The sequence below is a fragment of the Lutra lutra genome, chromosome 7 (assembly GCF_902655055.1).
Source record: "Lutra lutra chromosome 7, mLutLut1.2, whole genome shotgun sequence".
NCBI lineage: Eukaryota > Metazoa > Chordata > Mammalia > Carnivora > Mustelidae > Lutra > Lutra lutra.
In genome coordinates, this window is record NC_062284.1 from 13,192,943 (window position 1) to 13,337,121 (window position 144,179).

The window sequence follows — 144,179 nt, forward strand, 5'->3', positions numbered from 1 at the left end:
TAATCATTTCCTCAATAGTTCTATCCAAGCAACTCTGCCTTTTTTTTTTTTTTTTTTGTAATACCTGAGTTTCAGGTAAATTTTATATTTATGGATTTGTGGCAGAATGAAATCTAAATTAAACTCTCTTGATCTCTTCTATCCAAATGGTGTTTAGTAAGAAATGACTGGCCTTGTGAGATCACGCATTCTTCTAGATTTATTTGGCAGTATTTTCATTTTTTATGGTGAAAAAAATTATACTTAGATTTAGCCAGCTGGACTCAGTTTAGATGATCCCAATTTTGTTGGCAACATTCAAAGCATCATAGTCAGGAGCCAGTTGAACATATGTCTTCTTCTCTCCATCGGGCCTGATCAAGGGGTTGATCTTGGCCACGTCAATGTCATAGAGCTTCTTCACAACCTGTTTGATCTGGTGACATCCACAGTGAACACAAGTGTGTTGTTGTCTTCTATTTTCTTCATGGCTGACTCAGTAGTCAGGGGAACTTGATGATGGCATAGTGGTCAAGCTTGTTTCTCCTAGGGTAACTCTTTTGAGGGTATTTAGGCTGCCTTCAGACACACAGTGTCTGGATGGTCAGAATGTAGGTGGTGTGTGGATCTTCTGCTCCCTTTTTTTTTTTTTAAAGTGACTGTGGATGCCTTTCAGAGCTGCTTTCTTGGCCTTCAAAGTCTTTGCTTTGGTTTTGGCTTTGGAAGGGGCAGGGGCTTTTTTCTCAGCCTTTGAGGCATCTTCATGAAAGGGGTAATTGGCAGTACTTTCTTAATGAGGATTGTGTTAAAATATATATTTTTCCTTGATTGTTCATTTTCATATATATATATATATATATATATATATATATATATATATATATGTATATATATATTTTTTTCATTCTGAGTTAACTACTTGAAATATTGGATATTTCCTGGAAATGAAAAAACATGGATTTCTCTAAACTTCATTTATGATGGAGATTTCCTCAAGTCTAAGAGATTCTGTTCACTTTAATTTTGAGACTAATGTTCCTATGGAACCTATAATTTCCTCATTTCTCCTGCTGGCTGGCAGGATTTGTGCCAACCAACATCTGGTCTTCTATTAACTCAGCTTGACACCATCAGTTCTGTCCGTCTAACCCATGAGGACAAATAAATTACTTTATTGAAGTAAAGTATACACAACAGGGCATGAAATAGCAGGTTGCCTTTGAGAATCAAATTTCTACTGTGTATTGGTGAAACAGCATAGTTTTAAGTCTCCAGATTCAGAACTATCTGTATTCCATAAGGCTAGAATCTTGAGTTGGGTTTCCAGTCTTGTTGAAAAATAGGGCTTTAAGCAATGTGTGTTATACACTAAAAGGTAGTATATTTTCATAGTTAAGAATGTGATCTCTGTCCTCAGATTGTCTGGGGTCATTTCTCAGTTCATCTGCTTGTAACTGTGGGGCCCTGAGCATGCTGGTGAATCTCTAAGTGTCATATTCTATAAAATAGTACAGTATCATTGGCTTCATTGGCTTGTAGTGAGAATTAAATAAGATACATATTAATGCTTAGCACAGTAGTGGATAGATAGTAAGCTACTTAATAAATGTTATCTGTTTTTGAGTTCTTTTTATAATATCTGAAGACAAAATGCCATGAATGTGATTCCACATATCTGAAAAGTTCTTTTTTTTTTTTAAATTCCAAGGAATGATCTCAACTAAATTTTTATAATCCTAGTGCAATGGCTTTCTCCAGAGAAATGAAAGTGCTTACTGGGGAGATCTCCAGACATAAGTAGTTCACTTAAAATCACTTCAGATACACCCCAGAAAAGGCAGACGAATTGACAAGGCATTGTGGTTAATATTTTTGAGATGTCACATTGCTAAAGAGCTTCTGTACATAAGACAGAGATCTTCAATATGCACCCCTCCCTGTGTTTTTAGATAAGAGAACTTTATCTCTGAGATAATTCCTCAAGCAACTAAGGCATACAAATAACCAGTCATAGCATAGCCAGGCTATAGCACTTATCCACCAAACTTTATAGAAAACTCTCTGAATACTTCAGTTCAGAGTAATTTACCAAATATGATATGATTTTAAGAATGTTTGAGAAATTCTAGGAATAGTATCACGGCACAGAATCTACACATTTGCTACTTTAAAAATTGCTTTAACATAAAGTCAACTACTTACCTATTATTTTTAAAGAAAACCTAACATTTATTTAATTATATGTGTCCAAATAATTGTGTTAGCTAGAAATCCTTTCAATGAACACTTACGGAATGCCTACCATGTTCAAACAACATTGTGTCATCAAAGCTTAGGAAGATTTCTACTTTGTGTCTTATTGTGTAAGCCTGGGAGTAATTTGTGGGATTTCCTTTCAAATGACCTCACCTGTCAATCCTCAATTATTCTCACTGGTTTTTGCCCCATAATGGAGATTTATTACTTGTATAAACCAGTTTAGCACATAGGAGGTAAATTTATTATGAACAACATCTTAATTATCAGAAAGCATGAAGATTTTTAAATATTTATTTGAATTTCATGGCAATCCATATGGCAATTTTTTCCTGTATGACATCAAGGGAGCATTTACATTTTTAAAGTTAGATTCAAAATGGAAGGGATACAAGAGAATTAAAGCAATGGGTATAAATTTTCCAGAAACTTCTGGTATCTAGAAACAGAACTTAAAATAGTGTATGCTGTCTCATTAGTCAGCTACTCAAAGTTCTCAAGGGCTCATTATATGAGGCGACCTGTAAGAAAAGGAATTGATGAATGATATCTCTAAATTAGTTACTTTAAAAAAAACAAACAAACAAGTCAGGAACACGGCAGGGATGTCCGTTATCACCACTGCTATTCAACATAGTACTAGAAGTCCTAGCCTCAGCAATCAGACAACAAAAGGAAATTAAAGGCATCCAAATCGGCAAAGAAGAAGTCAAACTATCACTCTTTGCAGATGATATGATTCTCTATGTGGAAAACCCAAAAGACTCCACTCCAAAACTGCTAGAACTTGTACAGGAATTCAGTCAAGTGTCAGGATATAAAATCAATGCACAGAAATCAGTTGCATTTCTCTACACCAACAACAAGACAGAAGAAAGAGAAATTAAGGAGTCCGTCCCATTCACAATTGCACCCAAAACTATAAGATACCTAGGAATAAACCTAACCAAAGACTAAGAATCTATACACAGAAAACTATTAAATACTCATGAAAGAAATTGAGGAAGACACAAAGAAATGGAAAAATGTTCCATGCTCCTGGATTGAAAGAATAAATATTGTGAAAATGTCTATGCTACCTAAAGCAATCTACACATTTAATGCAATTCCTACCAAAGTACCATCCATTTTTTTCAAAGAAATGGAACAAATAATCCTAAAATTATATGGAACCAGAAAAGACCTCGAATAGCCAAAGGAATATTGAAAAAGAAAGCCAAAGTTGGTGGCATCACAATTCCGGACTTCAAGCTCTATTACAAAGCTGTCATCATCAAGACAGCATGGTACTGGCACAAAAACAGACACATAGATCAATGGAACAGAATAGAGAGCCCAGAAATGGACCCTCAACTCTATGGTCAACTCATCTTCAACAAAGCAGGAAAGAATGTCCAATGGAACAAAGACAGCCTCTTCAATAAATGGTGTTGGGAAAATTGGACAGCCACATGCAGAAAAATGAAATTGGATCATTTCCTTACACCACACACGAAAATAGACTCAAAATGGATGAAGGATCTCAATGTGAGAAAGGAATCCATCAAAATCCTCGAGGAGAACACAGGCAACAACCTCTTCGACCTCAGCTGCAGCAACATCTTCCTAGGAACATCGCCAAAAGCAAGGGAAGCAAGGGCAAAAATGAACTTTTGGGATTTTATCAAGATCAAAAGCTTTTGCACAGCAAAGGAAACAGTTAACAAAACCAAAAGACAACTGACAGAATGGGAGAAGATATTTGCAAATGACATATCAGATAAAGGGCTAGTGTCCAAAATCTATAAAGAACTTAGCAAACTCAACACCCAAAGAATAAATAATCCAATCAAGAAATGGGCAGAGGACATGAACAGACATTTCTGCAAAGAAGACATCCAGATGGCCAAGAGACACATGAAAAAGTGCTCCATATCACTCGGCATCAGGGAAATACAAATCAAAACCACAATGAGATATCACCTCACACCAGTCAGAATGGCTAAAATGAACAAGTCAGGAAATGACAGATGCTGGCGAGGATGCGGAGAAAGGGGAACCCTCCTACACTGTTGGTGGGAATGCAAGCTGGTGCAACCACTCTGGAAAACAGCATGGAGGTTCCTCAAAATGTTGAAAATAGAACTACCCTATGACCCAGCAATTGCACTGCTGGGTTTTTACCCTAAAGATACAAACGTAGTGATCCGAAGGGGCACGTGCACCCGAATGTTTATAGCAGCAATGTCTACAATAGCCAAACTATGGAAAGAACCTAGATGTCCATCAACAGACAAATGGATAAAGAAGATGTGGTATATATATACACAATGGAATACTATGCAGCCATCAAAAGAAATGAAATCTTGCCATTTGCGACGACATGGATGGAACTAGAGGGTATCATGCTTAGCGAAATAAGTCAGTCGGAGAAAGACAACTATCATATGATCTCCCTGATATGAGGGATAGGAGATGCAACATGGGGGGTTAAGGGGGTAGGGGAAGAGTAAATGAAACAAGATGGAATTGGGAGGGAGACAAACCATAAGTGACTCTTAATCTCACAAAACAAACTGAGGGTTGATGGGGGGAGGGGTTTTGGGAGGGGGGTGGGATTATGGACTCTGGGGAGGGTATGTGCCATGGTGAGTGCTGTGAAGTGTGTAAACCTGGCAATTCGCAGACCTGTACCCCTGGGGATAAAAATATATTATATGTTTATAAAAAATAAAATTAATAAAAAAAAAAACAGTTTCTCAGGTGGGATGGGAACATGAGTCTTGTTATAAGCATACCTAAAGAAAGTCTGTCATTGAGGATGTTGGTAGCTGGGAAAGTCAGGAGAAAAAGTAAGTTCAAGAAGCAAACTTGGGGACGCCTGGGTGGCTCAGTTGGTTAAGCAGCTGCCTTCGGCTCAGGTCATGATCCCAGCATCCTGGGATCGAGTCCCGCATCGGGCTCCTTGCTCGGCAGGGAGCCTGCTTCTCCCTCTGTCTCTTCCTGCCATTCTGTCTGCCTGTGCTTGCTCTCTCTCCCTCTCTCTCTGACAAATAAATAAAATCTTTAAAAAAAAAAAAAAGAAGCAATCTTTGGCTTCTCCAATCTCAACAGGACAGAAGAGAGGGTATCCAGGCTCTTGAAACCAAGTGTCAATATAGAGGCGCAAGAATATCAAATTGTGTGACACCAGCCATTACAATCAAATAGTTAACTCCTTCAGTTCTAATCTCATGATCTCCAGGCAATAACCCTCTGAATAAAGCTTCCTATGTAAATCTTTTCACTGAAAGAGAATATTCTAATTCTCTTTGGTAGTTGTGATTCTTTCTGGGAATTAACAAATTAGCTTTCTGATTTTTATCCATCAGTCTTCTTTTTTTGTTTTTTAAGATTTTATTTATTTATTTGGCAGACAGAGAGAGACAGTGAGAGAGGAAATACAAGCAGGGGAAGCGGGAGAGGGAGAAGCAGGCTTCCCGCAGAGCAGGGAGCCCAATGTGGGGCTTGATCCCACATGACTAAGCTGAAGACAGATGCTTAATAACTGAGCCACCCAGGCGCCTCTATCCATCAGTCTTTTATGCATTTGGTTACCATAACTCAGTACCCTGGAGTCACTCAGCCTACTAAGAAAATCGAATTGTCACAACTATAAAGCTGATAACTAAAGTTGAAGTGGGTAGCCATATTAAAATACTGTAACTGATTCCAACCCAACCGCTGTCTCTCTGGATCAAGAAATGAATGAATTCTCTGCTACACTTCATTTGCAGTATACAGTATCAGCATTGCCAAATATATAGCAATGTCCACTAATTATTAATTCTAATTAATATATAAAGAGAAAAAGAATAAACTTTGGCCTTATTGGTTATATCAACATTATTCATTTTATTGAACATGGAGTTGTGTGTAGTTAAATTATATACATATATAATATATATTAAATATAAATAAATATACAAATATATATTTATATATTTGTATATTTATATATAATATAAAATGTATATGCATATATATGTATTTATATGTGTGTGTGTGTTTGTGTGTGTGTGTGTGTGTGTGTGTGTGTTTGGAGAGAGAGAAAGAGAGAGAGAGGTTTGAGGCAATGAATCCAATAACCTAAAAATTCATTTTGGTGTCCTGATTTGGGCTCCTGCTAAGAACCAAAGGGAACTGTTTGCAGAACAGTATTTTATAAAAATGCATCTCAGATGGATATAGAACAAGTTAAATTTTTTCTCTAGTATGGTAGTTTTTCTTGTTGGGTTTAGCAGATTATTTTTCTTCCAATTTTATGATAACTGACTCCTCACCTCTAAGATAAAACTTCCAGGAAAAGATGGAATAAATGAAACTGAACCTTTAGCTTGTGAGAAATCATGTATTCTCTGACATGGAAATTTTGCTGTGCTGATTGTCTGTAACAATTTAGGATCTCATCACATTCCTTGGGGCAAAAGAAAGTTTACTGAATAAGATGCATTTGTTTGATTAAATATCAAAATGTATAGGCATCTAATATACTTTTCTGGGTAGCAAGAAGTACAGTCCTGAGTCAGCAGTGGTTGGCTAAACGAAATTGCTGAGGAGAAAAATCTTTCTGAATAGCAGGAAATAGAAACAGTGAAGTAGCAGGTGATCCTCAGTAGCTCACAGGTTCAAAATCTTATCTGAATTTCTTCAGTTTGGGGTCTGGTGTGGGGAATCTTGTATGATTTTCTGTATTTCTTTAGTCTGAGGAAAAAAAAAAAAACTAGGGCAGCACTTCTTGTCATATACAAATATTTCCGATCTACTCAAACCGAGGCATGCAAAACTTAGTATATCTGCTACACTTAAAGGGATATTTGTTTCAGATTTTTATTCACATTGAGCTTAACTGGGGACTCAGACTATGTCAGACAAAATTCTTTCCTCCAAACCAACTAATTTATTCATAAATTCATGTCTTCCTTTTTTCCTTAAGAGACAATCTTTTAATCTCTTATCAAATGTTTTAATGGACTTGATAAATTTCACAGCATGTTTATCTATTTCTAGTAAGTTATTTATTTTTTAGTTTTTTTGAAAACTTGCTTATTGTAATGTATTTTTTCATAGCTTATATGTTGTGTTTCCATCAATGGTAGAGTTAAGTTGTGAACTTGAAGCAAAAGATCTATGTAGAGGGTGCCTGGGTGGCTCAGTGGGTTAAGCCGCTGCCTTCGGCTCAGGTCATGATCTCAGGTTCCTGGGATCGAGTCCCGCATCGGGCTCTCTGCTCAGCAGGGAGCCTGCTTCCCTCTCTCTCTCTCTGCCTGCCTCTCTGCCTACTTGTGAACTCTGTCTGTCAAATAAATAAATAAAATCTTTAAAAAAAAAAAAAGATCTATGTAGATCATAACAAAAGTTATGTCAGCCATTAATTTGATAACAGTTAAATATACTTCAATGATATTAAGTATAGAAATATTAATGCTTAGTGATATTGACATTTTTCTACATTTCAGGAGTCTATCAATCGACTAATGCTTTCTTTTTCTACCATCTTATTACTCTTTCCCTCTCTTTTAACCTCACAAGGGCACTCTCCCAAACACACATATATGGTCCACAAGTGCTACTTACTTCCTAGATTCCCAATTCACAGGTAATCTAATTATATGTATTAGGGACAGTTTTGTTAGTTTTCATTGGATTCTTTTGAAGATTTTCTTTTTTTTAAGATTTTATTTATTTATTCGACAGACAGAGATCACAAGTAGGCAGAGAGACAGACAGAGAGAGAGGAAAGGAAACAGGCTCTCTGCTGGGCAGAGAGCCCGATGTGGGGCTTGATCCCAGGACCCTGGGATCATGATCTGAGCTGCAGGCAGAGGCTTTAACCCACTGAGCCACCCAGGTGCCCCTTTTGAAGATTTTCTAAAGACAGGTTTGATGAAGTATTATCTGTATATAGCAAAATTTGCCCTTTCCAGGTGTGCAGTTCAATGAACTTTGAAAAACAGATGCAGTCACGTAAGCATTGAAGCAATCCAAATAGAGACTCCATCAATCATTCCAAGAAGTTCTTTCATGGCTCATTGTAGCCAATTCCTTCCTTCTACCCTGAGTTTTGGGCAGTCATGAATCTGGTTTCTGGTCCTAGAGACTTTCCTTTAATTAACACAATGCCATGTAGATGGAATATTACAGTCATGTAGCCTTAGTAGAATGTTCTGGAGACACCCATGTTTTTGTATTCCTTTTAATTGTTGAGTTCATCATGTAGATATGCCCAATTTATTACACTATTTCTAAGCTCATGGATATTTGGGATGTTTACAGTTTGAGGTATTATGAATAAGCTGTCATGAACATTCATGTGCAAATCTTTGCATGGACATATATTTTCATTGCTCTAGTGAATACTGAAAAGCAAGATTATTGGGACTGTGATACGTACACATTTAACTTTATGCCAAACTGCCAAACTATTTTTCAAGGTGAATATGTGACTTCTCATCCCACCTAGTCATGTATGAAAATTCTAGGTGTTTGGCATCCTTGTTGGCACTTGTTATTGTCAGTTTTTTTTAAAGTTATTTTCATAAGTATGTGGAAATATCATATGATTTTGATTTACATTTTCCTAATGACTAATGGTATGGAGAATCTGTCTGTGTGTTTATTTGCCACTCACTTGGTGGAGTCTGAGCTAATCTTTTCTCCACTTAAATTTTTTTCTTATATTGAGTTGTGAAAATTCCTATCTCTATTTCTATCTCTAGCTCTCTCTACCTCTATCATCTATCTATCTAATCTATCTACCTATCATCATCTATCATCTATCTATTTATCTGTCTCATCTCTCTACATATCATCATCTGTCATCATCTATCATATATACCTATCTATTCTATCAATCTATCTATCAATCCATAGATTGATAGAATATCTATCATCTATCTCCTTAATAGGCTTTACCTTCAGGGATACCTTTAGGGATACCTTCAGGGATAACTTTAAGACTGAAGAAAGCTAGCCTGTTGGACTTGGTATGGAGAAGTGAGAGTCATGATTATGAAATACACAAAGAATCTTCGGGAGAAAGACTATGCCAAAGCCTTATCTCAGCTGGGGAAGGGAGTTCCTCCCGTGCCAATTCCCTCTTCATTATACAGATTAAGAAATTGAGGATTACAGAACATAATCCAGTTTGGAATTTCATACTGATAATTCAAAAATACATATAAATCTATAGCTAAGATTATAGTTATTATTACTGCTGTATTTTTAATAATTACAAAGCTGTTTAGTGGCTAAATTCTATGTGTCCCTGATATTGTCAGAAGATCATACTGTTGTCCACATTACCTCTAGGAATTTGTAATTTAGTTAATTTCACAAAACCCAACATGCAGAAAAGAAATTATTGATCAAACAAAACATAATCATTTTAATTCAGCTCAATTCAATAAGGGTAGGAATTAATATACTGTTTTTGGAGTTAGTCACTTCTGATTTTGGTAAATATTTTTCTCCCCTGTGTCTCCCCTGTCTAACAGAAATATTACCAGTATTTTGTTCTGCGCTATGATTTTTCATTAGTTCACACCCATTAGTGTGAATCTGGACAATGCTACATTGTTTTATATATTTTATCAAATTAATCTTTCACAGAAATAAAAGAAAGCTTAATACCTATTGCAATCTAAAAAATAAAGTTTCAGGTTATAAATCTTATTTTTATAATCAAGTAGATATAATACTGGGATTGATCCACATTGTCTGTGTCAATTGAGATTAATTTCTTTTGATTTTGAGATACAGAGATTCTCTTGCCAATGTTTCTTTAGTATTATAATTTTCCATTTCATCACCCTCAAAATTAGGATCATGATTACTTGTAACGCAGGCTTTTTTTTTATGATGATTTGAACTCTAACTCTGAGGTCCATGATGTTTAGGTAATGCTCTGAAACCAATGGGGATAGACCTCACCATATATACAAGCTTTATGCTGTCAAGGAAAGATAGAGGGGAAAGGAATGGGAAAATTTTATAGTGTTTTATTACAGAGTTTAGAAATCTAATATTAAATATTTAAAGACAAACTGTACAGTGAAGAGGGTTTGGCCATTCAGTGATTTATGCTCATTATTGGTTCATTTTTGTTTATTGTGAAATACTTCACTGATACACAATAACTTGTACAAGAATATAAAAACTGTAATGAATAAAAGACACATTAATGTATTTCCCAATCAACTCAAGAAATAGACCATTTTTAATGTCTTTGATGATCCTTTATTTTTCCTATGCTCTCCTCTATTTAATCTCCTCCCTCTTTGTGTCCCTCTCTATCTTTCTGTCTTTCTCTTCCCTCCCCACATTGTCTTATATTTTCGACCCCCTGCCAAAGAGGTGTTTATAAATATCGTATTTATGATTCATTTGTTTTTTTTTATTTTTATTTCATTTCTATAATAGTTACTTTTATTTATAAACGATATATAATAAGCTGTATATTTAAAGTATAGAATTTGATAAGTTCTGGCATACGCATGCATGCATATGTTTGTGAAACTATACACAAACACACAAACTTACCACCACATTTAAGAAAATAAACATATCCATCACACTTCAAATTTCCTCTGTACCTTTGCAATGCTACTTTCTTTCTTCTACTCTCACCCCTAGAAAACAATTGATCTCTTTTCTGTCATTTTAGACTTGGTTGTATTTTCTAGAATTTTATATGAATGGAATGATTTGGTATGTATTCTTGCATGTGTTTATTTTGTTTTGTTTTATCTCTTTCAGCAGAATAATTATTTTGAAATTCATCTGTGTTTTTGCGTACATGCCTTTTAATTTCTAAGAAGCATTACCTTGTATGGGTAGGACATACTTTTTTTCTGGATGATGTATTGTTTCTTGTTTTTTATTTATAAATATTATGAACAAAAGTGCTATGAGTATTTGTGTACAAGTCTTGGAATACTTTTAAAAAATTATTTTTATTTATTTCAGGGAGAGAGTGCATGCACAGAAATGGGGAAGGGGCAGATGGAGAGGGAGAGGCAGAGAATCTTGAGCAGTTTCCTCACAGAGCACTGAGTGTGGAGCATTAGGAGGGACTCTATCTCACAACCTTGAGATCATAACCTGAGTCAAAACCAAGAGTTGGTTCTTAACCAACTGAGCTACCCAGGTGCCCCAAGTCTTAGAATACTTTTATGATATGTTTGATTTCATTGACAAATTAAATTTCATTGGCAAATATCTAGGAATAGAATTGATAGCTAGTATGGTAAGAAACTGCTATTCTTCCGAGAGGTGATTGCACTTGCATACATCCCCCTTGGTACTGTATGAGAGTTGCATTTATTCCACAGATTAAACACAACTTCAGATGGCATGTTTTTACATTTTAGATGTTCTAATAGGTATGTGGCGATATTTCATTGGGACTTCAGTTTGTATTTTCTGAAGACTAATGATTTGAGAATCTGTTAATATGCTAATTTGCTATCCGCCTATCTTTATTGGTGAAGTGTCTGTTTGAATATTTTATCTATTATTTATTGCACTTTTTAAAATTCAATTTTGAAGACCTTTAAAAATTATATTCTGGATAGAAGTAATTTTTCAGATATTACAAATATTTTTCCTAGTTTGTGATTTTTTTTTTGGACTGCCTTTCAATGATCAGAGATTCCTAATTTTTTTTTTATAATTTGTTTTTATTTTTTTTATAAGCATATAATGTATTATTAGCCCCAGGGGTACAGGTCTGTGAATCGCCAGGTTTACACATTTCACAGCACTCACCATAGCACATACTGTCCCCAGTGTCCGTAACCCCACCACCCTCTCCCTACCCCCCACCCCCCAGCCACCCTCAGTTTGTTTTGTAAGATTAAGAGTGTTTTATGGCATGTTTCCCTCCCAATCCCATCTTGTTTCATTTATTCTTTTCCTACACCCCCCAAACCCCCACGTTGCATCTCCACTTCTTCATATCAGGGAGATCATATGATAGTTGTCTCTCTCTAATTGACTTATTTCGCTAAGCATAATACCCTCTAGTTCCATCCACATCATCACAAATGGCAAGATTTCATTTCCTTTGATGGCTGCATAGTATTCCATTGTATATATATAACACCTCTTCATTATCCATTCATCTGTCGATGGACATCTAGGTTCTTTCCACATTTTGGCTATTGTGGACATTGCTGCTATAAACATTGGGGTTTTGATTTGTATTTCCCTGATGCTGAGTGATGTGGAGCACTTTTTCATGTGTCTCTTGGCCATCTGGATGTCTTCTTTGCAGAAATGTCTGTTCATGTCCTCTGCCCATTTCTTGATTGGATTATTTGTTCTTTGGGTGTTGAGTTCGATAAGCTCTATATAGATTTTGGCTACTAGCCCTTTATCTGATATGTCATTTGCAAATATCTTCTCCCATTCTGTCAGTTGTCTTTTGGTTTTGTTCACTGTTTCCTTTGCTATGTGAAAGCTTTTGATCTTGATGAAGTCCCATTAGTTCATTTTTGCTCTTGCTTCCCTTCTCTTTGGCAATATTCCTAGGAAGAAGTTGCTGCGGCTGAGGTTGAAGAGGTTGCTGCCTGTGTTCTCCTCAAGGATTTTGATGGATTCCTTTCTCACATTGAGGTCCTTCATCCATTTTGAGTCTATTTTCATGTGTGGTGTAAGGAAATGGTCCAATTTCTTTTTTCTGCATGTGGCTGTCCAATTTTCCCAACACCATTTGTTGAAGAGGCTGTCTTTTTTCCATTGGACATTCTTTCCTGCTTTGTCAAAGATGAGTTGACCATAGAGTTGAGGGTCTATTTCTGGGCTTTCTATTCTGTTCCATTGATCTATGTGTCTGTTTTTGTGCCAGTACCATACTGTCTTGATGATGACAGCTTTGTAATCTAGCTTGAAGTCTGGAATTGTGATGCCACCAACTTTGGCTTTCTTTTTCAATATTCCTTTGGCTATTCGAGGTCTTTTCTGGTTCCATATAAATGTTAGGATTATTTGTTCCATTCCTTGAAAAAAAATGGATGGGATTTTGAGAGGGAGTGCATTAAATGTGTAGATTGCTTTAGGTAGCATAGACATTTTCACAATATTTGTTCTTCCAATCCATGAGCATGGAACATTCTTCCATTTCTTTGTGTCTTCCTCAATTTCTTTCATGAGTACCTTATAGTTTTTTTGAGTATAGATTCTTTGCCTCTTTGGTTAGGTTTATTCCTATGTATTTTATGGTTTTGGGTGCAATTGTAAATGGGATTGGCTTCTTAATTTAGAGATTCCTAATTTTTACAAACTCTACCTTACCAATTTTGGCTCTTATGGATTATACCTTCTCTGTTATATCTAAGAAATCTGTGCATAATCTATGGTTACAACAAATCCCTCTTTATTTTCTTTTATCAGTTTTACAGTTTTTAGATTTGGATCAATGAGCAATGTTAACTTAAATTTTGATCAGCTTTTTGTCTTCCTATGAATATCCAACTTTTAAACAATTAAACAATTATTCTTTTACAGCTGAATTTTCTTTACACTTTTATCAAAAATAAAATAACTATACATGTGTGGGTACATTTCTAGATCTTCTTTCTTGCTCCACTTATTTATATGTCCATATTTTTGCTAGTACCACACTGTCTTGATTGATATAGCAAAATAAATCTTGAGGTCAAGTAGTGTAGGCCCTCCAACTTTGCTCTTTTTCAAAGTTTTGTCTATTTTAGATCATATTTTTTATAATTAATCAATAACTATGAAAAAAGATTTCTAGGATTTTGATTGGGTGTGGATTAAATCTATAAATCACTTTGTGAAGGATTGGTATCTGGAGTCTTACAATTCATGAACATGGTATATCTCTCCAGTTATTTAAATTTAATTTCTCTCAACAATGTGTTTGACTTTCATTATTTGAGTTTTTTCCATCTTTTGTCAGATGTATTCTTGAGTATTTAATTTTTTATGTTAGTGTAAGTAAAACTGTTGTTTTAATTTCAATTTTGAATTGTTTGTTACTAACATACAGAAATGCATTAGATTTTTGTATTTGCATCTTCTAGTCTACCAACTTGATAATATAATTTATGAGTTCTAGTTGCTTTTCTAAAGGTTCAGTGGATTTTCTAAGTAGGGAGTTATGCCACCTAAAAAATAAAAAGAATTCTACTTTTTTCCTTACACTCTTATAGTTTTATTTCTTTTTTTGTTTGGCATACATTTCCAGTATAATGTAGAACGGAAATGATGAGAGCAAACATATGTATTATAGGTAAAATATTCTGTTGCTTAACATTCAATATGGGAAATTAACTAGATTTTTTACGGATATCTTTCACCAGCTTAAAAAAGATCCTTTTTTTCTATGTTTGTTGACATTTTCTTAACTAGACTGGAAAGAGAATTATCTCTTTAATTATTTTCTCTTAAAGAATCATCCTTTGGTTTCCTTTCTTTTTCCCTAATTTCCACTCTAAACTCGTATTATTTCCTTTCATAGGCTTATGTTCATTTAAATTTACTCTTCATTTTCCAGTCTCTTATGGTGGAAAAAGAAGTCATTGATTTTGAGATATTTCTTCTTTTTTAATATGTATTAGTTCTAAGGATGAATACCCAAGTTTTGTAGCAACATGGACGGGACTGGAAGAGATTATGCTGAGTGAAATAAGTCAAGCAGAGAGAGTCAATTATCATATGGTTTCACTTATTTGTGGAGCATAACAAATAGCATGGAGGACAAGGGGAGATGGAGAGGAGAAGGGAGTTGAGGGAAATTGGAAGGGGAGGTGAACCATGAGAGACTATGGACTCTGAAAAACAATCTGAGAATTTTGAAGGGGTGGGGGGTGGGAGGTTGGGGGCACCAGGTGGTGGGTATTGTAGAGGGCACGGATTGCATGGAGCACTGGGTGTGGTGCAAAAATAATGAATACTGTTATGCTGAAAAAATAAAATATTAATTAAAAAATATGTATTAGTTCTATAAAAATCCTTGAGTATTGCTGTTGGTACATCCCACAAATGATTGGTTGTGTTCAAATTTTATATAGTTTAAATTCTTTCTTATTTCCCTTTTGATTTAGTCCTTGAGTTGTGTGCTTTTTATAAATGTGCTACTTAGTTTCAAAATATTTGGGATATAATAGTCTATTTATCAGTTCTGTTTAAAAGCAATTGGATTATTCCCAGTATATTGCTAGGAAGTAATGCTACTAAAACTGTTCTTACATACAGTTCATGGTGTATAAATTTAAGACTTCTCCTGGGATATGTCAGCTCTTAACATACACACACACACAATCCACCTTACCAGATAAAGATAAATTGTTTACTAATTCCAGAATGTACATTTATAACACCCAAGCAATGTCTATTGTTCTACATTCTCATCAACATATTCTAATTATACCAGTCTTTTTGGCATAAAAATATTTCTTTTTCTGATAACACAATTGATTATCTATTTACATGTTTAGTCTCCTTCCATATGTTATTTACTTTTTTGTTCACTAAAAAAAAAATCGCCTCTTTCCTTTTCTTCTTCCTCTTCCTCTTCTACCTCTTCTCCCTTGTCTTCTTTTTTGTGAGTCTTATGCTACTTTATATTCTTTTAGGGCACTAAGCCTATGCCGTCTATACTTGTTGCAAATATTGTCTCTAGTTTGTGGCTTGTTCTCCCCTCCATTTTTTTTAGTTTGTTTTAAACTTTGTTTTAGTTATTCTTTTAAGAAATTTATGTTTTACATTCTTATATAGTGAAATGTGTCAATAATTTTTTGCCATTAGTGCTTTTCGTGTGTTGTTTAAAAATTCTTTTCTTGGGGTATGCGGGGGGCTCAGTCAATCAAATGTCTGACTCTGGATTTTGACTCATGAGATTGAGTGGCAACATGTGGTGTGTTGTCTGTTGAAGATTGTCTATCTCCCTCTCCCTCTGCCCTTCCCCCAACTGTTTCTGTACATGCATGCTCTCTCTTTAAAAAAAATTATTTCCTTACCCCAAAGTCATAAGGTATTTTCTTATATTTTCTTCTGATTTTTAATTTTGGATTTTTTGCATTTACATTTTTAATCCACATGGGATTCAATTTTTAATATTAACATAAATATGAGATCCAATTTTATTTTTTCCCATTGCTTATGAATTTTCCAGAATCGTATATGTAATTGTCTTATTTATTTCCTGTGAATAGATAGTGTTCACTTTGTTATTTATCAAGTTTCCTTTATGCATGACTCTGTTGTTAGCATAAACACTGGTCCAAATCTGCCTACTCTACCATTCTTGTAAGTCTTATTATTTTATATCTTCACTTTATTATTATTTTTAACCTCAACATTTGCTTTATTGCAATGTTGCTCTATTTATATATGTGTAAATAGTTAATAAGGCTTCATGCTTGATTTAGTATTTGTTTATTATTTGTTTAATGATGTATTTTCCTATTTGTCCTTTTTCTCAAAACTTCTTTCTAGAATAAATTTTATTCTTCCTGAAATACATCTTTTAGAATATTTTTTAGGAACAATCTGGTGATGGCAAACTCTTTGTTTTATTTTAGCTTACGGTGAATTTACTTTACTCTTGCTCTTAGAATATACTTTTATTGAAAGTTTTAAGTTGACCATTATTGTCTCTTAGTATTTGAATGTCTTTCTTTCTTTCATTATTTACTGTTAAGAAGTCTGCTGTCAGTCTAAATAGGTAATAATTAGTCTTTTCTCTTACTGCCTTTAAGATCTTTTCATGTTACTGTTCTACATTTTATTTTAATGTCCTGGAAATTTCTTACTCACTGCATTTCCCAAATTTTCTCTCCCATGTCCAATCCTTCAGAAACTGCTATCAAACATATGACACACGTCTTTGTATTCTTCATATGTTAACCTACCTTTCATAATTTTCATATCATTATTTTCTGAACTATATTTTGAGTTTATTTTTCATCTTTATCTTTCAGCTCACTAGTTTTTTCATCTGTGCCAAATATTGTTTGTTTCTTTTGTATTTTTGATTTTCAACACATATTTTTTTATTTTCAAAAGTTATATTTTATTTCTATTTAATTCTTCCTGATCATTTTGATATTTTCTTAGGTATTTGTTCATGTTTTCAATAAAATATGTTATTCTGATATAATTTGACATATTTTTTACACCTGTACTTGGAAATTTCAAATTCTGAAGTCTTTTTAGAAATCACAAATCTCTTGTTTTTCTAAATCCATAATTTAAAAAGAAATCTTGCTAATTGTCATATATGATTGTTTGTTTCCTTGTGTATTTGCCAGTTTTGTTATACCTATAATTTCCTTATATTTTACTGAATTTAGTCTATGTGTATGACCAGGATTCTAGTTTGAAGATTTTTTTCCCTTTTCTGTAAAGAGGGTTGGCATTTTTTCCTCCGTTGGGTGCAATGTTGACATTAAAAGGAATCACTTTAACTTCTCAGCCTTGGGGTTTTCTGAAGCTTGGTGATAGTAAAACTATGCTATACTTCCCAATATCTGTGTTTTCAGCTTACTCTCAATTCTTCAACTTTTCTTGTCAGTTCAGAAATACATTTATTTTTTTATTTTTTTTAAAGATTTTATTTATTTATTTGACAGAGAGAGAGAGAGAGAGAGATTACAAATAGGCAGAGAGGCAGGCAGAGAGACAGAGGGAAGCAGGCTCCCCGCTGAGCAGAGAGCCCGATGCGGGGCTTGATCCCAGAACCCTGAGACCATGACCCGAGCCGAAGGCAGAGGCTTTAGCCCACTGAGCCACCCAGGCGCCCCCAGAAATACATTTAAAATTTTATCATTTAAACTCCATTCACCATCTTTATGTTCTGCAGGGTTGGAGGACTAGTCCCCATGTTGCAGGAGACATGGGTCCAATGATTCATTTATTCATTTAAAACTGTATTCAGGGAACTCACAACTACTTTGTGCCTGCCCCGACAGAGGGCTAAAAATATAGTGGGTAAAAAGAGGTCCATATTCCTGCTTTCATGAAGCTTGGATTCCAATAGGCCCACAGAGAGAGATTTTGTGTGTATAAGTCATGCTTAATTTTATGAAAACAAATAGAGTTAAGAAGTGGACTTAGGAGGATATGATAATGATGATGATGATGGTAAAGGTGTGTGTGTATTTGTGTAGTGAGAAGGGGAATATTTGGGGACTATTATAGTCAACAAAGTCTTCTGGAGAAAACATTTAATCAGAGACTGCAATAAAGTAAGGAAAGAATCATGTGAAAATGATTTTTTTTAATATGAAACAGGAAGTATAAAGGGTTAGAGATCCCATGGAGGGGAGAAGTTGGAATGTCCCAGGGACAGATATAAACCCAATGTGACTGAAGCACAGTGAAAAAGAGTGTACATGATAGAAAATGAGGATCTTGTTGACCATAGCATGTAGCTTGACTCCTGTTTTGATCATAGTGGGAGTTTTGCACAAATCCATGGCATTATGTGAATTTTCTCTCATAAAAAATAGCATGCCAGCTGCTGAATTGTGATTAGTGGAGGACCAATTAGGTGTTTTTTGTAATAATTCAGTCCAGGGGTAATGATGGCTTGGACCAGGGCAGAGTAGTGGAGTTAGGGAGGATTTTAGATGGATTGGGGATGAGTCTTGAAACTACAGCTTCCAGGATTTATTTATTAGTTAGATATGGATGGGAAGGAAAGAAGTGACTCAGTGATGACTTCTGAGTTTTTGGGCTGAGTAACTCCATTTAGGGCAAGACATTTCTGAAGGCACAGAGCAGTTTTACGGTGGCAGAGCTTTTGAGTTTTGTAGCCGTAGAATACCTAAGTTAGAAACAGTGCATTCAGCGGCGCCTGGGTGGCTCCGTTGCTTAAAGCCTCTGCCTTCAGCTCAGGTCATGAACCCAGGGTCCTGGGATCGAGCCCCGCATTGGGCTCTCTGCTTAGTGGGGAGCCTGCTTCCACCTCTCTCTCTCTCTGACTGCCTCTCTGCCTGCTTGTGATCTCTGTCTGTCAAATAAAAATTAAAAAAAAAAAAGAAAGAAACAGTGCATTCAATAGATTTTGTGTGTCTAGTGGTGCTGCTGTGTCCACTGGATATTTAGGAAAACTCAACTCTAATGAAAGTAAAAGTATTTGGAAATCCACAAATAGTAATACAGCCAGCAGTCTTAAAACTGTAAACAGCACTTGACATTTTTTGCCTATGAAATTTAGTAGAGCTAAAAAGTACATTCAGTTGAGGCTAAGAAATTTAAAATATATTCAACAATGACTTCTGTGGAGTACAGCTTTCTCAAATTGCTTTAGTTACTGCATATCCAAAGCCTTAAAAACATACATGCCTAAAGACATGCTTATTTTCTATATGGACAGTTATCCTAAGAAAATAATTTTTATTTATTTATTTTTATTTTTTTTTAAAGATTTTATTTATTCATTTTGACAGAGAGAGCGAGAGAGAGATCACAAGTAGGCAGAGAGGCAGGCAGAGAGAGGAGGAAGCAGGCTCACCGCCGAGCAGGGAGCCGGATGCGGGGCTCAATCCCAGGACCCTGAGATCATGACCTGAGCCAAAGGCAGAGGTCTAACCCACTGAGCCACCCAGGCGCCCCCTAAGAAAATAATATGGAAAAGCTCAAATATTTAATTGCAAGATAAATGTGAGAACAGTTTCATAGCAAAACAAAGAGGGGATTGATCTATCAATCATCTATCTATATAATGGAATACTATAAAATCATGAAAAATGTGGGGGGGAGGAATCAAGATGGCGGAGAAGTAGCAGGCTGAGACTACTTCAGGTAGCAGGAGATCAGCTAAATAGCTTATCTAAAGATTGCAAACACCTACAAATCCAACGGGAGATTGAAGAGAAAAAGAACAGCAATTCTAGAAACAGAAAATCAACCACTATCTGAAAGGTAAGACTGGCGGAGAAGTGAATCCAAAGCGATGGGAAGATAGACCGCAGGGGGAGGGGCCGACTCCCGGTGAGAGGCGGAGCAACGGAGCACAAAATCAGGACTTTTAAAAGTCTGTTCCGCTGAGGGATATTGCTCCAGAGGCTTAACCGGGGTGAAGCCCACGCGGGGTCAGCGCGGCCTCAGGTCCCACAGGGTCACAGAAGGATCGGGGGTGTCTGAGTGTTGCAGAGCTTACCGGTATTAGAACAGGGAAGCCGGCGACAGAGACAGAGCCGAGGAGTGAGCTCTCAGCTCAGGGTTACCTTGAACCGGTCACAGGCTCGGTCAGCTCGGAGCGCGGCCGGAGGCCAGGGTGACAGGAGTAATTGGGCACTGTTCTCTGAGGGCGCACTGAGGAGTGGGGCCCCGGGCTCTCGGCTCCTCCGGGCCGGAGACTGGGAGGCCGCCATCTTCATTCCCATTTTCCGGAACTCTACGGAAAGCGCTCAGGGAACAAAAGCTCCCAAAAGTAAACCCAGCAAACCCAAGCGGATTACTCAGCCCGGCCCCGGGTAAGGGTGGTGCAACTCCGCCTGGGGCAAAGACGCTTGAGAATCACTACAACAGGCCCCTCCCCCAGAAGATCAACAAGAAACCCAGCCAGGACCAAGTTCACCTACCAAGGAGTGCAGTTTCAATACCAAGGAGAGCGGCAGAATTCCAGAGGAGAAGAAGGCAAAGCACGGAACTCATGGCTTTCTCCCCATGATTCTTTAGCCTTGCAGTTAATTTAATTTTTTTTTCTTTTTCAATTTTTTTTCTCTTCTTCTGCTAAATTTTTTTAACTTTTACCGTTTTCTTTTTTAACGTTTTTTTAAATAGTTTATCTAATATATAAATATATATATATTTTTTCCCTTTTTATATTTTTTCTTTATCGGCTTTCTTTTTTTAATAGTTTCTTTTCTTTTTTTTTTTTTCTTTCTGAACCCCTTTTTATCCCCTTTCTCCCCGCCCACGATTTGGGATCTCTTCTGATTTGGCTAAAGCATATTTTCCTGGGGTTGTTGCCACCCTTTTAGTATTTTACTTGCTCCTTCATAAACTCTTATCTGGACAAAATGACAAGGCGGAAAAATTCACCACAAAAAAAAGAACAAGAAGCAGTACCAAAGGCTAGGGACCTAATCAATACAGACATTGGTAATATGTCAGATATAGAGTTCAGAATGACGATTCTCAAGATTCTAGCCGGGCTTGAAAAAGGCATGGAAGATATTAAAGCAACCCTCTCGGGAGATATAAAAGCCCTTTCTGGAGAAATAAAAGAACTAAAATCTAACCAAGTTGAAATCAAAAAAGCTATTAATGAGGTGCAATCAAAAATGGAGGCTCTCACTGCTAGGATAAATGAGGCAGAAGAAAGAATTAGCGATATAGAAGACCAAATGACAGAGAATAAAGAAGCTGAGCAAAAGAGGGACAAACAGCTACTGGACCCCGAGGGGAGAATTCGAGAGATAAGTGACACCATAAGACGAAACAACATTAGAATAATTGGGATTCCAGAAGAAGAGGAAACAGAGAGGGGACCAGAAGGTATATTGGAGAGAATTATTGGAGAGAATTTCCCCAATATGGCAAAGGAAACAAGCATCAAAATCCAGGAGGTTCAGAGAACCCTCCTCAAAATCAATAAGAATAGGTCCACACCCGGTCACCTAATAGTAAAATTGACAAGTCTTAGTGACAAAGAAAAGATCCTGAAAGCAGCCCGGGAAAAGAAGTCTATAACATACAATGGTAAAAATATTAGATTGGCAACAGACTTATCCACAGAGACCTGGCAGGCCAGAAAGAGCTGGCATGATATATTCAGAGTACTAAACAAGAAAAACATGCAGCCAAGAATACTATATCCAGCTAGGCTATCATTGAAAATAGAAGGAGAGATTAAAAGCTTCCAGGACAAACAAAAACTGAAAGAATTTGCAAACACCAAACCAGCTCTACAGGAAATATTGAAAGGGGTCCTCTAAGCAAATAGGGACCCTAAAAGTAGTAGATCAGAAAGAAACAGAGACAATATACAATAACAGTCACCTTACAGGCAATACAATGGCACTAAATTCATATCTCTCAATACTTACCCTGAATGTTAATGGGCTAAATGCCCCAATCAAAAGACACAGGGTATCAGAATGGATCAAAAAACAAAACCCATCTATATGTTGCCTACAAGAAACTCATCTTAAACCCAAAGACACCTCCAGGTTTAAAGTGAGGGGGTGGAAAAGAATTTACCATGCTAATGGACATCAGAAGAAAGCAGGAGTGGCAATCCTTATATCAGATCAATTAGATTTTAAGCCAAAGACTATAATAAGAGATGAGGAAGGACAATATATCATCCTCAAAGGAACTCTCCAACAAGAAGATGTAACAATTTGAAATATCTATGCCCCTAACGTGGGAGCAGCCAACTATATAAACCAATTAATAACAAAATCAAAGAAACACATCGACAAGAATACAATAATAGTAGGGGATTTTAACACTCCCCTCACTGAAATGGACAGATCATCGAAGCAAAAGATCAACAAGGAAATCAAGGCCTTAAATGACACACTGGACCAGATGGACATCACAGATATATTCAGAACATTTCATCCCAAAGCAACAGAATACACATTCTTCTCTAGTGCACATGGAACATTCTCCAGAATAGATCACATTCTTGGTCCTAAATCAAGTCTCAACCGGTATCAAAAGATTGGGATCATTCCCTGCATATTTCAGACCACAAGGCTCTGGAGCTAGAACTCAATAACAAGAGGAAATTTGGAAAGAACCCAAATACATGGAGGCTAAACAGCATCCTTCTAAAGAATGAATGGGTCAACCAGGAAATTAAAGTAGAATTGAAAAAATTTATGGAAACAAATGATAATGAAAACACAACGGTTCAGAATCTGTGGGACACAACAAAGGCAGTCCTGAGAGGAAAATATATAGCGGTACAAGCCTTTCTCAAGAAACAAGAAAGGTCTCAGGTACACAACCTAACCCTACACCTAAAGGAGCTGGAGAAAGAACAAGAAAGAAACCCTAAACCCAGCAGGAGAAGAGAAATCATAAAGATCAGAGCAGAAATCAATGAAATAGAAACCAAAAAAACAATAGAACAAATCAACGAAACTAGGAGCTGGTTCTTTGAAAGAATTAATAAGATTGATAGACCCCTGGCCAGACTTATCAAAAAGAAAAGAGAAAGGACCCAAATAAATAAAATCATGAATGAAAGAGGAGAGATCACAACGAACACCAAAGAAATACAGACAATTATAAGAACATACTATGAGCAACTCTATGCCAACAAATTTGACAATCTGGAAGAAATGGATGCATTCCTAGAGACATATAAACTACCACAACTGAACCAGGAAGAAATGGAAAGCCTGAATAGACCCATAACCAGTAAGGAGATTGAAATAGTCATCAAAAATCTCCAAACAAACAAAAGCCTAGGGCCAGATGGCTTCCCGGGGGAATTCTACCAAACATTTAAAGAAGAACTAATTCCTATTCTCCTGAAACTGTTCCAAAAAATAGAAATGGAAGGAAAACTTCAAAACTCATTTTATGAGGCCAGCATCACCTTGATCCCAAAACCAGACAAGGATCCCATCAAAAAAGAGAACTACAGACCAATATCCTTGATGAACACAGATGCAAAAATTCTCGCCAAAATACTAGCCAATAGGATTCAACAGTACATTAAAAGGATTATTCACCACGACCAAGTGGGATTTATTCCAGGGCTGCAAGGCTGGTTCAACATCCGCAAATCAATCAATGTGATACAACACATTAATAAAAGAAAGAACAAGAACCATATGATACTCTCCATAGATGCTGAAAAAGCATTTGACAAAGTACAGCATCCCTTCCTAATCAAAACTCTTCAAAGTGTAGGGATAGACGGCACATACCTCAATATTATCAAAGCCATCTATGAAAAACCCACCGCAAATATCATTCTCAATGGAGAAAAACTGAAAGCTTTTCCGCTAAGGTCAGGAACACGGCAGGGATGTCCGTTATCACCACTGCTATTCAACATAGTACTAGAAGTCCTAGCCTCAGCAATCAGACAACAAAAGGAAATTAAAGGCATCCAAATCGGCAAAGAAGAAGTCAAACTATCACTCTTTGCAGATGATATGATTCTCTATGTGGAAAACCCAAAAGACTCCACTCCAAAACTGCTAGAACTTGTACAGGAATTCAGTCAAGTGTCAGGATATAAAATCAATGCACAGAAATCAGTTGCATTTCTCTACACCGACAACAAGACAGAAGAAAGAGAAATTAAGGAGTCCATCCCATTTACAATTGCACCCAAAACTATAAGATACCTAGGAATAAACCTAACCAAAGAGGCTAAGAATCTATACACAGAAAACTATAAAGTACTCATGAAAGAAATTGAGGAAGACACAAAGAAATGGAAAAATGTTCCATGCTCCTGGATTGGAAGAATAAATATTGTGAAAATGTCTATGCTACCTAAAGCAATCTACACATTTAATGCAATTCCTACCAAAGTACCATCCATTTTTTTCAAAGAAATGGAACAAATAATCCTAAAATTTATATGGAACCAGAAAAGACCTCGAATAGCCAAAGGAATATTGAAAAAGAAAGCCAAAGTTGGTGGCATCACAATTCTGGACTTCAAGCTCTATTACAAAGCTGTCATCATCAAGACAGCATGGTACTGGCACAAAAACAGACACATAGATCAATGGAACAGAATAGAGAGCCCAGAAATAGACCCTCAACTCTATGGTCAACTCATCTTCGACAAAGCAGGAAAGAATGTCCAATGGAAAAAAGACAGCCTCTTCAATAAATGGTGTTGGGAAAATTGGACAGCCACATGCAGAAAAATGAAATTGGATCATTTCCTTACACCATACATGAAAATAGACTCAAAATGGATGAAGGACCTCAATGTGAGAAAGGAATCCATCAAAATCCTTGAGGAGAACACAGGCAGCAACCTCTTCGACCTCAGCCGCAGCAACATCTTCCTAGGAACTTCACCAAAGGCAAGGGAAGCAAGGGCAAAAATGAACTTTTGGGATTTTATCAAGATCAAAAGTTTTTGCACAGCAAAGGAAACAGTTAACAAAACCAAAAGACAGCTGACAGAATGGGAGAAGATATTTGCAAATGACATATCAGATAAAGGGCTAGTGTCCAAAATCTATAAAGAACTTAGCAAACTCAACACCCAAAGAATAAATAATCCAATCAAGAAATGGGCAGAGGACATGAACAGACATTTCTGCAAAGGAGACATCCAGATGGCCAACAGACACATGAAAAAGTGCTCCATATCACTCGGCATCAGGGAAATACAAATCAAAACCACAATGAGATATCACCTCACACCAGTCAGAATGGCTAAAATTAACAAGTCAGGAAATGACAGATGCCGGCGAGGATTCGGAGAAAGGGGAACCCTCCTACACTGTTGGTGGAAATGCAAGCTGGTGCAACCACTCTGGAAAACAGCATGGAGGTTCCTCAAAATGTTGAAAATAGAACTACCCTATGACCCAGCAATTGCACTGCTGGGTATTTACCCTAAAGATACAAATGTAGTGATCCGAAGGGGCACGTGCACCCGAATGTTTATAGCAGCAATGTCTACAATAGCCAAACTATGGAAAGAACCTAGATGTCCATCAACAAATGAATGGATAAAGAAGAAGTGGTATATATACACAATGGAATACTATGCAGCCATCAAAAGAAATGAAATCTTGCCATTTGCGACGACGTGGATGGAACTAGAGGGTATCATGCTTAGCGAAATAAGTCAATTGGAGAAAGACAACTATCATATGATCTCCCTGATATGAGGGAGAGGAGATGCAACATGGGGGGTTAAGGGGGTAGGAGAAGAGTAAATGAAACAAGATGCGATTGGGAGGGAGACAAACCATAAGTGACTCTTAATCTCACAAAACAAACTGAGGGTTGATGAGGGGAGGGGGTTTGGGAGGGGGGGGTGGGGTTATGGATATTGGGGAGGGTATGTGCTATGGTGAGTGCTGTGAAGTATGTAAACCTGGCGATTCGCAGACCTCTACCCCTGGGGATAAAAATATGTGTTTATAAAAAATAAAATTGAAAAAAAAATCATGAAAAATGGTACTATAGATTTAGATATTTCCCATTCTTACATTCCGGGCACATGTAAAGATTATATTACCTGATTTTTTTTTTACCAATTGGAGAGGTCTGTGTAATGAGTTCTGTCTAGTGAATGGTGAGGGGCAGCAATGTATTTCATTTCTCGAATAGAAATTTAATTGCAAATGTAAATCCCTATACTGCTCTATTTTCTATCTGGTACAACCTTGAGCATTTGAATGGCTACAATGAGTTTCCCTCCCAGAATAATCATGTAGCATGAACCAGAATGGAAGCTTTTTTGTTGTATGGTTCTTAATATTTTGATTCTGGATTCTGCTACACATAATCCAGTTTAATTAGGTGGATACATGTATTTACTAATATGAAAAAATGTTCATGGCATATTGTTCCGTTGAAGAACATTTTGGAAAATAAGGCACAGTATGATCTTATTTCTGCACACCTGTGTGTGTGTGCATGTGTGTGTGTGTCTGTGTGTAAGAGAGTTTGGAAGTATTGAAAGTAGCTGGAATGGATAAAATTGTGTTTCATATCTTTTTATGCTTATATGTATTGTTTTGTGATTTTTTATAATGCCCTCAATTTTATAATAAGAAAACATACATTTCAGAACAAGTACACCAAATATATCCATCAGACAAGTTTTTGCACATTAGAGCAAAAGGAGCCTATATTGGTCATTCATTGGTACCTCTGACTCATGGTGTTTCTTTTCATTACAAGGTCCTGGAAAAGTTTTTGGCAAAAGGAGTGGTAATAATCACTAATCCTGGCAATATTTGTGACACATTTTGTTGTTGTTGTTCTCTCCTTCAGTAAATATCAGAGTCAGAGACACTTTTTATTTATTTTTTCTTTCTTTCTTTCTTTCTTTTTTTTTAATAATCAAATGTAAGTTCATCAATTAACTTCAACTAATTTGCCCACACTTCTACCACTAGGGTCAGTTTATAAATAAATACCCAGAGAGTGATCATGAGTAACTCTTTTAGTAGAAGGACCTGGCCCCAGGCAGAAAAGCTAATCTTGGTGGAGTTGTTGACACCCTGTGTGACCTTGAGCGAATCCTTTGGTCTTTGTGTGTGTGTGTGTGTGTGTGTGTGTGTGTGTGTGTGTGTGTTCATCAGTACTCTTAAAAAAACCGGATGCATAAGCAGAGGTTGACTCAGTTATTAAGCTTGAGCAGGAAAAGTAATTTATGTTACCGTTAGCAAATGCAAATGAATAAACTCAAGAAACAGAAAAAAAATGTGCTTTACCATAGGAGAATTATTTACAAATGAAATGTTAGTAATTTTTACATTAACTTTACCTAGAAATTTTAGAGTTTTTCAGAAAATATTAATGTGGCATGAGATAGTTATTTTAAATAGAATCTATTTTGAGGAAATTTATTCTATTCATACACAGAGTAAAAGCCTAGAGAAATCTTTTGATTGTTTTGATTAAATTATTCTCAAAAGACATTGGATGTTGGACACTGAGGTTTTTGTTCAATTTTTTTAAACCTGTTTCTGATATTGAGATACCAATGAGAGGGAAATTTATTGTTTAACATTTACACTGTGTATGTTTGGCATTTTAGTCTATAAGCATCTTTGCCACAAGCATTTTTGTTGCAATTTTGCCATATAAATAATTAGCTATAAGACAATTTGTTGTAAAAAGAAACACATAAAATAACAGAAAGACAGTCATTAAAAAGGCCATAATGAAACAGAAAAATTAACAACAAAATTTAAAAGGCTTTATTGTGAAATATGAAATATTTGAATACATTTAAAATATGTGTGGATTCATTGCAGTACTGGGCAAATAACTGATTTTATTTTGTGTGTTGCTCATATGTACTTGTCTTCCAAGTCTTCTGTTCATATTGTCATACATTTATTTTTGTTTGTTGATCCATCTCCTCCTTTGACATTGCACTTTTTCTTTTCTCAATAAAATGTTTTCCTTCAGGGACATAAGGTGGTGCAGTCAGTTAAACATCTGACTCTTAGGGGTGCCTGGGTGGCTCAGTGGGTTAAGCCGCTGCCTTCGGCTCAGGTCATGATCTCAGGGTCCTGGGATCGAGTCCCACGTCGGGCTCTCTGCTCAGCAGGGAACCTGCTTCCTCCTCTCTCTCTGTATGCCTCTCTGCCTGCTTGTGATCTCTGTCTGTAAAATAAATAAATAAAATTAAAAAAAAATAAAAATAAAAATAAAAAAACATCTGACTCTTAGTTTCCGCTCAGGTCACAATCTCAGGGTCATGAGATGGAGTCCTGTGTTGGGCTCCATGCTCTAAATGGATTCTGCTTAAGTCTCCCTCTCTCTCTGCCCCTCCCCTCTGCTCATGCACACACATACTCTCTCTCTTAAATAAATAAATACATCTTTTAAAAAAAAGTCTTCCATTAATTAAGAGAGGTATCATTTTTCAATTACTAAGATGCATATTTGTAACTGAGCTTTTATTGTGTTGTGAAAACCTTGTACACTGTTGTTGTTGTTGTTTTTTTTTGGCATATTGTCACATGTGCATTGATGAATGTCCCAAGGTTCTATGGGAAATGTGGATTCAACACTCTGTGCCACTATATAGAACCATTATGAGGGCTAAGATAATACAATATAAATATGGGAGTACTGTGCCGATAGGAAAATGGAACCAAACTGTCAAACGGTTAATGAAAATAAAAAACTGTCAAAATAAGCTGTTGGTAGTTTTTTTTTTATTTTATATGTCAAAATTGCTCTAATTCCAATTAGTTATACAGTAAAAGTGCTTGCTGCAAAGATGCTCACAGAGAAACTTACCTGGAACCAATAGAGTAATCACTATGTGTCATGGACTGTGGTAGATCCATTTATTTAATGATCTGGCAAATAGTTGCTGGGTGCCAACTCTGTGTCATCTACTATGCCCTTGTGGGGTTATCCCCATTCTGAAAACCAATTTGTGTTATGATATGGTGATGGTCTTTGCACTGAAGGGATTCCATATCTAAATAAGGGGAGAAGACATGAGAAAAGAAGCCATTAAAATTCAGGGCTAAGATCAAAGTTTCCTTGGTGTATTGTGTGGGATAGAAGAGGAACATCTAAGAGAATGAAAAGCCAGGGACTGCATCAAATTCATTTTTAAGGAAAAAGATTCCTGATGGGGAATGTAAGAACCACAATGCATGCTCAGATAACAGTGGGTTGTTGAAAGTGGGGTGTGTATACTGGAGGGTGTCAGGTGATCAAAGAAAAGGAATCCTACAGATATGAGCCTCTGTGTTTCTATAAGACTAAAATATTGGAAAGTCACCTTAGAAGTGGTGAACAAAGTTTTGGATGAATGATTTGAACATGACTCAAATGAATTAATGTTTTTAGAGTATTTTCTCCAGGAAAAGAAAACATGTAAAAGGGGGTAAGATGAGAACCAGGGTGATGCAGGTGACCTGTGAGATTCAGAAGAAGGTGTAAATTCACATCACTTTTAGATGTTGGAACTCTCTAGAGTGGGTGATCAAAGGGAATTTGAGGAGAGGGAAGAACAGAGAGTTTCTGTCCTAGATATTCTTGATTCGTGAAGATTATGAATGAAAATATCAGGAAGTTGAGGAGATGATAAAATTAATTTCGGTTACTTTAAGCCTGAGACAGATATCAAATACCCTAAGAGGCAATGTTTATGAAGCCGAGTATGGGATTCTGAAGGCACAAAGTTATGGTCTTTCCTAGATAAACATGTACTTGAGTATGAATACATGCTGGAAATTTCTATAATTTATTTCCCATATTTGGCTGTGCAGGGTTGCTTGCTTAGGAATGCAGAGGCAAAGCAGAGAGTCATAGGTGACATTCTGTTGCCAATTCTTAATGTTTTCATGCTGTTTAGGTAGGATAAGCCATGGGTTTGGAGTAGCAAGGTTAAATTCAAATAAACCTTCACCTATGAGTCGAATGACATTGAGGAAATACATTTCTCAGAGGCTCAGATTCTGTGTTGATGGAATGCATTTAAGACTCTCCAATATACTTTCTATAGCTCATCTTCCTTGCTTAGAATGAAATCTTAACCAAGAATTTGTTTTTCAGGTCGCCTGGGTGGCTCGGTGGGTTAAGCCTCTGCCTTCGGCTCAGGTCATGATCTCAGGGTCCTGGGATGGAGCCCCGCATTGGGCTCCTTTCTCAGCAGGGAGCCTACTTCCTCCTCTATCCCTGCCTATCTCTTTGTCTACTTGTGACCTCTTTCTCTCTGTCAAATAAATAAATAAAATTTTTTTAAAAAAATTTTTTAAATTCATAACCTAACAATGGTCTTGGCTTTTGGTTAACAGTTTTGTAATCTGCATATGTAATTTAAAGTAAAAGGGAGAATCAACATTATTACTTATATACCAAAATCCACTATTATTCATTTCACCGTCGAGCCAAATTGTCCTGTGATTCCAGGTGTCTAGAGTTTATTTACTTAAGAATCTGCCTTAATTCTCTTGAATGTCACAAAGATATCCTTGGTGTACTCCATTGTGTAAGACTGAAAAGGCAATCACTCAAGGAAAGAAGGTCTAGAACCACATCCTGGAGCAGATGTAGTTCCACAGAATTCCCTTCAGTTTAGAGGTCACCCGGGAACCCGCAATTCACCAGTTAAAGTCATTTACATCAAGTACTGGAAGAGTGATCTCCAGAGTCCTTTTTGTTATTTGTAGAATTTCTTAATATTTTCTTGTTCTTAACCTTTTCTCCTGATTTTTTTTTCCTTCTCTGATCCTACCCATATACAAAGTAATGGGAAAATGTCACTTTCTCCCCATTCTAACACTTTTTAACTCCTCCAGTATTTTATTAGGCTTGTACTAACAGTAAAGCTGCCATCTCTTTATATATTCTCATTAACTCATTTATTCAACAAGTGTTTATTGAGTATTTATTAAGTATTATTTATCAACAGTGCCAACACACTGTGGTGGTATTGAAGATTTAATGATGATAGAGAATGACATAGGTCTGTTCCTCCACCCCCATGACATTTTTACTCCTAAAAGATCCTAAAGTGTAGTTTAAATTGTAATTTACATAGCTGAATGATCAATACTCAGGACAAGGAAGAAAAGCTACATGGACCATCTGTTCTGAATACCACAGGGGAATTTTGAAGAAGTCAAATGTAATCTCACATTATATTTGGGATAGGATTTAGAGAATGTTAATTTAAGGTCATCATATACATTGCAGGCATTTCTTTCCTGTCATGATATGACTTTATTAAAATATTTGTAACAGAATGACAGAACATGAAGAATTGGCCTTATAAGCATAGAAATTAAGTAGAAAAAAACATGTAAAGTGGCATGGTATTTCTAGGTATAGAATTTCTGATAGTTTTCATTTTATGAGGACACATCAAATAAAGGGAAAGATTTTAACCCAAATAGTGATACAGTATTCCAGACGTTTTGCATAAACACTGAAATCTAATAAATATTTTAAAAAATGACAAATGTCTAAATTAAAAGATTTGGAATCATTCTTATTCAGTCTAATACAATGAAATACAGGCCAATAATATCGTAATAATACATTTTTTAACCATTAAAAATAACATTTGCCATACCTCTAATTTCTGGAGGCAGGGTGGTGTTATTTGACATGGGAAGTTAGATAAAAATAAAATCTTTAAGACAAATTAAAATGGTTAGGTCTGTTAACAGTGAACAAGGCAACTTGATTGATGAAGTAATCATTTTCTGAATGAGCAAATTACAATGTGCAAACAATCAGTTCTAGAATTGGGAAGGTGAGGAAGCTGGACCTCATGGACTGCCTGGTTCCCATTTCTTAAGGAAGATTCTGGGGAAGCTTGCAGATACGGTCTTTATTATTAATTCTAATATTTTATTTTATACCTAAATTTATAATTAGGTCTTAAAATCAAATAAGATGCCATTGCACCACATCTGTTGTTTCAGAAATAAGAGGCACACCTTGATGGTATGGATAGCCATTTTCAGAAGATGAATCCCCGTAGCATCAAAAGCTGTTTTGCAGAATTCACAGATTATTTTGCATTTCAATAGAAAGAAAAATTAGGGATATACATAGAAAAGTTCCCAATAACCTGTATTTATTGCTCATAATAAATACATGAGAAGGTATGTTTCATTTCCTAACGTTCTTCTCAATGCCCCATCATGACGCCCATATGGATTAAGTTTTTAGAAGGAAGAAGGCAGGGGCACCCAGGAGGCTCATTTGATTAAGCATCTGTCTTTGGCTCAGGTCATGATCCCAGGATTCTGGGATCAGGCTCCCTGCTCTGAGGGGGGCCTGCTTCTCCCTCTCCCCCTGCTTGTGCTCTCTCTCTCTTTCTCTGTGAAATAAATACATAAAATCTTAAGAAAAAAGAAAAAAAGAAAAGAAAAGAAAGGAGAAGGCATACAGCCTGTGGCAATCAGGCAATCAGGCCTGGCCTAGGAGGGGACACCATGGCAGAGAGAAGGTGACCATTTTGTTTCCAGAGGTTTAGGTGCTAACGTGACAGATCTAGCGGGGAGTGGGTGAGACTTCCGCATCAGATATGCAACTGTGAGATTGGCGAGATGTCTAGCAAAATTTAGACAGTCTCTTTTTCCAGATGTGCCAATGTGACATCTCATTAAAGCATGAGAAGACAGCGACAAGGATGTTTTCAAGGATATGTTTGATTTTCTTAACGTAAAGCAAACAATTTTATAACACTCTTTTTAGGGTCCTTTGAATAGTATTCCAATATTTCTGAATTCTATATTGAACCGTATAGACATGTGTGCATGTAAGTATTTTTGTGGTTATGGCTTATAAAAGTTATGCGCATATATATATATATATATATATAATATGTGTGTATATTATTATCTGTGTACATACAATCATGCACACATACAATTTATTCAATACATGGGAGCAAGAATCCCAAATAAAAAACACATTCCTGGAGTGTGAGGGTCATTTTTTATTCATTTGCAGTAACTCAAGTTTGAACCCAGGTTTCTAAAATTAAAAGGCTCAGTGCACAAACCCAGTGGACCATGGGTAGGGTAGGGGGCAGGTGGGGGATGTTCTGATCATCCTGATCTGGGCGGGGGTGGGGTGGGAGGCTGCGCAGCACGTGTCAGAGAGATCAGTTTCAATGGGGCTGAAATCCACCTCAAGCAAGCCCGAGCCTTCGAATCCCGTAAAGCGTTCATGTTCCTAAATCACAACTTGAAACTCCCTGGGAAAGCTCTCTCACCCACCCCTCATCCCAGGATAGGCCATTCTAAGGCTGAAATGTCTGAAGAAGTGAAGAGGAAGAACATTTGAAGAAATAAAAAACAAGGGTAGTAATTCCTGCAGTTTTTCACGGAATTTTAATGTATGTCTGTGAAGAAGTAATAAACGGGCTATAGTCCATTAGGCAAGAACAAATTTCCCCCCATAATTTTATCTTTGTTTAATTGAATATTTAATTAGTATAAATATGAAACTAATTTTTTAATGTGTTCAGTACATTTAGCAGGAAGCGCTGGTGCTGGGCTCTGTCTTGAGAAGCACTTGTACAGATGGGGACAGCCACCGTGCCCTCCTTGTCCTCCTCAGTGTGCTGATAGAAGTGAGTGGGTCATTTGGCATTAGCAAAGGAGTAAGTTAGCATTTGCACTGAGCTGGATCTTGCCAGGCTGTGCATATTGGAAGCCGCAGACAGAGGCTCCTTTCACGTTGATGAATGGGTTTTTTCAAGCGTTCTGCTCCCTAGTTATGAGAAGGGTGACCCGGTCAGGAGACGACTTTATGAAGCTATAAAAAATGTATGTCACTTCGGACTCTCTAATGTCACGGGGAAGGAAGGAAAAAAAAAAAAAAAACCTGTGCAAAAATGGCACAGTAATAAGGCTGTTTTCTATGCTTGAAATAGCTTTCTGTCTACAGTCATATGAGGTTCTGAAACTGGGGCAGCCAAGAGTGCCCACCAAGCACCGGAACTGGGTAAATCAGAAAAAAAAAAATTTTTTTTTGGCTTTGTTTGGCTTTGCAGGTCTTCACAGAAATAGTTATGGTGACGACAAGAAGACATTTCTGAATGCAAGTCTGGTAGCTCTGTGTCAGAACTGGGGAAGGTGCAAATGTCTGTTTAAAAGCCAGCAATGTACTCAAGGTGATGAAGACTTTTAAGTATGCAGAAGGGACAGAAAAGGAGTCACTACAGAGCAAACACATTTTAAATGGAGTCTTTTCATCTGATATTTTATAAAGTCCTTCTTCTGTATCACCAAGAATTTAAAAAAAAAAAAAAAAAGAGGTTGCCAGGTACATTGGCCCCTCTGCTTTCTGGTGAATACTCTGGCATTTACAGATAGTGACATGTAGATTTTAACAAAGGCCGTCCCCTGTAGACCCATAATTTAGCATTCATTGAATTCTCTCAATTCTCTCATCAATATGCATATTTCACAGTATCAGGTGCTTTCCTTTTTGATATGTCACACATTTCATAATTCATGTTCAAATGTTAATTTACACAAGGAAGGGAACCTCAAGGACCAAGGTCAGAGGTTTTTGCCTTTATTAGGGCTTCAATTAGTCATAGGTGAACTTTGGAGCATCTCCACTGGATTCATACACTGGCTTTGTCATGGTTGAGTGGTACAACCCTGGAGCATTCCATTCTAAACCCAAGTATCCTTTGTCATTTCTTTTCTGGGGCCTGTAAACCTCTTCTATCAACACGCCTGGAGGAGGATAAAACATTATGTAAAAAGCTGTGAATGAAACAAGATGGGATCGGGAGGGAGACAAACCATAAGTGACTCTTAATCTCACAAAACAAACTGAGGGTTGCTGGGGACAGGGGTGTAGGGAGAAGGGGGGTGGGGTTATGGACATTGGGGAGGGTATGTGCTATGGTGAGTGCTGTGAAGTGTGTAAACCTGGCGATTCACAGACCTGTACCCCTGGGGATAAAAATATATTATATGTTTATAAAAAATAAAAATTTTTTAAAAAAGCTGTGAATTCAGTATTCTAGGTATAACGAGTATCAAACTTATTTGTTGTTTTGAAGAAGGAGGCAGAGAACTGTGGTTTTCACCCATAGAACACTGGTTTGGCCTTCCTTCCTTCCTTCCTTCCTTCCTTCCTTCCTTCCTTCCTTCCTTCTTTCCTTCCTTTTTGCTTTCTTTCTTTCTTTCTTTCCTTCTTCTTTTTAAGATTCTATTTATTTATTTGAGAGAGAGCAATTGAGAGAACAAGTGGGGGGAGGGGTAGAGGGAGAAGCAGGCTCCCTGATGAGCAGGGAGCCAGGTGAGGGACGCCATCCCAGGACCCTGGGATCATGACCTGATTTGAAGGCAGATGCTTAGCCGACTAAGCCACCCAGTCTCTCATGATTTAGCATCTCTCACCTCTTCTTCATGAAGATGTCTACACAAATAAGGCTGACTTCCTAGGTCCATTCTGAAGAAAGTTGGCCATGGTTGGTTTTCTGTGTACTGTTCATTAGATTTTGTAACATGAGGGCTTTCCAGTCCAGCCACAAGCAGCCAAAAGCCCATGGAATGTCTTGACCTAAGTTTCCTCTCCAGCAGATAGACTATTTTCTAGAGCCACTGAACCACTCAATCAAGTGTAGACTTTTGAAGGAATTTGGATGTTAGACACACAGAAAGAGTTGGTACTAACAGAAGTAGATAAGGGAGAGACAGGAAGATCTGGACCACAGGAAGGACAGAGACTACTGATGTGGTTGCCATACACCATAAAATCTGTGCCCTAAGACATGTTCAAGAACCCCCTGGAGACCTGACCAGTTGAAAAACCCCATGACCTGGAAAGTCTTGAGCTGATTTCTCTTTGTAGCCTGAGTGAGCCAGCCCTCACACAACAGCATCCATTCATTTCAAAAGAGGCCTCCTCTTACTGAGAAGTGTTTTTAATTTTACATAAGAAGCTCCTGAGAACTAACAGAGAAATAAGTGATTGCCTTTAAAGCATTAGAAAGAACAGAGTGAGGCAGATTCATGAAAAGCATAATGAGCACAGGATGTAAGAGGAGAATCAGGGCATCTTGTAGGACCCGATCTCTGGGTAGTTCTTCATACTCCCATCATGGAATCTCTATGAAGGACGAGAGGGCAGGGAGCATGCTCTAACCCCAGAACAGGCAAAAAATGGTGTGCAGGCTGTAAATAATCTCAAAACAATAATAGAACTGATAAAAAGTACATCTGTTTGTCTGTCTGTTTGTTTGTTTGTTTTTCATTATCACCACCATTTTCTCCTCACCTCCAACCCTTAGAATGTCGGTGCCATATTGTATACTAGAGAATATAGATCTTCACAAGACAAAACTAAGAAGTTCTTGAGTAGAAAACATAAGCCACTTTCCCGCATCAAGGGATCAGAACCCTGATTTGTCACAAGGGCTGGGCACTGAAGACAGCTCCAAAGACAGATATTTACAGCTAAGTTTTCATGATTTCTGAGTACCCATGCTCTCCAAGTATTGGAGCCCGATAGCATAAAACTCATATTTTTTCAAGAAAAATTCCACATCACTTAAGAATTTATTAACAATTTACATAATTGCTTAAGTAATCTGCATAATTGACAGAAAGTTTAATTTGACCCTGGTTCAACTGTAACACTTATGGTTTTAAATTGAAATTGATATAATTCATTTATGAAAGTAATTAAGCCATGGTGTCTAACAAATACAGCGTATGCTGCCTGAGGCCTCCAAGGCCAGAACATGCTATTAGAATGTTTTATTTAAATGTGTCAAATCTGTTCATCTCTACAGTCACCCATGTTAAACTAGAGCAAATGGCTTATTTGACCTTGAGTGCTGTGCTTCTGAGAGCGGGTATCTGAAGCCCACTATTCAACTATCTTTCATAGGCTCAAGTGTTTAAAGAAAACCTAAACTTTGCCTCGTTTTTACCTTGAGAATATGAGTATATCTGACTATATGATGATCACAAAAGTTATTAAACAGATTTTCAGAATAACAAGACTGAAAAAAATGCCTCCAGAATAATGGAATGTTCACTTATGACAATATGACTAATATTCATGAGTGAGGAAAATGGGGAATCCATCCACCCTCCTCGAAAAGCATGCTATTTTTATTTAAATGCAAAGCTTTGGAACTGTCTGAAAGGCAGTTATCCCAGCAGAACATAATTATGCTGAAAAGAGACCCTGCACACACATAAGGAAGAGCAGAGATTAACTAGACCAAGAGCTCATGGCAAGCCACATCTCCTCACTTAGACAACTTCAGATCTCATGGCTTTACTTTGTCACTGCCACCTGGCCAGCCTTGGGGACCCTGGGAATATGGATGAGGGTCAGATACAAATGATGTGGTTACATAAACAAAGTCTCTCTTGGGCACAATCTCTTCGGCAACCCTCCTATGAGGAATTCCAAAGAAAATCCTATAATGCTTTAACAGGCATAACACCAGAATCCAGCTCTCCAGGCACCTCCATTCTCCCCCTTGGTCGGCTCTTAGGAAGTTTTTTTTCTATTCATTTTTCTCATTGATCTTTTTCTTGATCAATTTCCCTATTGGTCTCAATTGTCACTTTCTCTGACATTATTTGCTTCTTCCCGAATCCAGAGTTCCCACACTGCCCTTGAGTTTTGCACCAATGAGCTGATAGTAGTAGTTATTGTTCAGGAATACTACAATGGCAAACACCAGGCCAGGTTATGACACACTTTATCTCATTCATCATTGTCATTATGAGAGTTGTCTTTCTTATGCAGGTGACAGTATGGTGATTTTAGAGAAGTTAAATGATATGCCCAAGGTCCCGAAATGGCCTCGTTTGCACTCATGACACTGTGACCATGTACATGCACACCTGGAGAGTTCCACTCTGTAAAATAACCTCTGGGATTTTGACATTTACCTTCTTTTAGTTATTTAATAATAAGAACAACAACAATAACACAAAGGAGAGGGAAAACCACATCAAACAAACTTATAGCTTAATAACTTATTATAGGATCTACAGCCTTATCATCACCAACCTGGTCAAGACATAGAACTTTATCAGCCACATTTGACCCCGTCATGTAGATCCAACCCCCCTCACCCTCGTCCCCCATCACAGTCCTCCTTCTACCACCATATCATCCCTGCTAACTGATCATCATCACTTCCTGGCATTTCTTTAGAGTTTTATCATCCAAGCGGGCATTTCCAGAGGTTATTGTTTAATCCATTTTAAATCTGATTTATTTTAGGTGATAGGTTCTCTTTGTCCCTTTCCTATTTTTTATGGTATAAATATTAAAGGCTTAGAGAATGTCCCACAGTCTGGATTTTGCAGCTGCACACCTACAGTGCAGGTTTTCTGTTTTGTTTTGTTTTTTCCTTTCTTGGTTTTGGGGTGTTTGGTTTTTGTTTGTTTTTTGTTTTGTTTTGTTTTTTTATGCTCACAACTCCTCTATGTTTCCTGAAATTTGGCCAGAGGAAACAGGCTTGATGAGACTCAGGTTGATTCCTCTGCCAAGGGTAAGACTGAAACTATTCTTTCAACAAAGGTGCATAGTCCCTGCTTATCTTTGTGTGGAGTTACCAATCATTGATGCTTCATGCTTAGATTCATTGATTGATTAGAGGGTTACAAATATGGGAGCTATTCTAATTCTTTTATTTCTTTTTCATGTATTATCTGGAATACGTTTATAAGGAGATGCTTTTCCTCTTTGGTAATAGAACTCTTAATATAGAAAGGCATGTTGTGTGCTTGATTCTTTCTCTTTAGTCATGAGTTTTCATGATAATGAATATGGTCCTACCATTCTCTGAAGATGACCAATTATGGAGTTTTTAATATAGATATGAACTAATTGATTTTTCAAACGGTTTACTTATTTATTTTAGAGAGAGTGAGCATTTGCACACGTGTGAATGGAAGGAGGGGCAGAGGGAAAAAAACTTAAGCAGATTCCCTGCTTAATGTGGAGCCCAAAGCCAGGATTAATTTCATGATCCATGAAGTCATGAGTTGAGCTGACACCAAAAGATTTGGTTGCTTAGCTGACTGAGATGCTTAACTGACTCAGATGTCCCTGAACAAACTTATTTTTTTAACAAATATTGATTGGTTTCAAACCATTGTAGTTATTACCCTTGCTGATGTTCATATTGTCACATCTTTGGCAATGGGAAGCTCACAAGTTGACTTCTGAGTCCCTTTGACACAATTCTAATTCTTTGTAATTTTAGTAATTCCAGTGACACAATTCTAGTAATCTTTGCTAGCTTCCTTGTTGTTTAGTATAGCAAAATCTCTAAGGCTTATCTTGCCTTAAATCTAGAATCAGCCATCTCTCCTTTAGTGGGTGTTACGGGCTGAATTATATCTTTCCGAAATTTATATGTGGAAGCCCTAAACCCTTAATGTGTCTGTATTTGGAAGCATGGCCTTTGGGAATGTAATTAGGGTTAAATGAGATCATAAAGGCAAGGCTCTAATCTGGTAAGACTAGTGCCCTTATCAGAAGAGGAAGAAACACCAGCATTCCCTTTTCTCTCTGTGTGCACAGAGGAAAATTCATCATGTGGACACTGTGAGGGTGGCTATCAGCAAGCCAAGAAGAGTCCTCACCAGGAACTGAATAGCTGGCACATTGATCTGGGACTTCTAGATTTGAGATCTATGAGAAAATAAATTTCTCATAAATAGTATTTATTATTTTAGTGGTTTTTTTGTTTGTTTGTTTTTTGTTTGTTTTTTGGTGGCAGCCTTAGCTGACTAATATAGTAGGAAAAGGCATTTCAAATTTGATCCCTGCATTAGAGATAATTATTGTTACTGAGATGATCACTGTTTCTATACCTTTTCAGTGGACAGAATTAGGCTAGATGATAGGTAGATAGGTAGATAGATAACTAATATTTTTTCTGCATTCTGTCACAGCAATTTTTAAGGTTTTTTTTTAAATTTGATCCCTATTTTTTTCTACTATCAAACATCATTTAAAATATTTTTGTTTTCCTTTGAGATGCTTGGCTATAAATGGAATCTCTCTTGTGAGCATGTCTTTCTGGTATGCTTTCACTGTCTCTAGGAATATTATTCTGTTTCTTATTACTCTTTTTCCCTGGAACTTTGTGTGGCACTTGAACTACATACTTTTATGTTATTTATTTTTATGTGAAATTTATTTTCCTGAGCTTTCAAAAGGAAGCATGGAACCATACCTCTGTTAAGAGTCTGGTATGGAAAATATATCCCTTACAACTCAACACAAAAACAAACAATTCAATTTAAAAATGAACAATGGAGTTGAAGAACCTTTCCTTTTTTCCTCCATAGAAGATGTACAAATAGCCAGCAAGCACATGGGAAGGTGTTCAATATCATTAGTCATTTGCAAAGTGCAAATTGAACTACAATTCGATACCTCTTCATACCCACTGGGATTGTTAAAAATAGAGAACAAGGGGTGGCCAGGATGTCTGGATGTGCTTCAAAATTTTTCTGGTACATGTTTTTCATAAGTTTTGCTTTTGCTATATAGTTGTCCTATTTTTTCTATTTGCTATCTAGTTGTTCCAGCGGTTCTATTCTTTCTATGAAGGAATTTGGGGCATTCAAAAACCATGTGTCTTAAAAATAAGTTAAACTCTCTTTAGTTTTGGGATTCAGTAGCATCTTTTCTTCCTAAGGGTTTTCTCACTCCAAACATTTTCATTGACTGCTGTTTTTCTCCTGTCTTAAATATCAGTGTTCACCAACACATACTAAGCATTTGGAAATGTTCAGCATCTGTATCATTCCTTCCCTGCTGTAGATTCTCACACCCACCTTCCCAGTCTACTTCTTCCTTTCTTACATCCACCTTCTTGCCACACTTGTAATTTTCTGACTGTAACATGCTCCTTAATTACACATGAAACCATTGAGCTATGACCTGCAGTTTAATACTTTAGTCCCCAAAACGTTTTCAAAAAGAACTAAAAGTTAGCAGCCAATTGAAACATTGATTTTCACCTCTAATTCAAAGTTCTGACACGTCTTTCTGGTATCCTTGGGCTAGCTACTTAAACTTTGTCTCCATTTAATCTGCAAAATGAGAGGAATTTCCCATAAACAAAATCTATATAAATACTTGATGTGATAGAGCAGAATTTCCTTTCCCTTTCACTTGACTTTAAATTTTAAATCGTTGTTGCTTTAAAACAAGCTGTGCCAGATCATCTATTGACAGTTTTCCACCACTTTTTACCTTCTATACTGTCCTGTGTATTTTGGGGGTTAAAAACACGAGAACTACATTTCCCAGAATCCCTGAAAGCAGTTCTGCTTTTAGATTCTGTCATCTATATTTATATCTGTACCTTTCCAAAGAGATTTGAAATGAATACGTGAAACAGAGATCTAAACAGAAATCTTATGGAGTTATTTAACAGTCGCTGGTATGTAAGGCGCATTTGTAAGAAGCAGCAAATGTTAGGAATTGGTGGTGGTTTCCAGAAATTCTCCTACTAATCACCCACTTTAGTGCAACAGGGAGCTGAAATCAGTGGTGACTATCTCTTATAATTCCCACTAACTAGTAGTTAACCAGCAAAGCTTTCCTTAAAATTTGTTGCCTCAGATTTTCTAATGGGTTTGTAAGTAACTACTTCAGTCTATTTAATCCCCTCCTGTTCGGAATACATCGGGCACTTTGTGTTTTTGACAGAACTCCGACTGCTTCACTGGGGTATGTTGTTTTCCTTCTGCTGCTACATTTCTATGAGACTGTGTTTTTCCAAAAAGAACACTGGAAAATCCACTGGAACATGCATCCACATCCTTGTGTGAATCCCACAGTCCTTATCAGGAATGCCTTAATAGCTGCAGTTTCCCTAGTTGGCACTTTTATCAAAGCACTTTCCTATTTAAAAGGGCTTTGAACCTGTAAAACTTTTACTGTGTTAATCTTTACCTCCTCAAATAAAGTTTAAGCCTTCTCCAAAATTATCATCAGACCAGCAGACATCCAGTGTTTGAGACAATATTCTCCTCCCAAACTTTGAAGGTTTCTTTTTACATTTTAACAATCCATTATTTGTTCATCTTGATTGTCATCAACGGCACAAATGAACAGTTTTTATGTGTTTTATGGATGGTTTTGTGTCTGTCAGGATTTCTTTCACTACTTTTCAGTTTCAAGTTATATCCTGAAAGATTTCCACTTAAGATGGAATAGATGTACATTTTTTTCTAGTTCTCCCACTAAGTACAGATAAAAGCCCTAGGTATTATGGATGAAATGAAAGTAAGAAGACTCTGAAAAATAAAAGAAAAAGATGGGCTAGGAAACTTAAGACTTAAGAAACAGGACAACAATCAGTTTTCTGAGTTTGCTTTTTGCCTTGAAGTTGTAGAAGCCAGCAACCCAGAAATACCAAAAGCCCAGGAAAAAAAAAATTTCCCCATAAAAGACTTATCTCTCTCTAGCCAAAGAACCACAAAAGGGGACAGCCTAGAAAGACAGAAAAATCATGTAGACAATAACTATTTTACTTTAGCCAAACACACACACACACACACACACACACACACAATCTGTGACTTCATACTTACTCATATTAGCAAAGGCCAACTGTGTACTCCTAAGACTTCAAAGAGGTGGTCAACATTCTTGCAGAAGGGATGTCAAAGAAGGCTGAACGTGGAACTAGGCCTTTCATTCCCATCAATTGGTAACAATGTCTCCTCTTACAACATTAGCGAGAATACTTAGGGATTCTGGCATTCTATCCCCATTCAGTAGCAGTGAGGCACCCTTTCTCCTCCCTACTGTGGTGGTATCAGAGGAGGTCTAACAGAGAGCCAGGATTTTCATAATTATCCAGAGATAACAAGGCTGTCATTACTCTGTGTCAGTGGAGACCTTGTGGACAGCCAGACCTCCCAATCCTGCTAAATAGTAAAAAAGACTTCTGCCTTAGGATATCAATGGAAGCTGAGAGGTGAATCTGGAATCTACCTCTGTCTATCAATAATAAGATAGTGCCCTCTTTTTCCCTGCTGGAGCAGCGCCAGAGACAGCCACTCAAAGCAGATGTTTAAGAAAGATCCAGTCTCTTATAATGTAATACAGATGTCAAGTATTGTGCTATGATGTAAAGGGTTGCCCTTGCCCCAAGAAAGTTTTGGCTTTTGCCTCTTGCCCCTGGGAGATAGCCTCTAAGCTCTTGGACTGTCCTGTTTGATTACAGAGTCTTTATCTCATAGAAGATTTGGATGGTGCAGGATAGTCTACAATAACAATGTGATTTCTCGTGGGGCCTTGAGCTATGGGGTATCATCTTAATCTCTTAAAGGGCTGAAGACTGACATCAGCCATGTGGGTAGTCAGCATATCTACGTGATTAATACCTAGTGAAAACTCTGGACTCAGGTCGAAGTTTTATAAAACTCCATGCATTATCACTCATGATTGCTGGGAGACGAGGACTATATACACAACTCCACTGGGGAAAAGACAATTAGAAGCTTTGTGACTTGTGTCTCCTGGCCCTGCCCCATACACATTTTCTTATTACTGATTTTAATCTATACTCTTTCTCTATAATAAATCATAACTGTGTGTTACTGTGAGACCATGAGAAAGGTCCTTGCTCAGCTCTGTGAATCTCTCCAGTGAATTGTTGAAGCTGGGGGTGGTTTTCAGGACCTCCTGAATTTACATATTTGATAATCTCTCATTCTGTAAACAAGGAGGTCTCAAACTGAAGGAAAAAAAAAAACTGATAGATGCCAACAATGAAACCACAGAGATCTTTGAACTATCTTACACAGGTTTTCACATAGCCATAATAAAAATGCTTCAAGGAGCAAGTGCACAAACGTGCTTGAGACAAATGAGAAAATAGAAAAACTTAGCAAAGAAATAAGAAGTTCCAACAAAGATATAGAAGACATAAAGAAGAACCAAGTCTTGAAAACTTTAGGTTTTAAAATTTTAAAACTGAAAAATATAGTAACCTACATAAAAAAAAAATTAGTGGATAGGCTCAGCTACAGATTATAGAAGACAGAGGAAAGAAAGTGAATTAAAAGACAAAACAATAGAAATTACCTTATCTGAACAAAAGACAGAAAATATGAATTTCTTAAAAGATTTATGTATTTCTTTTAGAGAGAAAAAGAGCATGCATGTGAGTGAGGGAGAGGGGCAGAGAGAGAGGAAGAGAGAGAAACACAAGCAGGCTCATGCTGAGCACGGAGCCTGACTCAGACCTTGATCTCAAGACCCCAAAAATCATCACCTGAGCCAAAATCAATAGTCAGATGTTTAATCAACTGCACCAACCAGGCACCCCAGAAATTATGAATTAAAACAAAAATAAACAAAATGTCAAAGACGTCTATGTCCATGATAAAAGATCAAACATTTGTGTCACTGGAGTTTCAGAAGAGGAGGGAAAACAAAGCAAAAGTGAAAAAAAATTGTCAAAGAAATATTGGCAAAAACTTTCCAGATTTGACAATACAGAAACCTACTGATTCAAAACACTGAGGGATTCACAAACAAGATTAACTCTAACAATAACAACAACAACAACAAAAATCCATGCTAAGACAGATCATAATTAAATTTCTGAAACAGAAAAAAAAATAGCAAGGGAAAAAAAACACTTTATTTATAGGGGAGTAATTGAATAATAGTGGATTTCTCAACAGAAATAATAGAAGCCAGAAGGAAGTGGTACAGTATTTTTTTAAGCATTTAAAGAAAAGAAGAGCAACTTAGAATCATATACCTAAGAAAATTATCCTTTAGTAATGAAGAGGAAATTAAGACATTCTCAGAAAAAAGAAAACTAAGAGAATTTGTTGCCAGCAGACTCATTATAAAAAGATTAGCTACAAACATAAGGGAAACAATAAAAAAGGAATCTTAAAGTATTAGGAAAGAAAGAGCATAAGAAAGAATATGGGTAAGTTCAATAGGCTTTTATTTTCCATTTGAATTTATTATTATTATTATTATTATTATTATTATTATTTTTAAGTTAGTACTATGCTCAACATGGGGCTTGAACTCCATCACTCCAAGATCAAAAGCCACATGTTCTACCAACTGAGCCAGAAAGGTGCCCCAGTTTTTAAAATTATTTTTAACTCCTTAATGTGGTTCTACATGTATGTGGAGAAGTATTTAAGATAATTATATTATAAATGAGGGGAGGTAAAAAAGTCAAAGAAGGTAAGATTTCTTTTTTTAATCTTTTTTTAAAGTTTTATTATTTATTTGAGAGAGGGAGTGCATGCATGTGTGTGGGTGGGGGAGGGAAAAGGAAAGGAAGAAGGAGAGAAGCAGATACCCCATTGAGTGTGGAGCCCATCTCAGGGCTCCATCTCAGGACCCTGAGATCATGACTTTAGCAGAAATCAAGAGTTTCTCACAGAACTGAATGAACACCCAGGAGCCCTAAGGTAGGTAAGATTTCTATATTTCACTCAAACTGGTAAAATGACTACACTAGTACATTGTGATAAGTTACACATATATAATGTAATACCTAGAGAAAATAGTAAAATCATTGTCAAAGAGATACACTCAAAACACTATATTTAAATCAAAATGGAATTCTAAATATGTTCAAGTCACTCACCAGAATACAAGAAAAACAAAACAGACAAAAAACAAAGAATGGAAAACAAAAAACAAAATGTTAGAGCTAACTCTAAGATGTCAACAATTACATTAGATGTAAATGGTCCAGTTAAGAGATTGGCAAAAAGGATAAAAAAAATATGACTCAACTAGATGCTATTGCTGTCTACAGGAGACTCACTTTATATATAACAGTATTGACAGGTTGAAAGAAATGGGAGCGGGGGCGCCTGGGTGGCTCAGTGGGTTAAGCCACTGCCTTCGGCTCAGGTCATGATCTCAGAGTCCTGGAATCGAGCCCCGCATCGGGCTCTCTGCTCTTCGGGGAGCCTGCTTCCTCCTCTCTCTCTGCCTGCCTCTCTGCCTGCTTGTGATCTCTCTGTCAAATAAATAAATAAAATCTTAAAAAAAAAAAAGAAATGGGAGGAAAAAATATATTAATTATGGTGAAGCAGTAGTGGTTATATTAATATAATATAGATTTCAGAATGAAGAAATTTAGATACAGAGAGAGACAGTATATCATAATAAAAGGATCAATAAAATAAAGAAGATATAATAATCCTAAATGGCAATGCTATGAAATATATGAAGCAAAAAAAAATGATAGATTTAAAAAGACAAATAAATTCACAGTGATAGAAAATTCAACACCTCTATTTTAACAACTGATGGACTACCTACACATCAAATCCATAGTGATATAGAAGTCAATAACACCATAAACCAACAGAATCCAAGTAACATTTATAGATCACTCCACGAAACAGCATATCAGACATTCTTTTCAAGCATCCACAGAATATGTAACAAGATAAACCATATCCTTTGCTGTAAACAAGACTGAAGAAATTTAAAAGTACTGAAATCATGTAAGTGTGATGTCATCACACCATAGTGAATGCAAACTAGAAATCAATAAAAGAAAGATAATGGGAAAATCTTCAAATACTTGAAAGCTACTTTTAAATAATGCATGAATCAAAGAAGTCTCAAGGGAATTAAAATGACAATGAACTTGAAAGAAAATGAAAATACCACATATCAAAATCAGTGGGATGCAAATAATGCAGCACTGAGAGGAAAATTATAACTCTTAATGCATATATTAGAAAACAAGAAAACTCTCAAAGTAATACTCTCATTTCCCACTTAAAGAACTTTAAAAAAGTAGAGAGAATATAAAAAAGGAAATAGAAAGAAGAAAGTAATACATGCAAAAAAAGCAGAAATCAATGAAACTGAAAACAGAAAAATAACTAAGAAAATCAACATAATGAAGAACAAGTTTTTTGGGATGTACAATAAAATTGGCAAACCTCTAATACGACGAGAGAAGATGCAAATTCGTGATATTACTAATATCACAAATGAAACAAGAGATATCACTACAGATCCTGCAGACAGGAATATTAAGAGATAAAAATAATAAGAATAATAAAAGGAGTGCCTGGGTGGGTCAGTCAGTTAGGTGGTAACTCTTGATCCCAGCTCAGGTCATGATCTCAGGGTCTTGACATAGAGTCCCGCCTTTGGATCCACACCTGCACTCAATGGAGAGTCTACTTAATTCTCTCCCTCCCCCCCTTCCCCTCCCCCTGCTCATGTGCACTCTCTCTCCAAAATAAATGAATGACTAAATAAATAAATAAACAAAATCTTAAAACTAAAGTAAAATGTAAGTCTATAAAACTTTTAGAAAAAAAATGAAGAGAGAAAATATTTGAAATCTAGGTTATCAGAGAGCTCTTAGATTTGATATCAAATGCATGATCCATAAAAGAAAAAAAATGATAAATTGGATTTCACCAAAATTAAAAACTTTTACTCTGCAAAACACCTTGTTATGAGAATGAAAAGATAAGCTTCAGACTAGGAGAAAGTATTTACCAATGAACAAATGTTTTGTAACTACAATATATAAAGTATTCTCCAAACACAGAAAAAATTAATAATAGCAATTATCATCATTAAAAAATGGGAAAAATGTGAAGAAACATTTCACTAAAGAGGTTACATAGAAATAAGCATATGAAAAAAATTAATGCCATTAGTCCTTAGGGAAATTCAAATCTAAATACAATGGAATACACTGTATATATGTTATACCACACACTATACACATACATCTCAGAATGGCTAAATTAACCAAAGGGATGGCATTAAATACTGGCAATGATGCAGAGAAATTGGATTACTTATACATTGCCTGTGACCACGTAGAATGCTATGAATATTTTGGGAATACAGTTTGGCAGTTTCTTAAACAAATCAAAATGCAATTAACATACAACCCAAAAGTTGTAATCCTAAGTATTTATGCCAGACATATGAAGACATACATTCCTGCATAAACCTGTACACAAATGTTTGTAGCAGCTTTATTTGCAATAGCCAAAAACTGGAAACAACCCAGATTATTTTTCAATGACCGAATGGTTAAACTAACTGTGGTATATCCACACAGTGGAATATCACAATAAACACATAAAAAGAAGGAAATAGGGGAACCTGGGTGGCTCAGTGGGTTAAGCCTCTGTCTTCAGCCCAGGTCATGATGTCAGGGTCCTGGGATTAAGCCCTGCATTGGGTTCTTGCTCAGAGGGGAGCCTCCTTCCCCCCACCCCACTGCCTGCCTCTCTGCCTACTTGTGATCTCTCTCCCTCTGTCAAATAAATACATAAAATCTTTTTAAAAAAAAAAGGAAGCAAATTATTGATACAGTCAAGAACCTGGATGAATCTTCAGAAAATTACACTGAATAAAAAAAATTCTAGTCCCCAGAATTTACATAATATATGATTCTATTCATGAAACATTCTTGAAAGGACAAAATTATAAAAAAGGAAAGCAGATTAGAGGTTGCCAGAAGATAAGAGGAGGAGACAACTAAGTGTGGTTATAAAAGGAAATATTAGAGATCTTGTATTGATGGTGATGGAATGTTCTATATCTTGATTGCATGAATTGTTGATACTCTAGTTGTGATATTATGTTATAGTTTTGCAATATGTTACTATTAAGGGAGACCAGGTAAAAGGTTCAAGGGACCTCCCTGTCTTATTTCTTACAACAGTACGTGAATCCACATTTATCTCAAAATAAAAAAGCTTAATTAAAAAATTAGAGAGTTCTATTTTTGCTTCCATCATAATAGTATGGTTTTTCTTACCCTTGGGGATTTTGCACTTATCACACGTGATCATGTTGGTAATGATGATAAAATGCTTCAGATCTAAGCACAAATAGAATAGGCATGCTATAAACTAGAGGACACAATGGCTCCGAATAAAATAGTTGATGTTACATGTGAATGGCAGCCAGATGTGACAAGCCATTGTTCTGCAGTGGAGTTTGATTTACATAATCTTCTGTTTCAGTTTTTAAGGGCCTACTGGCCTCTTGGGCTCTTTGGTAGAGCAATTTCTTGTTTCCTTGGCAGATCTTTCAAGTCTTAGGCCAGTGTCCTTTTCAATTCTCTTTTCTTTGCTGAACTTTGGTTTTCTGCGGTGGTGTGTTCTCTTCCTTAATTTGTTCTGCTTAGAGCATCACCCGTCACTCCTAACCACCACCACCACCACCACCAATACACACACACACACACACACACACACACACACACACACCAAACTACCAACCCCCTGTAAGTGACTAGCTCTCACTTGTATTTCAGGGCTGAGTATCTACCTTCAAAACGTGTCCCCCTTCTCTACCAGACTAGTGTTCTTGATATTGTTTTAACTATTGGTTTAATTGTCTGTCTCTTCTGCTGGATTATAAACTCTGAGAAGGTAGATTCCATGGTTTTCTCCTCCACTGCTATGTTCCAAGTTCCTAAGTCAATGCCTGTCACTGAAATGCAGTAGATGAGAGAGTACCAAGTGGCTTATCACACAGATAATAAGGGGGGGGCAGACAATAAGTTTTGTGTGATGCAGTGGTGCTAGGGGTTGAGAGGTGGTCCATGGATAATTTGAAGTTTTCAAGGGAAAAAAACAAACAATAAAATAATCTTGTTCATGCATATTTTGCATTTGAAATGTACACTTTATTGTGATTTTTATAGAAATCATATTGCTTTATTGATACTCATCAGTTGCTTCAAGATAATCCATATTACACAAGACTGAGCAATCAGATGGTTTTTCGTAATGTTAACTTTACAGGGTATAAATAATCCCTGCTGGCATTTCTCAGATCATCAGGGGTTTTATTGATTTATTTTTACATTTGGTAGTTCTTAACTTTTGCCATCCCTATTATGTGACCTCATACCTTCAACTCACCAAAACATAGCAGTGGCTAGCACCTCGAGATGTATAACCCGTAAGCTGATACAACCTAGAGTGTCACTGTAAATGGAAACAATGCCCAGGAATCCAGTGTGAGCACAAATGGCGTATCTGTAAGTTCTATGACAAGTGAATTTGGTCTGGTGCCCAAAAAGGAGAAGTACAATCAGAGGTATTACAGCAAATATCTGAAATTGAATCCTATTGCACAAATTAACCTTTACTAGTCCTTAGTGTGTTGACTAGTATGACATGGTGTCATGGTGTCAAAGCGTGACAAGAAATAGAAACTTAAAGGCACCTGGGTGGCTCAGTCATTTAAGGAACCTGCTCTTGATTTCAGCTCAGGTCAGGATCCCAGGGTCCTAGGATCAAGCCTCATGTCAGGCTCCCCACTCAGTAGCAAGTCAGCATCAGGATTCTTTCTCTCTCTCTCTGTCCTTCCCCCTGCTCACACTTGCTCACATTCTCTCTCTATAAAATAAATACATAAATCTTAAAAAAAAAAAAAGAAACATAGGAACTTGTGTGCTCTTGTATAAAAAAATGTAGTCTCCTTTCTGATAATCCAATTTAAATGTGCGTATTTTCCTTCCCCACATAAGCAAAAAATAATGCTTTCTTCAAAACAAAGCAAAACAAAACAAACAAATAAACAAAATAAAAAAGTCCTGGAGCAGACTGGGACTGTTGATTACACAACTTTTACCTTCAGTAGCTACTGATTACACAAAAGATTTGTGGAAATAATCTCAAGTAAAAGAATATTGTTGGAGAAAAAGTGTAATATTACCAATTGACTGAATTCTTCTGTCAAATGATAGTGTTGTGTGTTAGGTAATAACGGTTGCAATGTGAGAGCTGCAGTTCTAACCCAAGAGTGCCCTTGTAGGTCTGGCATACACATCTAATTTAGAGGGGACTGATAAGAAAATACTTTATTCTCCTCCACTCTCCCCCAATCCCTCATCACCCATCCAAACCCATTCAGTGACATTGCTACAACTTACTCTATGAATCGAAAATCTTGAAATTGCAGTGCCTGGGTGGCTCAGTGGGTTAAAGCCTCTGCCTTCAGCTCAGGTTATGATCTCAGGGTCCTGGGATTGAGCCCCGCATTGGGCTCTCTGCTCAGCGGGGAGCCTGCTTCCCTCTCACTCTCTGCCTGCCTCTCTGCCTACTTGTGATTTCTCTCTCTCTCTGAGTAAAAATAAATAAATAAAATCTTTAAAAAAAAAAGAAAAAGAAAATCTTTAAATCTTTAATATTCAAATAATCTTTGTTGAGGAATTAATGTGGCTAACCTAGCTAATAAAACCACATTTCAGATGTAAGCTTCTCGGTTCCTCAGTTCAAGATATCTTTGGCAATCTGAAGTGGAAGTGACAATGTGGTCACCACCTTCTTTATTCCTTTGTTTTGAATTTTTCTTTCTTGTTCTCATAATTGAGAGCCAAGTGGTTAGTGATTTTTAGTGACAGGTACTGTGTGATGTGGCTTTGGTTTTCTTTGGCCATAATAGATAATTTGAGCTAACTCTCCCTGATGTTTGAGAGTGGACAAAGCTGACTCTTGTTTTAGAAACTAGTTTGGATTTTAATATTACCTCCCACTAGGGATTAGACTTTGCTTCATGATAGGAACAATTCATTTTCACTTAAATAGTCACTTAGGTATTTGTTGGCTATCCTGAGTTTCAGCCTATGTTGGTTCACTACTTCACACAGGCACTTCTGGGAGTATTATTAATACCTCCGGGCTTACTCTCTTCTAACTTGGTGCTTATCTAGTCTGTGAGAAATCCTCCTTCATCCTTGTCCTCTCATGAGTATAAAAGTAGTCAATTCCTAACTTGTACTATCCTCCTCTGCCCAGTAACCACACACTTTCCCCTTCAGATTGGCTGCTTGATTAATACTCTATGGAGGTTCATACTTTTAGATCTAATGCACTGTGCCCCTAAACTTGAAGAATCACACATCAAACTCTCCAAAGAGATTTTTTTTTTGAAGGTCATCTTACTGGGCTTGAGATAAGGGAAAAGCCTATCCCAACTTCCTGTCTTTAGGGAAAGGGGTGAGCAAAAGTCTTTGATGTTTTAAGAAATTCTCCAAAGATATTCTCCAATTTTCAACACATTTAGCTGAATTCCTAGACTTGGTTTTATAATCTGGAGGTAGGTGATGGGGGAGGATTGCAAAACCAGTTTTTATACATATCCTTAGTAAATCCTGAAAAGTAGATTGATGTCTTTTTTTTTTGCCTTTCCTTTTCTTTCTTTCTTTCTTTTTTTTTTTTTTTTTGAATGTAGGTTTGGTGGATGCTGTTATGGTAGAAGAGGGGCTCAGCAAAAACAGAGACACAAAGAATCTCATTTTAATACACAGTTACCAATAGTACATGCATGAAGGATATTTTATTTTATTTTTATTTTTATTTTATTTGATAAAATTGTGTTTATCATTGAAAACCTCTGCTCCAGAAGATGTGAGTATTTAATTAATTATTGATCATTTTGTAAGAAGTGAAGATTAGAAAAGTCACATTGGAACTAAAATCACATACCACCTTCTTAGTGTGCAGCAGTAAAGATCCTTGCTATGAGAGTAATGTAGGTTGTGGGACAATAGAGAAAAGTTGGTCAAGAACAATTTTACTCCCATCTGGATTCAGTGGTAAAGGTGCTACAAAAAAATTTCTATTATGGTAATACGGAGGATACTACAGGCCTCTTCAACACCCTGCAGGAAGATATTTTCAATGAGACTAAGAATTTGATTTTCCAAAGAAGAAAATATTATTATCTGTGCAAATGAAAAATTTTTACTTGGTTTTATTAATTGAGAAATTGAAAAATTACCAAAAAAATGCTTTTTCATGACATTGATAAAGCCAGAAAAGACTCTTTATATGATACCAAGTGATATGTTCAAGTGAGACATCTTAGTTATTCGTTATATTGAAAGATATTAATAACATGATTATTAATTTAAAAAATATGTTTTACTTAAGCTAAGATATCCAGATTATTGTCATTTCAACATATAATCAGTATAAAATAATCAGTATCCTTTTTATTGAGGTATGATTGACTCATAGCATATCAGTTTCATGTGTTCAGCATAATGATTCAATATTTGTATATATTGCAAAGTGACCACCATAATAAATCTAGTTAATGTCTATCATCATACATAGTTATGAAGTTTTTTGACCATGATCATTAACTTTTCAAATAAAAATAAAATATAAGAATTACTTCAAGGAACCTGATACCTTTTACTTTGAGAAAAATGAACTGAAGATGTACTATAGGGATACTAAAAGAATATATCTTCAAATTCTACAAGATGTATGAAGGCATTTTCCAGAACTGAGTACAGCCTATTCCAGCTTTTGAATGTCAGGCAAGATTGACTATGGTGTCTGACGTCATTCTGAAGGGAGCAGTTAGTGAGAAATACCTTCATAATTTGGAACACATATTAGATTGAAATATCTAGAATTATCTGATAGAAACTATCAAACATTTGCTGCCATTACTGAAAAACTATAATTGTGACATCGTGTTTTCTAATTTAGTAAAAAGAAAGAGAAAGGAAAACAAAATTCTAAGCAAACAAATAATAGTTGAGGCAACTGTATAGTTTTTCAAGAAAAATCTTCTCCGGAGCTGACTCCTCACTTCCCTTTTTTTGTTATATGTGAGATCACTATTTTTTAAAATTGTTCTTGAGAATTAGATCATCATACCATTTATTTTATACAGTTGCCTAAAGTTTGTGACTAATACCGAATATCTATTATATGACATGGACCCTTGGTGCTTTTTGAAGTCTTTGTACATGTGCCATTTAGCACTCTGTGTAACATGGAATTACTACAAAATTGTGTCAAATCAATGAGAAGCAGAATGAAAAACTGGTAAGTGCTATGGACTGAATTGTGTATCCTTCCAGTTCATATGATGAAGCCCTAACTCCCAGTGTGACTGTATTTGGAAATAGGGTTTTTAGGAATAATTAAGTTAAATGAGCTCATGAGGGTGGGCCCAAACCCAATAGGATTGCAAGTTATATAAAGAAGAGGGAGATCTCCCTACTACCATTCTCTCTTTTTTTTTCCCTCTCTCTCACATCCTCTCTCTCTTCTTCTTCTCTACCTTCAATATGAAGACACAGAGAAAGGGAAGCTATCTATAAGCTGGAAAGAGAACTCTCAGCAGAAATGAGGTGAGCTAGCACACTTATCTTGGAATTCCCAGCCTTCAGAATCAGTGGTATTTGTTAGAGCAGTCCAAGCTGACAAACACAGTGAGAATTCAAAATGGTGCAGCCACTATGAAAGAATGGTATGGCAGTTCCTCAAAGAACTAAAAATAGAATTACCATACGATCTAGTAATTCCACTTTCGTATATATACCCCGAAGAATTGAATATTGGGCCCCAAAGAGATATTCATACATCCATGTTCTTAGAGCATTATTCACAATACTCAAGAGGTGAAAGTCGCCCCAGCGTCCATCAATGAAAAAATGGATAAAGGAAACAAATAATGTATCTAGAGTAGTTGAATTCATAGAAATGGAAAATCAAATGGTGGTTGCTGAAGGCTGAGGGGAAGGGAGATGGGGAGTTGTTTAACAGATACAGAGTTTCAGTTTTGTAAGATGAAAAAAATTCTGGAGATTGCACAACAGTATGAACGTACTTACAACTTCTTGAACTGTACACTTAAAAAATTGCTAAAATTGAAATTTTAAGTTATGGGTATTTTACCAAAATCTAAGGAAAAAAAAGAAAAGCTTAAAAAAGAATTTGACAAGATTTACTATGAGAATCTGCCATGAGCTTGGTCCTTGACTATACCAAGTTATTTTTCTAATAGTCAGAAACATCAATTGTTAACCACAGTTCCCCATTATTCCAAAGGTCTTATGAGTTTATATATTTATCTACATTGCGATTCCAAATGGTCTAGAATAATGGCTTTGGCTCTCTATATTTTGCTTGTCTAGGAAAATTGTGTTTATTCTTTACCTTGACAGAACTGGGAGTTTGAGGAAGAAAATAATGGAAAGTCTTTCCACCAGGAAATTAAATGCTGCCTTGTGCATTATTTGTGGGTCTGAGATATTTAGGTTTATAGTATGGCCATATGTTTTCAATATGTGTACATCAGCAGACACTTTGCTCTTTGTATCCTGTTGTGCCGAAGATTTCAAAGCACTTTAAGAATAACAATTTCCTGAGATATAAGCTTCTGGAAGCCACAGTTAGTTTTTCTGAGAAGAGAGCATAAGCGTCGTCTTGAAAGGTGCAGGGCAATGTGGGAAAAGGGCTTATTCATGTGCAGAGGCAAGATTAGAGAGCAGGGTTGTGAAGCACCAGGAGAAGAATGCCTCTGTTTGGCCTCTTAAAGTTTATAAAAACAATATAATAATAATGATAATGCTATTTATAATGACACTTAAAATGATGAATCAGTATTACCTTCCTTGAATAAATAAATGAGTCAAAGGAAGGACAAAGGGCTAAATGAGTCAAAGGAAGGACAAAGGGCTAAGCACTGAGCACTTTAAAAGGTGTTGGGGATGGTGAAGAAAACTTGGGGACAAAAATGACAAAAACTTAGATCTTGACATTGAAGAACTTCTTATGTGTGTTAGTTTTCTATCACTGTGTTAAACACACACACACAAAACAAAGAACAAACAAACAAACAAAAACAAAACCATAAAGGTGGAGGCTTACACTGGTACAGGTCATAAATTCAGGTGGGAGGTTAAAAGAATCCTCTGCTCAGGGTCACATAAAGTCACCATCACGGGGATGGTTGGAGCTGCTATTCACATCCAAGGCTGGGGGCCTTGTGCCAGCTCACTGGATGCTGGTAGAATTCATCTCCTGGGGCTGTGGAGCTGAGGTCCTGTGTTTTGCTGACTGTTGACCAGGGACAGCTCCCAGCTTCTTTAAGTCACTTGCAAGTCCTTGCCTTGAGAATGTCCAATACTGGCCTTCTGCTGGAAGGATGGGGCCAAGGCTGGCTACCTACCTAATTTGCAAGACATGGTACAAAGTGAAAATATGGAACCCCATGTTCAAATAACAGGAAAAGTGTTTCCCTTCCTTCCACAGCCTCTCTACTTTCCTCTCATAGTACTTTTCCTTGGCTATTTAATGTCACGGTGCTCCCTCTGGCTCCAGGATATCTGTGGGGTGAAAGCAGGTGTTCATGGGCCCTCAGGGCCCCACTCCAGGACTTGGGGTACAGGGAGCATGTGTCAATCCCCTCCCCTATCCACTACCCAGGACCCTCTGGAGAGAAGGGCAGCAGTAGTTGCTGGGCAGGGGGTGGTAAACAGGCAGATGGGAGGTTATATACCAGCAAAGTGAGGAGGTAGGTAGAGGTGCGTCCACACAGGAGCAAAGCCTCCAAACACCTGACACGTGCTTCATTGTCCAGTTGGACTTCACCGACAAAACACAAATGCCAAGGTTGACTATTAGCTTTTCAAGATGGCGACTGGAGAACAATAAAACCCAAGTGAAGGACCACTTTCTGAGCATGTAGTCTTGTGTAACTGCACTGGTCCCACACCCAGGAAACCTGCCACAGCTGTAACAAAAGGTGGAGAGGGTGCAGCAGTGGGCAATGTTGGTTCAATGATATTCTGGGGAAAAATATCCATAGAATTCCAGGTTGAGTGTGGTTCTGATGAACAGAGTTAGTGCAGGAATCAGGTATTAGAAGTCTCGGTGAAGATGAAAAACAGGTGGGGGTCTAGAGGAAGAAAGAGCTGAAAAGTTAGGAAACTGTAATCTAAGAATGAGAAGTGAGAGTCTGACATTTCTGAGGCCATGGTAGAGGAGGTTGAAATGAAAAAAAAAAAAAAAAAAAGCATTCTGTTTGTGGCAGTGAAGATGCCATGAGGATGAGTGTTAATATGGAGGCCTGTCTTCTTCCTCCTTCCTTGTTCTCCTCCCAGTCTCCTTCTCTCACGTCCCGAGATCTCTAGAAAGTCAGAGGGAAAATTGAGTCAAGGGGTTCTAACTTAAGAGCATTATTATTTCTAACCATTTCATAAGGCTCCCAAAACATACATACACAAATCATCAATTTGTATGAGTGGGACACGTGAAGACCTCCCCTGGAGCTAAGATACCACAGAAACTGCTTTATCTTCTTCTAAAAAGAAACCACAAATGTGATGCCAGAGACACATAAATATAACAATTTGTTATTTGTGTGACCTTTGTTGTATCTCTAAAGGCAAAAATGGAAATTTAAACATGCATAGTCAATGTAGCCTGTGTATTTAAGAAAACAGAAAAAAATGCCTTAAAATATTTAAACTATGTATTAGAATATCATGCATTCCTATAAACACCTTTTGTATTGAAAGGGAGGTGAGAGCATAAGGCAGTATTATTTTCTCCCATGATGTTTTGCATTAAATTTGTTTTAGGCATATTTGATTGATATCACATAACAAATGACTCTAACTAGGGATGAGGCCACTGAGCAAAAGTTGTTTACAATCCTTGAAGGATGTTTTCTTATGCCAAGGTTCATAAAATCAGCAAAGTGCTGGAAAAAAGTATCCGAGAAAGAATATGAAATGCAGGGCATATCATCACACAACTATAAGAAAGACATGAATATTAAGGAACTAGAAGTCCCTTATAGTTTTGCATTTGAAAAAAATAGTGCCCATTATCAATTCCCAATTGAAACCTACATTTTACAGTACATCTTGACCTGTAGATGAAAATATTTTATGTAAAGAAAAGCCAGGAGGGGGGCCTGGGTGACTCAGTGGATTAAGCCACTGCCTTCGGCTCAGGCCGTGATCTCGGGGTCCTGGGATGGAGCCTCGCATTGGGCTCTCTGCTCAGCAGGGAGCCTGCTTCCTCTGCTCTCTCTGCCTGACTCTCTGCCTACTTGTGATCTCTCTTTCTCTGTCAAATAAATAAATAAAATCTTAAAAAAAAAAAAAAGAAAAGAAAAGCCAGGAGACCAATTGGAAATTCCAGTATATAGAAGCTAAAGGTTGAAGCAGATCTGTTAAAAGAAGTCCCGAGATTCTACTTTTTTCTCAGCCTATGTAGGCTGAAAGTGCCATATTGGAAGACCAAGTAACTGGAAGACCAAGGAAAGTAAGTAAGTAAGGCCAAGGAAAAACACTGAAAAGTTCTGTAAGAATGTTTCATTTTATTGCCATAAACATGTGAGTTGCATCTGGCTGGACTCTCTCCCTTCAACTTCCTGTGAAGTAGAGTTAGATATTTCAAGAAGGCATTTTGATGATAGGAAGAAGAAAGAGGAGAGTAGCAAATGATGACAGAGTTCCTTGGCCATTTGAATGCCATCTGGATTTGTAAGTGTGACCTTGTGGGTATGCTTCTCTGATGATATAAGAAACCAGTAGAGACCCACTAGCAATCTCTGGTCTAGAAGAGGATTAATTTCACAGCCTCTGCTAATGCCCTGGCTGAATTCCTGGTAAATTTTAATTATTAAATTGTGCCTGGTATTTCAAAATAGATGTAGTAATGCACAACTCAGATATAGGGGAAAAGAAAAAAAAGGACCCTGTTTCAAGGAAGATTCTCAGTGCCAACGTTTTCTGGATCTCTGTTCTGCTGAATGATAAGGTTCTTATACAGGAAAAGAAAATCCCATTAGAATTTTATTTTTGTTAAAGATTTATTCATTTATTAGAGCGACAGAGAGAGAGAGAGAGAAAGAAAGGGAGAGAGTGGGGCAAAGAGAAAGGGCTCACAACCCTGAGATCCTGACTTGAGCCAAACCAAGAGTCAGTCACTTAACTGACTGAGCCACTGAGGTGCCCCTCAAATTTTAAAGCAAAGTGCAATTCTCATTGTATTTGGGTGATAAAAACCTTTGACTCAGGGAAAATGTGCATTTATGTATTGGTATAATTAAAACAGAATTTAGAAACAGGTTTAAAAAAGGATGTGTCCCAAAGAGTTGGTATCTTCTTAAAAGAAGCTTGGGCTTCTGTAGCATTTCTGTATCATTACAGCTTCCAGCAATATGCCTGCTGCTCACCTAACAGGAGAGGGAAAGATCCATCAAATCTCTGGACATCAGGGGTATAAGTGCAAATGAATTCCTTTCAGCTCATTCTGGTGGCTCCAACCAGGCATTGAATTTGCATCTCGGCACCATTAGATGGCCTGGAGTTCTTAATTACCAAACAAATGGAAACTTGCTGCCTGATGCTGTCAGCTCCTTTGTGTATCATTCTTCACAGAACATGAATGATTAATGGAATTTTCCCAACACAGTCAAAGTTGTTTGCTGATGGAATTAAAGCTGAAATTGGCAAGGTCCTAGTGGGAAGACTTTTGCTAGGGTGTCACGAACCTGCCAAACTCTCCAGATGAAAAATAGGAACAATTAGTGATAGCTCTGAGTAGTTCTGGATATTCTTAGGGTCTGGTCCTACATGAAAGTCATCTTTATTTGAATGTTGTATTGGCGGAACATAGTGACATCCTGTCTTTTCTGTGGATTATAAACATCAGGGACAAGGTCTGTGTCCTGATGTAAGGACTGTGCCCAGGTAGGTAGTAAGAAAGCAGCATTTTTCCAAAGCCACTTGGAAAGATGTTCGTTCCCCAAAGGGAATGAACAAGGTCCGGTTCTGCTCATTTCAGCCCTGTCATGCCCCAAGTCCTAACACATTTCTGCTTACACTCAAGGAAGGTGGACCGGGCATCAGGGGATGATGTTACCCTGGAAAGGGATGATTGTTAATGTCTAGCTTTATGAAGAGTTGTGGCTGTGGGGACAGAATCCTCTTAATGATTTAGATAAGGAAAATAAAGGGTTAACTGAAAGCATAACTAACCAGGCATAATTAAGAACCCTCCATCTATTCCAGGGTTTTCTCTCAAACTCTGCCTAGCCATACAGAGTTACATACTTTAAATTCTGCCTCTTGTAATACCCTGCCAAAATTCTGCAAAACCAACATTCAGTTTAACCCAACCCTGTTACCCCCCCGCCACTCCTGTTATCTGTTCTACCTCCCTAACAAAGATCGCTGCAGCAAGCTTTTTCTCTGCCAAGAGTAGCTTGCAAATACTCTCCCCTGTTTAATTATTTCCAAAATTGACAGTGACCTCTGTATCATGGTGATAAATATGGAATCAAGAGTCCAACATTCCAGGCACTTGGCTGTGACGATGCAGATGGCATCGATGCCTGAGCATTAGGGCCAGGAATCTGCCTCCCTCATTATTAGAAAGTGGCTTGTGAACTCTTGGACATTATTTCTGTGACACTGATCACACCAAATACACCTACAGCTGACATACTTACACAGTCTTTTGGTGATTAATCAATGCCGCCTTGTTACAATGAAGGCAAAATAGGTTTGGCAAAGCATGTAACTTCTTAATGCCCATGCCAATGAAAATTTCAGATGTCCCTGTTACTGGGTTTGACTGGGTGTTATTGGCCCTCTGACTTGTAAATTTTAGCTTCCCTCAGCCAAATCAATGTGTAGTGTTAGGTTTAGAATTTACAGGTTAGAATGAAGTCCGTGGTTATTCTCCTCAATGATGCACAGTTGAAACTGTACCCTTTGAAGGTGACTTTTCTCACTAGCTTCTGGAGTGAATACTGGTTTCTGAAACTTACATATGAGCCATCATGTAAAAAGCTGAATCAGTATGGATTCAGGTCTCTGGGGGGTAGTCAACTTGCTTAGATTTTCCAAGCACTGTTGGAAATCAGCATCTTTGTAGCACTTAAGCTTGGAAGATGGAACAAGCTCATTTGCAAACATAAATAATATGTTGGTATCTACATACTAAGGGATTTGGCATCCCTGTGTTGAGTCTGGGAAAGAAAGTGAAAAGCTCTCAGAAGATAATAGTTCCTTTGTATGTGGTGACACCAACCATGTGCCAGGTAAGATTCAGGCTTGGTAAATGTTACTGATGCAGGTGTCAGTGTAACAACAGGATGTCAAAGACTGTTTTGTTAATTTCAATTGGCAATAAGCCCTGCCAGTTATAAAAGGGATGCCTTCTGTGTTGTTTGCCCTTGCTCTTGAAATCAGCTCCAAGTGCATAAAGTAAGGACACATTTTTATCTTTTGAAGAGCTCACTGTGGAAGTCCTAGAGCCTGTGCTTTGCAGATCTTTCTACCTCTCAGTGAGATGGCAGATTTTCACAGCTTCACCAATTCCACCAAAAGCGCTGAAGCCTTGCAAGCAGGCAAATGCAAGGTGATTAGCTAAAGAGCCACATAGATTAATCTATTCTATTAGCATGTGGTTCCAGTTTGGAAAAGGATGTGTGATTTCTCTCAGTTTGTTTCCAACACCATCAGGGACATACAATCATCCCCCTGGGAGAGCAGAAGGAACAACAGATCGCCAGTGTCTTTAATCACCAGGGGAGTAGTTATTTTATAATACCCACATCCTTCCTTTGCACTATCCTGCTATTGGTTTATAACAAATGAGTTGAGCAAAACCGGAGCAAAACCCACAATATTTCAGAAAGAAAACACTCTACATTCTTTCATAACTCAAAATTCAGTTGGGTTTTAGTATAGCCTTTAAAATCTGGCTCTTAGGGAAGTGTGGGTGGCTTAGTCAGTTAAGCATCTGCCTTTGGCTCAGGTCATGATCCTGAGGTCCTGGGATTGAGCCCCGCATTGGGTTCCCTGCTCAGAGGGTGCCTGCTTCTTCCTCTGCCTGCTGCTCTCCCTACTTGTACACTGTCTGACAAATACATAAAATCTTCAAAAAAGAAAAAAATAAAATAAATAAATAAATAAATAAAACCTGGCCCCTAACTGAAATGAGGTGAATATACACAATCAGGCAGAAATTGGGTGAGCAGAAGAGGTAATTTCTTTACCTTGGATTTATAGATTCTAGTGAGTAATAATTTTTAAAGATGAAGGTAAGAACCAGAGAATATCTAACAGAGCACAAAGTGAGGTCCTCAGATAACATGCCTATCTCCCTTTGAGGTACACGTGATATCAAGGCATACTAAAGTCTAAAGACCTTGATACGGTACATACCATTCTGGTCTCTGACAGAAACAAACACAGCTCTGTCACTTGTTAGCTCTGTGACTTGAGCAAATTCATTTACCACTTTGGTCTTTGATTTCCTCATTAGTGAAATGCAGTCAAAATACATGATATACAAGGATGGTAGTAACTCAAAGAGGTAAGCTAAGTAACTGGAAAGCACAGTGCCTGAAACCTAATCAGCAATCAGTTGGCAATACTACTGCCATTTGGATTGCCACATCGATCATTTTCATTATTATGGAATTAAAATTCTGGTTCTTCAATAATGATTCAATATGGGATGGCCTGAAGCTTTTTGGTGCACAAATAGCTGAGTTGACTTAATATTACAGTGAGAAGGTGTACGTGCGGGTATGTGAGTGAGTGAGCGCCACGTCTGAGACCAGAGTTCAGCACTCTCCATGGTTCGGTTAACTTGATGATAGAGAGTGGAGGCCTCTGGAATAAAAAGCCAATGGGTTATTGCGTCCAGTGATTCCATAAAACTTATGAGTCAGAAAGAGATGGGAATGAGCCTTTCTTTAAACTTGTCCTCCCTGAGATAATTGCTTACAATTAACTCCCATGTTTTACTTTTCTCGTCCTGCCACAACCAAGTTTTTTTCCAGATAGTCTGTAACTGTGAGTTTTCTGTCCAGTTTGATTGCTTGTTTGTTAGCAAACCTAGAAAATTCATAGAATATCTACAATAAGAAATCAAGACTGTTGGGGCGCCTGGCTGCCTCAGTTGGTTAAGCGTCTTACTTTGGCTCAGGTCATGATCTCGTGGTCCTGGAATTGAGCCCTGCCTCCAGCTCCCTGCTCAACAGGTAGTCTGCTTATCCTTCTCTCTCTGCCCCTCCCCCTGCTTGTGCTCTTTCTCTCTCTTGCTGTCACTCAAATAAATAAATAAAATCTTTGACAAAAAAAAGAAAGAAAGAAAAATCTAGCCATCCGGCAGGACAAAGGTAGCTTGATAGGAAGGGCTACCTTCTACCCCAGGCCCAGAGGAATCTACAAATCGAGTTTGTAGATGTGATTAGATAAAGAGAAGGGGTTGAGCAATTTTCTTGTGTATCAGATTTGGAGAAGACACTCTTCAAAACACAAATATTACTAGCCCTGTGGACTTGGACAAGTTATATAACCTCTCTGTGACTCAGCCTTTCTCATGCCTAAAACAGAGACAAGAATTATATCCAATATATTAAGCCATTGTGAAGATTATGCGCCCGTTTCTGCAACACACTTAGGACCATGCCTGGCACAAGGTAAAAGCCATGTAAACATTTGTTTAACAAATGATAGATTAATGGATAAAGCAGGCGAGTAGAATTATTTTATGTTATTGTTTTTCTTCTTAAAAAACACATGCATTTAATGTGTGTATATATATGTATATATACATATATACATGCATTTGATGTGTATATATACACATTAAATATTAACATTAAATGCATGTATTTATATATAAATATATATCTTATAAATATATTTCTTTTTTTTTTTTTTAATTTTTTTTTTATTTTTTTCAGCATAACAGTATTCATTATTTTTGCACCACACCCAGTGCTCCATGCAATCCGTGCCCTCTACAATGCCCACCACCTAGTGCCCCCAACCTCCCACCCCCCACCCCTTCAAAATTCTCAGATCGTTTTTCAGAGTCCATAGTCTCTCATGGTTCACCTCCCCTTCCAATTTCCCTCAACTCCCTTCTCCTCAACATCTCCCCTTGTCCTCCATGCTACTTGTTATGCTCCACAAATAAGTGAAACCATATGATAATTGACTCTCTCTGCTTGACTTATTTCACTCAGCATAATCTCTTCCAGTCCCGTCCATGTTGCTACAAAACTTGGGGATTCATCCTTTCTTTCTTTTTTTTTTTTTTTTTTTTTTTTTACAGCTTTATAAACATATATTTTTATCCCCAGGGGTACAGGTCTGCGAATCGCCAGGTTTACACACTTCACAAAACTCACCATAGCACATACCCTCCCCAATATCCATAACCCCACCCCCTCTCCCAACCCCCTCCCCCCATCAACCCTCAGTTTGTTTTGTGAGATTAAGAGTCACTTATGGTTTGTCTCCCTCCCAATCCCATCTTGTTTCATTTACTCTTCTCCTACCCCCTCGACCCCCCATGTTGCATCTCCTCTCCCTCATATCAGGGAGATCATATGATAGTTGTCTTTCTCCGATTGACTTATTTCGCTAAGCATGATACCCTCTAGTTCCATCCACGTCATCGCAAATGGCAAGATTTCATTTCTTTTGATGGCTGCATAGTATTCCATTGTGTATATATACCACATCTTCTTTATCCATTCGTCTGTTGATGAACATCTAGGTTCTTTCCATAGTTTGGCTATTGTAGACATTGCTGCTATAAACATTCGGGTGCACGTGCCCCTTCGGATCACTACGTTTGTATCTTTAGGGTAAATACCCAGCAGTGCAATTGCTGGGTCATAGGGTAGTTCTATTTTCAACATTTTGAGGAACCTCCATGCTGTTTTCCAGAGTGGTTGCACCAGCTTGCATTTCCACCAACAGTGTAGGAGGGTTCCCCTTTCTCCGCATCCTCGCCAGCATCTGTCATTTCCTGACTTGTTAATTTTAGCCATTCTGACTGGTGTGAGGTGATATCTCATTGTGGTTTTGATTTGTATTTCCCTGATGCCGAGTGATATGGAGCACTTTTTCATGTGTCTGTTGGCCATCTGGATGTCTCCTTTGCAGAAATGTCTGTTCATGTCCTCTGCCCATTTCTTGATTGGATTCTTTGTTCTTTGGGTGTTGAGTTTGCTAAGTTCTTTATAGATTTTGGACACTAGCCCTTTATCTGATATGTCATTTGCAAATATCTTCTCCCATTCTGTCAGTTGTCTTTTGGTTTTGTTCACTGTTTCCTTTGCTGTGCAAAAGCTTTTGATCTTGATAAAATCCCAAAAGTTCATTTTTGCCCTTGCTTCCCTTGCCTTTGGTGATGTTCCTAGGAAGATGTTGCTGCGGCTGACGTCGAAGAGGCTGCTGCCTGTGTTCTCCTCGAGGATTTTGATGGATTCCTTTCTCACATTGAGATCCTTCATCCATTTTGAGTCTATTTTCGTGTGTGGTGTAAGGAAATGATCCAATTTCATTTTTCTGCATGTGGCTGTCCAATTTTCCCAACACCATTTATTGAAGAGGCTGTCTTTGTTCCATTGGACATTCTTTCCTGCTTTGTCGAAGATGAGTTGACCATAGAGTTGAGGGTCCATTTCTGGGCTCTCTATGCTGTTCCATTGATCTATGTGTCTGTTTTTGTGCCAGTACCATGCTGTCTTGATGATGACAGCTTTGTAATAGAGCTTGAAGTCCGGAATTGTGATGCCACCAACTTTGGCTTTCTTTTTCAATGTTGCTTTGGCTATTCGAGGTCTTTTCTGGTTCCATATAAATTTTAGGATTATTTGTTCCATTTCTTTGAAAAAAATGGATGGTACTTTGATAGGAATTGCATTAAATGTGTAGATTGCTTTAGGTAGCATAGACATTTTCACAATATTTATTCTTCCAATCCAGGAGCATGGAACATTTTTCCATTTCTTTGTGTCTTCCTCAATTTCTTTCATGAGTACTTTATAGTTTTCTGAGTATAGATTCTTAGTCTCTTTGGTTAGGTTTATTCCTAGGTATCTTATAGTTTTGGGTGCAATTGTAAATGGGATGGACTCCTTAATTTCTCTTTCTTCTGTCTTGTTGTTGGTGTAGAGAAATGCAACTGATTTCTGTGCATTGATTTTATATCCTGACACTTTACTGAATTCCTGTACAAGTTCTAGCAGTTTTGGAGTGGAGTCTTTTGGGTTTTCCACATAGAGTATCATATCATCTGCGAAGAGTGATAGTTTGACTTCTTCTTTGCCGATTTGGATGCCTTTAATTTCCTTTTGTTGTCTGATTGCTGAGGCTAGGACTTCTAGTACTATGTTGAATAGCAGTGGTGATAACGGACATCCCTGCCGTGTTCCTGACCTTAGCGGAAAAGCTTTCAGTTTTTCTCCATTGAGAATGATATTTGCCGTGGGTTTTTCATAGATGGCTTTGATAATATTGAGGTATGTGCCGTCTATCCCTACACTTTGAAGAGTTTTGATCAGGAAGGGATGCTGTACTTTGTCAAATGCTTTTTCAGCATCTATGGAGAGTATCATATGGTTCTTGTTCTTTCTTTTATTAATGTGTTGTATCACATTGATTGATTTGCGGATGTTGAACCAGCCTTGCAGCCCTGGAATAAATCCCACTTGGTCGTGGTGAATAATCCTTTTAACGTACTGTTGAATCCTATTGGCTAGTATTTTGGCGAGAATTTTTGCATCTGTGTTCATCAAGGATATTGGTCTGTAGTTCTCTTTTTTGTTGGGATCCTTGTCTGGTTTTGGGATCAAGGTGATGCTCGCCTCATAAAATGAGTTTGGAAGTTTTCCTTCTATTGCTATTTTTTGGAACAGTTTCAGGAGAATAGGAATTAGTTCTTCTTTAAATGTTTGGTAGAATTCCCCCGGGAAGCCGTCTGGCCCTGGGCTTTTGTTTGTTTGGAGATTTTGGATGACTGTTTCAATCTCCTTACTGGTTATGGGTCTGTTCAGGCTTTCTATTTCTTCCTGGTTCAGTTGTGGTAGTTTATATGTCTCTAGGAATGCATCCATTTCTTCCAGATTGTCAAATTTGTTGGCGTAGAGTTGCTCATAGTATGTTCTTATAATTGTCTGTATTTCTTTGGTGTTCGTTGTGATCTCTCCTCTTTCATTCATGATTTTATTTATTTGGGTCCTTTCTCTTTTCTTTTTGATAAGTCTGGCCAGGGGTTTATCAATCTTATTAATTCTTTCAAAGAACCAGCTCCTAGTTTCGTTGATTTGTTCTACTGTTTTTTTGGTTTCTATTTCATTGATTTCTGCTCTGATCTTTATGATTTCTCTTCTCCTGCTGGGTTTAGGGTTTCTTTCTTGTTCTTTCTCCAGCTCCTTTAGGTGTAGGTTTAGGTTGTGTACCTGAGACCTTTCTTGTTTCTTGAGAAAGGCTTGTACCGCTATATATTTTCCTCTCAGGACTGCCTTTGTTGTGTCCCACAGATTCTGAACCGATGTGTTTTCATTATCATTTGTTTCCATAATTTTTTTCAATTCTTCTTTGATTTCCTGGTTGACCCATTCATTCTTTAGAAGGATGCTGTTTAGTCTCCATGTATTTGGGTTCTTTCCAAATTTCCTCTTGTTATTGAGTTCTAGCTTTAGAGCATTGTGGTCTGAAAATATGCAGGGAATGATCCCAATCTTTTGATACCGGTTGAGACTTGATTTAGGACCAAGAATGTGATCTATTCTGGAGAACGTTCCATGTGCACTAGAGAAGAATGTGTATTCTGCTGCTTTGGGATGAAATGTTCTGAATATATCTGTGATGTCCATCTGGTCCAGTGTGTCATTTAAGGCCTTGATTTCCTTGTTGATCTTTTGCTTGGATGATCTGTCCATTTCAGTGAGGGGAGTGTTAAAATCCCCTACTATTATTGTATTCTTGTCGATGTGTTTCTTTGATTTTGTTATTAATTGGTTTATATAGTTGGCTGCTCCCACGTTAGGGGCATAGATATTTAAAATTGTTAGATCTTCTTGTTGGACAGTTCCTTTGAGTATGATATAGTGTCCTTCCTCATCTCTTATTATAATCTTTGGCTTAAAATCTAATTGATCTGATATAAGGATTGCCACTCCTGCTTTCTTCTGATGTCCATTAGCATGGTAAATTCTTTTCCACCCCCTCACTTTAAACCTGGAGGTGTCTTCGGGTGTAAGATGAGTTTCTTGTAGGCAACATATAGATGGTTTTTGTTTTTTTATCCATTCTGATACCCTGTGTCTTTTGATTGGGGCATTTAGCCCATTAACATTCAGGGTAAGTATTGAGAGATATGACTTTAGTGCCATTGTATTGCCTGTAAGGTGACTGTTATTGTATATTGTCTCTGTTTCTTTCTGATCTACTACTTTGAGGGTCTCTCTTTGCTTAGAGGACCCCTTTCAATATTTCCTGTAGAGCTGGTTTGGTATTTGCAAATTCTTTCAGTTTTTGTTTGTCCTGGAAGCTTTTAATCTCTCCTTCTATTTTCAATGATAGCCTAGCTGGATATAGTATTCTTGGCTGCATGTTTTTCTCATTTAGTACTCTGAATATATCATGCCAGCTCTTTCTGGCCTGCCAGGTCTCTGTGGATAAGTCTGTTGCCAATCTAATATTTTTACCATTGTACGTTACAGACTTCTTTTCCCGGGCTGCTTTCAGGATCTTTTCTTTGTCACTAAGACTTGTCAATTTTACTATTAGGTGACGGGGTGTGGACCTATTCTTATTGATTTTGAGGGGGGTTCTCTGAACCTCCTGGATTTTGATGCTTGTTCCCTTTGCCATATTGGGGAAATTCTCTCCAATAATTCTCTCCAATATACCTTCTGCTCCCCTCTCTGTTTCCTCTTCTTCTGGAATCCCAATTATTCTAATGTTGTTTCGTCTTATGGTGTCACTTATCTCTCGAATTCTCCCCTAGGGGTCCAGTAGCTGTTTGTCCCTCTTTTGCTCAGCTTCTTTATTCTCTGTCATTTGGTCTTCTATATCGCTAATTCTTTCTTCTGCCTCATTTATCCTAGCAGTGAGAGCCTCCATTTTTGATTGCACCTCATTAATAGCTTTTTTGATTTCAACTTGGTTAGATTTTAGTTCTTTTATTTCTCCAGAAAGGGCTTTTATATCTCCCGAGAGGGTTGCTTTAATATCTTCCATGCCTTTTTCAAGCCCCGCTAGAACCTTGAGAATCATCATTCTGAACTCTATATCTGACATATTACCAATGTCTGTATTGATTAGGTCCCTAGCCTTTGGTATTGCCTCTTGTTCTTTTTTTTGTTGTGAATTTTTCCGCCTTGTCATTTTGTCCAGATAAGAGTTTATGAAGGAGCAAGTAAAATACTAAAAGGGTGGCAACAACCCCAGGAAAATATGCTTTAGCCAAATCAGAAGAGATCCTGAATTGTGAGGGGGGAGAAAGGGGATAAAAAGGGGTTCAGAAAGAAAGAAAAAAAAAACTATTAAAAAAAAGAAAGCCGATGAAGAAAAAAATATAAAAAGAGGAAAAAATATATATATATTAGATAAACTATTTAAAAAACGTTAAAAAAAAGAAAATGGTAAAAGTTAAAAAAAATTTAGCAGAAGAAGAGAAAAAGAAAAAAAAAATTGAAAAAGAAAAAAAAATTAAATTAACTGCAAGGCTAAAAAATCATGGGGAGAAAGCCATGAGTTCCGTGCTTTGCTTTCTTCTCCTCTGGAATTCCGCCGTTCTCCTTGGTAGGTGAACTTGGTCCTGGCTGGGTTTCCCGTAGATCTTCTGGGGGAGGGGCCCGTTGTAGTGATTCTCAAGTGTCTTTGCCCCAGGCGGAGTTGCCCGCCCTTACCCGGGGCCGCGCTGAGTCATCCGCTCGGGTTCACTTTCGGGGGTTCACTTTCGGGAGCTTTTGTTCCCTGAGTGCTTTCCGTAGAGTCCGGAGGACGGGAATAAAGATGGCGGCCTCCCGGTCTCCGGCCCGGAGGAGCCGAGAGCCCGGGGCCCCACTCCTCAGTGCGCCCTCAGAGAACAGTGCCAAATGACTCCCGTCACCCTGGCCTCCGGCCGCGCTCCGAGCTGACCGAGCCTGCGACCGGTTCAAGGCGACCCTGAGCTGAGAGTCACTCCTCGGCTCTGTCTCTGCAGCCGGCTTCCCCGTTCTAATACCGGTAAGTTCTGCGACACTGAGACACCCCCGATCCTTCTGCGACCCTGCGGGACCTGAGGCCGCGCTTACCCCGCCTGGGCTTCACCCCAGTTAAGCCTCTGGAGTGATGTCCCTCAGCAGAACAGACTTTTAAAAGTCCTGATTTTGCTCCGTTGCTCCGCCGCTCGCCGGGAGCCGGCCCCTCCCCCCGCAGTCTATCTTCCCGTCGCTTTGGATTCACTTCTCCGCCAGTCCTACCTTGCAGAAAGTGGTTGATTTTCTGTTTCTGGAATTGCTGTTCTTCTTCTCTTCAATCTCCCGTTGGATTTGTAGGTGTTTGCAATCTTTAGATAAGCTATTTAGCTGATCTCCCGCTACCCGAAGTACTCTCAGCCTGCTACTTCTCCGCCATCTTCAGACCTCCCATAAATATATTTCTTATACATATAAATATATATAAATATATTCATATATATTTATGTGTATATATACATATATATGAGAGGATTCTCAAGGAATATGCATTTAAAGGGGGCGAATTGATTTTTCATCAGAAATGTGAACCATAGTTTAATTGACTTTGTTTTTATCAAAATGTTTCAATGTTCTGAATTTAGTAAACATTTCCAAAATTCTCTTTAGAATCATAAGACAGTTGTGTCTCCTCTCTAAGCTAATTTTACTCCTCTTTGAAGCTCTCCAGGCCTCTTAGAATTCTGCAGGTATAAGGTTGTAACAACATTTTCTACCATACAGATTAATTTGGGCGTACTATGTTCTATGAAGTGATTGGTTATGACTCTTTTCACTAGGGTCTATGATGGCAATAATCCTTACTCTCACACAAAGGCACTCATGCTTTATTTGTTTCTATTATTATGTTCTATGAAGGGATTGGTCACGACTCCTGTCTGGTTACTAAGCATCATATTCTCCTTTTTGACTTCTCACTTCATCAGAAATTGGGCTGGTGGTTTCCCAAACCCAAATGACATGGGAATTTTTCTTTTATTCTTTACAATGAAACTAATCAACAAAAAGTCAGTCCATCAGATAATCAGTCGAGGAATCGAGTCTAGTCTCATCTTTCTTTGGTTCCGGTTTCTCAGACAATTTCATCATAGGCCTAAAGAGCTGCACCCCAGGTTGATGTATCATTGTCAAATTCTGATAAAAAGCATTCAGGACTCCATCTGCATGGATTTCAGAAAAGAGCCAGATAGAACATTTGAGGCCTTTTATTTGAACCACCAGCCATTAGGGACTCACTTCAGTTGGTCAAAGTCAGAGGAAGGATCAGAATGTGGAGAAAGAAGGGACGAGGCAGAGGGTACTCACAATCTTACCATATTTGAGGTTGTTCTGTGACTCATCCAAATATCTTTTCAACCTGAGAGCTTTTATAATAGCTACGTGATCCTACTCCCAGAACATTGCCTCATTGTATTAAACATTTAGAAAGTGCATCACAAATACAACCATGAAAATAAGCGAACAGCACATTCAAGTGATGTTCACTGCAAACCTGACCAGCTCATTCTTTGTTTGTGTTTGTTGTTTGGTTTCTTTTAGATGAAAAACTGAAAGAAAAGGGAGACAATTGGTTATAAGAAAAACACAAAGAAAGACAACCCCATCAAGACCAGACTTTCTACCAGGGCAGGAAAGCCTTCCAAAGGAGAAAGAATCACGAGCCAGGCAAATAATCCAGAACTGAGCCAATGGTTTCATTCCACCATAACGCTTGACCTTAATCATTTCCAGCTCCCAGTGTTACAAGGAAAGCACACTCACAACAGCTGTCACATTCTTGATTCTGTTCTCCCAGCAATGGCTTTCCTACCACTATCAATGAGCCACATGTATGACTGCCCTGTTAACATTTGCTTCTGGGACACTGGGGAGTGAGGCTGAGTGGTCAGAAACCTCCTCTTAAGTACTTAGAAGAGAGACCTCCTGCTGTACTCCTAGACAACATAATACTCACATTCTACAGCAGTACAAGAATGTGTTTCTTTCCAAATTATGGCAGGCTAGCCCTTTAGAGCTCTTGGGAGTGTATCCTAGCTTGGCCCTATTTTTGAAATGTAGCTACTAAGCATTCTGTTGGTTCTGCGCTTTCTAACAACTCATTGTACTGAAGTTCTTTGCTGGCGATGAATACATAGATATTCCATCAGAGGATTTTTCTGCACTCTTTGGAAAGTAGTCAAATGTTTGCTGCTGAAATGGTGGGAAGAAGATTGTGATAATATTTGGGATGATTAGATTCACTAATCTAATAATTAGATTCACTAATGATTCAAGGGCTTAACACAAAATGCATTGGTACCCAGTTTTCTTGAGCTCTGCATTATTGTGGAATTTGGCTATCTGTGGCTGCCCATGTCTGACCAATCAAAACTTGTATTATAGTAAAAAAGCAACTTTAGGTTAATACTTGGGATATTAAAGCTAATAGTGTTTGGCACTAACTATTTGACATTGGATTAGTGTTTTTCACCTCTGTGTTCAACTGTCTTATCCCATGAGAAGGAAATGTTGGGCTGAGTTATTTCAAAGTTCCCTTCTAACTCTGAAAACCAATGGTTATCATCCTAATATATGTACTAATAACATAAAATAATCAGACCACATTCATGAACTTCTAATAATAATTAGGCATTTCAGACTCAATTTTTTAAAGATGGATTTATTTTATTTTGAGAGGGGAGGTGGAGCAAAGGGAGAGAATCTTCAAGCAGACTCTCTGCTGAGCATGGAGCCCCATGTGGGGCTTGAACCCATGACCCATGAGATCATGACCTAAGCTGAAACCAAAAGTCAGACGCCTAACTGACTGAACCACTCAGGCATTCCCAGACTAAATTTTTTAAATTCAAGAACAACACACACACATAGATGCACACACACACGAAAGAAGAAAGGGAAGAAAAAAGAAAAGAAAAGGAAAGGAAAAAAAGAGAAGAAAAGAAGAAATCTTAGCAGTAGCATCACAGGGGAGGATAAAAGATCAAAGGATGCATACCTGTGCCAGATGCTTACAGAGTGGGACTAAAAGATTGGATTCAGAAAAAAGAGTGCTTGGGTCCACATCTAACCTCAACTACCTACATGCTGAGTCACTTTCATCAAACTGCACATTTACCTGTGAGCTTCAGTTTTCTCATCTACAAAATGCTAACAGTAATCGTAACTAACTTAGGGAGGGTTAGATCATCTGTGTATGTTCAAGACAAAATAATCCACTCTGCAATTTCAAAAAATATTCTTATTTATTTTATTTTATAGATTTTATTTATTTATTTGTCAGAGAGAGAGAGAAAGAGAGAGAGTACACGCAGGGAGAGTGGTAGTGCAGAGGGAGAAGCAGGTTCCTTGCTGATTAAGGAGCCCAATGTGGGACATGATCCCAGGACCCTAGGATCATGATCTGAGCCAAAAGGCAGACACTTAACCGACTGATCCACCCAGGCATCCCTCAGGAAATATTTTTAGATGAAAAAGCAAAAACAAACAATACTCTTAAAATATATATATATTTATTTATTTATCTGAGAGAAAGCACCTATGAGCAGAGGGTAGGGGAAGAGAGAAACAGAGGGAGAAAATCTCAGGCAGACTCCACACTAATATGGAGTCCGATGCAGAGCTCAGTCCCAGGACCCTGAGATCATGACTTGAGCTGAAATCAAGAGTCAGATGCTTAACTGACTGAGCCACCCAGTGCCCTCAAAGTATACTCTTAACAAGAAATAACAAGAGGCATATGTGTTTGTTATTTTTCCAAAGAGAAATATTTGAAGGATAATCAGAAATGATTTAAGAAGGTTCTCAGAAGGCAGTGTGTGGGAAATAGGGTGGAGAAGATATGAATGGGAGAGTTGACGCTTACATCTTTTAGGTTTGACTTTCAGTGATGCAAATATTTACATATTTTTTTTAATATTTTATTTATTTATTTGACAGACAGAGATCACAGGTAGGCAGAGAGGCAGGCAGAGAGAGAGGGGGAAGCAGGCTTCCTGCTGAGCAGAGAGCCCGATGCGGGGCTCAATCCCAGGACCCTGGGATCATGACCTGAGCTGAAGGCAGAGGCTTAACCCACTGAACCACCCAGGCGCCCCGCAAATATTTACATATTTAAAGAATGACACCAAGTCCAAAGGGGGGGGAAAATTCAACTGAACATGGAGTAAAATAGAAAGAAACTGAACTTTTAATGAAGATGAAACTAGAACATGGAGAAAATACTTATTTCAAGTAAATTTGGACACTACTCTGATACACCTTTTGTTCATGTGTGAAATGTGTTCTAGGAGCAGAAAACACTGCAAACAAATTTTAAATTCATACAGAAGGAATATTGCTGCTTGTAATCTTTATTGTAATTTTGAATCTCTATTTTTTCTATATTGTAGGAGTGGGATCCAAGAATTTCACTGTAAGGAAAATGTCAGAATTAAAAACAAAATTTAAGTAAAAGTCTATAGTGTTAAGTTTGTATTGGAAATATCAAAACAAACTCACAATTTATATATGACTGTGTTTTTATTTTTATCTATGTATGTATCCATATGTGTATCTATCTGTCTATCATGCCTATCATTATATCCTAGAAACAAGATGTTCCACTAGCAGGGAAGACATACAGCACTCAGATCTTGGTTTCTAAGTACCACCTCTATCTTTGAATAAAGTGATGAGGGAGAGTCCTCTTAGAGAAATAGCTATTTTCAGTTTTTGTTCAGAAAAAGTACAAGGTGAGACTATACGTTGCACGTGGTTATGAAAGAAAATAAAGAAATACGTTAAAAAGACATAAAATCTGGAGTTAAGGAACTCCCACTGGCCAAATTTGGTATATCAAAAAGAAAAATGATGGTGATTTTTTTTAAAGATTTTATTTATTTATTTGACAGAGAGAGAGATCACAAGTAGACAGAGAGGCAGGCAGAGAGAGAGAGAGAGGGAAGCAGGTTCCCTGCTGAGCAGAGAGCCCGATGCGGGACTTGATCCCAGGATCCTGAGATCATGACCTGAGCCGAAGGCAGCGGCTTAACCCACTGAGCCACCCAGGCGCCCAATGATGGTGATTTTTATACTTTATTATAATACATTAAAAACCTGAGCCCGTAGGAGCATTAAAAATGAATAGCAAATATATAAGGGATGAAGTACGCAGCTCTTCTTTAGAGAACAATGTTAGCTAATAATGGTAGAAAGAATAATATAACTAGAAGATCACCAGTTTGCATCCCCAATGTTTGCATCCGCAGTTACTGATATCCCCAAGGATTATCAATGGAGGTTAAAATCATAAAATAAAAGACCATTTGAGAATAAGTATTTTAATAATACCAAAGTATTACTATTGTAGAATAGTGGCTACTTCAAGGATGTCTATGTCTGAATCCCTGCAGGGTGTAAATATGTTAGGTTATACAGCAAAAGCAAATAATGGTTGCAGGTAGAATTAAAGTTGCTATTCATCTGACTTTACAGTATCAGAATTACATCGGGCTATGTGAATAACACCAGTTTTATCCTAGGTCCTTAAAAATAGAACAGGGAGGGGCGCCTCAGTGGGTTAAGCCTCTGCCTTCGGCTCAGGTCATGATCTCAGGGTCCTGAGGTCCAACCTCGCATCGGGCTCTCTGCTCACCGAGGAGCCTACTTTCCCCTCTCTCTCCACTTGCCTCTCTGCCTACTTGTGGTCTCACTCTCTCTGTCAAATAAATAAATAAAATCTTAAAAAAAAAAAAAATAGACCAGGGAGGTAGAGGGAAAGTAAGAGAAATGTGACTTGAGAAGAGCTTGACCAGCTCTTGCTGGGTATGAAGATGGGGGGAGAGGGTGATGAGCCAGGAAATGTGGGTGCCTTCTGGATTAATGGAAGATTCGAGGAAAGAGGCTCTCCCTTGAAACCTCTAGAGAGGAAGCCCTATCCACACACTGATTTTTGTCCAGTGAGATCCATGTTGGACTTCTAACTACAAAACTGTAAATAACAATTTGTGTTGTTTTTTGGGGACTAAACTTGTGATAAATTGTTACAGGCACCATAGAAACAAATACAATTATCCTAGAAAGTACTTATTAATTATAAAAGGAAAAATGTACTGCCAGGATGGATACCCAGCAGTTACCACATTAACAAAATTAACACATGAAACACCTTCCCCAGTAAAAGGACCACTTGACATTGTGGTTCCTATGTGATCTATAACAAAATACCCATTATCTATGGAGTGATCTTTCAAAAACTCTTAACATAAATCTAATCAGTCTGTATCTCATTTCTAGCTTTAAAAAAATATAGGGGATAGGAGAGAAAGATAAACAATACTTTGTGAAAACAATAAAGCAAATCTATAACAAAGCACAATCTATAATCAGCTGGCCTACTGTCTTTTATAAAGTCAATTTTAAAAAAAGATTTTATTTATTTGATAGAGAGAGAGCACAAGCAAGGGGAGCAGCAGGCAGAGGAAGAAGGAGAAGCAGGCTTCCAGCTGAGCAGGGAGCCCAGTGTGGGGCTGGATCTCAGAACCCTGGGATCATGACCTGAGCTGAAGGCAGACACTTAACCAACTGAGCCCCCCAGGTCCCCTATCATGGAACTTTATTCTTCTTAGATGTCATGATGGCACTGTGGCTGTTTTTCTTCCTAGAAGGTACATAGGGAAGGACTTTTTAGTAAAGTCTCATTCTGTCTGACCTTTAACCTTAAACGATTCATCAAATCACACGTGCACAAATGAAATATATCAAAATGTTTACAACTGTTTAAGTGATTACTATATGTAGGTTTACTGTGCTATTTCATTAACTTATATTCAACGCTGTTCAAAACAAATGTAGGGGGAGAAAATAAGTAAATTGTTTCAAGTTACAGAATGTTTTAAAAAGACAGTTGATCTAAAAGGATCAGATGGGTCTGAGGAACAAAAATACGATTATCTAGAGTTTAAAGTGCTTAGAAGATTTTCCGGGTATGAGTGAGTCTTAATAAATCTTAGCTTGTGCCTCTACCCTTCACCTGTGGCCTGTGCTTTGTCGAGGCAGCAAGGGGTTCCCAAGATATGTGGGCAAGCAGCACCCCAGTAATAGCAGCCAAAATAGTAAAGCAAAGCAATTATGCACGAAGGTAGCAATCAACAAAAGTAAAATATTAATACAAACTTAATAGCAATTAAAAACCAAGGACAACTCAATAAGACACTAATGATACACGGATAACTGAGCTTACTTCCTGGAAACTCTGGGAATTCTAACCATCTGCTTGCAGACCTAAATGGTAGAGGCTTCACAGCCTTGCAAAGCTTTTTGTAGCAGCCAGACTTCCTGGCACCATACTGGATTAAAGTCTAAGAGGACGCTCCCTTAGCATGCTAATTTTAGTTTATCAATATCCCATAGTAGTGGCTCTTCGTAACTCATTTAATAGCTAGATACCCACATCCAGTGGGATTTCATGTCATCTGCATATAAACAGCACACAATAAATTCCGAAATTTTGAGGGAGTTCTTGGACCTTCTGGAAGACCCTAGACTTTATAACCCACCAGCGGACCAAAAACTTCACTTTGAGAACTCCTTCTTTAGAGCCCCAACACTGCAACAAAATCCAGGTGACTCTGTGCATTTAAAACACAGAGGTGCCTGGACTGGAGTGAGACATATATATACCCTGTAAGGGGCCTCACTCTTCTTTTCCAAAAGTTTTGTTGGTTGAGGCATTTTTTTCTCACTTTTGCTAATTTTCTCTTTTACTCTTTCACGTGGATTCTGACATTAAACAGATTGAATGTCATCCAATCAGTGCTGACATGGAAAGCATCAATATTGGGGAATTCATCTGCCTAGAAACAAAGGCCCACCCTTATTTTAGCTTTACCTCATGGAGAGGGCAACTGGGCAAAACTGGTATCAACTTTCTTGAGTTTTAATAAATATGTGTAGTTGTGGTAAGGAACTTAACGAGCCTTGCCTCTCTTGACCCCCCCTCCCCCCAACAAGCTTTCCAAGGCTGGAAGTTCCATCTTGAAGAAAAGAACCTCCCACCAAGCGACTACCACATTCTTTCCTTTTGAAAGTGTAGCATTGCTACACTTGAGGGATCCTAACAGACTCAGTGCCTCTGAGAGTCATGGGATTGCTCTAACATCAACGTACACTGGCTAGCCTCATTTTGGAAAATTCATCTTTCTTAATGTTGTTACAGTAAGGTGAGGCAGGCTTAGCTTATGAGAAGTGAGTTCTGATATTCCACAAGAGAGAGAGGCTTAGGGTAGCCCAAGAAAATATGCATGAATGAGCTTGGAGAAGCAGCCAAGTAGAAGAATCTGAGATTTCCCGGTAGGCCCAGAGGAGTCAGATCTTTCAGTTGCGTGTCATCGTCACTGAAAACAAGTAAGAAACTGTGATGCTGAGAGAGAAAGAGCCTGGTGACAGTGTGCACTGTGGGAGTTGTAGACATTCACACCTGCTCACCTCCGGACCTGGTCAATGGGGAGATGAGGACATCCTTTACCTTGGAGCTGGTTGGTTTGGCAGTCATTCACTTTGCATCTACTTTGAAGCAATTGCTGCAGCAAATCAAGAAATGCATTGTAGACTACAATGGTTCATTGACTGCTAGGAAAGGAAATTCAAGGAAATGTCCAGAAATTGTTAACTAAGTGGAGTGTCACAGCAACTTTGTACAGAGCAAGGGTTTGGGGAGGAGAAAGGGCAAGAGACATATAATCCTGTAGGGGGCAGGTATCAGGTAAAATTTCTGTGAAGATGTGATGCTTAAGTGGGGTTTTGAAGGATGGGTATCCAGGCAAAGGAAACAGGCTGGGCAGGTGTGGTGCTGTCTGGAAATGCTATGGGATTTGAGGTGGCCTGGGGAAGCAGGTGGTGGGAATTGATGTTAAGTTCCTGAAGAGCTGTGTAGAAGGTAGCACCATGCTGGCAAGGGCAAATTGGCATTTTAGACACATCCCTGGGGGAGCAGTGTGGTAGCAAATGGGCAGAAGGATGGTATTGGAGGCCAGGGATATTAATTAGTTGGCTATTATGGTAATCCAAGAGAAGCCTCAAGAAGGACTGAATTAAAACAAGGCTTGTGCTAAAGACATAGAGATGCTGGTAGAAACAAGTAGGAAGAAGAAAGTTAAAGCACATACTCATGGGGCACCTGGGTGGCTCAGTCGGTTAAGCAGCTGCTTTTGGCTCAGGTCATGATCCCAGGGCCTGGGATCGAGCCATGCATCAGGCTCTCTTGCTGCATAGGGACCCTGCTTCTCCCTCTCCCTCTGCCTGCCCCTCTGCCTACTTGTGCTCTTTATTTCTCTGTTGAATAAATAATAAAAATCTTAAAAAAAAAAAAAAAAGCATATACTCATGAGTCTTTTGTCCTGAACAGGATGGAGGGAGTCTGGGATGGACTGTGCGCATTCACTGTGCTGGTATGTAACAGCCACAATGAAGGAAGTAGATGTCTCAAATTTGTATGTTTATTAAGACAATATTCAGTAAGGGATTGTTTTTCAAACACCAGTGTGTATACAATTTTCTGATAGAAAAAATTGATTCACAGACGGGTGCCTTTTAAAATTTGTATAAGGATCAAATGGGTTGGGGGGATCCCAAGGGATGGGTGATTTTAGGTAACCAATAAACTCCTGCGCTGTTAGGTAAGTGCTGTTGAGGGACATGAGTTCCACACCCATCTTGAAGATGGTGCTGTGATATTTGAGGATATGATTTGATTCTCAGTGCAACCAAATATATACTAACCAAGGCCAGGCCAAAGCATGGTTATACTAAGTAACTGCAAATAAACTTGTGGGTCTATAACATGGATACACTTGCGGTTCTCACTGAAGGTCAAGAGCGATGCTCACGGCACATGTCCAAGAAAGGATGATAGATATTCTTAGGGTCCTGATTCTATGATCAAGACCACAAACACGATACACAAGGGAGAAAGGGGAAGGGCCAGTTTGGGCATTAAATAGATCCTAGCTTGTAGGACCATTTTCCACAGAAAATGTACATATGTGGTCACAGATATCTGAACAAGGCTGTTCATTTCATCATTGGTAAAGTAATGAAAAATTGAAAGCACGCTAAATATTCATCCAGGTAAAAAATATTTAAATAAAGCATGGTACATATGGTATGGAATATTATGAAGCTGTTTAAAGAATGTTATAAATCCACAAGACCTTCTGAAACTAATGATGTACTGTGTGTTGGCTGATTGAATTTAAATTTTAAAAAAATGTTCAATACAAAACAAACAAACAAAAACAAAATAAAACATAAGATGTGTATGGAAAGACATCCGAAAGATATTTTTTCAAGAAAAGGACAGGCTACTGATTAGAATGCAAAGCGTGATAAAATAGGGTATTTTTATAAATGCACAGGAAAACATCTGGAGAATCTACACCAAACCTTAACTGATACATTCAGTGGGGAATGGCATTGAGAGCTGTGGGCTGCAGGTAAGAGGGGATTTCATTATAGACCAATGCTATCTAAGAGAACTATCCATGATGATGAACATTTGAAATGCAGCCAGTGCCATGAGGGAACTGAATTTTTTTACTTTATGGAATGTTGATTAATTTAAGGACTAATTGCATTTCTTTTATAATTATAAAAAAAAATCACAGCAATAAAATAAAGGAACAGGGCAGGAAAACACAATGCGATTTTTTTTGTTTTGTTTTTTATTTATATTTATATTTTTATTTTTTTACATTTTTTATTATGTTAAGTTAGCCACCATACAGTACACCATTGGTTTTTGATGTAGTGTTCAGTGATTCATCAGTTGTGTGTAACACCCAGGCCTCATCACAACACATGCCCTCCTCAATACCCATCCCCCAGCTACCCCATCCCCCCTACCCCCTACCCTTCTGAAACCCTTAGTTTGTTTCCTGGGGTCCACAGAAATGGACACAAACCATAAGAGACTATGGACTTTGATTTTTAAATTTCTGAGTTCAGATTCCTTTATTTTTGCTTCTAGAAAACATAGGTTGTATTGCTTAGAAAATTCATGAATAGGTTAAGATGCTGAGAATACGTATAAATGAGTCAGAGAAACATACAAATGCTCCTATAGAGAAAAAAAAAAAAGGAAAGATGCAAGTTCCAGAGTTTATTGTCTTAATTACTATCCCTGAGCCGCAGTGTTTTTCTGGGGTCACAGCCTCACATCCCTGATTTCTACCTAACCAGCTAATGAGGTTGACGGATGGGATAGATCCAGGACTGGAGCCATGTTGGCTGGAGTAGGAGGACAGAATTTCTCTGGTGACAAATAAGGCTACGTTAACCCCCAGGTCCTAGAAAGCTGACTTTCCCAGGTAGGAATTTCAGATGGAAGTTAAATGTCAGAGAGACGGGGAGAGGCATTCTGAAGGTCCGCTGTTTCTGAACATTATGTTAAGCTCAATAGCATCAATATCCATGTGTAGCTCTTTGAGGAGGGCAAGCTATTTATCTTCTGACATAGTTTCCAAAAGTGAGCAGCTCACCACTGCTTTCGTAGTGACCAGTGGACTGATTAGAAAGGAAAGGAGAAGAATCATCAGGATGCCTTTATCAGGTGTTTGCTATAAGGAATGCCACAGCTCAGACTGTGCTAAGTGGGTTCCCATGAAGCCCTGAGTCAGCAAAGTGGACCATTCGTTTAATGTAGAGATGCTTCCTAGAGCCATTGGATGTCCCACCACTTGCTAGAAACATCACAAAAACAGATACATCTCCCAGGTAGTATACTGTAAGAAGGAATACTTGAATATTGACACATGACATAATTTAAAAGTTCATCAGTTGATGGGGCACCTGGGTGGCTCAGTGGGTTGAGCTGCTGCTTTCGGCTCAGGTCATGGTCTCGGGGTCCTGGGATCGAGTCCCACATCGGGAATCTCTGCTTAGCAGGGAGCCTGCTTCCCTCTCTCTCTCTCTGCCTACTTGTGATCTCTCTCTGTCAAATAAATAAATAAAATCTTTAAAAAAAAAAAAGTTCATCAGTTGAAATGAAAAAAAAAAAACAAATTGTGTTTTCATCTGGAAAGGGCTACACAGGGTTGATCTCAAGCCAGTGTTTCTAGAAGCTGGGTGTGCCCACATTACTTACAAACTCAAAAGAGACACAACCCTGATTTTATAGCGTAACCGCTGCACTCCAAGCTTTCCTTACTTCTAAGTACAATAATTCAGCAGGAAACAATTAGCCTTTTAAGGAGCTAGTCATAGTCTACATTTTCAGAACCGAATAATGTCACCTAAGTGAGTCTACTTGTGATAACAAAATTCAGATTTGTTTGGCATATTGCACTGTGCTATTTGAAATGGCTAATACTCCTCTAAAGCTGCTTTATACAGGAAAACAAATTAAAGCTGCCAATTGTAAAGAAATTGCATCAATATATGAGATGTTAAAACATACGATGTTTCTTTTTAAGTACTTTCTTAAGGCAGGCCTTAAGGAATAGATGATAAAGAATGTGAAGTTTGTTGTTTATTTTAGCCTTCCCAAAGTCATTTATATTTACAAATGCCATCCTGAGTGGGCTCTGGAGTAGAAGCGATATCTTCATCGTGTGTTTAAACACCAGCCTGCATCGATGGATCGGAACAGGGCATAATGTTGAGAGTTTCTGATCTAACATAGTAGTTTCTGGGGAAAATAAACCTTTTTCCATATTAGGCCTCAGAGAACATAGCCATTAAAAATTCCATTCGACGGAAGTCACCATTTGTATAATTGATCAATTTAGCCCATTTGAAACGTTTGTCATCTTAAAAGGGAAAATCCTTATAAACCTGGAATTGTAAATGTTTTTGAAAAATTCCCAGGTTTCATCAGTCATTGAAATGATGCATTGAATTTGAATCTCCTTTAACGGCTGTGACATCATGGCCCACGGGAGAGAGCTGAAATTAATCAAGGTAATTCTGTTGTATGACCTACTTTGGCATTTTCATCTGATGGAGCCAGGAAATGGGCTGGCTAATAGTCCATTTTGGAGTATTCTAAGATCTTAGCAATTCCATATTTAAGGAGGTTAATAGGATACTAATTGGGGCCTAGGTGAAAAGTTCACAAGAAAAATGAACTCACCTGGATATGAGGACTCTGCACAGCCCAGTGGCCTCCCCTTTACACGGACTCTTCCCAACAGCTTCACCTTGGAGCTCAGAGAGGAGGAAAGCTCACACCATGGGGAGATTTGCACAGCCAGCATTCTGTCTCCTGGCCCCCGGGTGACAATGGCTGGCCAAATGCCAGGGTCACAGGCCACCAGCAAGATCAGCATTCTGCTCCTTATGAAACGGAAGTAAAGGAAAAATTCCAAAGGAGAAAAATTCATATCGAAAATAAGGCCTATCAAGGGGCTATTATGAACTTTTAGAAAAAGCACATGTTTTGTTAAGATATAAGAAGTCCCCATTAAAAAAAAAAAAATCACTGATACTCATCACCTCTGCAGAAGAAAAATTAAACATTTGTTTTAAACAAACATGAAAATCCTAGGCTTGGGTCATTATTGTTGTCTAGCTAGTGGCTCTATTCATCGAGACCAGTACGGAAGGTGTGATAGTATTCTTTCTCAATTTTCTCCCCTATAAATATTTGCAGTAACTCCTGGGTGACTTGGGAAATTTGTCAATAGAAAAGGCAGGTCTCTAAAATATTTTAGCCTCTCCCTATTGCCTTGTGGCCCCTCCTACATTGCTAGACGATCCCAGCGCTGCCTCAAAAATGTTATCACTTCTCACTTTGTTTTCATTATAGTTTATCCTCAGTAACATGCAGTACTTTCCTTAATATTTCCTTAGCTTTTGATGTATAGAAAGAGTTAATAATTTTTCTACCATAAAGGCTTATGACATGTCTTTCTGTCTCCTTCTCAATGTGCAATTCATCTTCCAAGTTTCCAGGAGCACCTCAGATTTTTAAAAACAGCTGTAATCTGCGGTCATTGATGGTGGAGTGGATTGTTTGCCAAACTATTACCATAACTGTCAACCGAAATCAGAAAAATAATCTCATTGTGCTGGACAGATGCGTTTCCTGCATTATTGATATAGTCACTCCAGAGTAATAGAGAAATATAAAGCATTGTTCTATTTACAAAAGGAGATTGGCCAAGTCCTTGAAAGTGAGCATGAGGGACAGGCACTTACAGGAAGTGAGACATAGTCAACTCGGTGAAAGTTCTGTGTTAGGGCCACGTGAGCTCCAGAGTCAGGTTCCCCTCCCTTCACTTTCAGGCCACTTCTGTGGTTTGCCCTCAGAATTGTTAGGTAGAGCCCTAATTCGTTGGGCACTCTTTACCTCAATGGTTTTCCTGACTATGCACACCGTCCTAACATTTTCACGGCACGTCTCCAGGCATTGAACGAGTCGCTCCAGAACACTACATTACAGAGTGATTGGATTTATTTCAAGCGATGATCCCAACATCCCATGGGAGCAATGAGTTAAATATACCTTATGCCTGCTGACTCTGTGGGAAGGATCATTCGTTTTAGATGTTTATCAACCGCTCCACCATTGTCCAAGCTGTGAATAATGCTGAGTGGTTCTATTTGTTGAGCACACAAACCATGAAGTACCAGGTATCTCACATTTATTATCTCTAATCCACAGAACACACTGACCAAAGTAGGGGTATCTCTCTCAATCTCCATTTTACTGTGTGAGAAATCAATGGGCAAAGAGGTTCCGGAGATTGCCTGAGATCATACATTTCTTAAATAACTGATCTGGAATTTGAATCCAGGCCTACCTTCCAAACACAGTCCCATGCCATCATGCTCCCTACCATTTTATTGAGATACAGGCAAAAAATATATTAAGATTTGGAGTATTTGTCTCTGTCCAAGTCACCCTCCTCAAATATTTATAATCACACACACACACACACACACACACACACACGTGCATGTGTATGCATGCATACACACACACACAGCCATTTTCCTTACAGGAGAAAAAATTTAAAAAGTGTCAACACTCCCCTGGTAGGCACTAACCAGCATTTGACAAGATGGGACTTTCAAGTCCATAAACAAGGCTAGCACAAGCACCTGGACTCTTTTGAGTAACATATTTCCAGATATTTCTTGGCACAAGTTTATGAATGCTGACAGTTTGACAGTTCCATCCAGAGTCCAAGGCAGATAGCCCAGAAGTCTGAAATCTAACCTGGTCCACTCAGAGGCTCTATGGCTTAGTTTCCTCTCTTTTTATGAAAAGATATAAACCTGACATATATTTTAGAAACAACATGAGAGTGTATTTATTAACAACCCAAACTATATTGTAAGGAGAAATTCCTGTGAAAATGTTGTATAGTGTCCTTCATAGAAACTTAAATTAATATTAAAATTAAAGGACGTATGATAAATTAATTCACAGCCTTCCCCCAAAGTTCACTATTATTGCTGTGTTTCCTTTTGTTGATTATTATTTCCAGGGAAGTGTGTCTGTGTTTTGAGATTCTGAGAGAAAAGTGGGCATGGGTATTGAAGTGAGTGAGAAAGTTCTGTTATATGACTATCTCAAATTATTTATTTAGCTTCAACCAGGGTGTGATGGCTTTAAACCAAATACATTCTTGCCTTACTTGAACCCTTGTCTTGTCATGGGAAGACACTGGGGAGTAGAGCACATGGACTGGCCCTCTGACCTGCAGTCTCAATCTTGTGGCCAGAAGCAGCTGACTGAATTAGCCACTGCCATGCAGTGGGGCCTCCAGCATCATTTGGGAATGAATCAACCACAGAAACAGAAGCACAGGCCATAGGTCTCTGGGAAACTGTTTAAAAGGTTAAACTCTGTCTGATCTGGCTGTCTTTGGTCATCCAGTGTCTCTCAAGTTGAGAATTGGTTCTCTTGAGATAAGACAGGAAAGCAGATCCTGCAAGTTTGAAAGGCAAAGAATGTTGACAGGCCATAAGTAGGGAAGAAAATGAAATGGAGAAAAAAAAAAAAGTCTTGTTTTTGTAAAAAAATAATATTCTACACATACCACACATACAGATACTTTCTTCACATTCACATGACGATATCTTGCCCTTCCCAAAACATCTTCTTAAAACAACATATGGAGGAAGGGCCTATGATTTGATATAGCCCATTTCCAAAAGGTGATGTTTCTCCTTGGATATACAAGAAAAATGAAAATATTATACAAGTAGGCAATGAGATGATGGTCTGCTATTTTTTCCCCTATTTGTTGTATCAGTTATGTGAAGAGTATTTTGCAATTATGTTAAAACCTCCAAATATTTGTTTATCTTTCCTTTTGGGTGTGTTAATGTTTGTTTCATATATTTTGAAGTTGTTCTTCTGTGGATATACATTTAAGACTCAGCAATTTGGTTTGGTGCAGCCACTTTGGAAAAACTGTGTGGAGATTTCTTAAGAATGAATGATAGAGCTTCCCTATGACTCTGCAATTGTACTACTTGGTATTTACCCCAAAGATACGGATGCAGTGAAAGAAAGCGCCACCTGTATCCCAATGTTTATAGCAGCAATGGCCACAGCCACCAAACTGTAGAAGGAACCAAGATGCTCTTCAACAGATGAAAGGATAAAGAAGATATGGTCCTTATATACAATGGAGTATTATGCCTCCATCAGAAAGGATAAATACCCAAGTTTTGTATCAACACGGAGGGAACTGGAGATTATGCTGAGTGGAATAGGTGAAGCAGAGTCAATTATCATATGGTTTCATTTGTGGAGCATAAGGAATAACACAGAGGACATTGGGAGAAGGTGAGGAGAAGTGATTTAGGGGAAATTGGAGGGGCAGATGAACCATGAGAGACTGAGAAACATCGTGAGGGTTTTGGAGGAGGAGGAGATGGGGGGTTAGGTGTGGCTAGTGGTGGCTATTGAGGGCACATGGAGCACTGGGTGTGGTGCATAAACAATGAATCTTAAAACACTGAAAAATTAAATTAAATTTTAAAATGTAAATGAAAAAAAAAAGACTCAGGTTTCCTTGGTTATTTGCCTTTATGAAATATCTGTATCTCTAGTAATGTGCTCTGTCTTAAAGTCCATTTTGTCTGATACTGATATAGTTGCATTAATTTTCTTAAGCTTATTGATTGAATTGTATATGTTATTTTTTCCTCTTTTTTTTCCATCTGCAAGTGTTTTTATATTTTTATATTTTATATTTAAAGTGCTTCCTGTAAACAGCACAAATGGGTCTTGCCTTTTTTTAATCCAGTTGGCAATCTCTGCCTTTAATTGAAGTGATTAGTCTATTTGCATTTACTATAATAATTGATACTTTTTTGGTGTGTTTTATTTTGAGCTACCCTTCTTTGTATTTGTTCCTTTATCCCACATGGTCTTGGTCCTTTGTCTTTTCGTGACTTCTTTGGGTAGGTCCACATTTCTTAATATTTCATTTATTTTGTTGGCTCTTTAGCTATTCTAGTATTTGCTCTAGAGATTACAGGATTAGCTATAAGTCATTATGGTCTGCATTCAAATCGCATTACGCTCTCTTATGTACAGTGTATGTTATGAGAGTATCACTTAACCTAGCTTTTTCTTTCTTCCTTTTTTTTTTTTTTTACATTTTTCTTGGGTTTCAGGTACAAATCATATAGATTAGCAATTCTCAGCCTTCATTTTGGATCATGAAAACCTTTGGAGAAAGCTCTGATACCCACCCATATATGTGCACACACATCATTTTGCCGGCAACTGAAGGAAGTTTACAGCCACATGGAAGCCCAGGTTAACAGCCTGCTTTCTAGATGACATTTACCTTTCAGCCAGCTTTTGTCTGGAATCTGAAGTAGAAGTTCCTTGATCATACTTGAGAAACAAGTCAGAAAGAATGGGAATATTATCAGAGGATGAGGGTTCACAAGGGATGGGTGTCAAGAGGAAAGAGGAGGAAATTTTAAGTTCTGAACCATTCCAGAATTTGTCTATTGGTATTTTTTTTTTTAACTCTCAATTATCATGTTCCTACCATGGGTCATAGAGGGTGCCAGCGTCTTAACTGGGTTCTTTATAAAAAGTTATCTTGAAATCTCCTAACAATCCATGAAATTTTGAAATTATAAATTTTTATAAATTACACATTTTGGGAAGTTAAGAGTTGAACAAATTGGCTTCCAGATAGTTGAACTAACCTGCCTGCAATTACTTGCACATATGAGGATACAGAATCAATAGTGACCTCTTCTGATCCCAAACCACTGATCCTTCCTATACTCCAGATGGTCTGATAAATTTTCTGTCATCTTGTTGCCTAAAACACTCATTTTAGTTCAGAACAAATAAACTATAGCGGTAAAAATATAATTCAGAACACCTTTGGGATGGTATAAGTGGTGAAGTGATTTCTTTTAAAGCAAGACTGGGAGGTATATTTTCCAATAAGCTGGTCTCCAAAACTTTTTCCTTATCCTGAGTACTTGGTGCCCAGAGAATAGCCAAGTAATCTTAGTAGAGTGATTGCTAAATGGAATTAACACAGATGGACTCATCCTCTAGGTGAGGAAAGAGTTAATTATTCTGCTTATGGGTAACATAAATTATTGTTTAGTGCATTTTCTGATATGTAATGGTCAAGAAGAAGATGTCCATCTCACTCACAAAATCTGGCTTGTTCACCCAGAAACATGATCTCCTGCTAATATGCATAAATAACCTCACTGGGGTTTGGGTGTTTTCTATTGACTGACCGGATGGACGTGAGGAAAAACAAACAAAACAAAACAAGACTGCATGTCAAAATGTCTTCTTCACATAAACTGGAAATATCATCTCTCAAAAGATAGCCAACATCTACAAAATAGCTAAAAATCTCCTTGAAATAATTGTGATAGAAAGACCTATTTGTCCATAGACAACTATTTTTGAAACATGTACCGAGACTCAAGGAAGTTACTGAAACAATTAAGAATTGATGCAATTAACCTTTGTATTTTAGTTTTGACCCAGGCTTTATAACTGCCTCTTAAACTCTGGAACACCCTGAGCTCGGGGTGTAGGCATGTTTGTTTGTACACACACACACATACACACAGACACGCACACACACACACACACACACACACCCAGACACATATACTCTTGCACAGAGACACCAACTGCAATAGCATTTTTAATTGAAAAGCATAAATTTGGACTGCTAAATCTATTAACGATTTGTTTTAATTAGGAACCCAGCTGCTTCCTGAGATTTTGCAGTCTGGGTTTCAGAACTTTTGCCATACTGAAAATGAGTCTCAAGTGGGTTGCTTCAGTCTTTCAGATCAGCATTTTTAAAGACTTGTTGGAAGGGGGAACTGCAAATGCTTCTCTGCTGTAAAATTACAGCTGCCTTTGTCCTTGGGTGAGGACGGGGCTGCTTTGTTAGTGTAGCCAGTGCCCTGGCCCTGACCTCTTGCTTGGGCATGTTAAGTCTAGCAGGCTGCCTGATCCCTGGATCACCTTGCTTTTAGACATTGCCAACTTGGCTCACAGAGATGCAGCATCATGGTTGATTCTGAGGTCCCTACTTATCCCTCTATCGGTAGGGGGAGCTGTTACTTAATTGAAATCCAAAACATCAAAAATACCTTTAAAAAAAAATACTATCTAAAAAGATAGCTCCTATGCAAGTCAGTTCAGTGAAGTAGGATCTGAGGAGGAACAGCATTTTTTTTTAACCTTTTTTCTGATGTTCAGCTAATGCCAGTGACATAACTTGTTATTTGGGTAATGTTAAATGAAGTATAACACATTCTGTTCATCCATGAGTATGGGAGGCATTCATTAATCTATTCATACACTCGCTCATTTACTCATTTATTCATTTAATCCATATTGATTGCCTACTATGTAAATATGCACATGGCTAGGAATATGAAGATTATGAAAACATGGCTTCTGCCTTTTAGGAGTTTAGAGTCCAATGAATAGAACACAGAAGCAGAAAAAAATACTGGAGAGTGTGACAAATGCTAATGGAAGTGTATACAACATGCACTGGGAACACGGGACAAGAATTAGCATGACTGGGATGGAGGGAAAAAGGTCAGGTCAGGAGGGACTTTGTGTTCATGGCACGGGAAGGTGCTTATGAAATATTTGTTGCATACCTACTGATATAATGATGAATGAATGAATAAAAAGAATGGATGGATAGAGAGAAAGATGAGTTGGTTGTAAAGTGAGGTGGAGAAGATCAATCTAGGGAAAGTGGTGTGAAGAAAAGCTTAATAAAAGAACCTGGTGCAATTGAAAACTACGAGAAGTTTGATATAGTTAGAATAGTGTACCATGGCAAGAAGCTTACTTGGTGCCAAGAGGTGAAGCTTTCAAGAGTAAAAGAAAACTTCATGGAAGGCTCTCTTGCCAAGATAAGGAGCTTCAACTTGATTATCAAGAAGCTGCTAGATCAGAGGAGAGATGAAGTCAGATCTATATTATAAAAAAATGTGTTTGGGACAATGATTTACATGGTGGCATAGAAATGTAAGAGTAGAGACAGAGCAGAAAAGCACAACTGAAAATACGTGCAACAGTCCAACAATTATGTAGAGGTCTGAACTAAAGATTGCGACAGATTGGAAAGATATTTAGAAACAAATCAGCAGGACCTAGCAGCTCCCTGAATGTGGGGTCGTGAACAGTGTTTAAGGGAAAAATAATCCATTCCTTGTATTCCTTGGTATGTACAGATCCACTCTTCCATAGAGAAGCATTTTCCAAAACATTGATGGATACACACCTATGCAGTGGATTGCTTGCTAGCTATTTGAAGAAGTCACCTGAAGAAGTCACACAGTAATTAAAAACAACAAACCAACAACAACAACAAAAAAAAACCCAAAAAGCAATTGGAGTATAAAGCATGGGCTAGCCAGTGTCAGCATATGTATAAATTTAATTCTGGATGGAATATTTAGAAATGCTGTGTATGAATATAAAGAGACATTTATCAACTGATTCATAAATTAGTCATAAATTCATAAAAAAAGGGATAAGTATAGAATAGGAGTTGGTAAATCACAACTTGTGGAACATATCCTGTGCCCATGCTTTCCCACCTGTTTTGTAAATAAAGTTCAACTTCACTCAAAGTTTTATTGGAACACAGCTAAGCTCATTAACCTATTGTCTTTCCCTACTTTTATCCTACAATGGCAGATTTGAGTAGTTGCTACAGAGAATGTATGGTCCTCAAAACTAATAATTATAATAGTAAGAGTTTGTCTGTTAGTAGTGAGAGTTTGCCAATTCCTGAAATCGAAGAAGAGATAACTCTTACTCTGGAAAGAGTTGAAAGCAAGAAAATCAAAGGAAGAATGCATCACTTACTTGGAAAGCTGAAGTGTTATTGTCCCATTACTTCTGGGCTCTTGGATGAAATAGGAAACAAAGCTCAGAAGTCCTTGGTAGAATGTTGATTCATTCAGTTGACTTGTGGTTGTGAGATGAAAAGTATTTCATGCTTGTGACACCAAGAACAACCAGTAGCAATGTGGAGGTGACCTAGTTAAAGGGTCACTGAATCCTGTAGGCATAAACCAAGAGCTGGGCACCCCAAGAAGCAGCCACAGGAGGGCAGCAAAGTCACATGACATTAAAAATATCTGCTTGAGAGCAATAGTCATCATTAGTGCGTACATTAGTGTGATGGGCACCAAGCTCCAATGGAAATTTCCTTAGCATAAATATGTATGACCAATATTCTCTGGTGGACCCAAATTAAGAAATATTCAGCACTAATGCCAAATATGTAAAAGTAAGAAAGAACTTTGATTAGGATGTGTCAGCATAAGAGAATGAGAATGTTTACTTCATGAACAGCATTGATACATTTCCATTTAAATAATCACTATGCACATTTTGACTCCCACAGAAAACCAAGATGAACTCATTGTAGCACCTAGCCCTTCCATGGAAAAACATAGTCTATTTTTTTTTTTATAGTGAGGATTGAGGAAGTGATTCCATTCTCTCTCTCTCTCTTTTTTTTTTTAAGATTTTATTTATTTATTTGACAGACAGAGATCACAAGTAGGCAGAGAGGCAGGCAGAGAGAGAGGGAGAAGCAGGCTCCCTGCAAAGCAGAGAAACCCATGTGGGGCTCGATCCCAGGACCCTGGGATCATGACCCGAGCCAAAGGCAGAGGCTTTAACCCACTGAGCCACCCAGGCGCCCCTGATTCCATTCTCTTTTTCTTTTCTTTTTTCTTTCCAACATTAATTTTTTTCAGTAGTACATTTGTGTCAAATATTGTGCTAGAGAAAGGCGATATTAACATAAGAATAAAAAGAGAGTGGTGTACTTATTTTATGAATACCCACACAAAGAATAATAAATATCCCTGGAAAAAAAGCATGATTTAAAATTTTAATTAAATTCTTATTTCCCTTTGCTTCTCCTAATTTTGACCAAATATGAAGCCATTTCTCAATTTTGAAGTGTAGACAAATGTCTTCCAAATCTTTGGTTTGGAGAATAGAAGTTCTTAATTTTAATGGAGACAAATGTGCCTATTTCTTCTGTTCTGGTTTGTAGCTCTTGTTTAAGAAATTTTTTTTTAATTGGTATTAAAACAAATTTGTATTAAATGTTTCATTAAACTTTGAAGTCATTAGAATACTAACATCTATATTACAGCTTAACGAGTTCTTTCTTGACTGGGACCTGGCCACTGCTGACCTTTTTCTAATTAACTCTTGTCACTGGTAGGTGTTTCTTGTTTGCGTGTGGTACATCTATAATAAATGTTCGCTGAAATGACTATTTTTTTATATCCCTGATATTTTGAGAGAAAAGTTAATAATTATTTGCACCTTCTTGATCGGGGTCAACTTTAACCAGTTCTTCCCAACTGAAGAGAAATGATTGCTTGACAATTATAACATTTATAAATGTGAACACTTTTTTCTTTGATTATTCCAATGGTTAAAACCTAAGATTTGGGGAACTAGCAGGAATTTGAGTAAAAATAATTAACTTAGTAAAATCATGGATGTGTGTGAGAAAGAGAAAGAGAGAGAGAGAGAGAATTGGTGGTTGGGTGGGAATCTCAGCTTTGGAGTAGTCATAAAAAGATATAGGCATGTATTGTTATTTATAGCTCTTGTTTGTTGACCATAATCCATGTTATCTCTAAGAAAAAAAGTTTATGAGAAAATAGGAATTTGAATTCTAAATACAACTCCCTCTTACCCTGTTTCACTTTAAATAATCTCTCCAGTGTAGCATGACTTTTTCATCACAAATCCTCCGGGATCTGCTTACAGGATGTTCTGTCAGCCTGGCAGGGAGAAGGATATTCGATTTAGGCATGATCTCCTACCAACCTACAGCATGTAGATGAAAAACACCATTTGGCATTTAGTGAGGTTAAAATGGGATATCTGCATTACTCCCAACCAAGTCTTGAGTAGAAGAGTCCCTAAATATGGACAAGCAGATAGCCTCAGTAAACAAGTAAAAGATACAGAATTTTAGCCAAGCATCCCCAGGTTTCCAAAACACATTTCATAGCAGAGAACACACTACTGAGCAATCCCTACAAAAGATAGTTTATCGACATGCAGGAAAATGTATGTAATTTTCCTAATTCACTGAAATCACAGTTTTCCCAAATTCATTCCTCTGTGAAAGACACATATTAGAATTACAGTCATATTTTTTTCTCATTAAAAACAGAAACAGGGCTCCTGAGTAGCTCATTTGGTTAAGCGACTGACTTCAGCTCAGGTCATGATCCCGGAGTCCCGGGATTGAGTCCTGCATCAGGCTCCCTGCTTGACAGGGAGTCTGCTTCTCTCACTGCCCTCTCTCCTCCCATGCTCTCTCTCTCTCTCTCTCTCTCTCAAATAAATAAATAAATAAAATCTTTAAAAAAAAAGAAAAAAAAACAGAAATGAAAATCAGGGGTGGCTGGGTGACTCAGTCAATTAAGCGTCTGACTCTTGATTTCAGCTCAGATCATGCTCTTGGGGTCCTGAGATGTAACACCATGTGGGGCTCTGCACTGGGCATGAAGCCTGCTTAAGATTCTTTCTCTCTCTCCTTCTGTACCTCCCCACCCTGTGTTCTCACTTTCTCTCCCTCTGTGAATGAATGAATGAATAAATAAATATTAGATGAAGAAGTGAAAAAAGAAAAGGAAAGAGAGAAGGAAAATATTTCCCATTTCTCCTTCAAATGGGAATGTGTTTTAGAATAAAAGCAAAGGCTTTCGTCTTTGAGAGGCTTACCTTTTAAATAAAACTATATAGTGTCATTTCATTGCATGGTGATATGTGGCCTTTGGACTTAAAATATATCTTGGGGCTTTAAATTAACAAAATAAGATATATGGGTATTAGGAAGGAGAGGATTCTATGTTTTTAGCAGCTGGTCAGCATATATTTGCATTTACATTGCAGGAAAAGATGCAATCTCTATGTCTCTATATAACTGAAAGAAAAAAAACACACCACTAAAAACTGGGACGCAAACGGACCTTATTTAAGAAATTAATTAGGCCCTTAATTCAATAGCTTTGGCCAGTTATTTATGTCGCTAAGGAAACAATTAATAAGAGGCATACAGCTTTTCAAAATGAATTTTAGTTGCACTAGGTTAAATTGAAAAGGAAACTTTCATTCGTATTTGGATTAGGATTAAATTGCCATTTTATAGTATATGGAGATTTGACAAATTTACAATGTTTTCTGCACAGTCGAAGACAAACTATTTCTTCTCATTTATTTATGTTTTCTTTTGTGGGCCTTAGAAGTGTAAAACTTTCTTGAAAAGCTTATATAGGTATGTGTGTGTATATATATTTATATATATATAAATATATATATATACATATAACATATACATATATACACATGTATATATACATATATATTGTACATACATAAAATAAATATAACATATATTATTACATGTCTATTATACATTATATTATATATTACATTTATTTTATGTATATAATATATAATTAATAAGATGTCACACATCTGTCATAACTTTCAGTTCCATAGGTGTTAACTTCATCTATGGTTTAGTGTAATCACCATCATAATCAGGATACATAAGAGTTGACATATAAAACAATTCCATCATTCCAGAAATAAATTGTTTATTTATTTCCAATTAGATTGTTTTTATCATTTTGTTTGGGGTTTTTTGTATGTTTGTTTGTTTCTTCCATTGTATTTTTTACCTGGTTATTTTTATAAAGTTTATAAAAATGCATTTGAGAATAATTAAGAAATTTTTCAAAAGAGAATAGCATGAGGCTTGACTAATTAAAGATGTAATAAAGTATTTTACACCTGTACAATAAATAAAGCAATTTGGCAGTGGGACCAAAGAGTATGCAGTTTAAAAGAAGGGAATGGAGAGTCCAGAAATGTATCTAACTGCATCTGGGAATTTAGTAGTTCATAAAACTAACATTTCAAATTAGTGTGAGAAAATGTATTTATCTTTAAAAACCTTCTTTTCCAAACATAACACATGATCCAAAAGAGAAGCATATAAAATTTAGAAATTTTTGATGGTGAATATCACAAATAAGGTAAAAATACAAATAGGAAACTGAAAATAAATGATATAGGGAAGAGTAATTTCAGCAGTATGAAGAGCTTCTACACACCAGTGTAAAGGCAAAAAATAAAATAAGATATAAAACTGGGCAAAAGATTCAAAAAAGCAATTCTCAGCAAAATAAAAACAAATGGCTAAACAAAGGGAAAAATGCCAACCTTGTTCATTTGAAACAATACTAAATACAACAAAATTATATAGCCTTTTTTTCTCCATAAGATTGTCAATCTTAAACAGTATTTATTATACTCCTGTTAATGGAGGTATGGGGGGATAGGCATTTTACTCTTGCAAGAGTACAAGTGCAAGTACAAGTGCAGTAAAATTTGGACAACTCAGAGATCTCTATTAAGATAATAAATTTACATACACTTTGATACAGAAATCCAAATTATCTTACAGATGCATTAGCACAAGTATTAAATGAGTTATACATAAACATATTTATTATAATACTGTTTTAAACATTTAGTGAAAGAATGTTGTTTTCTACATAGATATGGTGCCACTTAAAAGAATGATAATAGAAATCTGTCCTCATTGAAGCATTAAATAAGTATATACATGTATTGATTTAGAATGCTTAATCTGATATATACTGATAAGAGAAAAAAGCAAGTTGCAGAGTATGAGATATGTTATGATTCTATTTGTGTTTGATGTACATATCTGTGTAGTTGCCACGGTCTAGTATGAGATGGAGAGTATGATTATGAAAGGATAGCATGAATGAGTTTTCTGGAGTGACAAAATTGTTTTGTATGTCAACTGTTATGTATCCTGATTAGGGTGATGATTGCATAAGTCTATAGATATGCTAAAACCCGTAGACCTGAAAATTATGTCAGAAAAATGAAAAAGAAGATATAGGCTCTTTTTCCTCCATAAATACACTAACAAAACAACTATAAATGAACTGAAATAACTTCATAGAAACAGGTGGAAATTATCAAAGATCTGCAGCAACCAAATAAACACCCAATGGGGGGAGCCCCAAAGTTGTAGGAAATTTCATGTTTTTTGGCTTTTGGTTTTGTTTTTTTTTTTTTACTTCCTCTTGCCCCTTCCCCAACCTGGCATGCTATGGCATAGTTTGAGAGGAGCAGCAGCTTATTCCCGAGTTACTTCTGCAAATCAGAAAGAGTAGACTAAATTTGCAATGTTCTACACTAACATAACATAATAAAAAACAACAATAAAAGCAAACAAAAACCAAATAAACTATCTGTTGGTTGCCTGAGGGATTGATCTCTATATCAACTAACCAAAAGCCCTGATGATTGAAAGCACTTTAGAACTCAGGCTAGAAAATGATGTTAGAAAGAGCAGGCATGACTCATAAAAACTGTAAGGAGATTACAGACCTACAAATGCCTGAAAGCCAGAGATTATGAGCAGAATTCAACAGAACAACTAAGTCTCTAAGAAGTAAGAGTAAGAATCTAAAGAAAATTGAAATACTTAAAAATAGTCATGTATACTGGGCAATTAGAAAGGGAAGGCACTACACACAAGGCCAAGGAAGACACATATCCAGAAAAGGCATTAGAATAATGTAAGCTTTTAATATGGTTGACTAATAAACTCTTCCCTGTACAGAAGCAGTCTGTAAAGATGGAAAATGGTGGTTGTTTTTCCAAATGCCCAATTAAAAAAAATGTTTATTATTATTTTATTTTTTAAAAATATTTTATTAATTTACATGAGAAAGAGAGCACAAGCAGGAGAGGAGTGGAGGGAGAGGAAGAAACAGACTCCTTGCTAAGTAGGGAGCCCAATGTGGGGCTTCATCCCAGGACCTTGAGATCATGACCTGAGCCAAAGGCTGACACTTAACTGACTGAGCCACTCAGGTGCTCCTCCAAATGCCCAATTTTTAAGAAAAGATCACGAGACATAAAAAGAAGCAGGAAAACATGATCCATTCAAAAGATCAAAATAAATCTCCAAAAACTGTCCCTGAAGAGAACAGCTGTCAGACTTATTGGACAAAAACTTTAAAACAACTATCTTATGTATACTTAAAATGCTAAAAAAAAAAAAATGGACAAAGAACTAAACAAAATGAACTAAATGAGAATAACATCACAAAATAGAAATTATTTAAAAAACGAATTAAATCTTGGAGATGAGAAATATAATAATTAAATTGAAAAATTTACTAAAAAGGTCCAGAGACTCAAATAGGCAGGAAAAAAAATCAGAAAACTTAAAGAAATGTGAGATTATTAAGTCATAGAAGCAAAAAGATAAAAGAATGAAGAAAAGTGAGCAAAACCAAGGGACTTATGGAATATCATCAAAAGACCAATATATGAATTCTGGGAGACCCAGAAGGAGAAGAGAGAGAGAGAAAGTGACAGAGAGCTTTTCTGAAGAAATAGTGGCCAAAAACGTTCTATATTTGATGAATGGCATGGAGATGTACAAATGCAATAAGCTCAGCTAACTTCAAGTAGGAAAAATCCAAAGAGGCCCACACTGAGACACATTAAAATCAAACTGTCAGAAGACAAAGACAAAGGGAGATTCTTCAAAGCAGCAAGAGAAAAGCAACTTGTCATGTACAAGAGATCCTCAATAAGATTTTCAGCAGATTTCTCAACAGACCAGAGAACAGTGAAATAATGTATTTAAAGAACTAAAATAAAAAACAATAAACTGCCAACAAAGAATTCTTATTGGAAAAACTGTCCTTCAAAAATGAAGGAGAAATTAAAACATCCCCAAATAAGCAAAACTTAAAGAGTTTATTACCACTACAATGACCCCTCAAGAAATGCTTCAAGGAATCATTCAACTTGAAATGAAATGATGCTTGATAGTAATTCAAAACCATATGAAAATATAGTTCTCCAGTAAAAAAAAAAAAAAAACAAAACAAAACATAGACAAATATAAAAATCTATCATATTGGTTTAAACTCCACTTTTTACTCTTTTACAGGATTTAAAAGACAACAGCATATAGTTATTTATGTCTATGTTAATGGATGTAAAATATATAAAGATGAAACTTGTGAACTCAGTAAGACATCATAAAGTTGGATGGAGTGAAGCTATGTCAGAGTAGAGTTTTTGCATGCAATTGAAGTTCAGTTGTTAGTTTAAAACAGACTTAAAAATTTAAGAAAAAATATATAAAATATATATAATATATAATATATATAAATTAAGAAAAATATATACATATATATATAATCTTTATAGTAACCACACAGAGAAAATATTTATAGAATTTGCACAAAAGGAAATGAGAAGAGAATCATAATGTATAACTAAAAGAAGTCAACTAAGCACATAGAAAGCCAGCAATGGAGAAAATAAGGGACAAATGAAGCTATATGACATTACAGGAAACAAATAACAAAATGGCAATAGCAAGTCCTTCCCTATCAATCTTTACTTTAAATATAAATGGATCAAATTCTCCAATCAAAAGACATAGATTGGTAGCATAAAAAAGAGGATCCAACAACAGGCTGTCTGCAGGAGACTTGAGGTCTAAAGAGATACATCAGTTGGAAGTCAAAGTATGAAAAAAGAAATTCTGTGCAAATAGTAACCAAAAGGGAAAAAGAGCAGCTATATAATTTGAGACAAAATAGACTTTGCATCAAACACTTTTAAAAGACTCAAAGAAAGAGGTTATGTGATGATGAAAGGATCAATTCACAAGAAGACATAACAATTATAAAGATCAAACATCAGAGTTTCTAAATATATGGAGTGAACAGTTACAGAATTGAAGGGAGAAATAGACAGCTCTACAATAGTGGCAGGAGATGTCAATACCCTATTTTCTTTTTTTTTTTTTTTTATTTATTCGACAGAGACAGAGAGAGAGAGAAATCACAAGTAGGCAGAGAGGCAGGCAGAGAGAGGGGGAAGCAGGCTCCCTGCTGAGCAGAGAGCCCGATGCGGGGCTCGATCCCAGGACCCTGAGATCATGACCTGAGCCGAAGGCAGAGGCTTAACCCACTGAGCCACCCAGGCACCCCCCCTATTTTCAATAATGGATGATATGACTAGACAGAAGATCAATAAGGAAATGATGACTTGAACAACACTATAGACAACAGGACCTAACATGTATTACAGATTGCTTCATGCAACAGCAGCAAAATCTACTTTCTTCACAAGTGCACAGGGTAAGGATATGGAGAAACTGAAAGTCATATGCACGGTTGGTGGGAAGTAAATTGGTGTTGCTGTTATGGAAAGTATTATGGTGCTTTCTCAAAAAAATTTAAAAATAGAATTACCATATTATCAAACATTTCTGTTTTAGGGTATATTCCAAGAAGAATGGAAAGGAAAATCTCAAAAATATAATTTGTACATCCATGTTTGTTTATAGCAACATTACTCACGATAGTCAAAAAGATGGAAACAACCCAGGTGTCCAACAGTAGATGAGTGGATAAACAATTTATGGTAGACACATACAATGGAATATTATGCAGCTTTAAGTAGAAAGGAAATTTTGACACATATTTCAACATGGATGAACCTTGAAGACATTATGCTAAGTGAAATTTGTCAGTCACAAAAAGACAGAGGTTGTATAATTTCCCTTATATGAGGTATATGGAATAGTCAGATTCATAGACAGAAAATAACACGGTGGTTACCAGGATCTAGGGTGGGAAAGGAATGGGGAATTAATATTTAATAGATATAGAATTTCAGTTTAGGAAGACAAAAAATGTTCTCAAGATGGATGGTGGTGATGGTTGTACAAGCTTGTAAATATACTTAACACCACAGATCTGTACACTTAAAAATGCTTAAAATGATAAATTTCAGGTTATATATTCTACCACAATAAATAAAGCAAAACAGCATCATAGATCTACATAGCAAAAAAGGGCAATTTTACTGTGTAATCATTAAAAATAAAAAAGCATTCTTACATACACACTCAAAAATTAAAAAGAAAATAATAAACCATCATTAGTGGTTGTATCTTTGGAATAGAAAAATGCACTTGGAGAGGGCTTGCATATTGTCAGTGTTTAATATTGTTTCTTTATTTTAAAAATCATGAACATATTTTATTTCAGAATAAAAAAAATCCTTATGAAAATGTCCCCTTCTTCACTTAAAAAATGTGGTCTATGTCTTAGCAATGCATCTTATTCTTATATGCATTGGGCTCAAAGAGAGTTCAATTGAACTTTACTATTTACAATTTGAACTGCACTATGTACATCCTTACAAATGGTTCTTTTCCTCTCAGAAAAATATTTCTTCTCTTTCTTTTGAGTTTAGATTAGACATTATGTTTGCCTTGGAAGATGTAGGAGGTATATGGAATTGGTGTGTGTGTGTGTGTGTGTGTGTGTGTCTGTGCGGGTATGAGTGGGCATGCACATTTATATGTCTCAATGAAAGCCACAGTGACTGACTAGAATTGGAATATTAAAGGGGTATGTCTTCCACTGACTTTAGAACACTTCAAAGAGAACAGGATATAGATTGCAACTCTAGTGACTTCGGCAGAACTTAAAATAAATCCCAAACATTCCTAACTTTTCTCCACGCTGTTGAGTTCTAACAACAGTGTGTTCTGTCACAACCCTCAAGGTAGTCTTCTTGACTAAAAACCTCAGACTTGAGTAGAAGTATAGATGGGGAAAATGTAGTAGACCTTGGGGTGACACTAGCTGCTGAACGGGATTTCAGGAAAGCCAAATTGAGATTTGCTTTGCAGTATATATAATAGAAGCTCCCAGGACAATTTGTTCAGGCATGCATGTAATACACCTCAAGAATAGTGTAGTAGTTTGAATTTAGGTGCATAGTGTACATTGGAGAGCTAAATAAAAAGCATTTGCTCTTTAGCAATATCATTTGAAAGTATTGGTAATTTTTTGTGCATGAGTGGGTCAGCTGTTGACAGGTTGGCCAAGTTAATAAGAAACAAAGCTGTATCCATTAAAAATAAGGGAGGGGGGGGCTCATGATCATTTGGGATAAAAAGGACGTGCCTTTTCTGCTAGGCTTTTTCTATTAACACCTGTTAGAGTGCAGAATCCCTGTTCACTATAGCCCCAACAAAGGGGCCAGACCTAGTTCCTTGGGGAAAATACAGACTATCTGGAGAAACCTGCAGTCATGTCATCCACCACCCATGGGCCATATACTCTGGCCATAGTGGTGAAAACTATAATTCCTTCTTCTTCTCTAAGTTTGTATTCCTGTCTCCTTTTCCTCCCTACTGTGTCTAAAAGTAGCTAAGATGTGTCATGAAAGCTTTCTTTTGTTTTACTCATACTATGTGAGTCTTTTTCTATGTAATTAGGAGCTGGGGCTACTTCTCTCAATTCTACCTTTGGAATAAGAAAATTAACCTTTCACCAGTATAAAGAAGTAAAATTTCACCACATATCACAGAGGCCAAGATGGTGGAGATCAGAACTGAGATATGGTATATATCTCTGTTTTCTGTTGTTTTTTCACTTTTGAGGATTTCCTTTTCCCTGACTATTAACCACTGTACTCCACACCCATCTTCATGCCAGGAGTGGATGCATAGCCCAGCCTGGACAATCATACAAACCTAATACTTTGAATATAGTGTCATGATGACATGCAGTCGTATTTTAAAACAAACATAAAAAGCATTTCATATGTGCCAGGTACTTTCGTAAGCATTTTATAAATATGAAATAATATGATACTAAAAACAACAAAGAATGAAATCTGACCCAGATAGAACAGGATACTCTGCTGAATGGCCTGCTCACTGATTGTGCACAGGACTGAAAGGACAAATGAGGTACCCAGAGATCAGCAAGAGCTGGTAGCCTTGGAGGGGCAAGAAATGAAATGCCTGCCCAGCACAGTGATACCTGGGGCTATGGAGATGGACCCACCCATCTTTGGAAACTGTTCTGGAAAGACACAACCACAGCAGGAAGGATGTAAGAAAGAAAGATCACAAACTCTGTGTCCTCTTGCTTGCCAGTCTTCTTTCAGGGCTTTCCATTGGGTAAGCCCAATGGGAAGCCAGTGGCTAAGTAACCAGAGTAATGCCATCCACAGGAGTCAGCTTCCCTGTACATAAAACTAGGCAGAAAATGGATCTAGGATGAATGGAAAATGGAAAATTATCATCACACACCTCAAATCATTTTAGGAATTAAGAGAAAAAATTAGCAAAACAATAAAGTGAATATTAATGTTTTTATTCTCTCCCTGACTTCACAAACCCACTTTCTCTGTGGGTTTTGAACTACTGAGATTAAAAAGTGTCTATAAATATGAGGGTTCTAGCTGCAAGGATTCAACAGAGCATCCTAACACCAAGGCTGCCAGCTGCCTGGGCAAAGCTTTTACATTTGCTACTTCTCTTTGCCAGGTAATTCTAGGGTTAATCTCCCACCCTTGCTCACCCCAATCCAGCTTGTGAAATTGACACTTAAAAAAGACAGTGTTGTTTATATTATGGTGGAGAGCTCATACTAGAGATTTGCACATTAGTGAGATCAGTTATTGCTTTCTTCTATCAGGATCTATTGGGTAGCCACTGGACAGATATCCACTACTAAGGACGAAAAGAAAAAAGGATGGAACGAATGAACGAAGGGAGGTAGGGAGGAAGGAAGGAAGAAAGGGAGGGAGGAAGGAAAGAAGGGAAGGAGGGAAGGAAGAAAGGAAAAGGGAAAGGGAAAGAGAAAGGGTACTTAACTGTCTGATCAAATGTTTTAAATGCATAAGGTTCACCTTAAGGTTGGCTCCTGTTCAGATTTTATCCACTAATAACACACAGGGCTGCCTCTTTCCTTGCCAGGGTTGATAGGAAAAATAGTACTACTTACAGGTCCTTGTTTTGCCTGAGGGGGATATTCCAAATGCAGGTTGTTCATTCCTGTACACATGCATGTACATATGTATGCACACCTAGTTCACATGCATGCAGTGGTACATCCTGAAAAAAGTGATTTTAATTAAATGACACAGAAGAGGATTTTTGCTTTATAGAATATTTTCTTTTGATAGAATAAATTTTAAGGAAGAAGGTGATGCCTGTGTCAATGTTTGCCTTAACCCGTGCTTTACCCTGACATTCAGAGCTGTATTAGCATCTTCACTCATTTCAAGTTATTTGATATGATGTTAGAAATGGACTTTGAATGGAAATACTGAAACTGTGATTTTTTTTTCAGTTTCTGCCCCACTAAACCTTAAGATGACATTTGACTCTACAAGAGAAAAATTAGAATTACTACCAGAAGCCAATATAAATGTATTACTTTGAGCTGTTGGTTAACATTCATGTTCTTAGCAAACTGCTCCAATTATTCCCTTTCACTCTTTTGGGGGAATACTTTAGGAAAGATGTTTTCTAAAAAAGCCCCTAACTGATTAGGATTCTACCAAAGGTCTTAGATGCAGCTTGTGAAGAATTTGGCATCATTTTGTTAAGGAAGGATTCTAGGAACAATTCCCTAAACATTGAGGATGGAGTTACCTGAATTGTGTTGTATTGGTTTCTCTCTTGCAAAGTACACTGAACAGCCATTTGCTATGGAGAAGAGTTATTTAAATGTTATTTCAGATGATGAGTCTTTAACGTATGAAAGCACATAAAGGATGGGGAATACTTATATGAAGGAGAGAGATGATCAGTGATTTATTTCCCAAAGAGTTTTGCTAAGCGATTACATTTAATGCAAGAAAGGAATGACTTTAGCACTTAGCAAGTGAGAGGTTGATTTGCGAATTTCTCTTCATCTCCCAAGATTCAACTGTTTCAAGTTGATGAAAAACTGTTTGATCAAATCATTCTGTGCTGAATATTTATCTAAACCAATCTATTGGCTTTAATGGTGTCCAGGGCTCAAGTTAAGGAAAGAGTTGCCCCTCCCCCCATCTTTGGAGATGGAATTGATCATCTCAGAGATGTTATGTCAGATACTAAAGCAATTGTCACCCTTGGAATATCTGTATTGGATTAAACATTTTATTTTATAATTTATAATTATAATTCACTTATAATTCTACTCTGAAAGGTTAGTCTCAAGCTGAATTGTCCCTTTCTTTTTCTTTCTTTCTTTTTTTTTTAACCAAGGATTGCTAGCTGAATTAGCACAGGCTACAAAAAGTTGAGTCTGCAGCCAAAATTTCTGTTGAGTTAAGGCTTAATACTACTTATTCACTAATTAACTAAACCCTGCAAATATACTAAAAGACCATGATGGCTTAGAAATGTTTCTACACATATGGCATGTTTATTTTTAGATGTTTGTTGTATTTTTTTTCCTTATAACTTGCCATAGAAGTGACATTGAATTCTTGGCTTTGACACTTACTGCATGACCTTGGGCAAAACACTTCGCCTTTTTAGGTATCAGGTTTTAAAATCTGTACAGTGGAGATAGTAAATACTTTACAGTGCTTATGTGAGGATTGAGAGAGCTAAAATATATTTATTCTTTTTTAAAAAAGCTTTTGGTAAAATGTCATTGAAGAATATGTTTATGGTGCAAAAGAAAATGATCTCACTGAGAAGGAAATAGACTGAGGGCAAAATTTTATTTCTTCAGCCAGTCTTCTTTCTATTTAATTATTAATTTCCACCATCTGAAAGGTCACAAAAGGCATAACCGCAACAAAAATATCATTAAAACCATGATATAAGGACAAGAGCCAAGTGGAGAAATGATGAAAATTCAACTTAAATCAAAGAAAGTCAGAGTTATGGGAACTGGAAGATGATGTCCACAGCCCAGTGACAGTGTCCTTATTATAGCACAAAATAAGACTGCAGGAAGAAAAATAAGCTCTAGGTGGAAATTACATGCTCAGCATAACTTGAAGAAAGATGATGCTTAACCTCCAAAATTACTCTAACTAAAAAGAAAGAAAGGAAGGTAGGAAGAAAGAAAGAAAGAAAGGTAGGAAGAAAGAAAGAAAGAAAGAAAAAGAAATCAACAAATCCTAGCTGACACTCTCTCACCCTCCCACTACAACCCATCCCAGTGTAAGATCCCAAAGAGAAGGCTCCATGGATTTTTCAGGGTATCCCCAAAAAGGGGGAGAAATACAGAAGATGAAATCTAGTGAAGAAGACCAAGTTTGTTCTTAAACTACTCCAGAAAAAGCAAGTCTATCTTAATTCTAAAAAAGTATCCAAGTGGATCTCAGCATGGAACAACGGGAAGGATTTTCAATGCATGTGTAATTTAAAGTGGCAGGCCCAATTTAACAGGGCAGGTGTAATTTACAAGGACAGGTGTGAAGGAAAGGGGCCATCTTTGAAACACACAGATAGTAGGAGAAAAAAGACAAAATGAAAAGAGAAGCACTCTTCAGCAAGTAAAGAGAAAAAGTATGAGGGTGCATGAGGGATGGTTAATTCAGGGTCCCTGAAAATCAAAAGAGAATTTTAAATGAGAAGATTACAACTCCTCTCCTGCTCCAAAACAGACTTGCAAAAAAACAAAAAGACTGGCCAACATATCAGGACTTTGCTAGGTTGATAGATGAAAATTCTATTAAACTAGGAATCATATAAAACTCCTCCATACCAGAAAATTAAATAAATGGAAAGCCAAACCCATACATAGCTATGATTATAGAAAATCAAGAAACAAAATCTCATATATATTAAATGATGAGTAGTCCCCCTAGAAACAAACGATCCGTGAAAGAAAAGACACATATAAGTTAATATTTCCAGCAGAATTAAATAGACCCAAACAAGAAATAAATACATGAAAAGCCAACTGGAGTTAGGAATCTTAAAAGTAAAAATTAAAAAAAAAAAAAAAGTTCCTGAAACTGGAAGAAATGAAAAGAAAGTTGATTAATGCAGGAAAAAGAAAAAAAAATGGAAAGGAAAGACAGAATTGCCTCCCAAATGAATAAAACACTGCAAGATGCCTGAAGAATAGACACAAATAGCAAGTTAATAAAGGTCATTAAAGAAAGGCAGGGAAACAGGTAAAAGAATGGAAAATGAAGAACCAGAGAGAAAACGGAAAACGTGAGAGTAGCGCAAAAGAAATAGCATTTATTAGATCAGAACCTCTGAAGAAGAAAAATGAAACAATGGAATGGATTTAATATTTAATCCAAGAAAACTTTCCAAAAGCAGAGAAAAGACGAGAATTATTACAAGAGTTCAACTGATATAGTAAAAAACCAAATTTTCTAAATTAATCCAAGAAAAATCATTTTATAGCTTTGACATTTGAAGGACCAATTGATTGTACGTAAATCATTCATTATTTCTTGGGTTTTTTTTTTTTTTTAACTGAGGATTTTGTGTGTTTGTGTGTGTGTTTCAGTGTTGTTCTATGATTGTCTTACTTTGTGTGTTCATACAGAAAATTCTAATGACTTTCTTATTTTCTTGCCTGGATTAGTTATTTGATTTTTTTTGCCCGGAATCCTCAAAGATGTTTTATTTGCTTTTAAAATTTAATAATTCTAGAAGGATGTTCTTGGAACTGATTATTTTGGGATTTGATAATCCTATTAATCTCCAGTGAAATGATAGATATTAACTGAATTTATGCATCTAAAAATAATGACACATTAAAAAAATAAGTATACTACATTTCAGAATCCATGGAATACATTTAAAGAAGCAATTAGAGGAAAATTTATGATGCTAATTAATATCTCTATTAGAAAAATGAGGGAGTTAAAAGAAATGAATTAAATTCTCAGCTCAAAAGCTAGAAGAAAAACAAAATAAATTTTCAAAAAAAAAGGACAGAGGGGCGCCTGGGTGGCTCAGTGGGTTAAAGCCTCTGCTTCAGCTCAGGTCATGATATCAGGGTCCTGGGATCGAGCCCCGCATCAGGCTCTCTGCTTAGCATGGAGCCTGCTTCCTCCTCTTTCTCTCTCTGCCTGCCTTTCTGCCTACTTGTGATCTCTGCTGTCAAATAAATAAATAAAATCTAAAAAAAAAAAAAGACAGAAAACAAAAATACAGCAGAAATGGATGACATAAAGAACTGAAAATGATAGATATAATTGACAAATTTAAATTTTGAATTTTAAAAAAATTAACAAAATAGACAAATCTATAGCTAAATTCATTACCAGAAAAGGGACCTTCAAAATAAGAAATAACAAGGGGAAAAGAACCACAAGAACAGAATAAAATTTAAAAGTCCTAAGAGAGTACCTTGTAGATTTCTATGTAAAGTTCTATGAAAACCTAGGTAACAATCATTTCTTAAGGAAATACACTTAACTGAAATTGGCCACATTCTGAACAGAAAGCTCAAAAAGACCAATTTCCATTGAAGGAATAGAAAATGCTATTAAGGAAATGTGCTGCCAAAAGCACCGGGGCCAGAGAGCTTCACAGGGATCCAACGATAACTTCAAAGACCAGAGATAGTTCTCTAAGTTACTTCAGAGTACAGAAAAAGAAGGAAAACTTCCTAATTTCTTTTATAAAGCAACAGAAAAGATCAATATTTCCTCTGTGTACCAAAGCAAAAATATTAAATAAAATACTGACACACAGAACACAATGTAAATGAAGAAAATAATACACCATGACCAAATTAGATCTGCTCTAGAGAACTGGTCAGTTCCCCTCCCTGCTCCCTCACCTCCTGTGATCATCTCTCCCCCTTTTGGATGGGGATCCCAGCTGTCTACACTTGCTTAACATAGTTTTCAGGCACTTTGGTGAAGAGTCCTTGACTTTATAGGTCACATGACTTTGTAAGGTCACCAAAGGGAAAAAAATGGATGTTCCGAGCACTTTGAGTGAGAGCAAGGTTCAGGTGGACTCAACTTGATATTTATTTATTTATTTATTTATTTTTAAATATTTTATTTATTTGACAGAGAGACAGAGGTCACAAGTAGGCAGAGAGGCAGGCAGAGAGAGAGGGAGAAACAAGCTCCCTGCTGAGCAAAGAGCCCGATGTGGGGCTCGATCCCAGGACCCTGAGATCATGACCTGAGCTGAAGGCAGAGGCTGAACCCGCTGAGTCACCCAGGCACCCCTCAACTTGATATTTAAAATGCAATCCCAAATCACATTTGGAATGGTTCACTGTGCAAAGCTGTGAAATCTTGAGTGTTCTGAAATGATTGGTTAACGTGATAATTTTGCTGTGGATATGCAGACTTGAGAATCTGATGTGGAGATTAAAAATGCTACAGACAACATGCTGGAAACATTCCTAGAGTAGGCATTTGTCTCATGCTCCCCTGTGGAGACCTTCACCCCTCTCCTAGCTATGGTTTCTCAGAAACATTTTTTGATGCTGTATGTATCTTAGATCATTTAAAAGTAAAATGACTTGTGACTGATGAATAGTGAGTTCTTCTCTTATGTCGTTTTCCCCTTAAGCTTTTTTAGTTCAATGAGCTCAATTATTGAGCACCAACTTTGTGCAATCCATTGAATTAGACACTAAGCCACTTCCATTTTCCCCTTGATTAAGTCATTAACAAAGTTCTATTTCCTTTCTTTGCCTTTTTGTTTAAACTTCAAAATGGTATTACATTTATATGTAAATAATAATTATGATGATGACTCTATAATATATAATCATAATATATAATAATCATAAATATTTATATTATATAATCAAAATTATTTTTCAAACAAAAAATCTCTATTTAATTTCATAATTCTTCTTTAGGTTTTCTCTTCCTCCACTGGAAGTATAACATTTGATTAAAAGGCCCAGATTCTGTGATGGGATGATTTTTGCTCCTCTTTATTTATAGCAGGTCTGAAGTGAGAAATTTCTTTGAGAATTTCTTGCCAGGAAAATCTTTGTTTCCCTAAGGATTCCAGTGTGCTTTTTTTTTTTCATTCTGATGGTGAGAGCTATGTAAATTACTGTGTCACACATTTTTTCCCTCACTCCTGAGAAAAATCAGACTCTTATTTGTTATTTATTTACAACAGAAATATTAATCCACATGGTGGGAATGTGTCTTAGCTTTCTATTTTTCGTCTTGTTTTATTTGTATTATTCTATTGGGCATGGGTTTTCATGTAAGCTGCCTTATGTGAAAAAGTTAATCAATTATATTCAAATTATATTAAAAGTTAATCAATTATATTCAAAATTAAGATATTTAACATTTGAATATCACTTAGAATTTGCAAGGGGTAAGAATACACTTTTTAGTACTGCTCATCTATTCTTCTTTAATGTCGTGCACTTTTATAGACTTCAACACCTGTGTTTTACACTTAATACGATCTGGAGAAGCGATATCTTCCTCAGTCAGAATCTTGCACTTAGGAGTAGAGGAAGACAATGAGGTGGCATTCTAGTGCGTATGGGAGGCTGTGGCCACAGAAGACATGGAACCGATGGAATAATTTCCACTTTTTCTTTAAAATTCCAACAGGGTGTTGGCAAAAACAGTTGTGCAGACCCCAGGGTCTTCTGAGACCCCAGGATCTTTCTTTATTATTGAAGTAGAGTTTTTCATTTGTTTTTCTTTTATTATTTGTTGCAGTGTGGTCAGAGTACAACGGCATCTCTGGGGTTCCTGAAGCAGGGAGCTGTGATGCTGGTGGGTGTGGCTGTGTTGCCTAGAGAGGGAAGAAACAGAGTTAGCATCACATGTGTTCTGGTTAATTTCCCAGATGCTGATGGATGGAGAGAACCAGGGTACCAGCACATGGATTCTTTCCCTCATGTAAAGGAGCTTGGAGAATGAGGAAGGTTCTCTTGCTTTGAAATATTAAAGAGAGGGACGCCTGGGTGGCTCAGTTGGTTAAGCAGCTGCCTTCGGCTCAGGTCATGATCCCAGCGTCCTGGGATCGAGTCCCACATCGGGCTCCTTGCTTGGCAGCGAGCCTGCTTCTCCCTCTGCCTCTGCCTGCCACTCTATCTGCCTGTGCTCACTCTCGCTTCTCTCTCTATGACAAATAAATAAAATCTTAAAAAAAAAAAAAAAAAAAAAAAAAGAAATATTAAAGAGACTATCCAGAAATCTTGGTAACATTTCCTGGGTCTGAAAGGCATAAAAATTAGGGGGTAAATGTGAATGATATTTACTGCTATCACTATAATCTTTGTCTCATCCTATACTTTTTTTTTTTTTTTAAGATTTTACTTATTTATTAAAGAGAGAGAGAGAGAATGAAGAGGGGGAGGGCAAAAGGAGAGAGAGGGAGACAGACTGCCTGCTGAGCAGGAAACCCAATTCAGGGCTTGATCCCAGGACCCTGTCTCAGCCTATTCTTGAGCATTACATACCTGCCCTACTGAATGGGAAGAGGCAGAGATAGAAGAAATCATGGAAGGAAGGTGTCACTTGTTAATATTTAAAAACTCATCATGAAGCTATTTAGGCAGAAGTATCACTAGACATTTTTCTGAAGACCAATGTGTTATAAAACCAGACCTAAAAGATATTAGTGATGACAGTCAAGATTGTTTTGGGGCATCTGGGTGGCTCAATTGCTAAATGTCTACCTTGAGCTCAGGTCATGATCCCAGGGTCCTGGGATTGAGCCCCATGTTATGTCCCTGCTCAGCAGGGAGCCTTCTCCCTCTCCCCTTGCTCATTCTCTCTCTTATGCTATGACTCTCTCTCAAGTGAAAAAATATAATCTTATAAAAAAAAAAAAAAGACTTTCACATGTTTGTTTGTGAGCTCATTTACTTATTGAGCACCTACTATATCCCTGGCACTGTACTAGATGCTGGAATACATAAATATCAAATACAGTGTTTTTGCTTTTGGGAAGATTTCTCTTATGGGAGAATCAGCTACTCTACAAAGTAATTGTATCTCTATGTGAAAACTATTAAAAAGAAGCATTTTTTCAATTGTAATGAGTGTTTTTTTAATCTAATATTATTAAAGTCATTGTCAAGTGACATCTTAATTCTAAATATTGAACCCATTAAAATCAAATGAGAACATTTTTATTTGATGTCATTGTAGTGTTCACATATCAGAAATATTAAGGATATCATTGTTCCTGTTACCCATCATTCAAAACTTACAAGTTTAATGATATGTCTATGAAACAAATACCATTCTATTAGTAGAATATCACTTTACACATAAAAATTCATACACAAATTCACTTACACAAATGTAGGTATCGTTATATTGTCCTAAAGAGAAAACGTCCCAGCCTAATTTGTTAATCCTAATCTGTTTACCTGGGAATTCTAACCCACTAGGGTGAGCTATCAGGGAGTTATCCTCCTTAGTGTCCTCCATGGCCTTCCCGAGAAGAGTGGCTTGGTGACCGATTATAACAGGTAGCTGGGCCCTGGCACCAAGACTTCAAGCCAGGGAGCAACTTCCAATACCAGAAGGCCTGGTGGAGACTTGGGCTGGCTGGTGTGCCTGCGGTGAAGATGTCTGGACTCCATTGCAGTATCCTGTGTGGTGGGCGATGGGCACTGTGGAGTGGATCCTCAGGAAGATCTTCAAGGGTCTTCCTACTTGGCTTCTGGTCTAGTTTTTCCCTAAGTGCTGATGAAGCACAGGGCTCAAAGACCGCCAGGAACACAAAATCTTATTTTTATTAATTTGTTGCAGTTCAGGAGAATGCACTGGAGGAAACTAGGAAGTTTCCCAGAAAAATAGAATTGGGGGGGTGCCTGAGTGGTTCAGTCAGTTAAGTGTCTGCCTTGATTCCAGGAATCCTGGGATCAAGCCCACATCAGTCTCTTCTCCCTCTGCCCCTCACTCAACTCTTGTGTTCTCTCTTTCTCTCTCAAATAAATAAATAAATAAATAAATCTCTAATTAGGAAAGATTGATGTTAGGACTTAGGCTTGTATAGGAGATTTGAGGAAAATCTAAGAAAGCAAGGATCTGTTCTGAATTGGGCATTGCCAGGAAGCAGGGGCAGTTTGATCAGGCATATGATTTTTATCTGGCAGGAGTAAAGTGAGGTGTTGCTATTGCTAAAGGAGCAGCAGGGAGGGGAACGTTTGGTCATTTTTGTGGTGGCATAGTGGCCTTTCTGTGTCTGGTTGACACTTGATTACAGAGTGGTCTTGAATGTGTGTCATTCCATCAAGGTCAAGAAAGGATGCATCTAGTGGCTCTCTTCTGGAAGTGTGTTCAGTGGGGAACACCAGTCTGGCTCAATGAAGACTCAATGGGCAACTCGGAGAGAGGGAACCCAAGTTTAAAGCATTGTTACATTAAAGGGAATGAACAAGGCCAAAGCTTGTCAGTCTTGTGTTCCAGAAAGTGCTAGTGGGACACCTGCCCTCGATTACTCTTGTGGACCTGCAGTTAATAGTGGCATTGGCAGTACTTCATTCATTCATTCTTTTTCATTCATTCATTCATGCTTTCACTTAAGTATTTAAATATTTGTTGCCAACCTGTCAGATGGGGATTTACGAACATGAGTATTAGTTGCAAACAGACACTGTGAAGTCAGAGACCAGAGATATGGTATAAAAACACCCAGAGGGAATGGGTCAGCCATTCAGAACCATGGACCAGAGCTACCTAGGACTCCCTTGGGTGGGAATTGGGAGCCCAGTATGGTGTTGTTACCATAATGGTTACATACTTGGTATTCCCAGTTGGGAAGGCCCCTGGTTGACTGGTGGAAAAAGATTCATGGTGGTGGGAATAGAGATCTTTGGAGAAACTAGAATAGACTGAAAGGAAAGGACATGAATGACAGGCCATGGCTTCTCTCAGCGAATAAACCGGATAAAGAGAGAAAACCAACCATTGAACAGCATGACAAAGACGACAAGAAGCACAAACACTCTCTCTTCTAATCCTCACTCACATTTGATGACTCTGCATATTCACTAAAAATGCAAGCTAGTTTAATAACTGTTTTAGTGAGAAAAAAATATTAACATTTTATGGGACAAGAGAATTCTGATTCAGCCCATAGTACCATCGTGAAAACTTGAGCAAAGCAAGTATTGACAAATTCAGAATGGCCATAACCCTGTCTTCATTAGCTGTGCATGGTGTTTAGAATGTCTATAAAGTGTTCTTTTTAGAAAAAAATAGAAAACTGAATTTCTTTGGCAGGAAAGTAATTGTGAAGTTTTTAAGTAAATGAAACGGGCTCTCTTTGCACTGAAATATAAAGCTCCTATTTCCTCTCTTTAAATGTTTAAAGGATTTTTTGTCAGTTTCAGCATGAAGAAACATTAAAATTCATCTCCACCGAAACCCATAGTGGATTTAAAAAAAAAAGAAGAAGTTAAATATCAGCAAATGGATCTGATAATCTGCAGAGTATTTCTGCTGTCAAGAAGGACCGTGGGATAAAAAACACATGTTCTGGATTTGACATCCCTTGGCATCCTGTAAATAGCCTACACGAATCCATACCTTAAAACTGCCAACACCAGCAAAATTGTGCCCAAGTTTCTAGTAAGTTAAGCAAGCAAAGCAGAGAGAGGAAATGTGGCCAGATTGCATATAAAAACCCAAGGACCCCGAAAACTGACCTCAAACTCATTTTACCAAAAGATATTCTCTGCACTTTTGCAGAATTGTCTGTTTATTTATAAATCAAAGAGCATTTTGTGGTATGTATGTATGTATGAGTAAATGAGAAGAGAGAGAATGAACATGTGAGGTGGGGTGAAGGGTTGTTAGGGTAGGCGGGAAGAATTTTCCATGGGAAGTCATACCTGCTGAATAATACAAAATAGACTTTTTCCATTATTAAAGGTTTCTGCTTCAAGAAATATTGAAGTGACCTTTTGGCCCAGATTTCTGATATTTTAACTCTACCTTCCTCAATAGGAAAAAATATGCATTTATCAGTGTGTGTTTTCTGACTCAAAACTCAGAAAGCTGAGGTTTTATAATGTGTTCTGTTGAGTGAAACTTTTGGTAACTATCACCATACATCTAATTGATGGTGTCCCCCCAAGCTTGATGTTTTAAAAATTTGTTATTCCCATCCAATCAAACAAACAACAACAAAACAAACAAACAAAAAAAACCTTACTTTTTTTTTCTTTTTGAAATTTTATTAGGGTAAATGTGCATCTCAATATATGAAAAATGATGAGGGCATTTTTGAGAATATATTGTACAAGAGATAATTTATAAATATTATTCTATATAATGCTTGTGAGTCTGCAAGCTAGGAATTGGAGGAGGTTGAGGTCTGTAAAGGTTTCCAAATCTCTTATGAGTGCAAAGCTGAATTTTGAACACTGATCTGTGTAATACTAAATTTCCTGTTGTTGTGGTTTTTGTTTTTGTTTTTATTTTGTTTTGTATTTTTTTTTTTATCTGCCATGCCATGATGCCTTTTTGATGAATAGCTTTAGCTGCCCATAGTTTATGGACCACAAAGTTTCTGGGGACTTCAACTAGCACACATCTGCTTCCCCGACCCTTCTCTCACCCTTCCACACTCTGACAAAAGCAGAGGTAGACATATCATACCACCACTTCCAGTGACACAAAGAAACATACAGTGTTCAAAAGTAAAATGACAATAAAACCACTTTCGAACTTGTGTTTTCTGTTTATCCATAGAGCTCACCTTTTTGGATGGCTGTTTATTATAACATTGAAGCATGATTTACTAAATATTTCTCCTATGGACCAACATTTAGATTCATTTCTATTTCTTTCATTATTAGAAATGATTCTGCAATAAATACAAACATTTATTTTTGGATTTGCACAAATATTTCTGAACCCCAGTATTCAGAATTTGGGGCATGTGAATCTGCATATCTTAAAATTTGAAAGTCATTGCTAAATGGCACTTCAAAAAGTCACATTGATTTTTTTTTCTTAATTTATTTTTTTGAATAAACATATAACGTATTTTTATCCCCAGGGGTACAGGTCTGTGAATCACCAGGTTTACACATTTCACAGCACTCATCATAGCACATACCCTCCCCAATGTCCATAACCCCACCACCCTCTCCCATCCCACCTCCCCCCAGCAATCCTCAGTCTGTTTTTTGAGATTGAGTCTTTTATCGTTTGTCTCCCTCCCAATCCCATCTTCTTTCATTTACTCTTCTCCTACCCCCTTAACCCCCCATGTTGCATCTCCTCTCCCTCATATCAGGGAGATCATATGATAGTTGTCTTTCTCTAATTGACTTATTTCGCTAAGCATGATACCCTCTAGTTCCATCCACGTTGTCGCAAATGGCAAGATTTCATTTCTTTTGATGGCTGCATAGTGTTCCATTGTGTATATATACCACATCTTCTTTATCCATTCATCTGTTGATGGACATCTAGGTTCTTTCCATAGTTTGGCTATTGTGGACATTGCTGCTATAAACATTCGGGTGCACGTGCCCCTTCGGAGCACCACGTTTGTATCTTTAGGGTAAATACTAGTAGTGCAATTGCTGGGTCATAGGGTAGCTCTATTTTCAACATTTTGAGGAACCTCCATGCTGTTTTCCAGAGTGGTTGCACCAGCTTGCATTCCCACCAACAGTGTAGGAGGGTTCCCCTCTCTCTGCATCCTCACCAGCATCTGTCATTTCCTGACTTGTTAATTTTAGCCATTCTGACTGGTGTGAGGTGGTATCTCATTGTAGTTTTGATTTGTATTTCCCTGATGCCAAATGATGTGGAGCATTTTTTCATGAAAAAGTCACATTGATTTTTTTAAGATTTTATTTATTTATTTGAGAAAAAGAGAGAGAGAGAGAGAATGCATGCATTAGCAGGGATGGGGGAGAAGGAGAGGGAGACACAGAGAATTTCAAGAATATTCCACCCTGAGTGCAGAGGCCAACATGGGGCTCCATTGCAGGACCGCAAGATCATGACCTGAACTGAAATCAAGAGTTGGATGCTTAACTGACTGAATCATCCAGACACCCTGAATTACATTGATTTTTATGCTGACCTATACTGTTGAGGACAGTCTGTTTCCAAGTTTGCTGGCCAACCTTGGTATTATCAAATTTTTTATGAACATCCGTAGGAAAAAGTACAATTACGTTTTTATAGTGTTTCTATTTTTTTTTTACATTTAATGCTATTTTGCAGATTTTTTGATTACTTTTTTTTTCTTTAGCATTGTCTGTGTACATCCTTTCTTTTTTTTTTTTTAATTTGTAGGGACCAATGATGTGATACAGATCCTAATGCTTTGTTAATCTGTCTTTGTCTCTAAACTCCATTTAAATGCCTTTTGCTATGTAACTAAACAAAAAAATGTACAGTCAGATTGGAGGTGGGGCACCTGGGTGGCTTAGTAGGATAGGCATCTGTCTTTGACTCAGGTCACAATCTCAGGGTCATGGGATCAAGACCTGCATTGGGGTCCTTGCTCAGCGGGTAGCCTGCTTCTCCCTCTGCCTGCCCCTCACCTTGCTTGTGCTCACTCTCTCTCTGACAAATAAATAAATAAATATTTTTAAAAAATTAGAGGAGATGCTCTTCTAAGCATTATGACATATGTTCTTTTATTCTTGATGTCTTTTGGTTGACCAAACTGAAGAACCCGTAGACCTCCCTCTTAGCAAGTTGCTGGGATAGGAACTAGAGTAGTCTGACTCTGGGGCCGCTAAACATGTGGCATTTCTGCAGATTTTCCCCCATTAATAACTTCTGAGTCAGAGACATTTCAGAGATGGGTTAGTAGAATTATTAAATTCCAAGCTTCCCACACTAAGAAAGAGGGCTTTGGAATGTTTCTCATTTGCCACAGAGGTTTACAGAGAATGGCTGTAGAATTCGTTGGCTTTGACTGTAGCTCTGGTTTGGCCTTCCTATGACAAAAGCCAAAGAGCCAAAACAGGCATGGGCGAGTGAGTCAGGCTATCTTGAGAGCCTACACCTGGCAATGAGCAATATATTTAAAAGATCCACATACACAAATGTGTTCCCCTCCACATATAGTTATATACTCCTCTGTGACAAGCTGGCCAAGGTGAACATGGCCAGGTGGATTTGGCTGCCATGCTTCAGCCTGTAGCACAGAGAGGCATTTTAAGCATCTTTGCCTGCCCCGGGAGCACTTCCTCAAGAGCCTGGGAATGAACTCTCTGACTTGGACCCTGGTTGTTCCTTGAGTTGCCTGACCCCACTTACCCTTACTATCTTCCTTGGATCTCTGAGGGCCAATGAACTCTGCTTGGGTGGCAACCTCCTGTGTCCCCCATCTCTGCTCCTTCAATTCAAGGTTCACCTCATCCTACCAGTCACTGTGCCTGACCCTCCCACCCACTTCCCCTCTGTTTTGACAATGTCTCCAACCAGAGCTCAGAGGGTCCTGCCAGCAGGAGCCCCCAGACTGTGCCCCAGGTTGTGCTCCTATCTGGTTAGTCATAGGACTCTGATTCCTTCTTCCTTTCCAGATCCCTCTTTGGAAATCTCTCCCAGAGTGCCGGGACCACCTGTGTCCTTGTCTTGCTCTCTAATTGCACAGAAGTTTCTGCTCAGGAACAAACAGCGGCTTTCTCTCTCCAATGACACCTGATTTCCCAAATATTCCCCAGTCCTGTATGATTTCATTCAAGCATATCTATCTTCTATATCTAATCAGCCAGTCTTCACAAATATGATAATTGGAGACGATGGTTTAATGCTGTTCTGTCCTTCAAAGGGACAGATAGGGACTCGATAAGACCCTTCATCAGATAATACCTTAAACCCAAAATGACTCAAATGATGGGAACAGGACCTTCCACTGCAGGTGGGCCCCTCAACATTCGTGAATAGGTGGGCCACCATCTTGAATAGGTGGGCCACCCCTCTGACTCTTTGGAGGGCTAGGTCTAAACCTAATATTCCTGTAGGTAAAAAAAAAAATTTTTTTAAATCCTTTTCTCATTTCACAAATTCGAATTGCTCTTCTTTTTTGTGTTTAAGGTGTCTACGCCAGAAAAATGTCCATAATTCTCTGCTCTGCAGAGCTTGTTACACAACTCCCAACACAAAATTTGATATGTGAAAATTGGTTCTTTTTAAATTTTTATTTGTATTTTTTTGGCAGGCTTTTTGAAAGGCCTGTTTCCTGGCACTAAAAGTAGCCAGTCTTGGCGTGAACAGCCCCTGACAATTTCCAGCATATGGTAAGAGAAGACGCTTCTGCCTACCCATCAGGTAAGTGCCATCTTTCTGACTGGAGCAATGATAGATGTCGTGCTTGGAGAGCAATGACTGCTGGGAAAGGTGCCAAGCAGCCAACTGGCCGATACCACTGAGCAGGTCAGAATGTACCAGGCCTCTGGGTGAGACAGACTTGCTCACTCCCAACCATACTGAGACCACGCACTGGAAAAACATACACAGAGAAGCCCTGATTGGGCTGCAGAACTGATATTATTATTCGTTTTGCTAAGGTAGCTGTAGAGTTTAAGATGGGAATGGTAGTATTTCAGGTGAAATATCCATGCAGAGAGCTTTGCTTCAAGTTTTTCGGTGAGAACTATGTAAGTGGTCCCTCTCATGTGTGAAGTGGACTTAGCCATCTCAAAGAAAGGGGACCTAACAATCAAAATTTCTACAACCCAATTTATCAAAGCATTTACTTTCAGTATTGGCCATCAGCATCAGTCATGTGGTCATTTTGATTATTCTGGAAACTGCTTTGAAGTTGCATTAGAAAAGAAATATCCATCTATATATGTAGAAAAGTGAAATGATCTAAAAAGTACGAACTACATAAAGACCATTGCAAAGACCACTATCTAGAAATAATCATAGGTAATGCTTTGAAAAATAGTCTTGCAGAAATCGATTTACATACACAGTATTTTGTGAATGAGCTCATGCCATGTATGCTCAACTCATAACCTGCATTTTTCATTCAATGAGATATCATGAATGTTATTTTTTTTTTAATGTGGCATCAGAGACCGTTGCGTATGTGCACAAATATTTACTTAAGCAGCCCTCTAGGGACGGCATTTAGATTGTTTCCAATTTTCTACTATAGCAGTGCTGCTGGGAATGTCTTGTTGCACTTATGCAATTATTACATTGGGAAAAATTCCTAGAAGCTGGGTTGTTAAGTCAAAGGTAGAAACATTTTGCCCTTTGATGTACCTTGCTAAGCTTTCCAAAATAAGTCATGATTTGTATATTCAGAATGTGTATAGAACACTGAATTTTATAAAACATGATAATATTTAGGAATTAGTTTTTATTTGTAATCTTAGCAAAAGATAGCAGCTGGCAGCTTTCAGGTAACTGGAATGAAAGTGTATGCTAGGAGATGGATTAGGGGCTCCTTGGGTGATGCTGGTGGGGCCATTCATAAAAATCTTACAGAAATCTCTGCTGAGATTTTTAGGAAGTAAAACTATGAAATCACCAGGATCAGCAACCTCAGTCAGGGCTCATAAGACACAACCCCACTGTTTTGTCTTGTTAGTGTGCTCTCCCCCTCTTCCTAAAACCTGTTTCATATTCTCTCTCCTCTTCCCGTTCTTGTCTCTCTTCCATTCCTTCTGTGGATGAGTTCTCTTAAAACTTTACCAAGACAAAATTGAAACCATCAGGGAAAAATTTTTTAATTTTTTTTTGCCAACACAGTTATGCACAGAAATAGTGATGGATTTGTATGTTTTACATGATGTTTTTCCTCTTTTATTGCATTGACTGGGTCTTCTACAGCAACAGTGAATCATGTGAATGGGAATGCATAGACATTAATGGGGATGGATTTAATATTCCACCTAAGTGTAATACTTGCTTGGAGATCCTGGTGAGCACTTTGGTCCCGTGATTCTTGCCAGAGGCAATATTGACAGCCCCATCCTGGAGGCATGTGGCAAAAGATCTAGAAAGGACTGCCACCAGAATCTAGTTGGTATAGGATGGTAACACTGCTGAACATTTTATAGTTCACAAAACAAACCCTGCACAACAATTATCTGGCCCAAAATGTCAATAGTCCCAAGGTTGAGAAACCCTGTCCTCATCCATAATATGGTTCAGTCTTTAAGGGAGGAGACTTGGGAGACAGACTGCCTGGGTGGAATCCTGGGCCTACAACTTAGAAGTAGAAGAGTTTGACCAAATGAGGTTCAGATTTTAATAAGGGCTGAACTGTGTGTATACGACCTATCATGGCTTTTGAAGATCCCACTGCATGCTACTGACAGTGTAAGTAGAAAATAGCATATGTAGGGGTGCCTGGTTGGCTCAGTTGGTGATCATCTGACTCTTGATTCCAGCTCAGGTCATGATCTTAAGAGTTGTGAGATCCAGCCCTGCATCAGACTCTGCACTCAGTGGAGAGTGTGCTTGGGAATCTCTCTCCCTCTCCCTCTGCCTCCACCCCTTCTCATTCACATGCATTTGCCCCCCTCCTCTCTCAAATAAATAAATAAATAAATAAATAAATCTTTAGAAAACGGAAAATAACATGCAAAATAAGTAATAATAAGACTGAGCCTTTTGTTGTCTGTCTTGCTGCGTTTTGGGAAACACTTTTGGAAAGAGTGTGAAGTGGATTTGTTCTGTAGGCAGGAAACAAAGTCAGGAGGAAATAATTTGAGTCAGACGTGAAATGGTCAAATTGAACCTGAGTGGAGATTTTCCAGGTAAATACCACCTGTACTTTTTCTCCTCTTGACTTTAGTCGCATCCAAAGTAGATAAGTAATCGTGTGGTTCTATATGTTTCTTGTCAGACTTCTATGCATTAGCAGCTCTACCTGGCTGGTACTCTGAAATGACAAAAAAGAAGAAGCTCATTTTCTCATGGTGCAGGTTGAGTTGGTGTAGGAGAAGAGCCTCTATATCAGCTCTCTGCATAACATACTTTCCCTACATATATGTATATATACATATATATATATATATATATATATTTTTTTTTTTTTTTTAACAAGAGAGAGAATGTGAGTTGGGGAGGGGGAGGGACAGAAGTAGAGAGAGAGAGAATTTTTTTAAAGATTTTATTTATTAATTTGTCAGAGAGAGAGAGAGAACAGCAGGCAGAGTGGCAAGCAGAGGCAGAGAGAGAAGCAGGTTCCCCGCTGAGCAAGGAGCCAGATGCAGGACTTGATTCCAGGACCCCAGGATCATGACCTGAGCCGAAGGCAGTGGCTTAACCCACTGAGCCACCCAGGCATTCCAGATAGAGGGAATCTTAAGCAGTCTCCCTGCTGAGCAGGGAACTGGACAGGGGACTTGATCTCATGACCCTGAGATCATCACAAACCTAAGATCATAACCTGAACCAAAACCAAGAGTCAGACTCATACGCTTAACCAGCTGAGTCACCCAGGCACCCCTCCCCCCATACTTAATATAACCTGGAAGGGTTAGAATGATTTCTCCAAGATGTGAGGTGGGGAGAAGAAGAGTGTCATAGCATCTCTTGTATTGCTTCCTTTTCTCATATATCTCTCATCATTTGAGCTGTGCTCTGGAAGAGCTCCTTTGCTCAATGAAAATTGCTCTTCAGCTATGTGTAGTCTTTTTATGCCATCTATTAAACTTCTCATTGATTAGACTTAATTTCCTTATTTTGACAATCATATTTTTCCTGTTACTTCTTTTTTATCCAGTTCTCTTGAGAAATAATTGTCATACATCACTGTATCCATTTAAGGTATAAAGCATGGTGGTCTGATTTGCATACATATTGTGAAATGCTTGCCACAGTAGGTCCAGCGAACATCCCTCTTCTCATTTACATATAATAAAAAGACAAGAAAGAATAAGAAAAAAAGTAGAAAACAATTTTTTCTTGTGATGATAGCTCATACAGTTTACTCTCATCAACTTTTCTATATATCATACAGCAGTATTAGCTATAGTCATCTGGTTGTACATCACACCTCAAGTACTAATTTGTCTTATGACCTGGAAGTTTGTACCTTTTGACCACCTTCATCCAATTCCCTCGTCCCTCACCTCTGCCTTTGGTAAACACAAGTCTAATCATCTTTTCTATGAATTTGGTATTTTTTTAGATTCCAAATATAAGTAAGATTTTATAATATTTGTCTTTCTATGTCTGGCTTATTTTACTTAGCATGTTGCCTGCAAGGTCCATCGTTGTTGTCATAAATGGTAGGATTTCCTCATTTTTTATGGCTGAGTAATATTCGTGTGTGTGTGTGTGTGTGTGTGTGTGTGTGCGTGCGTGTGTGTGTGTGTGTGTTTATCCATTCATCCATCAATGGATATCTAGGTTGTTTCCATGTCCTCACTATTATAAATAATGCTTGAATAAACATGCAGATGCAGATATCTTTCTGAGTTAGTGTTTTTGTTTCCCTTAGATATATTTCCAGAAGTGGATTTGCTGGATTATATGGAAGTCATATTTTTAATTTTGAGTATCCTATATATTGTTTTCCACATGGGTGTACCAATTTACAATCCCACCAACAGCACATAAGGGCTCCCTTTTCTCCACCTCCATGCCAGTCTATTCAGTCTTAGTTTGATGTAGACCCACTTGTTAATTTTATTTTTAATTTTGTCCTGCTTGTTTATTTTTAATTTTGTTGCTTATGCTTTAGTCATCATTTCCAAACAATCATTGCCAAGACCCATGTCAAGGAACTTTATTCCTATGTTTTGTTTTGTTTTTTCTTCCCCCAGAGTTTCATGATTTCAAGTATTACATTTAAGTCTCTCATCTATTTTTGTGAGTGGTATAAGATATGGGTCCAATTTCCTTCTTTTACGTATGAACATCTGACATTCCCAGCACAACTTATTGAAGAGTGCTCTTCTTTTCATTGAGTATTCTTGAATTCCTTGTCAACTATTAGTTGACTGTATATGTCTGGATTTATTTGCATGCTCCTAATCCTGTTTTATTCATCTATTCATCTGTTTTTATACCTGTATTATACTGTTTTGATGACTACAGTGTTACAGGAAAGCTCAAAATCAGATAGTGTGATGTTTTCTGTTTTGTTTTTCTTTCTCAGGATTTATTTGGCTATATGGGATCTTTGGTGATTCCATATAAATTTTAGGAGTTTTTTTTTTTCTATTTCTATAAAAAACTGCTATTGGATTTTCAAAAGGTCTTGCAATGAATGTACGGATGGCTTTTGATAGTATTGACATTTTAATAATATTAATTCTTCTAATCCATGAACATGGGATACCTTTGTCCTAATTTATGTCTTTGATTTCTTTCATCAATGTCTCGCAGTTTTCAGAGTAGACAGTTTTCAGCTCAGCTAGTATTTCTGGGTATATCTATTGGTAATGTCCTTGGGCAGGTAAAACCTGTTATTATGACCTATTTTGGGGTGAGGCAACTAACTGTTTGAGTTCTGAGGACAGGGATAAAGGAGTATGCTATTTGCTAAGAACTGTTAGAGGACTACTGGCTTGATTCCCTACCCAAACGAGGCTATAAGATGCACTCTGTATTTGGATGGGTTTTCTAGTCAGTCTTACTAGGTGGGTACTGTATTCAGGTACTGTATTCAGCAATAGATGGGGCTACAAATTAGTTTTCTTATAAGGCAGGACAGAAGGATCAGCCCCGGAGCCTATACAACTTGTTGCTTGGGGACACAAACCAGTACAGAGTGTACACTGAATTCCCTGGTCTGGTGAGACCACCAGTTTTGCTCTGCAGATGAGGGAAGCCATGGGCTGCTTCATTGTTTAGGTGCCACTATGCATAGAGCTGTTGAGTGGGCTATGTAACTTGTTGTGTGCTCTGGTTATGTCCCCTAGTTCAAAAGGCTGAAATCTGTATTCAGTGATGAGCAGGACTATGAATTGGAATTTCTATCTAGGTGCAGCAGGAGATGGTGCAGCAACTGTCAAAGCTCTTTGTTTGTTGTCTTAACACGAGCTTACCTGCACCTCAAGTTCCCTGATTAAGCAGGGTCACTGGCTTTGTTCTCCAAATTATAGGCTATGCCCATTTGCATCCTGGCTCAAGTTTCACTGAAGTTTAACTTGCCAACACTGCTGGTCAGATGGGTCCAAAAGACACTCCCCACAGTGGATGGAGCTATTTCAGCCCTCTAGCTTAGGTGAAAAGAGAAGAGTCTGCTTTAGGCTGCTTTTAATTTCCCAAACAGTCTCTCTGGATAGGAGTGGATGAGAGCTACACTTAGCCTTGACTGTGAGTTAATCCACCAGCCTGTCTATAGCACAGAAATATTCTACACCTGATACTGGCTTTGCCCAGGGGGCTCTCAGCTCTGCCTGCCTACCTCTTAGCTCAAGTACCACTGAGCCAGTATAGCTTCCAGGAATTTTCACCAGCCTTTCTGGCTAGATGGGACTGGAAGACATGCTCCACAGTTGGTGAGTGATTGAGCTTTTGCCTGAGTATGGACAAACTGGGCTCTAGGGCTAGGAAAACTTGTTTGAGGATTTCAGTCAGGCAGAATGTACTCCACCAAGTTCCCTGGTCAGAGTGCATTGACTTGGTTCTGCAGTGAGCAAAATCACTGTTTGGGATTATTACTTGGGCACTGCAGGTATCATGTCAGTGCCAAGATCTATGTGCTCATTGTTGTAAGCCCTTTCTTCCTTCTCAGTCACACTCAGATTCCCTGTGGTTGAGCTCCACAGATAACCCTGTAGTCTCCATGGGGTGAGATTAGAGTAGGAGCTCCCACAAAGGAACTCATTATTGGGGGAGGCTGGTTGTACACTCTGGGTGTTCTCCTTTCCCAGTGGAGGGACTGGAAGTTCAACAGAGACTTCTCTGCATGGAGCCACACTGGCCTAGGGAGGAGCAATATAGTCAACCTGTAGTGGCTCCTCTTACCCTATTAATATAGTCTGTTTCAGTCTCTGTGGTGCAAGGGGATGCCTCAACCTCACCCTTGCATTCCAGCATTCTCTCAGGAGTGTTTCGTACTTGAATAGTTGTTGTTCTTGTAAGGCCTAGTGAAGTCAGGAACAACCAATGTCACTATCTTGGTGACATCCCTCCCTATTTTTCCACCTCAAGATTTATAATTATACATAACTATATATAATATATATAGCTAATGTATTATATATATCAAAAAATACAGGGATTAGGGACAACCGACCCCTGCACAGTTGAGAAACCCTGTAAAACTTTGTCTCTCCAAATATTGAACTATTAATTTAACTGTTGACCAGAAGACTTATCCATAGTATGAATAGTCAATTAACACATATTTTGTATATTACATGTACTATATACTCTATTCATGCAATAAACCAACTTAGAGAAAATAAAATGTTATTTAAAAAATCATAAAGAGGAAAAATATATTTATAGTACTGTACTTATTGAAAAAATCTGCTTATAAGTGGACCTGTGCAGTTCAAACCTGTGCTGTTGGGGCACCTGCGTGGCTCAGATGGTTAGGCGTCTGCCTTTGGCTCAGGTCATGATCCCATGGTCCTGGGATCAGGCCCCACATCGGGCTCCCTGCTCATCAGGGAGTTTGCTTCTCCCTCTCTCTCCCCACTGTCCGCCCTGCTTTTATTCTCTCACTCTCTCTGTCAAATAAATAAATAAAATCTTAAAAAAACAAACAAACAAAAAACCTGTGCTGTTCAAGGTATATATTTTATTAATATAATATAAATTATATACATTTACATAATTAATGTTATATATGTGTTATTTAATACATATCACATACATATATTATATAATATATATCAGATACATAACATATTAATCAATGATATATACATATGTACATATACATAATTATATAATCATATATAACATATTATAAACATAAAATACATATATATATTACATTATAATGAGGTATAGATATTATTATTAATATTATTATATAATATATACTATATTATAAATAGTACATATATATTTATGTGTGTTATTATATATAGCATATATAGCTATATGTAACACATAATATATGATCATATATTTATATATGTAATATTAATATATAAATATAATATAAACGTTTTATATATAAGCATTTATATATTTATATATAACTATATATACAACATATACAATTATATATTTAATTATATATATAATTAAAGATCTAGAAATACATATTCTATGATCTTGAAATATATATAGCCTATTGTTATTCAAAGTATACAGTACTCTCTTTTCTTTCTCTAAAGATATTGTTATATTTTAGTCTGGATCCACATAGGGAAGGTATGAATATGTGTGTGTTGTGTTGCATATCCATCCTACACCCTTAGCCTCATCATCTCCTTGATTAGTATTATTTTTTTTTTCATCTCTTTGATTATGTCAATAGCCTCATCCTATTCCATTCCCTGTTCTGTGTTTTGGCAGCCTTTAATCTCCAGAGAGGCCAGGTTTTTTTTTTTTTTTTAATGTAAATTGGTTCATATTGCCAAACTACTTAGAATACATCAGTGGATTCTTGCTGCACGTGGGACAAAACCTTAGCTCTCTGCTTGATGAAGACCAGCACTTTCACCGTTTTTTATCCCTCCTCTGGACATCCCAGCCACAGTGGGTTTTCCTCAGCTTTTCAAATTCACTGAGCTCTTTTTTGCTGTGAGGACTTTAAATATTCAGTTCCCTGGGGCACCTGGGTGGCTCAGTCTGTTAAGCGTCTGTGCCAGACTCTTGGGTTCTGTTCAGGTCATGATCTCATGGGTCTTGAGATTGAGTCCCACGACAGGCTCTGTGTTCCGTGGGGAATCTGCTGGAGCTTCTCTCCCTCTGCCCTTCCTCCTCTCTGACGCTTTCTCTAAAAATAAATAAATAAAATATTTTAGAAATAAATAGATAAATAAATACGCTGTTCCCTTCTCTCCTTCCCATTCTGACTACCTCTTATTTCCTCTTCATGACTAAGGTTTTACTGTCTCTTCCTCTGATGAAACTTCCTAAAATCTTTGCTTTGAGTCATTCTCTCATTGTTTTATTATTAGGATGCTTTGTTTTTCCTGCTTCTAATTTACAGTAAGTGGAAAAAGTCATACACAGTGAGTAACACCTGTCTTGTCCTTGCAGGTCGCTCTCTTAGAGGGCGGTTGAGTTTCACCTTGTGCCTCTCATTCAGGTCTGATCCCATTTCATCCAATCCCACTTCATTCAATCTCCCTAGAAATGCATTCTTGGCCTTTTTCTTCTCCAGATCTTGCAGAAAGGAGTTTTTCTATTGTGCAGAGTATGTCCCCTTGCATTTGGCTATCAAACCCAATCAGATTAAGAAGGAAGAGTTTTCTTTTTCTCTCTGTCATCTTCAGAAAAGGGATCTTTTAGGAAAACCCTTTAGGACAACACAGGACACTGTAGCTTTTGTCTGGAGGCGCCAGCATGCCCAGGGAACAGGAGCGCAAGCCATCCCCAGGTTCTAACACTTACTGCCACCTTGGGGGCCTGTGGTTAGCAGGAAATAGGAGTCTGTTTTTGAAGACCCTTCCCTGCTTGGCTTTTCTGCAGATCTCATCAGCAGACGCACCAATTAGTGCTCATTAGAAGGGTGTTTGGGGGTTTTCATTTATTTCATTTTGCTGATGTGGATACCAGGCTTGGAAAGAGTAGACTGAAAAAGCAATGTGTTTCAGGAAAGGACACATGGCGGGGAACAGAGCTGCTTTCCAGACACCACAGAGCGAGACTACCGTGAGCTTTAATGAGGACTCAACCAAGCAGACCCTCTCCACAGAGGAAGGAGTGTGAGTTGTTGGGGCTGCAAAGTGCCATTGAACCCTCAAGTCCTGGTGTATGCTGGGATGCAGGCCACCCTGCCACAGATTCCTGGCACTTCATGGGGATTCTAGGTTCCTCCATAGCCTCTGGTAAGAAGCGGTTGACACATTATAAAGCTGGGGTGGTTACAAACTGTTAAACTTCTTACCCTTTTTGGATATGGTAGGGTAGGCTGGTCTGAGTGGTTTTCCTGAAAGGCGTTCCATCTGCCTTATGGGTCTTGTGGGAAAGTAGGTGAGAACAATGAGTATTTGTACTTTCTTTAATGCATACCTGCTCCCCTTCATCTTCCATCTGGAGTCTCTTTTTTCTTAAATGATTTCTATGTTGCCTAAAATAGCACCATGGGGGTATAGACCGATAATCAAGGATAACCAAGAACATGTAGTTTGGAGTCAGAAGATGTGAGTCCCAGTCCCAACCATCTCGATCCCTAGTTAGGTGACCCTGGACTAATCACTAACCAGAGTGAGCCTCAGGTTCTCTAACAGTGGACCGGAGTAAATTATGTCTGTCCTTCTTATACCATACCAGCTGTGTCTATGCACTGAACATCTGTGCCCCTCCCCGACAATCTATATGTTGTAATCCTAACCCCCACCATGATAGTGTTAGGAGGTGGGGTCTTTGGAGGAGCTTAGGTCATGAATGGCATTGGTGCCCTTATGAAAGTGACCTCAGATCTCCCTTGCCCTTTCTGTCACATAAGCCCATAGCAGAAGATGCGGGGGTGTATAAACCAGAAAGATCTCCCCAAATACTGAATCTGCTGCTGCCTGAATCTTGGACTTGCCAGCCACCAGAAGAGTGAAAAATGAGTTTCTGATTGTGTTCAAGCCATCCAGTCTATGGTATTTTTGTTACAGCAACCTAAACAGACTAAGAAATAGGATATTATACATGAAATTTCTCTATGAATCTAAAAAAGCTATGGATATAAGGCTTCATAAAGGGATAGTCAATTACTTTTACTACCAAATCTTTATTTAAAGCTGTTCAAAAAAGAGAGAGAGAGGGAGAGAGAAAATATAAACCAATATCCTTCATGAATATAGATGTAAAAATTCTTAATGAAACGTTAGTAAATATATGTACCCTCGAGAGACATAATAACTGAGTTACACCAAATTGTAAAAAACTGATGACAAATTATGACTATCGCCGTCATGCACCTAGAAGAGAGGCCCACAGTTGTGGCTGGTAGGAGGGAGATAGGTACCAGGGAATAGAATATAGTCCTGGAAAAGAAAATGCAGCTAAAGAACATGGATTGCCTAGGGGGTGGTTTTGCCTCTAAAGGGTCCTGATGTTAAGTTTTAGTGCTCAATTTGGGATTATTGCCTACCCTTGAATTACTGCTTGGCTTTATTCATTTATTCACTCATTCACCAGCAAGTTTTATGAAGTAAGTTTTATATTGGTACAAATATATATGGTTGTTAATTTAGGAGACCTAGAAATATGTAAACCAACCTTTTGACTTTGAGGAGTTTATGATCTAACAGAGAAGAAAAGCAAAGTTAGAAAAATGGGTGTAATTCACCAAGGTGGTAAGATGGATAAGAATATCCTTCACATTGTAGATTTCAGGCAACATAGCTTCCAAACCATACGTTGAAGGTAGGTCTGGTTTTGGGACATGAGGATGGATGGTGAAGGGTTTTCCAGGCAGAGGGAATAGCATGAGTATGACCTTAATGATCTGGCTTACAAACAGGCCTTTGATTGAGCCATTTACCTTCTCCCTTCATCAGGTCTTCTGAGCTCATCTGAGAAAACCTACCTCCTGGCTGCCTCAGAGGATCTTCTTCTCCAGGAGCAGCTGGGACAGCAACCAAGGGCAGCTCCTCTGGCCTGTGCTTATGAGAATAAGATTGTTCCCCTGCTTCTCTCTTTTCCCTAGTAAGGGGTAACCTAAGCCCAGGTGTTTTCACTTCAGAGACTCCAATAGCCACCATACGCTCAGCACTTGGAAGGTAACAAATTTGCTATGTCACAATTGATAATCAACTCTAGTAAAAGAATGTCCAAATCAATTGAGCTTTAGCAAGGGCAAACCTGCTGGACGCAGGCGGGCTCCCAGTTAGAGCCGACTGGGCTTGATAAATTTGCCCTTATTATGGCTATTGATGTTTAAATTTCTTCGGGGATGTTGTTACATGGGTGCCTGGTGGTGACAGAGGTACAGTGACCTCCTTCGATCCTTAATCTACACCTGTTAGTTGGCTCCCTGGTTGCTTCGGAGTATACTCAGGCTTAAAGGTTAACAAAAGAAAAACAGGCCAAGTGTACGTGACGGCAGCAGTGGATCAATGCAAGTAAATAACCTTCTCTGTTTTATTTCCCCAAGCATTATTGATCCAAGTTCTTTGTTCTTTGTCATGTTTCTGTCTTCTTTTCCCGGGGGACACTCAACGATCAGCTCGTATTGGACATGTTAACTGGTGCGTTATGACAGCTACCATTTTGTCACTCAATGTCGTGATATATATTTATATGTCTACATATATAGATATATATATTACATAAAATTATTTTCCCTTGGTGTTTTCTAAGCTGTAGACTGATAAGCAAGCGAATCTCCAACATACAGTTTCTTTGCTCCAGTTTCTTTCCTTCTGTAGCAAGGAGGTACGTTCTGTGATGCCTTATCATATGGGCAGGTGTATTCATTTGTTTCAAATACCAATTAAAATGCAGAATGAGGGCTCCTGGGTGGCTCAGTGGGTTAAAGCCTCTGCTTTCGGCTCAGGTCATGATCCCAGGGTCCTGGGATCGAGCCCCGCATCGGGCTCTCTGCTCAGCAGGGAGCCTGCTTCCTCCTCTCTCTCTGCCTGCCTCTCTGCCTACTTGTGATCTCTCTCTCTCTGTCAAATAAATAAATAAATAAAATCTTTAAAAAAAATGCAGAATGATCTGACCATTTAAAACTGAAGGCACTAACCTGCTGATGCTTGCAACATTTTGCAACGTGCAGGTCAGTCCTGCACGTTGAGGTCTGGTCTGACCCCCAGGACTTACGTTTCTTTAGAAACTGCATCCTTTTCTTTCATCTTCCTGGTGGTTTATAAAGGCGATTTGTCATCTTTCCTTCCTTATCTCTGTGGAGCACTCAAGGAGGTTACAGTGATAGCTCTGGCCATCCTGAAATCTGTCTTTTCTCCGGTAGGATTCTACTGGCACCCAACTAAGATTTGTGCTCAATGTGCTGAGTGCTAATTTGAACATGTATAGCTTTCCTACCAAATTGATTGGCTTCTATTTATACAATATAATGAATGGATATCAATTGCAAAATAGAATTTTCCACATAATTAAAAGAAAAAGTTCTATGGAGGCAGGAGAGCTTTTTGCTAAGACCCATTATACTTTAAGGCACATTTGGCTAGTTAAAAAAACAAAAAAACAAAAAACAACTTTCACTTTCACTTTCACTTACCAAATAAATAAAGCTAGGTGAATTATAAAATCATGAAGGTTAGTGTTATGCTCCTTTCTGTGGGTCCCCTCGGTGGTGACATATGGCTTAATTCTGAAAAAAAAAAAAAAAATACTGGAAAGAACTTAAGACATTTTCATGCTTGACATCCTGCGAGGTAAGACCACTACTTCTAAGTTACTAATTTGAATGGAAGGAAAAATAGAACCTCGTGTTTGTAATTCTTGCCCTTGAACTGAACATTTATTATATCAAACAGAACAAAACCAATACTAGTTATTTTCAAGGAAAACGTAATTTGTAAATAAGTAGATATTGCCAATATTTCCTCTATAAGCGACTTAAAAAATTAAGTCCATATGATTATCCAAAGTCTCTGGGGTTCAAATGGCATAAAATCTTGTTCCTTAAATGATTTGACCAAACTTCATTCAGAGATATATGTAAATTGTGTGCTTCTCTCTTGCATTTGTCAATCATTAAAATGCCCCATGTATATAATTAATACCATTGTAAACTCCCATGTCTCCCAGTTTCCAATTTGGTATTCTGTTTAATCCACTGAAGAGTCACCTTTTAAGTGATGTGTTAATGCAATATGAAAGCTCATTTCTCTCATTTCCCTACATGCAGAAATCACTGCAGGCATTGCTGGAGAATGTGAAATTGGTTATCATTAGTGTTTAGAGCTTTTCATCCTTGGTGTGCTTTGCAAACACTAATTAATGAATCCTCTTATGACACTCACACCAAATGGAGTTGTAAATGTTCTAGTCAACAGATAAGAATCCTTGGCTCTTGGTCACTTACTTAACCTGCCTCACTTCCAGAGACAGTTAGGAGGACAGGTAAGCCTAGGAGCCTAGGCTCTTGCTTTTGTGTATGGTGTACCAGGATGCTCTCTGAAATGGCAAATGTGTATTTCTCTTGGATACTCTCATCTCAGAGCATCCCCTCTAATAGTTGTTATCGTTAAGTGTGCCATCTTGTAACCATGGCACCAATGTGCCATGATGAGCATTTGGTTTGCATATGCTATATTATATTATAATATTATATAATATTATATAATATTATAATATAATTATAACATATTATACCATATATTCTGGCAATAATTTTGAAATTAGTCCTTATATTTTATTTTGTAGTATTTTTTTTTTCCCCCAACCTCTGTCCTTCCTACAAAGGTCAATGTAGTTTTCAGAAAATGTGGCCAAACTTTGAAAGAAATAAAAATGCATTCAACTGAAAATATTTCAACCTTTGGATTTCTGCCAAATAACCTCTTCTTTTCTATCCCCCAAGCTGTTGTTGGAAGTTAAAGGAGACAAAAGGACTATTTTCAAAGCTTTGAAGTATTTGGTTTTATAGGAAAAGTCTGTTTGGGAATTGTTTCTCCCCCAAAATGAGAATTCTGTCAGTTCATGCCATCGTCTGAAAGAACCAAAAATTTTCTAAAGATGGCATTGAAAGACACCTTTACTGTAAAGAATGAAAACATTACCATTCACCATTTTTATAATTTATTATAAATTTACCTTTTGCTACAGGCTTCTAATTTATGTTTTCTATCCCTTTCAAGATAATCTTTCTTTTTTCCCCTTGGAAATTCATTTTATTTATTTTATTTTTTTAATTCAATTAGCCAACATATAGAACATCATCACTTTCAGATGTAGAGTTCAGTTGTATATAATATCCGGTGTTTATCAGATCACGTGCCCTTCTTAATGCCTGTCACCCAATTACCCCATCCTCCCACCAGCCTCTGCCCTAGTAGCCCTGTTTCTTTCCCCTAGTCAAGAGTCTTTCATGGTTTGTCTCCCTCTCTGACTTCTTCCCATTCCATTTTCCCTCCCTTCCCTATGATCCTCTGCTCTGTTTCTTATATACCTCATATGGGTGAAACCATATGATAATTGTCTTTCTCTGATTGACTTATTTTGCTCAGCATAATACCCTCCAGTTCCATCCATATTGATGTAAATGGTAAGATTTCATCCATTCTGAGTAATATTTCTTTGTATAGGGGCGCCTGGGTGGCTCAGTGGGTTAAGCCGCTGCCTTCGGCTCAGGTCATGATCTCAGAGTCCTGGGATAGAGCCCCGCATCCGGCTCTCTGCTCAGCAGGGAGCCTGCTTCCTCCTCTCTCTCTGCCTGCCTCTCTGCCTGCTTGTGATCTCTCTGTCAAATAAATAAATAAAATCTTTACAAAAAATTTCTTTATATATATATACCACATCTTCTTTATCAATTCATCTGTTGATGGACATCTCAGCTCTTTCCATAGTTTGCCTATTGTGGACATTGCTGCTATAAACATTGGGATGCAGGTGCCCTTCAGATCACTACATTTATATCTTTGGGGTAAAAACCTAGTAGTCCAATTGCTGGGCTGTAGGGTAGCTCTATTTTTAGCTTTTTGAGGTATACCTTTCTTATAGGAATTTCAGTGTTAAAATAAACCCCATAAAATTGTTAGATATTCCCAGGGTTTACCCCAGTCAAGAAACAGATCCACAGAAGTTTTGCTTGGGGATCATATCAGTGTCATAAATTATAGACACTTACATAACATCATTTAAACAGAGAAATTGAAATATTTATAATACACAAAATGTTTAATTTCCCCCAAGATATTTCAGTACATTTGTTATGTACTTACATAAGCCACAATAAGGTATGCATGCTAAATAAATGTTTCCAACACAGGCAACATAGGTCAGCACCTCTGGGTCCTCTCTACCAGTTTTCTAATGGAAGGTCAGGCCAAAGTATCCCATAATGATAAGATGCTCTGCTTTATGCAAGTTAGAGCATATACAACTGTTATAACTGTACTCCCATAGAAAGGGTCTACAAAAACCAGAAGGGTCATTGATTAGAATCACATAAGCATGGTACCATAATTCATAGGATGCATATTAGATGATAACTATCATGAACATTGCCACCTTATTATCAGTGTATATCATTTAGTTCCCTTCATTTCTGCACATTAAAGGCCACTGTGAGCCGACTTACTATTTGTTTATATCAGGCAGTGTCTCTGAAATGATTGTGAACTGCACGACAAGGGAGGCTCTGTCTTGATCAGTTTAATATGTCCTGCTCCTAGCCATATCTGCATGTAGAAGATGTTTCCTAAAAATGTGCATGAAGACTGATACTACTACCTTTATTAAATAATTAAACTGCTTTATCATTTATTGACAGTTACTACTAATGGAATCTGGAATATCAGGAACACACGAGGCCACCGGGGCCACATTACAAAAGGCTTGGAATACTCAAGCGGTTGTGGTGGCTTCAAGCATGAGTGAAGCATTAAACAGATTTGTATGCCGCTGCTAAAATTTACCTTTCTCCTTGGAGAGATTTCAGATTGGGTGTGTCCAAGACTGAAAACCAATCTTCAATTTTGCCTTATTTTGTGTTGAATTTTGTTATGCAGTTGGGGAATGGATATGATTAAGTAAAATTGAAGACATTTGGTTATACCTTAAGACCCTATTCTTTGTTTCTGAATGGTGGTCATGGTAGGTTAATTTAACTGTTGTCAACTCAGACTTAAACAGAAAACATGATCAGTCAGAATAGGTTAGTAAGTGCTGCCATAACAAATAACCCTGGAATATCCATGGTTTAAAGGATAACAGTATTTAACTTCTCACTTGTATGCTACCTGCCCAACTTAAGTCAGGAGAGTAGGGTGACGGGTTGCCGTTTATCACAGTCATGAAGGACCCCTAGCTGCAGGGGAGTCACCATGAAAGACAGAACTTGGTAGGATCTTGCATGGGCTATTAGATATTATAGCAATATTTATTTCTTCTCACAACTCATCGGTCTGAACTAGACACATGCCACCCCCCATCCCACCAACACAATTGTTAAGAACTATACCCCCACCATGTCCCTGGAAGAAAAATAACTAGAAGTATTTGGTAAACAGTTCAAATGACCACCAGACTTACTTTATCAGACACACATCTGTATGTTTCCCATATTCCATGAGCCATCTCCACCAGTGGACTATCCACTTGCTTATTCTGGGAATAGCAGGCCCTCCTCCCTGATCTCAACACAGCAGCCAAACAGCCACATGTTGGGACACCCAGACTCTCCTGCCATGGTGAGACTTTGAATGCAGAGTGGGGAGTCGGGCATCTCTAAAAGCCACAGAAGGGGAATCATGTTGCTGGTCAGAAATGTGCTGCGGGGGTTAAGTCCCACCGTGGAGTCAATTTAGGTCAATGGCAGAGAGAAATTTCCCTCTTTCCTATCTTGCAAAAACTACTCTGAGATTTTACCTTGGAGTGGTACAAGCCTGCTGAGTCAACTGCTGTCCCTCGCAGTGGCTTGTCACCAAGCAACAGCTGGCATCAGAAGGTCTCACTTTGAATCACCTCACATTTGTTCTTGCTTTACGTTTCTTTTCCTCATCTTCATCAACTTGGGCTTGCCCCTCGCAAATGAAGTATTAAAACCTTAAGCTTCAGATTAGGTTCTGTTTTCTCAAAAACGTGGGTTGGGCCATCTAATACATAGACTTCAGGTTCTGCTTGTGTACAGTGTCATAATGAAAGCCTGATCCAATCAAAATGGAACTAACCAGTTCATATGTATTTTGTAGAGGACTTCTAGAGGACCTCAGTATTGCCAGCATAATATTTTTGGTCTTTTTTTCATATTTGACAGCTTGAGGAGTGGGTTTATTTAATTATTATTATTTTTTTTAATTTTTTAATTTTTTTCAGCATAACAGTATTCATTATTTTTGCACCACACCCAGTGCTCCATGCAATCCGTGCCCTCTACAATACCCACCACCTGGTGCCCCCAACCTCCCACCCCCCACCCCTTCAAAATTCTCAGATTGTTTTTCAGAGTCCATAGTCTCTCATGGTTCACCTCCCCTTCCAATTTCCCTCAACTCCCTTCTCCTCTCCATCTCCCCTTGTCCTCCATGCTATTTGTTATGCTCCACAAATAAGTGAAACCATATGATAATTGACTCTCTCTGCTTGACTTATTTCACTCAGCATAATCTCTTCCAGTCCCGTCCATGTTGCTACAAAACTTGGGGATTCATCCTTTCTTTCTTTCTTTTTTTTTTTTCTTACAGCTTTATAAACATATATTTTTATCCCCAGGGGTACAGGTCTGCGAATCGCCAGGTTTACACACTTCACAACACTCACCATAGCACATACCCTCCCCGATATCCATAACCCCACCCCCTCTCCCAACTCCCTCCCCCCATCACCCCTCAGTTTGTTTTGTGAGATTAAGAGTCACTTATGGTTTGTCTCCCTCCCAATCCCATCTTGTTTCACTTACTCTTCTCCTACCCCCTCGACCCCCCATGTTGCATCTCCTCTCCCTCATATCAGGGAGATCATATGATAGTTGTCTTTCTCCGATTGACTTATTTCGCTAAGCATGATACCCTCTAGTTCCATCCACGTCGTCGCAAATGGCAAGATTTCATTTCTTTTGATGGCTGCATAGTATTCCATTGTGTATATATACCACATCTTCTTTATCCATTCGTCTGTAGATGGACATCTAGGTTCTTTCCATAGTTTGGCTATTGTAGACATTGCTGCTATAAACATTCGGGTGCACGTGCCCCTTCGGATCACTACGTTTGTATCTTTAGGGTAAATACCCAGCAGTGCAATTGCAGGGTCATAGGGTAGTTCTATTTTCAACATTTTGAGGAACCTCCATGCTGTTTTCCAGAGTGGTTGCACCAGCTTGCATTCCCACCAACAGTGTAGGAGGGTTCCCCGTTCTCCGCATCCTCGCCAGCATCTGTCATTTCCTGACTTGTTAATTTTAGCCATTCTGACTGGTGTGAGGTGATATCTCATGGTGGTTTTGATTTGTATTTCCCTGATGCCGAGTGATATGGAGCACTTTTTCATGTGTCTGTTGGCCATCTGGATGTCTTCTTTGCAGAAATGTCTGTTCATGTCCTCTGCCCATTTCTTGATTGGGTTATTTGTTCTTTGGGTGTTGAGTTTGCTAAGTTCTTTATAGATTTTGGACACTAGCCCTTTATCTGATATGTCATTTGCAAATATCTTCTCCCATTCTGTCAGTTGTCTTTTGGTTTTGTTCACTGTTTCCTTTGCTGTGCAAAAGATTTTGATCTTGATAAAATCCCAAAAGTTCATTTTTGCCCTTGCTTCCCTTGCCTTTGGTGATGTTCCTAGGAAGATGTTGCTGCGGCTGAGGTCGAAGAGGTTGCTGCCTGTGTTCTCCTCGAGGATTTTGATGGATTCCTTTCTCACATTGAGATCCTTCATCCATTTTGAGTCTATTTTCGTGTGTGGTGTAAGGAAATGATCCAATTTCATTTTTCTGCATGTGGCTGTCCAATTTTCCCAACACCATTTATTGAAGAGGCTGTCTTTGTTCCATTGGACATTCTTTCCTGCTTTGTTGAAGATGAGTTGACCATAGAGTTGAGGGTCCATTTCTGGGCTCTCTATTCTGTTCCATTGATCTATGTGTCTGTTTTTGTGCCAGTACCATGCTGTCTTGATGATGACAGCTTTGTAATAGAGCTTGAAGTCCGGAATTGTGATGCCACCAACTTTGGCTTTCTTTTTCAATATTCCTTTGGCTATTCGAGGTCTTTTCTGGTTCCATATAAATTTTAGGATTATTTGTTCCATTTCTTTGAAAAAAATGGATGGTACTTTGATAGGAATTGCATTAAATGTGTAGATTGCTTTAGGTAGCATAGACATTTTCACAATATTTATTCTTCCAATCCAGGAGCATGGAACATTTTTCCATTTCTTTGTGTCTTCCTCAATTTCTTTCATGAGTACTTTATAGTTTTCTGAGTATAGATTCTTAGTCTCTTTGGTTAGGTTTATTCCTAGGTATCTTATAGTTTTGGGTGCAATTGTAAATGGGATGGACTCCTTAATTTCTCTTTCTTCTGTCTTGTTGTTGGTGTAGAGAAATGCAACTGATTTCTGGGCATTGATTTTATATCCTGACACTTGACTGAATTCCTGTACAAGTTCTAGCAGTTTTGGAGTGGAGTCTTTTGGGTTTTCCACATAGAGTATCATATCATCTGCAAAGAGTGATAGCTTGAATTCTTCTTTGCCAATTTGGATGCCTTTAATTTCCTTTTGTTGTCTGATTGCTGAGGCTAGGACTTCTAGTACTATGTTGAATAGCAGTGGTGATAACGGACATCCCTGCCGTGTTCCTGACCTTAGCGGAAAAGCTTTCAGTTTTTCTCCATTGAGAATGATATTTGCGGTGGGTTTTTCATAGATGGCTTTGATAATATTGAGGTATGTGCCGTCTATCCCTACACTTTGAAGAGTTTTGATCAGGAAGGGATGCTGTACTTTGTCAAATGCTTTTTCAGCATCTATGGAGAGTATCATATGGTTCTTGTTCTTTCTTTTATTAATGTGTTGTATCACATTGATTGATTTGCGGATGTTGAACCAGCCTTGCAGCCCTGGAATAAATCCCACTTGGTCGTGGTGAATAATCCTTTTAATGTACTGTTGAATCCTATTGGCTAGTATTTTGGCGAGAATTTTTGCATCTGTGTTCATCAAGGATATTGGTCTGTAGTTCTCTTTTTTGTTGGGATCCTTGTCTGGTTTTGGGATCAAGGTAATGCTGGCCTCATAAAATGAGTTTGGAAGTTTTCCTTCTATTGCTATTTTTTGGAACAGTTTCAGGAGAATAGGAATTAGTTCTTCTTTAAATGTTTGGTAGAATTCCCCCGGGAAGCCGTCTGGCCCCGGGCTTTTATTTGTTTGGAGATTTTTGATGACTGTTTCAATCTCCTTACTGGTTATGGGTCTGTTCAGGCTTTCTATTTCTTCCTGGTTCAGTTGTGGTAGTTTATATGTCTCTAGGAATGCATCCATTTCTTCCAGATTGTCAAATTTGTTGGTGTAGAGTTGCTCATAGTATGTTCTTATAATTGTCTGTATTTCTTTGGTGTTCGTTGTGATCTCTCCTCTTTCATTCATGATTTTATTTATTTGGGTCTTTTCTCTTTTCTTTTTGATAAGTCTGGCCAGGGGTTTATCAATCTTATTAATTCTTTCAAAGAACCAGCTCCTAGTTTTGTTGATTTGTTCTACTGTTTTTTTGGTTTCTATTTCATTGATTTCTGCTCTGATCTTTATGATTTCTCTTCTCCTGCTGGGTTTAGGGTTTCTTTCTTGTTCTTTCTCCAGCTCCTTTAGGTGTAGGGTTAGGTTGTGTACCTGAGACCTTTCTTGTTTCTTGAGAAAGGCTTGTACTGCTATATATTTTCCTCTCAGGACTGCCTTTGTTGTGTCCCACAGATTCTGAACTGTTGTGTTTTCATTATCATTTGTTTCCATAAATTTTTTCAATTCTTCTTTAATTTCCTGGTTGACCCATTCATTCTTTAGAAGGATGCTGTTTAGTCTCCATGTATTTGGGTTCTTTCCAAATTTCCTCTTGTTATTGAGTTCTAGCTTTAGAGCATTGTGGTCTGAAAATATGCAGGGAATGATCCCAATCTTTTGATACCGGTTGAGACTTGATTTAGGACCAAGAATGTGATCTATTCTGGAGAATGTTCCATGTGCACTAGAGAAGAATGTGTATTCTGTTGCTTTGGGATGAAATGTTCTGAATATCTGTGATATATCTGTGATGTCCATCTGGTCCAGTGTGTCATTTAAGGCCTTGATTTCCTTGTTGATCTTTTGCTTGGATGATCTGTCCATTTCAGTGAGGGGAGTGTTAAAATCCCCTACTATTATTGTATTCTTGTCGATGTGTTTCTTTGATTTTGTTATTAATTGGTTTATATAGTTGGCTGCTCCCACGTTAGGGGCATAGATATTTAAAATTGTTAGATCTTCTTGTTGGACAGTTCCTTTGAGTATGATATAGTGTCCTTCCTCATCTCTTATTATAGTCTTTGGCTTAAAATCTAATTGATCTGATATAAGGATTGCCACTCCTGCTTTCTTCTGATGTCCATTAGCATGGTAAATTCTTTTCCACCCCCTCACTTTAAACCTGGAGGTGTCTTCGGGTGTAAGATGAGTTTCTTGTAGGCAACATATAGATGGTTTTTGTTTTTTAATCCATTCTGATACCCTGTGTCTTTTGATTGGGGCATTTAGCCCATTAACATTCAGGGTAAGTATTGAGAGATATGAATTTAGTGCCATTGTATTGCCTGTAAGGTGACTGTTATTGTATATTGTCTCTGTTTCTTTCTGATCTACTACTTTGAGGGTCTCTCTTTGCTTAGAGGACCCCTTTCAATATTTCCTGTAGAGCTGGTTTGGTATTTGCAAATTCTTTCAGTTTTTGTTTGTCCTGGAAGCTTTTAATCTCTCCGTCTATTTTCAATGATAGCCTAGCTGGATATAGTATTCTTGGCTGCATGTTTTTCTCATTTAGTACTCTGAATATATCATGCCAGCTCTTTCTGGCCTGCCAGGTCTCTGGGGATAAGTCTGCTGCCAATCTAATATTTTTACCATTGTACGTTACAGACTTCTTTTCCCGGGCTGCTTTCAGGATCTTTTCTTTGTCACTAAGACTTGTCAATTTTACTATTAGGTGACGGGGTGTAGACCTATTCTTATTGATTTTGAGGGGGGTTCTCTGAACCTCCTGGATTTTGATGCTTGTTCCCTTTGCCATATTGGGGAAATTCTCTCCAATAATTCTCTCCAATATACCTTCTGCTCCCCTCTCTGTTTCCTCTTCTTCTGGAATCCCAATTATTCTAATGTTGTTTCGTCTTATGGTGTCACTTATCTCTCGAATTCTCCCCTCGTGGTCCAGTAGCTGTTTGTCCCTCTTTTGCTCAGCTTCTTTATTCTCTGTCATTTGGTCTTCTATATCGCTAATTCTTTCTTCTGCCTCATTTATCCTAGCAGTGAGAGCCTCCATTTTTGATTGCACCTCATTAATAGCTTTTTTGATTTCAACTTGGTTAGATTTTAGTTCTTTTATTTCTCCAGAAAGGGCTTTTATATCTCCCGAGAGGGTTGCTTTAATATCTTCCATGCCTTTTTCAAGCCCGGCTAGAACCTTGAGAATCGTCATTCTGAACTCTATATCTGACATATTACCAATGTCTGTATTGATTAGGTTCCTAGCCTTTGGTACTGCCTCTTGTTCTTTTTTTTGTTGTGAATTTTTCCGCCTTGTCATTTGTCCAGATAAGACTTTATGAAGGAGCAAGTAAAATACTAAAAGGGTGGCAACAACCCCAGGAAAATATGCTTTAGCCAAATCAGAAGAGATCCTGAATTGTGAGGGGGGAGAAAGGGGATAAAAAGGGGTTCAGAAAGAAAGAAAAAAAAAACTATTAAAAAAAAGAAAGCCGATAAAGAAAAAATATAAAAAGAGGAAAAAATATATATATATTAGATAAACTATTTAAAAAACGTTAAAAAAAAGAAAACGGTAAAAGTTAAAAAAATTTAGCAGAAGAAGAGAAAAAGAAAAAAAAATTGAAAAAGAAAAAAAAAATTAACTGCAAGGCTAAAAAATCATGGGGAGATAGCCATGAGTTCCGTGCTTTGCTTTCTTCTCCTCTGGAATTCTGCCGTTCTCCTTGGTAGGTGAACTTGGTCCTGGCTGGGTTTCCCGTAGATCTTCTGGGGGAGGGGCCCGTAGTAGTGATTCTCAAGCGTCTTTGCCCCAGGCGGAGTTGCACTGCCCTTACCCGGGGCCGCGCTGAGTCATCCGCTCGGGTTCGCTTTCGGGAGCTTTTGTTCCCTGAGCGCTTTCCGTAGAGTCCGGAGGACGGGAATAAAGATGGCGGCCTCCCGGTCTCCGGCCCGGAGGAGCCGAGAGCCCGGGGCCCCACTCCTCAGTGCGCCCTCAGAGAACAGCGCCCAATGACTCCCGTCAGCCTGGCCTCTGGCCGCGCTCCGAGCTGACCGAGCCTGCGACCGGTTCAAGGCAACCCTGAGCTGAGAGTCCTCGGCTCTGTCTCTGCAGCCGGCTTCCCCGTTCTAATACCGGTAAGCTCTGCGACACTGAGACACCCCCGATCCTTCTGCGACCCTGCGGGACCTGAGGCCGCGCTTACTCCGCCTGGGCTTCACCCCAGTTAAGCCTCTGGAGCGATGTCCCTCAGCGGAACAGACTTTTAAAAGTCCTGATTTTGCTCCGTTGCTCCGCCGCTCGCCGGGAGCCGGCCCCTCCCCCCGCGGTCTATCTTCCCGTCGCTTTGGATTCACTTCTCCGCCAGTCCTACCTTGCAGAAAGTGGTTGATTTTCTGTTTCTGGAATTGCTGTTCTTCTTCTCTTCAATCTCCCGTTGGATTTGTAGGTGTTTGCAATCTTTAGATAAGCTATTTAGCTGATCTCCCGCTACCCGAAGTAGTCTCAGCCTGCTACTTCTCTGCCATCTTGACTCCTCTCCCGGTTTATTTAATTATTAATAACAGATTCAATCATGAGTAAAATGTTAAAAATTGCTTTGGCACTAATGACATTTTGGGGTGAATGATTCTTTGTTGTGGGATACTGTTGTGTACATTGTAAACTGTTTAGAGGCATCCCTGGGCTCTACCCACTAAATACCAGTAGCAGCTCCCGTTGTGATAGCCAAAAATGTCTCTAGACTTTGTCAAATACTCCCTGAGGGGTAAAATGAGTCCTAGATGAGAACCATGGATATAAACAATTTGGTAACTGAAACTTTCAAAGGTAATACTTTTTAAGCCATGATGTAAAGATACCGAGTTGATCTTTCATACAGTTACACCTAATACAAGAATACTATTATATAAATATGGGTTGTTTAACAACTTCTATAACATATTTCCCCCCAAACAACTTAAATACTAGTAACATAAAAACAAGAAGCAATATCATTCTAAAGTAGGGAAAATGTGATCTCTAAGAGTTACATAGAGGGTTTAAAAGATGGTAGATGATAGATACATAGATAATAGATGGATGATAGATGGAAAAAAAAGAAAAGAAAGGAAGGAGGGAAGGAAGACTTATAATACACTAAGTATTTCTACTTTTTTTTAAGATTTTATTTATTTATTTGACAGAGAGAGATCACAAGTAGGCAGAGAGGCAGGCAGAGAGAGAGAGGAGGAAGCAGGCTCCCTGCTGAGCAGAGAGCCCAATGTAGGGCTCGATCCCAGGACCCTGGGACATGACCTGAGCTGAAGGCAGAGGCTTTAAACCACTGAGCCACCCAGGCACCCATACACTAAGTATTTCTAAACAGATGTTATATTAAATATACTTTAAGAACAGATGATATCCCTTCAATGCATAGTCATTATATTTTTATGTGTATGAGTAATACTAAATTTTTGAAAATTATTTGTTCTATTCAATACTTTATAATGTAGCCCTGAGATCTTGTTAGGGTAATGT